The sequence below is a fragment of the Hyperoodon ampullatus genome (assembly GCF_949752795.1).
Source record: "Hyperoodon ampullatus genome assembly, chromosome: 7".
In the NCBI taxonomy this organism is placed as follows: domain Eukaryota; kingdom Metazoa; phylum Chordata; class Mammalia; order Artiodactyla; family Ziphiidae; genus Hyperoodon; species Hyperoodon ampullatus.
In genome coordinates, this window is record NC_136920.1 from 99187453 (window position 1) to 99296214 (window position 108762).

The following is a 108762-nucleotide window of genomic DNA, read 5'->3' on the forward strand; positions in this document are numbered from 1 at the left end:
AGTGAAGTAAGTCAGAAAGAGAAAAACAAATACCATATGCTAACATATATATGGAATCTAAAAAAAAAAAAAGAAAGAAAGAAAATGGTCAGAAGAACCTAGGGGCAAGACGGGAATAAAGATGCAGGCCTACAAGAAAATGGACTTGAGGATACGGGAAGGGGGAAGGTTAAGCTGGGACAAAGTGAGAGAGTGGCATGGACATATATACACTGCCAAACATAAAATAGATAGCTAGTGGGAAGCAGCTGCATAGCACAGGGAGATCAGCTCAGTGCTTTGTGACCACCTAGAGGGGTGGGATAGGGAGAGTGGGAGGGAGGGAGATGCAAGAGGGAAGAGATATGGGAACATGTGTATATGTATAACTGATTCACTTTGGTATAAAGCAGAAAGTGACACACCATTGTAAAGCAATTATACTCTAATAAAGATGTTTAAAAAAAAGGAAAAGAGTCCACTGTTTAATTTCCATGTATTTATGAATTTTCCTGTTTTCCTTTTGTTATTGATTTCTAGTTTTATTCCTTGTACATACATGGGCTTTTGAAAGAGACTTGATAATACCAGTAAAGAACATCTTTACATTTCAAATGGCTTGCTCAAGTCTTGTAATTACATAAGCAACATAGTCAATATCTGCAATAATCTGAAGCTATCACTTCAAGGTCAAAGCATTATGAACTATATAGATACCAGGATTTCTTTAAAAGACTGAACCAGAAGAAAATGGTTTAAAAGTCAATTGTTTGACACTTAGCAACATTTAATAATTTTTTTACTCACTGTAAAAAACTACAATATATCATTGGCCTTATTATTAAAAACACATTCAAATACTACAACAAAACGTTAAAAAATAGTCTCCAGAAACAAATGAAAGTACATATTTTGCTGTCAGTACAGTGCCACTAGCCACATGTGGCTACTGAACATAAATGTGATAAGCGCAACCAAGGAAATGATTTTTAATTTAATTTAATTTTAATTTAAACAGCCACATGTGACTAATGGCTATAACATTGTACAGTTCAGCTTTAGAACAAGTGAAGTAATAGACCCTCATTTTTCGATGCTGATTGATCACATTCAAATTAGAGAATTCAATTTGTTGAGGAGAGAGATGGGGTAGAAGACATGCTGTGGAATGACACAGACACACTTCAGTGCAATCAGAGAAGAGTAATGGTAACAAAACTGGAAACTCTATCAACTCAGAACTAGGTGAAACGAACCTAAGGTAACTTTGGTGGGACAATGATAAGTCACATAAGCATCTAAGAGTGCAATGATTGGAAGAACGATTAGGTTTATTTTGAAAGTTTCCTATGCGAAGAGTTAGAACCAAAAGAAAAGATTTCTAATGTGTGTTCCCTTATTTAGAGGAGCCTGGTCCTAAGCTGTATGGATTGACCTTTATACTGATGTTACAGTACTATAATTTCACTTCCTCTCCCTAAGAAACACAGTCCAAACAAAGAAATCACCCTGGAGTAACAATATTTCCACTCTTGTGACCTCAAGTATATTAATAGAAATGGAGGATACTTTTATTCTGAGAGGACAGTTTAGAGACAAAGTTTATAAAGTCATTTGAGGTCCTCTGGAGGGGATCTCATCCCATACTTTTAAGGTCAGCAAGAACCAGGGTTGTAGGGTCTGTACATTGACATAATACTAGTTGGTTTGTCTCAATGAGTTTGTGGGTTTGGACTGTGATCCCTGATTCTTACTGAAATCTAGAGAACAACTGTTTACCAAATTTCAAATAATTATCTTAAGCACAAAGACTACTATTAAGATTTCACTAAGTTTTCTCCTACATTTCACATTTTCTCTAAACTTGAATCATTTAGACTGCTCCTTTCCAGGCCTTACATTTCTAAAAATCAAACTATGAATGATGATGTTTTGCTGTTCTGTCATCATACTCAGCACTGGAAACAATCTTTCAAATTTGGTTTCCTCTTCATAGCAGCATTATTCACAATATCCAAAAGATTGAAACAACCCAAGTGTCCATCAACAGATGAATGGATAAACAAAATGTGATATATACATAATGCAATGGAATATTATTCAGCTTTAAAAAAGGAAGGGAATTCTGACATATGCTACAACATGGATGAACCTTAAAGACATTATACTAAGTGGAATAAGCCAGTACGAAGGACAAATACTATACAATTCCACTTATATGAGCTACCTAGAATGGTTTAATTCATAAAGACAGAAAGTAGAATGGTGGTTGCCTGGGGGGAGGGGAATTATTGTTTAATGGATACGAAGTTTCTGTTTGGGATGATGAAAAATTCTGGGGATAGATCAAGATGGTGGTTGCACAATATTGTGAATGTCATTAATGCCACTGAATTGTACACTTAAAATGGTTTAAATGGTAATTTTTAAGTTACATATATATATATATTTTTTTTTTTTTTTTTTTTTTTGCAGTACGCGGGCCTCTCACTGTTGTGGCCACTCCCGCTGCAGAGCACAGGCTCCGGACGCGCAGGCCCAGCGGCCATGGCTCACGGGCCCAGCCGCTCCGCGGCATGTGGGATCTTCCCAGACCGGGGCACGAACCCGTATCCCCTGCATCGGCAGGCGGACTCTCAACCACTGCGCCACCAGGGAAGCCCGCGTTACATATATTTTAACAGTAATTATTTTTAGTTTGTTTCCTCCTACCTTGGATTTCATTAAACTATCCTTGCAGTATAAGTGAGGTCATCTATAGAGAATGGCTGGTACTGGCTTTTTTTTAAAATTTTTCCTCTAGCAAATGTAGTTTAAGAACATGTTAATCTGATTTCCAATCACATAATCAGGTAGATGAGCATTATCAATGTTATATGCCATAGTCACGTCCCAGGCATGAGATCCACAAAAATATCCCTCATGATAAGATTCTGAACGTAACCATGAAAGTCACTAAACATCTCTGCATTTTGAGACATCCCCCTGGTGTTTTCAGTTTTCAGGATCATCTTGATCTCTGGGCTTCGCAAAAATAGATGTTCAATGGCCTTTTGAACATTGATGGCCCTACGGATAAAGATTTTGATGGGGAGGGGTCTGAAGTGCTGACCAGAGTGATGACAATGGCTGTGTCATTGTCTCCTGCTACCCGGTCAATTTCCCATGGGATATAATTTTCATCCTTCACTGAGAACAGATTTTTGGTAATAAATGGATGACCATGCTTTTTCCACTGAATCAAAATATGTCTTTCAGCATCCAGAAGCACATGTGTTTTAAAGATCCCAGCTCCATGATGATCAAAACATTTTAAGGCTGATGGGAAAAAAATCAATAAATCTTTTAACAAAAGGAAAATAATGATATAATTTTTAAATGCACATATTTGTAAAATTCTAGCTAAGATCACTTCTAACTCTAAGAGCATTGCTGCCTGTGGGAGGAAGGGAACTTTAACAGATGCTTTAAAAGCTTAACAGAATTTTGAACTTATTATCAGCATAGAGAAAGAGGAAGAAAATGTTAATATTTGTGAATGAAGAAAATAAAATTTAACTTTTTATTAAAAGCCCAAATCCAAATATTTGGCAAATTTTAAAAAATAATAAACGTCAGAAAAGGGAAGCAAAGAATTCTACTATAAAAATAACCTCTGAAGGCAACTATAGTTTCAAAATAAAAATAAAATTCATACTTTTTACCACTTTTTGTAAGTAGTGAATCCACTGATGCAGTGTTGAATCTCCCATGAGGTAAATAAGTTTTCTCTTCAAGCAGTCATTTATATTTTTTGTTTCATTTAACGATCTGTTTGCAAAATGCTGCAATCCACCTTCTTTTCACAGTATAACCGCTGGGAAAAGGAGTCTTCATGCCAAGCTGACATTTTGTTTCTATGTTCTCACTCTCTGGCAATAAAAATTCCCACAGTCAGCAACTTTTATTATCACAAGTTATTTCAGAAACACTTTCCTCATTTTCTTCCTCTTTTCCCCCTTTTCCGTCCACCCTTCTCTGTCTCTGCCATCCTCTCTTCCCAAATATTTATTTAATAAGTTCATGTTAAGGGATTAGTTAAAAGTTCTCACTTTTGAATAATCCCAATAATGAATGGTATTTCCTAGACTGGGGTTAAATTTTTTTCTTTGTGCATTTGCAATGTTTCCCAGGGCTTCATCTTGTCCCTAATGTCACTCAGTTGTGAGACAGCTAGCCAAAATCGGGGGGAAATGTGTGGTGGCAAAAGAGCAGGACTCGGTAGCCCAGCTGAATATCATACCCATGACACTGGCCAGGGGTGACTGGACATCTTCTCCTCCTCATACTCCTTATCCATGGAGAAAACTTGAACACCTTTACAAAATGACTATTACACATTGTTTATTTTGTATGTATCAGAACCATGTTTTCTAGTTAATAGGAAAACTCCTTCAATGTTTCTTGTGCCCAGAACTGAACTTAATATTCTGTGTGGTCTGATTAGTGCAGAAAAAGAGAGGAACATTATCTACTTATTCTGAATATTCCACTTTGAGGTGGCCTAAGTTGAATTCACTGACTCGTATCAAGCTTTCCATCCATGTGTGACTCAGGCTATTTTTAATTTTGCCACTTTAAAAACACATCTTTTTGTCATCTACCTACATTGTTCAGATTTGGGGTATATGTTTAGGGACTTAAGTTTATCCATATTGAAGTATGTCAGGTTTATAAATGGCTCCTAAAATAAGTCTGGCACTGTCTTATAAGAAACTGCCTGACTTTACTAGAAATTACTGTCCAGGCAAGAGAGAAACCACAGGGGTGTTAAGAGGACTCAAGTGGCTTCAAGGGTCAAAGAACTTTCTTTGGTGTAAAGGTTGGGTATGGACAATGGTTGCCATGGCAGAGAAGGGATCTGTCTTTCTCAAAGACTGTGAACTTTAGGTCTGGGTTCCTGATCCATTTATATCTCCACAGGATTTAGCAAACTTCTTTGCCTATAGTAGGTCCTCAATAAACATGTGCTAAATATATGAGAAAAGGGCAATGGATAAATGCATACCCCATTGACTGTTAAAACAGAGGTAATTTGATTTCTGAAGTTGACTTTACTTTCAGGATAGCAGAAACATCACTTTGATAAGTGAGATGGCTTTGTATTGACCACTGAAGTTTATGTGATAAAATTTAAAATATTCACAGGAATTGCTAGTTCATAGAACTTTAACTGAGATGGTTTAGGTGAAAGGAGATTTTCTAGCTCTGTAGTTCATTTGAGACATTTTCACCAGTATCCAATTATTGGCTTTTCAGGAACAAATCCCAAATTGAAATACAAGTACAAATAACCTGTACATTTTGAGAGAAGGCAGCTGAAATGAAGGGTTACCTAGCCTTTTATATCTGATTCAAGATGAAAATTGGTTTAAATTGATATGAAAATATTTCCAAGAATAAAAACCCTTCTGCAAAACCCAAGATGATTAATACTATTTATCCCAGGAAATGAAAGATTGAAATGGTTAATGTTCAAGAAATATCTCTTAAAGTAAGAATGTCCTTTAAATGGATAAATTGTGAACGCAATAGACTTGTTACATGGCAAGACCTCGATGGAGGTAAAGTCCTTCATTATTTCAAGCCCCATGTTGGACCTTCAAGAAATGGGAAAGTAAAATAGCCTGATAGCTGTCCAGACATTAAAGTAAGAATGAATCATGGGGGACTTAGAGGGATCAAACCACTCTCAACTCTCTGCAAATACTTTTTTCTTTATTTTGATATATTTTAGATATTTTGCAGGAAATAGATGGGCCAGGATTCTATAAAACTGTTCTCCTACTGATGACAAGAATGCAGAGATCCAGAGAGACACTCACCTTCTTTGTGCAATTAATCAAATATATATCTCTTTGATTTTACCTTCCAAATGATTTTCTACCACAAGCCACCCTTTCCACATCTACCACTCATAGTAATCCAGTCCTTCATGGACATTTTCCTTGGCAGGTACTTCTCTAACTCAAGCGTGCATCAAAATCATCTAGAGTGCTTGTTACAACTCAGATTGATGGGTTTCATCTTCAGAGCTTCTGATTCGATAGTTCTGGGCACTTGAAGAGATATCTGTACTTCCATGGTCATAGCAGCATTATTCACAATAACCATGATATGGGAACAACCTAAGTGTTTATCAATGGATAAATGGGTACAGAAAAATATGGTTTATATGTACAATAGCCTTAAGGAAGAAAGTCCTGCCATTTGCAACAATATGGATGACCTCGGAGGACATTTTGCTAAGTGAAATAAGCCAGATATAGAAAGACAAATACTGCATGATCTCACTTTTATGTGGAATCTAAAAAATCTGAACTCAGAGAGTAGAATGGTGGTTGCCAAGAGTTGAGGGTTGGGGAAGTGGGGAGATGTTGGTTAAAGGGTACAAACTTTCAGTTAGAAGATGACTAAGTTCTGGGGATCTAATGTACACCATGGTGAGTATAGTTAATAATAATGTATTGTATGTTTGAAATCTGCTAAGAAAGTAGATATTAAGGGTTCTCACCACACACACAAGAATGCAAATTATGTGAGGTGATGGATATGTTAATCAGCTTGATTTTAGTAATTGTTCTACAACGTATACATGTATCAAAACAGCATCTTGTACACCTTCAATATATACAATTTTTATTTGTCAATCATACCTCAATAAAGCTAGAAAAAATTAGTTCTGGGGCGGGGGTCCACAAATTTGGGTTTCCAACAAACTCTCAAGTGATGCTGAGGCTACTGATACAAGGACATTACTTTGAGAACTATGTCCTAGATTGTTATAATATTGTCTTTCTGCCCCTTTGAGTTATCCACCTAAATACATCCTCTGTGCTGCCTGTTTTATTCCCCTACACCAAATCTTTCCATGACTTTCCATCATCAACCTGCAGGATAAGGACCAAGTTCCTCAAATGGCATAACACTTCCTACGAGTATCTACTTCTCCAGCCTCTCCTCCCTGCACTCTCCTCCTTCACAAATCCCCCCAGGAGTCTATTTTCTGTTCTCTGTTATCTCCTTGAGAGCTCACTGTGCCAGGGTCTTGAAATATTATAGTGAGTAAGTAAGTCAAATCTTATTCACTATAATATTTCAAGGCCCTGACACAGTGAGTTTCACCTCAAGGTATAGGTCTTACCAATTAAGATGGTCACTTTACTGATCAATCAAATTCATTTCATCAGAATGAAATACATCTGGGGGAAGGAAGGACTTCCAGGCCCAGAGCCACAGAGATCTCCAGGAGGGACAAAGGACACATTTTCAAAAATTGAGAGGGATTGCTGGAATCCCAGGAAAGGATTTTTTTAGGTCGAGTGAAAAATATTTTCTTTATCAAGGGCATCTGAGGGCTGGAGAGCAGAGAGGCTAGGGTATCTGAACAGTGATGGCTGCATAGAGTGATGGAGTGGGAGACTGTGCTTTAGCCTACTGACTTTAGAATAGGGGATAGCAGGATTCCAGTTCTGACTATGCCACTTACTAGACGCTACCTACACTGTCCAAGCATAGTCGCTCCAGAGTATCTTACTGAGGCGCCTATCAGACCTCTCTTTGGCACAAATTAAAATTTGTCTCAGTGGGAAACTTGAACTTTAAAACTTGAAACATTGATTCTTCTACATCCATTCCAGGTAAGGTTGAAGCTGACAAAAGAGACCAATAGCCGGCTACCTCGTAAATTTGGTTACCAAAGCCAAACTTTGATGGGACCTTAAAATTAGGATTAAAAATATGTACTTATGGTATAAAGGCATTCATTTCAATGTGTCTTGTCTTAGTATTGAGTGTACTTGTGTATCACATTTCAGAAGGGGGTCCATAGTATTAGAAACATAACAGAAATAGAAAGAATTGTCAACAACTTGTTGCCTGTGTGATGTGTTCTCATGTGATACCCCTTGTTTATTTTCCCATCATGATTTTCAATAAAACTCTTAAAATAAGAAGAAAAAATACTTTTTTAATTTTGAAGAAGTGAGTATCTGAGGAGGTAGATCTGATTCTGCAGCTAGGGTTGGGAGAGAGAACCCTGGTAGGAAAATGTATTTACTTTGTGACAAATGAAAGAGAAACAGGCTTAGTCCCTGGACTTGTGGGAAAGAAAGATGGCACAGAACCTGGTGTGGGCCTAAGAAGGGGCCCTAGAGCTTAGTGATAGAATGATCCGTGAGAGTTCTTGGATCCAGAATCACCAATGAAGCCAACTGTTCCTTGTGTGGGCACTAAATCACCTTTGAGAAGATTGAGATATCTACTTCCATGTATTGGATGGTGCGAGGGTGGGCAGGGGGAACGGAGGCGGGGTAGAATAGATGGTTTGAATAGAGCAGCAGATCCAGGAAGTAAATGTGCCTTTTGGGAAGTAAAATGGAGTCAGGCAGATTATTGTCATGAGCATAGCTCACTTGAGAAGCATGATTAGACCCAAAATACAGATCTGAAGATCTGCCAGACCAGGGACTTAGCATTTGCTGAGAGCAGCCAGGTGAGTGTACAAGGAGAGCTCCTCCAACCCAAGCTGCAAGGAGGACCATCTCAAGAGGGAGCAGATGTGGCCAACAAGGAATATGGAATCAGCAAAGGTAGTCTCTGCCCATAGAGTTAAGATATGGTTCTGAGACCTTCAAGACATGAAGGTCTCTATCTTTGCAATTATTTAGGCCTTTATGTCTCCATGATTATGTCTCCTTTAGTTTTCAGTAAAATATTTATTTGAAAAAGTCTAGCCTCTTTTGGCTGAGCCATAGGATAAATGGATTTTTTCACACCTTGACCAGGAAAACAAAAAGAAGTAAAGGTGACCTAGGAGTGGAAAGGAAATCCTGTAGCCAGGTGAGTTCTGTTGTATCCTGCCCCCTCCCCTTGTGTCATCATAATGTTTGAATTGGATTTGAACTTGAATTTCCAGAATATTGTGATATCCAACTTGCTCTTCTCGAAAACCAAGGCCTTTCTACAGCAGCATTTACCAAATTATGGAACCACAATCCCTGAAAATGATCCATTAAATAGGTGGTCCAGGACTTCCATGGCAGTCCAGTGGTTAGGACTCTGTGCTCCCAATGCAGGGAGCACAGGTTTGATCCCTGGTTGGGGAACTAAGATCCCTCATGCCGCGTGGTGCGGCCAATAAATACATAAATAAATACGTGGTCCACAGTCAAGTAATTTTGGGAAATGTTTTGTGTTCCATCCCACTTGAAGGAATAGAGACTAAAGTTAATGGATATTCTAAGGCTCTGCCTACTCGCCTGACCTCCTTTCTCCCTCTCTCATTGCATTCCAGCCTCCCTGGTCCCCCTCATGGTTCCTGGAACATTCCAGCATGCCATTGCTTCAGGTTCTATTCCTCTTCCTGAAATAGTGTTCCCCCCATAGTTCACAAGGCTCACTTCTTCACTTCATTCAGGTTACTGTTCAAGTGACCCATCCTCAGATTGGTTCTCAAGACAGGTCTTACCTGACCACGCTTTTAAAATAGCATTCACCATCACATTCAGATCTCTTATTCTGATGATTTTATGTTACAAATCTATTTGTTTATTGGTTTGTTGTCTTTCTACCCAACTACAATGTTAAATTCTCAACACCTAGAGCTGTGTCTGGAATATAGAATGTGCTATTTATAAATTGAATGAATGAATGGTGAAAAAAGTAGTTACAGTTATTGCCTCACAGAGCTTACAATTTAACAGAGGGTATAAAATATATATCTGAAATTTAATAGTGTAATGAGTATTATGATTGGGGAAGAATAGAATGCAATGGAAGAGTATGGGACTAGCATTTTAACCAAACACAGAGGAAATGATGTTTAGATGAAGGCTTGTGAAATGCCAGAGCTGAGAGACACCACAGTCCATTTGTGAAATTAAAGGAGTTCAATTTGACGGACAGAGAGCAAGGCAGCAGAAGATAAGGGGCTTCAGAGCTAGGTAAGTCCTTGTAAACATATTAAAGAGTTTGGATTTCATCCTTAGAGCAATGGGATCATATTAAGTGTTTTGAGCAAGGAAAAGTAAAACTTTGGTCTGGGTGTGGAGTGGATAGGAAGGAAACAAGGCTGTGAGCAAGGAAACATCTCTGGAGATTGTTGTAATAATCTAATTGAGGTAGGATGATAGTTTATACAAGGATAGAGGCAACAGCAATAGAGTGAAATGGCTTGGTTCAGGAGATACTTGAGAGGCACAATTCACAGGATTTGGTGATTCATTTGTTGTAAAGGGTGAGGTAGACTAAATAATGATAGCATTCCTTCCCCTTGGGTTTTTGTTTGTTTGGGGGTTTTTTTGTTGTTGTTCTTTTTTTTGTTTTTGCATAGCATCCATTAACACTCTATAGGATTGGTATTCCATGGAATACATTATAGAAAATACTTGTCTCCAGAATATTCCTGAATCTGGAAGTATTACAAACTCTGGAGAACTATAGACCTACATGAATTGCTTCATTGGTTGTAGTCCTTTTAGCAAATAGTTCAGGATGAATAAAACCACAGTTGTAGAGGTAATCTGTATGGGACCCTGTGAATATATTACCATCTGCACTGAATCTCTGATTATAACCTAGTCAACATAAGGGAGCTTGATTAAGAAAAGATATTAGGCAGTGTTGGTCTGAACCTAAGTCTCCCTCTTTGTATCGATGATTGTGTTTGAAGGCCCATTTACCTGCGGAAAAGGATCCATTCTTTCTCTCTAAGATAGGAAATGTTTGCATTCCTGGTGGTCATGTGGGTCAGCGCCCCACAGGGAATACGTGGAGGCTTCACGCAGTAGAAGTCTTCCTGGTCGCGATAGTGCAGGTACTTGCACAGTTCAGCACGCGAGTGTAGGGTCAGGCCACATTTAGGGAGGACCCGGGAGGTGCCACTGGCAAACTGGCCTGTGAAGATCACCCTGTCATAGCCTTGGTTCCTTGACCTCCAGAGAGCCGACACCCCTTCACTGGGGAGGATGAGCAGGAGAGACAGAGACACCCAGCCCTCCCAGAACAGGATGAAGCTGACAAGGTAGGTGCCATTGTTGAAGTCTGTCACCTTTCCCGAAGCGCGTGCCTTCAGGGCTGGGGAGGACATCCTGGCCCTCAGGAGATCCCCGCCATATTCCTTCCTGCATCCCAAGTGGTCCCTCACCTCCAGCAGGACGTCTAGCTGATCCCCCCTGCAGTATGTGTCTTGAGGGCTGAGGAGGGTGGCTTTGCTGTGTGTGGTGCTGGTGGTGGAGCTCACGTGGGTGAAGGGTCTGGGTGGGATCAGCTGGTCTAGTTTCTCCATGATCCCCTTTATTCTCAGCTCAGTCTCTGTTGGTGAAAATTCTGGATCGGGTGGTGCTTCTGGGTAGAAGGACTTTCTGAAGGTGTTCCCATGATTCAGAGAGATAGGGTTTCTCAAACTGAACAAGAACTGAAGTACTATGAGAAAAGGGATATATTATCAGCAAATAATATGGCTTGTTTTTCAACATAAATTATTATGGTTTAGTTTACATACATTTCAGTAGATGCAATCACATATCAAAAATGGATTCTAACTAGTTTTCAGTTTTGGAATCACAGGATTAATTTCCATGAAATGTGACTTCCTGTGCTGCCAGCTGATGATTTCTTCTAGAAGCCATTGGCTTAAAAATTAAATATATAGAATAATTATATACTATTTAATGATTGGAGTTTTGTGTTTCCCTTCACCATCTCCTTATTTGGCCTATTTTTCTTTATGAAAATCATATAGCCATATTATAGGCAATATGGAAAACAGCATATTTTTAAAAATATGATCCTACCTAAGCCTTGCTATCTTTATAGTATTTTTTAATTATTATGTCCTTTCTTTTTCCTTCTATAAATATATTTTATCTAGCTGTAATCATACTAAAAATATAGTTCTAATACTTTTTTGCAGATAATACCATGGATTATAAATGTTTTAATATTGTTACATAATTTTCACAATCATTTTTAATGGTTATATGATACTCCATCAAGAGGATGTAAAATGGGTTGTGTGGCCAATGATATTGGACAATTGGATTATAGCTATTCATTTCCATTTTACATCACATTTGGATACTTTCCAACTTTTCATATACAGGATTACTTCCTTATGATCGATTCCTAGGGATGGAAGTACCAGATCATATATTATTGAATTAAGTTATCAATCAACCAAAGTATAAATATAAACATTTTTATTCTTCTTGACTGTCAAATATATTCTCAAGAGTTTATATTGCCACCAGCAATATGTAAGACTAGCTGTCATGCCACACCGGTGTCTCTTTTATCATTGCAGCAAAGTGTAAGAGTTATGTATAATGCTCCTTAACAAGAGTACTGAGAGACCTATTTAGTCATATCAAAAGTTTGTTTAGCTGACAATGAATGCCATGAATTCACCTGGAAAATGAGGTAATTGGAGGAAATATTACTACCAATTTAAGTCTGTTCAGGTCCCAGGAATCTCTCAAGCCCCATGGAAGTACATTTAGCCATGGCCTAAAATGACATAGGTGAAGCTAGAGTTGGAAACTACCCCTGTTTGTTTCTTAATTGGCTTGTTTGTGTTTTGCTTTGTTTTGCTTTTTAAGTCAACTGCTGTTTAATATTTATACAGAAAGGCTTGGAGCCCAGGTGTCTTATTTCCCCTGGCATAACTATAGTCAAAGATTTTTCTGGAACAAGATATTTCGTTATGCCAAAACAATTATATAACATCACATATATCCGATTTTAATAATTGGATCATTGCCTGAATAAAAGAGTCATACAAAATCCATTTTCTGACTGAGGAGTTTGGATAGCTGTCTGCTCACCAAGAGAAAGGAGTTGGATATCTCAATTAAGTCTCCCTTACAAAATTCATCACTTTAAATACTGGTGGTTAAATTATAAAACATTGTCATTAATAACTATTTGCAAGGGCAGGACAGGAATAAAGAAGCAGTCGTAGAGAATGGACTTGAGGACACGGGGACAGGGAAGGGTAAGCTGGGACAAAGTGAGAGAGTATCATTGACATATATACACTATGAAATGTAAAATAGATAGCTAGTGGGAAGCAGCCACATAGCTGAGGGAGATCAGCTTGGTGCTGACCACATAGAGGGGTGGGATAGGGAGGGTGAGAGGGAGACGCAAGAGGGAGGAGATATGGGGATATATGTATATGTATAGCAGATTCACTTTGTTATAAAGCAGAAACTAACAAACCATTGTAAAGCAATTATACTCCAATAAAGATGTTAAAAAATAAAATAAATTATTTGCAAATGTGACAGGTGAAAATGGAGACTTACTATTGTTTTAAATTACATTTATTTTAATACTAGTGTGTTTCAACTTTATTTTCCCTCAAACACTGGTTTTACTAATATATCTCTTCTCTTCCATATGGTCTATTTCCTTTGTTTATTTTTTTATTTTGATTTCAATGTTTTTTAATTTCTCGGTTGACATCAGTTCTTTATATAACAAACATCTTAACATTTAGTCTCTCAATTTTGCAGAAAATATTTTATCATTCATATCTTGACATTTTTAGAAGTATTTAAATTTATAGTTAAGCCACTGAAAAATTCCTTTGTGACATAATTCTATTGCTTCTAATCTTAGATTGTTCTCCACACTTTCATTATCTAAGTGTTCAATTCTATTTTTTTAAACAAGAAAATGTTTATTTAGTGGATAAAAATATACTATCAGTAGAGCACAAAATTTTGAGAAAATATTTGAGAAATATTCTGAGAAAATATTTCTTCTATAGGAATTAGCAGTACTGGAAAATCATGAAAATACATCACTTCAAATTATAAACAAGTACATTTGTACTAAGTTTATCAGGTACAAAGTGAAGAGAAAAATCGACTATTTTATTAAGGAAAAATCTAGTCAGCCAAACTAGATCACTTAGACTACCCAAATTCATTCTAATTAGATTTAGTTAAATTAGCAGGATGATTACATGTTTTGACTTTATTTTTACACTTTATTACATTATTGTCATCCTTTTTTACTATCATGTATGATCATAATTTCACTATCTGGTAAATAATCGCTTCCAAAAATTTTTTTTCTCTTAAATAGAATAACAATTTTGTTACTTCTTGTTAAGATCATAGCACATTTAAATTAACAAATTAAACACCTAATGGTTTGGTCAATATCTACCCAGAAATTTCTTTTTTAAATAAATGGGTTGCCCGTGCACTTGATGAACTGGTTGACTTCAGGGCTGATGAAGCAAACGTGGTCAGAGCAGTCATGAAACTGACTGTTGGCAAAGTACTCAAAGGCAAACCCAATAATATGGTCACTGAGCCAGGTTGGAGGATCCAATAGTGAGACATCTGTTTGCCACAGCAGACTGTCCATGTAACTGAAGACTACTGGAGCCATCTTGTACTGACCAGAGCTGCTCAGAAATTCCAGAAGCTGCCTCAGTCCTCACCACTCCAACCAGCATTCAGGCACCTCTGTGTTGGTCGGAAAGCCGGAAGTGGGTTTTAGGGTAAACAAGTCTAAAAGCTTAACTTTGAATTAGCCTGTGTACATGAATTTATGCCTCATTCTTTGTTTTTCCTCATACCTTTCAATGTGTGTGCATAAACCAAATGAACTAACTGCTTTAAAATATTTGGAAAGTTAACCAGAAAGCACACTTGTAATGTATTCAAACAGTTGTGATCGTACATATATATCAAAAGTATTAAATAAGTAGATTTAGATAAAGAACAATCAAGTTACCTGTGAAATTATTAAGAGAGTTCTACCCCCTAACATGAAATCATGCCATATTACTATTGTCTTTCTACTCCTGACTATACATTTTCGGTTTTACTCCTTTATTTTCTCTCCTCTCCTTTCTTCTCCTTTCCCCTCCCTTCCCCTCCTCTTCTTCCCCTCCGTTGCTCCCTCCCTCCTTCATTTCTCTTTTTTCCTTCCCTCCCTTTCTTCTTCCATAAAATACGTAGTGAATCCATGCTCTGTACCCTATATTGTGTTAGCTGTGGAGACATGTGGAGACAAAAGCAAGACACACCCAATCTCCCCTTAACAACAATTTTATATTTTAAGTTGGAAGACTTAGATGGAAATTGGGAAACAAAATGAAAAACTACAGTATTATTAACAATAATGGTTAGTAAATGTTTTCTATGTGTCGATGCTGTTCTAACAATTTTAATTGTATTTTCTAATTTATCCTCACAACAACCCTATGAAACTAGTAGAACTGTTTCCCCTCTTCTACAGAAAGTGAAACTGAGGCCCTGAGAAAGTTAAATAACTTGGCCAGGGATGCAGAGCTAGTAAGTGGTGGGAAGTGTGATTCAAAAGCAGGGAGGTGGGCTCCAGAACCTGTAGTCTTAACCACTAAATTGTACTACACACTAGAGAAGTTCTTTGGTTGACAAGAAGGGAATAAATTAAACAGCTTAGCTGGTTTATTTTGACCATAAATTTTTAATATATATGTATTGTGTGCCTTTTATGTAAGTATAATTTTGACGTAGCTTAGCAGTGAACCTTTCATCTTGATGTGGTTACTATGGGTTGTTTTACTAAGTTTTAGTTCATATTTATCTTTTAACGTATGGAATCCAGTTCTGCTTGAAAATATGCTCCAAATTTTGACTGCAGGACTAGAAGGTGTTTTGGCTACAAAGTAGATTGATCAAATAAACCTTCCAAATAAATGGCTTTTCAGATGGGTTTGGCAAAGGATATGTGTGTAGTAAAGATAAATTTCATGTTTAAGCAATGGTAGACTGTTCCCTTGGGAAAAGATGGTTAGTATTGCACAACTAGCATTTCCCACGGCAATTTTGAGATAAATAAGGGAATCTTTCAGTGTGGGAACTGATGTACTATCTACAGCTACAGCCTTATCTAAAAGCTCATATTTCAGACTCTTCAGATAGATGCTTCAGTTTCTGTGTGTGTGTGTGTATTATATATGTATCAAGTGGTTTCTAATTTTTTTAAACATGAAAATGTGCCAAATAATCCTAGAGGGGAAAAAAAGGGTTCTTTGTATATTTTGGATAACAGTTCTTTGTCAGATGTATCTTTTGCAAATACTTTCTCTGTCTGCAGCTTTTCTTCTCATTCTCTTGCCTTTCATAGAGCACAAGTTTTTAATTTTAAAGATGTCCAGATAATGAATTATTTCCTTCATGGATTGTGCCTTTGGTATGATATCTAAAAAGTCATCTCCATACCCAAGGTCAGTTAGGTTTTCTCCTTTGTTATCTCCTAGAAGTTTTATAGTTTTATAGTTTTGCATTTTACATTTAGGTCTATAATTCATTTTTAGTTAATTTTTGGAAAGGGTGTAAGCTCTGTGTCTAGATTTATTTATTTATTTTGTATGGATGGATGACCAGTTGTTCCAGTACCAGTTATTGAAAAGACTGTCTTTGCTCCATTGTCAAGCATCAGTTGACTTTATTTATGTGGGTCTGTTTCTGGAGTCTCTTTTCTGTTCCCTTGACTTGTTCATCATTCTTTCACCAATAATATCATACTGCCTTGATTACTGTAGCTTTATAGTAATTCTTGAAGTCAGGTAGTGTCAGTCCTCTGACTCTGTTCATTAATATTGATTTGCCTACCCTGGGGGTTTTGCCTCTCCATAAAAACTTTAGAATCAGTTTTTCATATTTTATATGACTGGATTTTGTCATTCTTTTTGTCTATCTAGATTCAATCAAGTGGATAGAAAAATCTATTCTTCTGGTTCTTATGGTAAAGATACTCTTTGCCCTCTTTACTGATCTTAATAATAATTTTAATTTAACTAACTATTTCTTTTCTTTTTTTTTTTTTGTGGTACACGGGCCTCTCACTATTGTGGCCTCTCCCGTTGCGGAGCACAGGCTCCGGATGTGCAGGCTCAGTGGCCATGGCTCACAGGCCCAGCTGCCCTGCGGCATGTGGGATCTTCCCAGACCGGGGCACGAACCCGTGTCCCCTGCATCGGCAGGTGGATTCTCAACCACTGTGCCACCGGGGAAGCCCTTAACTAATTATTTCTGATTAATTATAAAAGGAAGTACACAATTATTATTTGCAGCTGATATGATTATATACCCATAAAAACCAATCTAATGAAAGGAACAAATGTGTAAACTTATTATTACAAAAAGTAAATAATTTGAAAGACATATAAGTAGAACTCCATGGGCATCTAAAAGAGATTGCTGCAAACTTGGCCTCAGACGGTTAAAAATGGCTTCGTGAGGGGAAAATGGGAATTACTGTTTGGTGGTCACAGAGTTTCTATTTGGAGCAATGAAAACGTTTTGGAAATAGATAGTGGTGATTATAAATGTTATTAATGCCATTGTATTATACACTTTAAAATGGTGAAAATGTTAAAGTTTTATGTCATATTTAACCACAAATTTTACAATTAATAATGTAATGTTCCCAAAATCATTGAATTATATACTTTAAATAGGTGAATAGTATGTTATGTAAGTTATATCTCAATAAAGCTTTTTTTTCCTGAAAGAATTGCTTCACGGGGACTTCCCTGGTGGCGCAGTGGTTAAGAATCCACCTGCCAGTGCAGGGTACACGGGTTCGAGCCCTGGTTTGGGAAGATCCCACATGCCGCAGAGCAACTAAGCCCGTGCGCCACAACTACTGAGCCTGCACTCTACAGCCCGTGAGCCACAACTACGGAGACGACGTGACACAACTACTGAAGCCTGCACTCCTAGAGCCGGTGCTCTACAACAAGAGAATCCACCACAATGAGAAGCCCACGCACCGCAATGAAGAGTAGCCCCCGCTCGCCACAACTAGAGAAAGCCCATGCACAGCAATGAAGACCCAACACAGCCATAAATAAATAAATAAATAAATTAATTAATTTAAAAAAAAGAATTGCTTCATGGAGCTGATGACATTTGATTCTCAAAAGATGAGAGGAAGATTACCGGATAGAGAAGAGGAGGATTTTTAGGCAGAGCTCTTCTTGGCACTGAGATTTTTTTCCTTTCAGAAGAAAAACTTTATCTTTACTACATATCTGTAAACTGTGGCCATATGTCCAGGACCATTATCCTTCCATCAAGAACAATTCTTTGAGTCAAGAAAGCAATTAATGTCAAAAAGAAAAGAAGAAAGAGCAAAAAGTCTAACCTAAATATTTAAAGGGCTTGGAGAAGCTCTGAGGAAAAAACTAATAAGCAGAATCAGCCATCCTGGTTTCCTTCTTTCTGACAGTGGTTTTCATTAATTATAACTACGCAATTCTGCTTCCTGATTTCTTTATAAAAACAAATATCCTAAAGTTCTTATAAGGATCCCAATAACAACCAAATTAAAGAAGAGTCTAGGCTAACAGATGATAAAGACATTGTGGAAGATTTTGAAGAAATTATTCTTCTTGACATGGGACTTCCAGAGCGGAGTTTTCATCTGATTACTCAGGGCTAAGGTGTGTTTATTCTTGGTTTTATTAGGATTCTTGTTTTCAGGATTCATTTCCCAACACTGGGTGCTTAATGATTGAGGAGACAAACTCTGAAGTTAAAGAGGTGGGGATCTTCTCCACTAGCCAGAGGTCATGCCTGAGTCGCTGGAATCCAGGCTTAGTATTATTCTGAGAGTGAGGTTGCTGAGGACTAAAGATAGATAGCTTAATAAGACATCAGATATTCCTAGAAAATAAAAACGTCTCCTTCAACCCTGATACAGTGATTACATATTACCGTAAAAAGAGCAGTAAGTTTTGGGTTTCCCTGGTGGCGCAGTGATTGAGAGTCCGCCTGCCGATACTGGGAATGCGGGTTCGTGCCCCGGTCCGCGAAGAGTCCACATGCCGCGGAGCGGCTGGGCCCATGAACCATAGGCCGCTGAGCCTGCGCGTTCGGAGCCATGGCCGCTGAGCCTGCGCGTCTGGAGCCTGTGCTCCGCGATGGGAGAGGCTGCAGCAGTGAGAGGCCCGCGTAGCGCAAAAAAAAAAGCAGTAAGTTTCGATTCCTTGTATCACCATTTACTACTTTTGTGATTATGCATTTGATGAAGCCTCATTTCCTCACTCTTAAAGTAGGGTTCTTTACACATGGGACATTTGTGTTGAGAGATAATAATAGAATAACCTTATTTAGTTTCAGGTGTGCCTTTTAAAAATAACAAATCACTGGCTCTTTAAAAATTTTTTACTCCAGAATGAGAACCTTACCTACCCCTAACTATCATCTCTTTGGAAATTGGGATACAATTTCTCTTTTTAGTTCAAGCATACCTTGGTATTTTGCATAAGGCATTGGGGTAGCAAAGGAAGTGTTAGAGGCAAGAGTCATGGAAAGGCATGATGTTGAGAGACGGGCAAATTCTACACCTTTGTCTTGTTTCCAATCACCTCATTTTCAATCACATCCTGATTCTAACTAGATTCACCAAATTTAGGTAAGACAGGAACTGGTGTGAGCAGACCTCAGGTATATATGCTGTATTTTGTTTTCTTTAATTTAACTAAAATACAGTAAAATTGACTTTGTTTAATATACAATTCAATGAGTTTCGACATGTGTCTAGATTTGTGTAAGCACCATCACAATCAGAAAAGAGACCAGTTTCACCATCCCCAAACACTGGCGCTTTGTAATAACATGCTCCCTCCTCCCCTTACCTTTGGCAACCACTGATCTATTCTCCATAGCTATAGTTTCACCTTTTTTCCATAAATGTCACATAAATGGAATCATGCTTGTGATCTTTTTTTTTTTTCGGCTGCAGTTGGGTCTTCGTTGCTGTGCGCGGGTTTTCTCTAGTTGCGGTGAGTGGCGGCTATTCTTCGTTGTGGTGCGTGGGCTTCTCATTGCAGTGGCTTCTCTTGTTGCGGAGCATGGGTTCTAGGCACGAGGGCTTCAGTAGTTGCGGCACGCAGGCTCAGTAGTTGCGGCATGTGGGCTTTAGGGGGTGCAGGCTTCAGTAGTTGTGGTGCATGGCCTCAGTAGCTGTGGCTCGCGGGTTCTAGAGCACAGGCTCAGTAGTTGTTGCTCACGGGCTTAGTTGCTCCACAGCATGTGGGATCTTCCCAGACCAGGGATTGAACCCAAGTCCCCTGCATTCCCAGGCAGATTCTTAACCACTGCACCACCAGGGAAGTCTTTATGTGGCCTTTTGAGACCAGCTTCTTTCCATCAGCATATTGCCCTTGAGATTTGTCCATATTGTTTTGTGTCAGTAGTTTGTTCATTTGCATTGCTGAGCAATATTCCATTGTATGGATGTACAAGTTTGTTTATCCATTGACTTACTAAAGAACATTTGGGCTGTATCCAGTTTGGGGCAATTATGAATAGAGCTGCTATGAACATTCGTGTACAGGTTTTGTGTGAATATGAGTTCTCATTGCTCTATGATTTTGCCCTGAAGGGAAGCTTTGGCAATGCCTGAGGGACATATTTGGGTTTGGGGGGTTTTGATGGGAGAGTTATTTTTTTTCTTCATTTTATTCTTTTTAAATTTTATTGGAGTATAGTTGATTTACAATGTTGTGTTAGTTTCAGGCATACAGCATAGTGATTCAGTCATACATATATTCATTCTTTTTCAGATTCTTTTCCCATATAGGTTATTACAGAATATCCCTGTGCTATACAGTAGGTCCTTGTTGGTTATCTATTTTATATATGGTAGTGTGTGTAGGTTAATCCCTAGCTCCTAATTTATCCCACCCCCCCACACATTTCCCCTTTGGTCACCGTAAGTTTGTTTTTGAAACCTGTGAGTCTCTTTCTGTCTTGTATCATTTATATCATCTTTTTAAAAAATTAGATTCCACATATGAGTGATATCATATAATATTTGTCTTTTTCCATCTGACTTACTTCACTTAGTATGATAATTTCTGGGTCCATCCTTGCTGCTGCAAGTGGCATTATTTTGTTCTTTTTTATGGCTGAGTAATATTCCAATGTATATATGTACCACATCTTCTTTATCCATTCATCCGTTGATGGACATTTAGGTTGGTTACCTGTCCTGGCTATTGTAGATATATATATAGATAGATAGATAGATATAGATATAGATATAGATATAGATATATATAGATATATATATATCCATCTACATATATATATCCATATATATGGATATATGCCTAGGAGTGAGATTGCTGGACCATATGGTAGCTCTATGTTTAGTTTTTTAATGAACCTCCATACTGTTCTCCATAGTGGCTGTTACCAATTTACATTCACACCAACAGTGTAAGAGGGTTCCCTTTTCTCTATAGCCTCTCCAACATTTATTGTTTGTAGACGTTTTGATGATGGCCATTCTGACCAGTGTGAGGTAATTCCTCATTGTAGTTTTGATTTGCATTTCTCTGATAATTAATGATGCTGAGCATTTTTTCATATGATTTTTGGTTATCTCTGAGGGACATTTTTGATTGTCACAACTAAAGCAGAGTCGAGGTTTGTTGGGGGCTGGGGAGGCTGAAGAGTTGCTGCTATCATCTAGTGGGTAGAAGTCAAGGTGCATTATCTGACAATGCACAGGACAGCCCCCAACACCAAAAACTGATTGGACCAAAATATCAATAGTTCTACAGTCGAGAGACCTGCTCTACAGGAAATACCTGAGTGGGAATTACAAGGGTATGTGGTAAGTAAGTGTATCTTTAACTTTACAAGAGACAGCCAAACTGTTTTCCAGAGTGGGTATATTTTTTGGCATTCTCACCAGCAATGAGAGTTCCAGGAGTTCCACATTCTTACCACAGTTGATATTGCAGGGTTTTCATTAGTTGTATTTTTTGCCATTCTACTAGGTACATAGGGACAGCTCATCAGAGCTTTAATTTGGATTTCCTTAATGGCAAACCATATTGGTTATATATGTCTTAATTTGCTTATTTGCTAGCCATATATCCTCTTTGGTAAAGGACCTATTCAAGTTTTGGGACCCAATAGTTAATTGAATTGTTTGCTTTCTTACTGTTGAATTTTGAGAGTTTCTTATACAGTTGACCCTTGAACAATGAGGGGGCTGGGGTACCAACCCTCCACGCAATCCAAAATCTGAGTATAACTTATAGTCACCCCTTGGTATATGCAATTCCTCCACATCCTTGGTTCCACATCCATAGATTCAACCAACTGCAGATCGTGTAGTAAGTACTGTCATGTTTACTATTGAAAATATCCTCATGTAAGTGGACCTGTGCTGTTCAAACCCATGTTATTCAAGGGTTCGCTGTATATTATGGATACAAGTGCTTTGTTGATTGTGTGACTTGCAAATATTTTCTCCCAGTCTGTAGCTTGTCTTTTCATTCTCTCAACAGTGTATTTCACCAAAAATAAAAAGGAAAATGTTTTAATTTTGATGAAGTCCCATTTATCACTTTTTAATTTTATGGGTTGCATTTTTAGTTTTATACTTAAGAAATCTGACTAAACATAGGTTGTTAAGATATTCTGTTTTCCTTAAAACTTTTGTGGGTTTGGACTTTATATTTAGATCCCTGATCCACTTGAGTTAATTTTTGTATAAGGTGTGAGGTTTAGGTTGATATTCATTTATTACCATACGGATGGCTGATCGTTCTAACCATATTGTGAAATTTTCATTTTTCCATTGAATTGCCTTTCTACATTCATCAAAAATCAAGTAGCCATATTTGCATGGCTACATTCCTGGAATTTCTATTCTGTTTAACTCATCTTTGTATCCATCCCTTCATTAATTCTGTACTGTGTCAACTATTGTAGCTTTATAGTAAGTCTTGAAATTTTTTAGTGTGGCCTCCAACTTTATTCTTCTTTTTAAAACTTGTTTTGTCTATGCTAGTTCCCTTGCTTTTCCATATAAATTTTAGAATCATCTTGTCTAGATCAACAAAAATTCCTGTGAAAATTTTGTTTCAAATTGTGTAAAATCTGTAGTTTGGAGACAGTTAATATATTAAATATTCAGTCTTCCAATCCGTGAACACAATATGTCTCTCCATTTATATGTCTATAATTTTTATCAGCATTTTATAGTTTTCAGACTACAGATTCTGCCCCATTTTTGTTAGAATCTTATCTCAGGATTTCACTTTTTAATTTCTTGTAAATGGTATTGTGTGGGGTATTTTTTACTGTTTATTTCTAATTTTTCATTGCTAAAAATACAATATATAGAAATACAATTGAATTTATGTTGACCTTATATCCTATGGCCTTGATAAACTTGCATAGTACTTGTAGAAATGTTTTTGTAGTTTCTTTGGGTTTTTCTATGTAGACAATCATGTCATCCACAAATAGGGACAGTTTTATCTCTTCATTTCCAACCTACATGTGCTTTACTTCCTTTTCCTTCTCTTACTGCAATGGCTAGCCCTTCCAGTATGATGTTAAACAGAAGTGGTGAAAAGGGAAAGGGACATCCTTGCCTTCTTTACGATCTCAAGGATAAAGTATTCAGTCTTTCACCATTAAGAATGATGTTAGCTGTATATTTGTTATGGATGTCCTTTAATGAATTAAGGAAGCTCTTTTTCATTCCAGGCTTCCTAAAGGTTTCATCATAAATGACTGTGAATTTTGTCAAATATTTTTTCTGTATAAATTGATATGATCAGGTATTTCTTTCTCTGTAGCCTGTTGACATGGTTGATTATACTGATTGACTTTTTAAAACATTGAACCAGCAATTGTATTCCTGGGATAAAACCAAGTTGGTCATAGTATATTGTTCTTTTTATTTATTGCTATATTTGATTTGCTAGTATTTCGTTGAGAATTTTTGCACCTATGTTCATAAGGAATATTGGTCTGTTATTTTATTTCCTTGTACTGTCTTTGGTTTTGGCATCAGGGTAATGCTGGCCTAATAAAATAATGTGGGAGCTTTCCTTTCTCTTCTATCCTTTGGAAAAAGAGATTGTGTAAAATTGGTGTTATTTATTTTTTAAGTATTTGATAGAATTTTCCCATGTAACTATCTGAGCCTACATCTTTTTCAGAAGAGTTTTAACTATGAATTCTATTTATTTAATTGATTTAGGACTATTCAGAACATCTATTTATTCTTGGGTGACTTTTGGTAGTTTGTGGTCTTTAAGGTATTCATCCATTTTATCTAAGTTTTCAAATTTATATTCATAAAGTTTTTTGTGGTTTTCCCGTATCATCATTTAATGTCTGTGACTTCCATTTGTCAATTCTGATATTGGTTATTTATGCCTTCTCTTTTTTTTTTCTTTATAAGTTTGGCTAAAGTTTTATCAATTCTAATAATCATTTTAAAGAACCAACTTTTTTGTTCTATTGATTTTCTCTATTGCATTCTGTTTTCAATTTTAATGATTTCTACTGTAATATCAATATTGATTATTTCCTTCTTTCTGCTTGCTTTTTATAGTTCTTTAAGGTGGAAAATTAGATTATTGATTTGGTACCTTTCTTCTTTTTTAGAACAACCACTTAATGTAATGCTATAAATTTCACTCTAAGTACTGCTTTAGCTGTGTACAACAAATATTAATGTTATATTGCCATTTTTGTTTAGTTCAAAATGTACTCTAGTGTCCCTTGAAACTTATTCTTTGATTCATCGATTATATAGAAGTGTGTCATTTAATTTCCATATGTTGAGAGATTTACCAATTATTGTTCTGTTGCTGATTTCCAGTGTAATTTCATTATGTCAAAAAACACACTTTGTGTAATTTCAATTATTTTGAAATCTGTTAAGGTTTGTTTTATGACTCTAGATATGTTCTGTCTTGATGAATGTTTCATGTGCACTGAAAAAATCATGTATTCTGCTGTTGTTGGGTGAAACGTTATATAAATGTCAAGCAGATCCAGTTATTGTATTCCTTAGTTCTTCTATATTTTTACTGACTGTATTAGATTCCTAGGGCAGCCGTAACAAATTGTCACAAACTTGGTGGCTTAAAACAACATAAATTTATTATCTCACAGTTATGGGCCAGAATTCTAAAATCAAGATGTCAACAGAGATGATTCCTTCTGGGGGCTCTGAGCGAGAGTATATTCCATGCCTCTCTCCTGGCTTCTGGTGGGTGCTAGCAATCCTTGCTATTCTTGACCTATAGGTGCATCACTGCAATCTCTGCCATCATCTTCACTTCACCTTCCCCTTGTGTGTCTTCTCCCTTCTCCTCTTTTAAAAAGATACTTGTCATTAGCTTTAGGGTCCACCCTAATCCAGGATGATCTCATCCCAAGACCTTTAACTTAATTACATCTGCAAAGAGTATTTTTCTTAATAGGTTAGATTCAGAGGTTTCAGGCAGACATATCTTTTAGAAGGGAGGGCCACCTTTCAACCCACTACACTGACTTTCTGTCTACTTGTTCTATCAATTACTGAGAGCAATGTAGGAGTCAACAACTTAACTTTGGATTTGTCCTTTTTTCTTTCATTTTTATGTGCTTTCCTTGAAATATTTTGAAGCTGTCAGATGTATACAAATGTATGGTGGTTATAAATTTAGTATGAATTTATTCTTTTATCATTATGTAATGATCCTATTTACTTCTGGTAGTTTTTCTTTTTCTGAAATCTACTTTGTTATTAGTAAATCCATACAAGCATTATTTTGGTTGATATTTGGATGGCATATCTATTTCCATCATTTTACTTTTAGCCTACTTGTATTTAAAATGGGTGTATTATAAATAATTTATGGTTGGGTCACTGTTTTTTTATCCATTCTGAGTCATTGTCTTTAAATTGGTATGTTTGGACTACTTATATTTAATGTATTCATTGATATGTTTTGACTTAGGGCTGCCATTTTACTTGTTTTCTCTTTTTTAAATTCTTCTATAATGAGTTTGAAATACACCCAGAGTGCTCTCTTCTCCTTAACAAGCTTTGCCCTCAAGGGAAACTATTTCACCAGAACTTAAATTACTTGGGTTTACCAAAGCCTAACCAACCTGAGGGAAGGAAAATACCCAAATCCAGCTACCCAATAGATCATGTCCAGTTTTCAATAAAACATTACAAGGCATGCAAAAAAAAAAAAAAACAACACAGTCTGAAGCAACAATATGGGCATCAGAGCCAGACTCAGCTATAGTAGAGACTTTGGAATTATCAGACCAGGAATTAAAAATAACTATAACTTAAGTGCTAAGGGTTCTACTGAGAAAAGTGGGCAATATACAGGAACAAATAGGTAATGTAAGCAGAGGTATGGAAACTCTAAGAAAGAATCAAAAAGAAATGCTAGAAATCAAAAACACTGTAAGAGAAACAAAGGATGACTTTGATGAACTTGTTAGTAGACTAAACACAGCCAAGAAAAGAACCAGTGAGCTTGAAGGTATGTCAGTAGAAACTTCCCAAACTGAAAAGCAAACGCAAAAAGGAACAGAATACCTAAGAACTATGGGACAAATACAAAAAGTATAACATACACATACTGGAAACATCAGAAGCAAAAGAAAGAGAAAAGAACAGAAGAAATATTTGAAATAATAATGGCTGAGAATTATCCAAAATTAATAACAAACACCAAACCATAGACCCAGGAAACTCATAAAACACCACAGAAGATAAATAATTTTAAAAATCTACACCAAAGCATATCATCTCAAACTACAGAAAATCAAAGACAAAGAGAAAAATCATGATAGAAGCCAGAGGGAGAAAAATATCCTACATATTGAGGAAAAAGAATAAGGTTTCTGTGTTTCTATTGTACAAAACTTATGCATATGTTAGGTTACATGGCAAAAGGAAATTAAAATCAAAGGTGCAATTAAGGTTGCTAATCAGCTGACCTTAAAATAGGGAACACTGAATTATCCTGAGTTATCCAGGTGGGTCAAAAGTAACCACAGGAGTCCTCAAAAGTAAAAATGAGAGGCAGGATAGGGAGAACCAAAGAGATGGTGGTGTGAGAAGAACTTGGACCAAAGTTGCTGGCTTTGAAGATGGAGGAGCCAGAGAAAACACACGAGCTCTAGAAGCTAGAAAAGGCAAGGAGATGAACTCTCCCATAGAGTGTCCAGAAGGGTGTGCATACTGCCAGCACCTTGATTTTAACCCAGCGAGGTTCATTCTGGAATTTTGACCTCAAGGAACATAAGATAATACATTTGTATCATGTAAGCCACCAAGTTTGTGATAATTTATCACAACAGCAGTAGAAAACTAATACAATTATAACTAGTGTTTTAAAGTTTTTGATAATTTCAACATCTACATTATCTCAGACTTGGTGAATTCGCTTATTCTCCTGCAAGTTGTAATTTTCCTTGTTCCTCATACACTGAATAGTTTTGGCTTATATTTGGATATTTTAACTACTGTGCTATGAGATTCTGGATCTTGTTTAAACCCTAAAGATAATGTTGATTTTTTCAAATCAGGCAATCGATCTAATTAGGTTAAAGCCATAAGTTCCAACCCACCTTTTGTGGGCTCTAGTTTCAAGGTCTGTTCAGTTCTCAAAACCTTTGGCTGTACTGTTTGAATCTGTCCCCTGCATGTAATATCCAGTGGTCAGTCTGGTACCTGGGCAATGGTCCAGTGTGTAATTGAATTCCCTAAGCCTTCAGTGTGCTATTTAGGGTAAGAGTGACACATGCTAAACTCAGAGTTGAGCCCAGAAGTTCATCCACCACTTTATGGGATAACTCTTTTGAGCTTTGTCTTTGCAATCTCCCCAAACCTTTCCCATTCTATGGGATCCCTGCTTTTGGTCCTTCAGCCAGACAAATGGGGCAAGAAGAAGGTTTCTCAGTCTGAGTGGGAAACCCAATGTGTTTCCCTAGAATTCCTGTAGCACCTGAGATCAGGCAGGAACATTTGGACAAGGTCTGATAAAGGCAAGCTGACCACCACATGAGCTTCTAGACTCTTAAGAGAAATATGGTTTGTGTAAGATTCCGTGTGTAATGAGATTTTTAACTTGAGCAGTAGTATAGCAATGAGGGAAAACTTAAACTTTTTATTTTTAGACAATTGTAAATTCACATGCAGTTGTCAGAAATAATAGAGACCTCATATACCCTTTACCCAGTTTCCACAATGATAACTCTTGTAAAACTGTAGTAAAATATCACAACCAGCATATTGACACTGAATATAGTCAAGATACAGAACATTTCCATCACCACCAGCCTCCTTCATGTAGCACTTTTTAGTCACACTTGCTTCCCTTCCAGGCCCACCCCTCCTTAATCCCTTAACTCCTGAAAACCATTTAGCTGTTTGCCATTCCTCCATTATTTCAAGAATATTATGCAATGGAATCACACAATATATGAACCATAAATATGAGTGAAGAAAAACAAATAATTTTGTGCCTGACCCTTAAAATGAGTCATATAAAGAGGAAAGTCTCTTTAAAATAGTAGTAGCAGGATTCAATAATAATTCAATAATAGTAGATCAGGATTCAATGCTCAATATCTCTTAGCCCAGTTACCTCATTCTTTTAACAACCTGTTTCAAATATATTTTTCTCAAATATAAATATTAGGGGTATATATATTTCAAATATATATTAGAGATAAATATATAATAAATACATATAAATATAAATATATAATTCAAATACGTATATATTTCATATATATAGACACTGATACACACAGCATTTTTCAGAAGACTCTAAGATCTTTTGTTCTCCATGATACATCTGACCAAATATCACTAATTACTACATAATCTTATCCATCATTTTCTAGTCATTGGTACCTTCTACTCATTTCCTGAAAATTTTGAAGAAACTGACTTATAGTCTTCATCATTAAAAATCCTGATATCCTCCAAGTAGACCTCAATGTCCAGGAAGCAACTCCTCCAATACCTAAATTTTTTTGTTCCTTAACCTCAGCTTTAGAAATCTAAAAAAGTAGTCATATGGCAATTCAACTTTCTGTCACCCTGCCCTACTTAATTGTACCATGCCATTTTTTTCTGCTTCCAGTTTTCTTCTGTTAACTTCTTTCCATAAGAATTTAAATGCATTCACGTATCTCTCATATTAAAAAAAGAACTGCTATACTAACTTTTGCTTATTCCCTATCCCTACCCAGTTAAACTTCTCAAGAGTTCTCGTCAATCACTTTCTTTCCTACCACTCACTTCTCAGACCAGTGTTTTTTTTGTTCTTCAGGGCAATAGCACTAGCAACTTTTTTTTCTTTTTTAAAATTTTTATTGGGGTATAGTTGATTTACAATGTTGTGTTAGTTTCAGGTGTACAGCAAAGTGAATCTGTTATACATATACATATATCCACTCTTTCTTAGATGCTTTTCCCATATAGGTCATTACAGAGTATTGAGTAGAGTTCCCTGTGCTATACAGTAGGTCCTTTTCTTTTCACTCTGTAGCTCACTCAAGGAATTGTCACAGACGCCAATGAGTTAAGCTGCCATTTATATTCTGATGATTCCTAAATCCATTTTCCTAAACCACGTCTTTCTTAGCTTCAAATTTCTATATTCAAGTCTACTGAAGAAACATTTCCATTTAGATGACATAAAAGCACCTCAAACATAAACTGTTCATATCTAAACTTACCTTTTTTTCCCAAAACTACTTCCCCTACTCTGTTCTATACTTCAGTGAATGACATCACCAGCCATGTACTTGTACATATCTAGAATAATTCCTGCTTAATTCCACCTCCTCACCCCCTCACCACAGTCAATCTATTTCTGTCAATTCTATCTCAAATTCATTTACTTTTCTCCAACCTCATTGTTAGTACCTTATTTCAGGTCACCATTACCTCTCACTCGGATTACTGAACAGTCCTTATTTTGTAATTTAACAGTTATTTATTAAGCACCTACTATGTGCCAGCCATTGTTCTAGGCACTTGAGATATACCAACAAATAAATATAGATAAAAATCCTTCCCTTATGGAGATCACCTTATAGCAGGTCAAGATAGACAATAATCAATGAACATAATAAATAAGTAAATTATATAGTATTTTAGAAAGTTAAAAGTCAAACAGAGTAAGGGAAACACTAAGAGGTAGGGTGGGGGCTGCTTCTAGTGCTAAATAAAGAGGATGACATTTGAGCAAAAACCTGAAGGAAGAGTGTTAGCCATGTGAAAACCTGGAGGAAGAACGGGCAGAGGAAACAGCCAGTGCAAGAATGCCTTGGGCCAGGCTTTCTGTACCCTTGAATAAAAAAACCTGACTGAGACACTGTGCCAGGAAGTCTGGGCCCTGCCATGTTCCCACTGAAGTTGAGAGCATGGAATTTTATTTTAGAAATATAATCTCAGACTCCTGAACATAAAGATGATGTCCTATATTTCCGTATCCCTAATACCTAGTTCAGCTCTGACACACAATCTATACTCAACAAACGTTTGCTGAATGAATGATTAGAGAAGGCCTAGACTGGGAGCCAGGGAAATTAATTAGAGGACTATTTCCACACCATAGATGAGAAATGACAAAGGACTGGACTAAAGCAAGACTCTGGGGTTGGAGATAAACGGATAGATTTGAGAGAGATTTAGGAGGTAGAATTTGTGAGATTAACAGCTGATTGCTTGTGGAGAGAGTTTTGGCTTTGTTGACGAATGGGCTGTGGCAACAGAGGAGAGAGAGGAGAAAGAGCAGAGAATTTGTTTCTGTGTGATCCTGTTTTGCCAAGGAGGGTGGTGAAGAGGAGCATAAACTCAGTGTGCTTTTCTTTGTGTTGGTAACACTAGTGGAACTGAGGTGGAGATAACCGATGAATGTATTGAATAGTGGGGCACAGAAGAGATCTCAGCTCTGGAAGTACATAGGCAGCGATTCTCAAACTTCAGTGGATGTGTGAATCAGCTGGGGGACTTGTTAAAACTTTATCATTTTATTTTTTTATTGAAGTATAGTTGATTTACAATGTTGTGTTTCTGGTGTACAACAAAGTGATTCAGTTATATATATATATTCTTTTTCAGGTTCTCTTCCATTATAGATTATTACAAGATATTGATATAGTTCCCTGTGCTGTACCGTAGGTCCTGCTGTTTATCTATTTTGTTTTTTGGCTGCGCCACACGGCATGCTGGATCTTTAGTTCCCCGACCAGGGATCAAACCTGTGCCCCCTGCAGTGAAAGTGCAGAGTCTTAACCACTGGACCCTCTATTGTATATATAGTAGTGTGTATTTGTTGATCCCAAACTCCTAATTTACCCCACCCCCAACCCCACTTTCCTCTTTGGTAACCATAAGATTGTTTTCTATGCCTGTGAGCCTATTTATGTTTTGTAAATAACTTCATTTGTATCATTTTTTTAGATTCCACAAATAAATGATATCATATAATATTTGTCTTTCTCTGTCTGACTTGCTGAAGTGAACTTAGTATGATAAACTCTAGGTCCGTCCAGGTTGCTGCAAATGGCATTATTTCATTCTTTTTTATGGCTGAGTAATGTTCCATTATATAAATGTACCACATCTTCTTTATCCATTCATCTGTGGATGGACACTTAGGTTGCTTCCCTGTCTTGGCTATTGTAAATAGTGTTGCTATGAACATCGGGGTGCATGTATCTTTTCTGATTAGAGTTTTCAAAACTTCATTATTTTAGTCTCAAGTCCAAAGATTTCTTTTTAGTAGCTCTGGAGCAGGGCTCAGGAATATGCATTTTACACACACATGCACAAACACAGGTGTTCCAGTGCAGAGAGTGTCCAGACCTCACTTTAAGAAACACTAATATTGGTGGTGGGTGGGACCTGAGCCTATGAATTAAAGGGTACAAGCACGAATGAGAAGAGGATTGATGGAAGAAATCTAGAAAACACATATTTACAGAGAAGACTCACAGAGAGAAAGCTTCTGGGCTGTAGTTTGAGAGCTCTACTACTTATCAGTTCACATCGTTGTCTGAACATCCTAGATTTGTGGTCCTTCCTGTTTGGAGCTGAGGGTTTGTATTAGACAAAGGTGAAATAGATACTTTGAAAAGAAGTTGGGTTCAAATTTAGAGGAAGGCTGAGTGGATAACTAAGGAGTTGATCTCCTCAGCTGCTACCATCTGTGAAAGCCATTGGTGAAAGTTTTTGATCAGGTCAAGAAGATGATGAAAGCAGAATTTTCGAAAGATCGGATTTGTACTAAATGGTTGAGAAGAGGAGAAAGTAAAGCAAAATCAGGTTTTAAAAAAGACTGCAGAAAGGGAAAATCAAAAAATGCGAACTGAACTATGTAAAGAATTTTTGAAAACCCTGTGAAAAAAGCAGGGGCTGACACAGAGATTTAATTGGATTGGAGGCTCAGAGGCCAAGGTCAGAGAGAATGTTTAGAAGGGATGGTTAGCAGGGCCAGACACTACAGAGAGAGCAGTAAATCCACCTGCCACTAAAAAAAAAAAAAAATAATAGAATACATGGTGTCAAAGGAATAACTGCTGAACAAAGGACCCTCTCATCCACATCTGTTGCTAAGATAGCATGCTTTTAACTTTTAATTCTTGCATTGATCACACTGAGCATTCAAAGTCACCCTTTCTGAAATTCTGAAAAAGGAAACAATTCCTACCTTTTCAAAGTCTTTGGAAGAGAAGTAAATGACCCAGAAAACTAAGATAAACATCAACATCAGCAGTAATTATGAGCTATGGCATTTGGAAACAAAGCAAGAATCCTGTAAGAGAGGACAGGAGAAATAATCACATGTTAAATCAAATAAATATAACATTGCTGTGTATACCTAGGTTCCTCCTCAGTACTTTTCCAGAATAGGGTTATGTTCTGTACAACTGCTCTCTTCTGGGTTTCCAGGAAATTCCATCATATGTTCTATTAGAAATCAGAAACAATTGTCCTCTCCAAAGCAGAGAGCTGAACTGGGTGAGGCAGGAAAGAACTCCTGGTTCCTGATTCTCAGATGAACTCTTTCGTTTGGAGTCATATCAGGGCTCCGAGCCTTTTCTGTCATGGAGGGCTCAGCAGGTGTAGTAAGGTTTTAGTGACTGTTTACCCTAAGAAACACTTTTTTTCTGGTGCCCTCTGATGAATTCTGGTCTCTAAATCTCTCTCAGATACACACACACAGGCACACACACATGCACGCATGTATGCACATATGCATTATCTGGTATCCACTCTCCCTGGTCTTACATGCTTCTGGGGGCTTCCTTCTGAATCTCCCCTTTGTTTTCTTAGGCAGCTTGTTTCCACCTCAGGTTTTTAATCACCTCATTCTAAAGTAGTTGAGAAACATTGCCATGAAGGGCAAAAGTGTATTCTTTAGAGAAGGTCATTGTTGAGTGGCCAGAATTTTAGTTTTTGTTTTGCAAACCCAGAATACCAAAAGTATGTGCCAAAGAGTTAAATTACAGCAGTGTTTCCCAAACTTCTTTTGCCTGGGACCCACAGTAAGAACATCATATCAAATCTCATTTCAGGGCACACACACACACACACACACCAAAGTTTCATAAAACAATCCTTATCCTTACTGCATGCAATGTACTGTGATATTTTCTAGTTATTCTATTTTACTCTATACTACTCTATTCCATTTTTAAAGTATTTTTCATAACCAAATAAGATAATTTTACTATCCCCTAAAGGGATGCAATGCACCATTTGAAAAGCACTGGCTGGTCTATGGTTCTCCCTCCTATCTCTGTCAGTACAGGACCTATGGATGAATATCTCCTCCATCATATTCTCATATTTTCTCACAGGAATTACAGCCATCCGGAATTTCTTTGGATAAAGTAGTCTTTGCATTTACTTCGGGACTGGAGTCTCCCTATAAGCTTCACTGATCAAAAGCTGAAATGCCATTTGTGGCCCGAGTGTGCCAGGTAGAATCACAGCCCTCCCCAGCGATGAACTGCCCCTGCTCACTCCACAGAGCCAGAGAAAGAAGCCAGGAGGGAGTTCGTTTTAGAGAACGGACATATCTAATCCCAGCACAGGGTCACCTTTGGTTGAGGTCTTACGTAGTTATTTATTTACTTATTTACGTAGTGGATTTCCTTTGCTTATGCCCTCGTTTCGCTGTCATGTGGAATTAGTCACTTCCACAGTAGCAGAAACATCAGAAAAAATGGAAAGAAGGAAAACAGAAGCCCTCGTCCACGGTTCTTGAATGACTGAGATTTGATTTGGCTGGTTCTTCTCAACATTTGGAGTGTGTTCTTTGTTTTTGTTGTTGTTGTTGTTGTTTTTTGCGGTACGTGGGCCTCTCACTGTTGTGGCCTCTCCCATTGCGGAGCACAGGCTCCGGACGCGCAGGGTCAGCAGCCATGGCTCACGGGCTCAACCGCTCCGCGGCATGTGGGATCTTTCCGGACCGCGGCACGAACCCACGTCCCCTGCATCGGCAGGCGGACTCTCAACCACTGCGCCACCAGGGAAGCCCTGGAGTGTATTCTTTGTAAACACTTTCCCTTGGTCTAAACAACTGCATCCATTAAGCCCTCCAACAATGATGATTTAAATTAAATCTCAGGGGACTTCCCTGACGGTCCAGTGGTTATGACTATTTCACGCTTCCATTGCGGGGGGCGCGTGTTCGATCCCTGGTCAGGAGACTAAGATCCCTCATACGACGGGGCAGGGCGCAGCCGTGGCATGAATGAATGAATGAATGAATAAATAAAATCAATCACAGGCCATAAGAGGAGGAGCCATAGGTCTAAATCTCACTGCACCCTGCATCTGTAACAGGATAGGAGAGAATCCAAAAGAGCAAATTCTATGGACGTGGGGAATCATTGTCACTAACAGTGGTAAAGTAGTCACAATGCAGCCACCTACCAGCTGGCCTGTTACCACCATATTATACCAGCCATGCTCAATTTGCATTGCTCTGCATGGAGATAGCTATAGAGACAGAGATACCTAGGTAGAGATATGTATATAGATATACATATGTATATTTTACATATATGATATATGTATATACATATAACATTTGTTTGTTTGCATCTGTACCAATCTGTCCTGGCATGTATCCATATAACTGTATGGCTATCAGGGCTGTGATCACAGCATGCAGAAGATTGGCACAGAGATACAGTAGATAATTTCTAAAGGAATGTATTGAAAGAAAAGAGATATAGATCCCGGCGGTCCTTCCCCACACCTTATAAGGCATGTTTCTCTCTACTGCCTTGTACTACTGTATTGTGACAATGGTAACAGTGGGTCCAGTATCCTTAAACTAAACCCTAAAAGCCTTCTCTCTTGTGTAGAACTAAGTGAAAACACTCGGCTCCCTAAATCTTTGATGATAAATGTGTGCTCTGAGCCACAGCATAATTACCACAGCCCCATAGATAATAGCATAGTAAACAGACATATGCTTTGTACCCCTAAAATATATAATTAACTCATTTTGTTTTCATAAGACTTGCTGAGCTAGTCAGGACAAATTCTACCACTCCAGTGTATCAAAGAGCCTGGGACACGGAGAAGGGCTACAGAAGTGGCCTGAGGTCACCATGTCAGCAATTGAGCTGAGGTTAGAGCTTCCTTGACTTGTGCGGGCATGCAGCCCACAGGAATGGGCATGGTGGTTTTCGGGGTATGTCTCCACATCCTGGAAACTCATTTAAGAAGAAATAAATGTAGTGAAGGAAAGCTGGGTTTTGGTTGACATAACAGTCTTGGCTTTTACTTCTCAAGTTAAAAATTATTGCCCAAAGGCGTGGGTAGTATGAAGCCACATTTGCGGGAAAGAGGGTACTTAGGTATTCCAAGAGTACATTTTCCCATAGTGTTAATTTTACTCAATGATTTGGTGTGTGTGTGGGGGGGTTGATTAAAGCCATTTAATTGGTAAATAACTTAGACAACTTTGTCAATTTAAACTGCAGCATACCCCTTGGGAAATGCAACATTGGCATAAAGTATTTTTAAGACAAAAGAAAAGATGGCCAAGGAATCTTAATCCCTTAGCAGGGTCTTTTTTTATCCACATGCATAGGCCCTGGGAGGTTAAAATCTATTCCAGTCCGCTTTTGGAATACATTCACAGAGAAGTTTGAGCTAAACTCAGAGAACTTCCCCTGGCACACACTCAGGAAACTGTGAGAAAGTGTGAGTGTGCTGCCAACACCCTTGTGGAAGAGGTTGCCTTGACCTCATGAACATAAACCTCCAGTCTGGGAACAGTAGGGGAAGGCAACGAACATTTGCTCTAGGCAGAGCATTAAGAACCCACTCCTGATATTTCCATCCATTTGGACAGACCTTAATGATTTTTTATAAGAAGGTAGCCGGTCTCCTCTTCCTGTTCGAGAAAGCCTGACTTGGTCTAGTGCCGCCTGGATGGTGTAGGTAAGCTTCTCTGATTCTGGGGTTCAGTATTAGAAAGGCCGCTTGCCTACAGATATAAGACACCGTCTCCAATTACAGCTTTCTTATAAGTAACAGTGAATTTTGGAGTGAGGCATTGTTCTCCATTTGCTTTTTTCGAATTCCTCAACTCATTCAGAACTCAGCCTACAGAAAAGATTTTATCAGTACCCCTTTTAAAAAACATGGATTTCCTGAGTACTGCAGGTTATTGGTTACATGATGCTGGTGGTACATCGTCTCATTTAATTCTCATAAACTTGGAGAGTTAGAAAGCATCATCCCCAATACACAGATGGAGAAAGGGAGACTCAGAAAAGTAAAATAATTTGCTTATTCTTTTTTTTTTTTTTTTTTTTTGCTTATTCTTGTGTAAGCCCATGTCTAGGCCTGAGTCTAAGCTCAGAGGAGAGGAATATAAACCATGGCCATGGACCAAATCTGATCTGTGGCCTGTTTTTGTAAATAAAGTGTTTCTTGGAAGACAGCCATTCCCATTTGCTTACATATTGCCTAGGGCTGCTTTTTCCTGAAACAACAGATTTGAGTAATTGTGACAGAGATCATACGACCCAAAAGGCTGAAATTTTTACTATCTGACCCTTGACAGAAAAATTTGCCTATGACCCCCAGTCTAAGCAATCTAATAACTTGTTAGATTAGTAAAAGTGAAAAAGTGCGGAGGCTACAGGAAGAAAAGGAGGATATACTCACTAACGGGAGTAGTGAAGTGGCAGAGAAATTATGGCTAATGACGAGCTGTTATTACAGTGGTGTAAAGAGGAAGATCACTGGATTGAAAAGACAAGAAACTATGAGGATTTAGATGTCAGCGGTGTCATCCATGTGACTATTAAAAACACACAGAATGAGAGCAGAATTTGGGGTGGGAAAGAGGGTCATGAACTCAATACTAAAATCTTTTACAATGTAAGGGAAAGATTGATAGATGGCAAATAAAAAAGAGTGGTGGGCTTCCCTGGTGGCGCAGTGGTTGAGAGTCTGCCTGCCGATGCAGGGGACATGGGTTCGTGCCCCGGTCCGGGAGGATCCCACATGCCACAGAGCGGCTGGGCCCACGAGCCATGGCTGCTGAGCCTGCGCGTCCGGAGCCTGTGCTCCGCAACGGGAGAGGCCACAACAGTGAGAGGCCCGCGTACCACAAAAAAAAGAAAAAAAAAGAAAGAGTGGTGATGGGTATTAGCAGAAGAGAATGATCCTCAAAACGAGGAGGAACTCCACAGAAGAAGGTGGAGATTTAATTATTTGAAAGCAGCTCTGTTGATGGCAACCCTCATTGTCCACTGGCTCCTTGCCACTTATATTGAAATACCTGATACCCAGTACCCACGTTAGGCCATCAGAGGTCATAGTGACCTACCAGCTGACATGTCCTTTTGTATCACTAACAAATTTCTAGGCATTTTTATTTAAACTGTTGTTAAAAGTTACTTCCATGTCTTGGCTATTCTAAACAGTGCTGCAATGAACAATGAACATTGAAGCATTATTTACAATAGCCGAGACATGGAAACAACCTAAATGTCCATTGACAGAGGAATGGATAAAGAAGATATGGTACATATATACAATGTAATATCACTCAGCCATAAAAATGAATGAAATAGGGCTTCCCTGGTGGTGCAGTGGTTGAGAGTCCGCCTGCCAATGCAGGGGACACAGGTTCATGCCCCGGTCTGGGAAGATCCCACATGCCGCGGAGTGACTGGGCCCGTGAGCCATGGCCGCTGAGCCTGCACATCCGGAGCCTGTGCTCCGCAACAGGAGAGGCCACAGCAGTGAGAGGCCCATGTACCACAAAGAAAAAAAAAAAGAATGAAATAATGCCATTTGCAGCAATATGGATGGACTTAGAGATTATCATACTAAGTGAAGTAAGTCAGAGAGAGAAAGACAAATATCATATGATATTACTCATATGTGGAATATAATTTTTAAAATGAAACAAATGAACTTATTTACAAAACAGAAACAGACTTACAGATATCAAAAACAAACTTCTCGTTACCAAAGGGGAAACGTGGTGGGGAGGGATAAATCAGGAGCAAGGGATGAACATGCACACACTGCTGTGTACAAGATAGATAACTAACAAGGACATACTGTAGAGCACAGGGAACTCTACTCAATATTCTGTGATAACCTATAAGAGAAAAGAATCTTAAAAAATGAATAAATGTATATTTATAACTGAATCACTTTATTGTACACCTGAAACTAACACAACATTGTAAATCAGTTATACTCTCATAAAATTAAAATTTTAACAATAACAACAAAAAGGCATTTACCAAGCATCACAGCATCTGCTGCTCCACCTGCACAAACTTTAATGAGAATCTGCAAGCAAATAAAAAAGTATGTGTCTAACCAAAAAAAAAAAATTGTTGTTAAAGGGAATGTATAGGAAGGAGACCTTTGAGATGACATTTGAGAATCTCCCATTTCCAAATGCTACTGTCGCATACAGCTTTCCACAAAAAATATTCACATAACACTAGCAGAAAATAACAAAGCAGTGCCAAAATGTGGATTCTGCACCCTTGGCTCCTACCATCAGCATTTATGTGAACCCCTTCTCTGCACCAGCCTCATGGTGGGCTGGCTTAAACTCTAACTTTAGAAAGACTACAAGTAATTGTATTTAATGGATTTTGGGGTTGTTCAGGTATAAACAAAACCAAGAATGGTTTTCATTCCATGTTTCATGTTTAGTACCCTTCAACCCCAAACAGAGTGAACTGATTTTCCCTCAATATGTTTCTAGTATGTGATGCATTCCAGTATTTGAACATATATCCCACATAACTGTATTTATTTTTGTTTTAACAGCTTTATTAAGCTATAATATCCATACCATAAAACCCATTCACTGACTTTTAATAAATTTACCTAATTATGAAACCATTACCTAAAATCAATTTTAGAACATTTTTATCATCCCCAAAAGATCCCTTGTCTCCATATTCAGGCCCTTCTTATTCCCACCTCCAGTTTCAGGTGACCATTAATCTGCTTTCAGTCACTTGGTCTTTTCTGGACATTTCATATAAATGTAATCATTCAATATATGGTCTTTTATATCTGGCTTTTTTTTTTTTTTTTTTTTGCTTAGCATAAGGTTTTGGAGGTTTATTCTATGTAGTAGCATGAATCAGTACTTCATTCATTTTTATTTCTGGACAATATACCACTGTCTGGATAGACCACATTTTATTTATCCATTCATCAATTTATGGACATTCAAGTTGTTTCCCCTTTGGGGCTCTTATGAATAATGCTGCTGTAAACATTTATGTACAAGTTTTTGTGTGGACATATGTTTCCATTTTTCTTGGTATATACCAGGAGTTGAATTTCTGGGTATATGGTAACTCTGTGTTTAACATTTGGAGGAACTGTCAGGAAGTGCACCACTTTATAGTCCCACTAGCAATGGATGAGGATCCCAATTTCCCCACATCTTCACGAACCCTTGGTATTATCTATCTTTTTCATTATAGCCATTCTAGTGTATCTGAAGTGGTATCTCACTGTCATTTTGATTTGCATTTCCCTCATGACTAATGCTGTTGAGCATCTTTTCATGTGTTGATTGGTTTTTTATGCATCTTCTTTGGAGAAATGTTTACTCATATCTATTGTCTACTTTTTAATTAGGTTACTTGTCTTTTTATTATTGAATTTTAAAAGTTCTTTATCTATTCTATGTACAAGCCCCTGACTGGCTATATGATTTGCAAGTGTTTTCTCCCATTCTGTAGATCGTCTTTTCATTTTTTAAATCGTGTCCTTTGAAACACAAGACATTTAATTTCAATGAATTTGAATGTATCTTTTTTTTTCTTTTGTTACTTGTACTTTTGGTCAAATCTAAGAAGGCTTTGTCTAACCTAAGGTCACAAAAATTTAATCATATATTTTCATCTTTTATTATTGAACTATAGTTGATTTACAATATAGTGTTTGTTTCAGGTGTACAGAAAAATGACTCATATATATGTATTTCTTTTCAGATTCTTTTCAATTATATATTTTCTTTTTAAGAGTTTTGTAGATTTGTTGTAACATGTAGGTCTATAATCCATTTTGAGTTAATCTTTGTATATGGTGTGAGGAAGTGTTCCAACTTCATTGTTTTGCAAGTGGATATCCAGTTGTCCCAGCATCATTTGTCAAATAGATTATTCAAACTATTCTTTCCCCACTGAATTGTCTCAGCACTCTTGCCAAAAAGCAATAGATTATATTTGTAAGGGTTTATTTCTGAACTTTGAATTCATTCCATTGATCTATGAGTTTACTCTTATACCAGTACCACACAGGCTTGATTACTGTTACTTTGCAGAAGGACTCAAACTGGGAAGTATGGATTATCTGAAGTTATTCTTTTTCAAGATTGTTTTGGCTATTCTGGCTCCCTTGCATTTTCATACGAATTTTAGGATCAGCTTGTTAATTTCTGCAAAAAAGCTATCTGATAGCAATTGTGTTGAATCTGCAGATCAGTTTGGAAAGAACTGTCATCCTAACAATATTAAGTCCTCAGATCCATGAACATGGGATGTCTTTCCTTTTTTTTTTAGGAGTTATATAATTACTTGCAACAATGTTTTGTAGTTTTCAGAATATAAGAATTTCACTTATTTTATTAAATTGATTCCTAAGTATTCTTTTTGATGCTACTGTAAATAGAATTGTTTTGTTCATTTCATTTTCAATTTTTTCATTGATAATTTATAGAAATACTACTGGTTTGGGCATATTTATCTTATAATCTGCAACTTTGCTGAGCTCATTTATTTTTTCTAATAGTTTTTAGTGAATTGCTTAGGATTTTCTATACGGAGTGTCATATCACCTGCAAATAGAGATAGTTTTACTTCTTCCTTTCCAATCTGAATGTCTCTTATTTTTTCTTACCTAATTGCCCTGCCTAGAACCTCCAGTACAATGCTGAATAACAGTGTTGAAAACATGCATCTTTTCCTTTTTCTTTATCTTAGGGGAAGCTTTCAATCTTAAACCACTAAGTACAGTCATCCCTCAGTATCAGTATTGGTTTCAGCACCCCCTCATCCCCCACTTCCCACGAACACCAAAATCCACAGATGCTCAAGTCTTGTACAGTCAGCCCTCCATATCTGCAAATGTAAACCCATGGCCACCTGTATGATGTTAGATAGATGATAGATAGATAGATAGATAGATAGATAGATATGCTTGTTTTATGGCATAGTACATGTTCTTTCCTGAAAAATATTACCCATGCACTTGATAAGTATGTGTAATCTGCTTTTGTTGGATGAAACATTCTATAGATATCTGTGAGGTCTAGTTGGTTTATAACACTGAAGTCTTATATTTCCTTGTCAGTCTTCTGCCTAGTTGTTCTAACCATTGTTAAAGTGGGATATTGAAGTCTCCATTATTGTTGAATTGTCTATTTCTCCCTTTAATTCTGTCAGTTATTGCTCCATGTATTTTGGAGCTCTATTATTAGATGCATATATTTTTCTAATTGCTATATATGCATGATGGATTGACCCTTTTATCCTTAGAAAATGTTCCTATTTATCTCCATTAACATTATTTGTTTTAAAGTCTATTTTGTCTGGTATTGGTATAGCAACTCTAGCTTTCTTATGACTGCTATATTAATATGTCTTTTGCCATCATTTTACTTTCATTCTGTTTGAATCATTAAATGTAGTGTAGCTACTTTGTCAGCACATATTTGGATATTGTCTTATTAACCAATCTGGCAGTCTCTGTCTTTTGATTGGACTGATTAATCCACTCACATTTAATGTTATCATTGAGATAGTTGCTTTTTAGTTTTGTTTTGTTTTCATTGTGTCCCATGTCTTTTTGTTCCTCTGTTCCTTCTTTACTGCTTCATTTGTATTAAATGAATATTTTCTAGTGTAACTCTTAATTTTCTTAATGGTATCTTGACTATTTAAAAAAATTTAATTGTTGTTCTAGCAATTGCCATATACAGTAGATTCTCAATATTCATGGTAGTTAAGTTCTATAGTCACCTTTTACCTGCGTGTGTCAATTCAAATTATTCTCCGGGTCACCTACTTTTAGCCTGAAGAATTCCCCTTACTATTTCTTGTAATGCAGGTCTACTAGCAATGAATTCTCTCCATTTTTGTTCATCTGAGAATGTCTTTTTTTCTCAACCTTGATTTGTGAAAAATAGTTTTGCTGGATAAAAGTCTTGGTTGATGAGTTTTGGGTTTGTTTTTTTTTCTCTTCCTCTTAGCACTTTAAATATTTATCCTACTGTCTTCTGGATCCATTGTTTCTAATGAGAAGTTGACTGTTAATCTTACTGTGGTTTCCTTGCACATGACTAGTCATTTTTCTTTTTCTTTTTTTCCTTCCAGTTTTATTGATATAATTGACGTACAGCATTGTTTAAGTTTCAGGTGAACAGCATAATGATTTGACTTACATACATCATGAAATGATTACCACAAAAAGTTTAGTGAAGAGGAGCCGGAGGAAGATGGCGGAAGAGTAAGACGCGGAGATCACCTTCCTCCCCACAGATACATCAGAAATTCATCTACACGTGGAACAACCCCAACAGAACACCTACTGAACGCTGACAGAAGACCTCAGACCCCCCAAAAGGCAAGAAACTCCCCACATACCTGGGTAGGTCAAAAGAAAAAAAGAATAAACAGAGACAATAGGATATGGACGGGACCTGCACCAGTGGGAGGGAGCCGTGAAGGAGGGAAGGTTTCTACACACTACAAGCCCCTTCGAGGGCGGAGACTGCAGGTGGCGGAGGGGGAAAGCTTCGGAGTAGCGGAGGAGAGCACAGCAACAGGGGTGTGGAGGGCAAAGCAGAGAGATTTTGGCACAGAGGATCGGTGCCCTCAGGCACACACCAGCCCGAGAGACTTGTCTGCTCGGCCGCCAGGGCGGGCGGAGCTGGGAGCTGAGGCTCGGGTATCGGCTTTCAGTCGGAGCGCAGGGAGAGGTCTGGGGCTGGCGGCAGGAAGAGACCCTGAAGGGGTTAGTGCTAGCCCGGAGGGAGTCCGGGGAAAGGGTCTGGAGCTACCGGAGAGGCAAGAGACTTTTTTCCCTTTTGTTGCCTGGTGCGCGAGGAGAGGGCATTCCCCTCCCTCCCCTCTGCCTGAGTGAGCCAGAGCCCCCGAATCAGCGGCTCCTTTAAACCCGTCCTGTCTGAGCGAACGGACGCCCTCCGGCGACCTACGCGCAGAGGCGGGGCCAGGTCCAAGGCTGAGACCCGGGAGCTGTGAGAGCAGAGACAGGGAAATCTCTCTGTGCAGCCTCCGAGGCAGCGGATTAAAGCTCCACGGTCCATTTGATGTGCCCTGCGTCTGTGGAGTGCATGAATGGACAGCGAATCATCCCAAATTGAGGAAGTGGACCTTGAGGACAAGATTTAAGACTTTCCCCCCCTTTTTTTCCCTCTTTTTACAACGAATTATCTCAAATTAAGGAGGTGGACTTAGCAAGATTTCAGACTTTTCGCCCTTTTCCTCTTTTTACAACGAATTATCCCAAATTGAGGAGGTGGACTTGGAGAGCAAGATTTTTGATTTTTCCCCCTGCTCTCTTTTTGTGAATGTGTATGTGTAATCTTCTGTGTAAGATTCTCTCTGTATAGTTTGCTTCCACCATATGTCCCAGGGTTCTTTCGGTCCGTGTTTTTTTTCAATAATTACTTTTTAATTTTAATAACGCTACTATATTTCATACTTTATTCTATTTTACTTTACCTGCTCTTTCTTTTTTTCCTCCCTTCCCTTCCTCCCTCCCTCCCTCCGCTCCTCCTTTCCTTCTTTTTCTTTCCTCCATCCCTCCCTCCCTCCCACCCTTCTTCTTTCCACTTTCTTTTTCTTTCCTTCCTCCCTCCCTCCCTCCCTTCTGTCTTTCTTTCTTTCTTTCCTTCCTCCCTCCCTCCCTCTCTTCTTCCATTCACTCTTCCTTTTGCTTTCATTCCTCCCTCCCTCCCTCCTTTCTTTCCTTTCTTTCCATCCTTCCTCCCTCCCTCCTTTCTTTCTTTCTTCTTTCCTTCCTTCCTTACTTCCCTTCTTCCTTTCTTTCAATCTCTCTTTCTTTCTTCTACTAATTATTTCTTTCTACTTTTTCTCACTGTTATTCTGAGCCGGGTGGATGAAAGGCTCTTGGTGCTGCAGCCAGGAGTTAGTGCTGTGCCTCTGAAGTGGGAGAGCCAACTTCAAGACACGGGTCCACAAGAGACCTCCCAGCTCCACATAATATCAAGCAGCAAAAATCTCCCAGGGATCTCCATCTCAACACCAGCACCCAGCTTCAGTCAACGACCAGCAAGCTACAGTGCTGGTCACCCTATGCCAAGCAACTAGCAAGGCGGGAACACAACCCCACCCATTAGCAGAGAGGATACCTAAAAACATAATAAGGCCACAGGCACCCCAAAACACACCACCAGACGTGGACTTGTCCACCAGAAAGACAAGATCGAGCTTCAACCACCAGAACACAGGCATTAGTCCCCCCCACCAGGAAGCCTACACAACCTACTGAAACAACCTTAGCCACGGGGGACAGACACCAAAAACAACGGGAACTACGAATCTGCAGCCTGCAAAAAGGAGACCCCAAACACAGTAACATAAGCAAAATGAGAAAGCAGAAAAACACACAGCAGGTGAAGGAGCAAGATAAAAACCTACCAGACCTAACAAATGAAGAGGTAATAGGCAGTCTACCTGAAAAAGAATTCAGAATAATGATAGTAAAGCTGATCCAAGATTCTATTTCCCAGATCCAAAATCTTGGAAATAGAATAGACAATATGCAAGAAACAGTTAACAAGGACCTAGAAGAACTAAAGATGAATCAAGCATCGATTAAAAACACAATAAATGAAATGAAAAATACTCTAGATGGGATCAATAGCAGAATAACTGAGGCAGAAGAACGGATAAGTGAGGTGGAAGATAAAATAGTGGAAATAACTGATGCAGAGAAAAATAAAGAAAAAAGAATGAAAAGAACAGAGGACAGTCTCAGAGACCTCTGGGACAACATTAAACGCACCAACATTCGAATTATAGGGGTTCCAGAAGAAGAAGAGAAAAAGAAAGGGACTGAGAAAATATTTGAAGAGATTATAGTTGAAAACTTCCCTAATATGGGAAAGGAAATAGTTAATCAAGTCCAGGAGGCACAGAGAGTCCCATACAGAATAAATCCAAGAAGAAATACGCCAAGACACATATTAATCAAACTGTCAAAAATTAAACACAAAGAAATCATATTAAAAGCAGCAAGGGAAAAACAACAAACACACAAGGGAATCCCCATCAGGTTAACAGCTGATCTCTCAGCAGAAACTCTACAAGCCAGAAGGGAGTGGCAGGACATAATTAAAGTGATGAAGGAGAGAAACCTGCAACCAAGATTACTCTACCCAGCAAGGATCTCATTCAGATTTGATGGAGAAATTAAAACCTTTACAGACAAGCAAAAGCTGAGAGAGTTCAGCACCACCAAACCAGCTTTACAACAAATGCTAAAGGAACTTCTCTAGGCAAGAAACACAACAGAAGGACTATACCTACAATAACGAACCCAAAGCCATTAAGGAAATGGGAATAGGAACATACATATCAATAATTACCTTAAATGTAAATGGACTAAATGCTCCCACCAAAAGACACAGAGTGGCTGAATGGATACAAAAACAAGACCCATATATATGCTGTCTACAAGAGACCCACTTCAGACCTAGAGACACATACAGATTGAAAGTAAGGGGATGGAAAAAGATATTCCATGCAAATGGAAATCAAAAGAAAGCTGGAGTAGCAATTCTTATATCAGACAAAATAGACTTTAAAATAAAGACTATTAGAAGAGACAAAGAAGGACACTACATAACGATAAAGGGATCGATCCAAGAAGAAGATATAACAATTGTAAATATTTATGCACCCAACATAGGAGCACCTCAATACATAAGGCAAATACTAACAGCCATAGAAGGGGAAATCGACAGTAACACAATCATAGTAGGGGACTTTAACACCCCACTTTCACCAATGGACAGATCATCCAAAATGAAAATAAATAAGGAAACACAAGCTTTAAATGATACATTAAACAAGATGGACTTAATTGATATTTATAGGACATTCCACCCAAAAACAACAGAATACACATTTTTCTCAAGTGCTCATGGAACATTCTCCAGGATAGATCATATCTTGGGTCACAAATCAAGCCTTGGTAAATTTAAGAAAATTGAAATTGTATCAAGTATCTTTTCTGACCACAATGCTATGAGACTAGACATCAATTACAGGAAAAGATCTGTAAAAAATACAAACACATGGAGGCTAAACAATACACTACTCAATAATGAAGTGATCACTGAAGAAATCAAAGAGGAAATTAAGAAATACTTAGAAACAAATGACAATGGAGACACGACGACCCAAAACCTATGGGACGCAGCAAAAGCAGTTCTAAGGGGGAAGTTTATAGCAATACAATCCCACCTTAAGAAACAGGAAACATTTCGAGTAAACAACCTGACCCTGCACCTAAAGCAATTAGAGAAAGAAGAACAAAAAACCCCCAAAGTTAGCAGAAGGAAAGAAATCATAAAGATCAGATCAGAAATAAATGAAAAAGAAATGAAGGAAACGATAGCAAAGATCAACCAAACTAAAAGCTGGTTCTTTGAGAAGATAAACAAAATTGACAAACCATTAGCCAGACTCATCAAGAAAAGAAGGGAGAAGACTCAAATCAGTAGAATTAGAAATGAAAAAGGAGAAGTAACAACTGACACTGCAGAAATACAAAAGATCATGAGAGATTACTATAAGCAACTCTATGCCAATAAAATGGACAACCTGGAAGAAATGGACAAATTCTTAGATATGCACAACCTACCAAGACTGACTCAGGAAGAAATAGAAAATATGAATAGACCAATCACAAGCACTGAAATTGAAACTGTGATTAAAAATCTTCCATCAAACAAAAGCCCAGGACCAGATGGCTTCACAGGCGAATTCTATCAAACATTTAGAGAAGAGCTAACACCCATCCTTCTCAAACTCTTCCAAACAATATCAGAGGAAGGAACACTCCCAAACTCATTCTACGAGGCCACCATCACCTTGATACCAAAACCAGGCAAGGATGTCACAAAGAAAGAAAACTACAGGCCAATATCACTGATGAACATAGATGCAAAAATCCTCAACAAAATACTAGCAAACAGAATCCAACAGCACATTAAAAGGATCATACACCATGATCAAGTGGGGTTTATTCCAGGAATGCAAGGATTCTTCAATATAGGCAAATCAATCAATGTGATACACCATATTAACAAGTTGAAGGAGAAAAACCATATGATCATCTCAATAGATGCAGAGAAAGCTTTCGACAAAATTCAACACCCATTTATGATAAAAACCCTGCAGAAAGTAGGCATAGAGGGAACTTTCCTCAACATAATAAAGGCCATATATGACAAACCCACAGCCAACATTGTCCTCAATGGTGAAAAACTGAAACCATTTCCACTAAGATCAGGAACAAGACAAGGCTGCCCACTCTCACCACTCTTATTCAACATAGTTTTGGAAGTTTTAGCCACAGCAATCAGAGAAGAAAAGGAAATAAAAGGAATCCAAATTGGAAAAGAAGAAGTAAAGCTGTCACTGTTTGCAGATGACATGATACTATACATAGAGAATCCTAAAGATGCTACCGAAAAACTACTAGAGCTAATCAATGAATTTGGTAAAGTAGCAGGATACAAAATTAATGCACAGAAATCTCTGGCATTCCTGTACACTAATGATGAAAAATCTGAAAATGAAATCAAGAAAACACTCCCATTTACCATTGCAACAAAAAGAATAAAATATCTAGGAATAAACCTACCTAAGGAGACAAAAGACCTGTATGCAGAAAATTATAAGACACTGATGAAAGAAATTAAAGATGATATAAATAGATGGAGAGATATACCATGCTCCTGGATTGGAAGAATCAATATTGTGAAAATGACTCTACTACCCAAAGCAATCTACAGATTCAATGCAATCCCTATCAAACTACCACTGGCATTTTTCACAGAAGTAGAACAAAAAATTTCAAAATTTGTTTGGAAAAACAAAAGACCCCGAATAGCCAAAGCAATCTTGAGAACGATAAACGGAGCTGGAGGAATCAGGCTCCCTGACTTCAGACTATACTACAAAGCTACAGTAATTAAGACAGTGTGGTACTGGCATAAAAACAGAAAGATAGATCAGTGGATCAGGATAGAAAGCCCAGAGATAAACCCACGCACATATGGCCAACTTAATTTTGATAAAGGAGGCAGGAATGTACAGTGGAGAAAGGACAGCCTCTTCAATAAGTGGTGCTGGGAAAACTGGACAGGGACATGTAAAAGTATGAGCTTAGATCACTCCCTAACACCATACACAAAAGTAAGCTCAAAATGGATTAAAGACCTAAATGTAAGGCCAGAAACTATCAAACTCTTAGAGGAAAACATAGGTAGAACACTCTATGACATAAATCACAGCAAGATCCTTTTGGACCCACCTCCTAGAGAAATGGAAATAAAAACAAAGATAAACACATGGGACCTAATGAAACTTCAAAGCTTTTGCACAGCAAAGGAAACCATAAACAAGACCAAAAGACAACCCTCAGAATGGGAGAAAATATTTGCAAATGAAGCAACTGACAAAGGATTAATCTCCAAAATTTATAAACAGCTCATGCAGCTCAATAGCAAAAAAACAAACAACCCAATCCAAAAATGGGCAGAAGACTTAAATAGGCATTTCTCCAAAGAAGATATACAGACTGCCAACAAACACATGAAAGAATGCTCAACATCATTAATCATTAGAGAAATGCAAATCAAAACTACAATGAGATATCATCTCACACCAGTCAGAATGGCCATCATCAAGAAATCTAGAAACAATAAATGCTGGAGAGGGTGTGGAGAAAAGGGAACACTCTTGCACTGCTGGTGGGAATGTGAATTGGTACAGCCACTATGGAGAACAGTATGGAGGTTCCTTAAAAAACTAAAAATAGAACTACCATATGACCCAGCAATCCCACTACTAGGCATATACCCTGAGAAAACCATAATTCAAAAAAGACATGTACCAAAATGTTCATTGCAGCTCTATTCACAATAGCCCGGAGCTGGAAACAACCTAAGTGTCCATCATCGGATGAATGGATAAAGAAGATGTGGCACATATATACAATGGAATATTACTCAGCCATAAAAAGAAACGAAACTGAGCTATTTGTAATGAGGTGGATAGACCTAGAGTCTGTCATACAGAGTGAAGTAAGTCAGAAAGAGAAAGACAAATACCGTATGCTAACACATATATATGGAATTAAAAAAAAAAAATGTCATGAAGAACCTAGGGGTAAAACGGGAATAAAGACACAGACCTACTTGAGAATGGACTTGAGGATATGGGGAAGGGGAAGGGTAAGCTGTGACAAAGGGAAAGAGAGGCATGGACATATATACACTACCAAACGTAAGGTAGATAGATAGTGGGAAGCAGCCGCAGAGCACAGGGAGATCAGCTCGGTGCTTTGTGACCGCCTGGAGGGGTGGGATGGGGAGGGTGGGAGGGAGGGAGATGCATGAGGGAGGGGATGTGGGAACAGATGTATATGTATGACTGATTCACTTTGTTATAAAGCAGAAACTAATAAAAAAAAAAAAAGAAAAAAAAAAAGTTTAGTGAACATACGTCATCTCATATAGATACAAAATTAAAGAAATGTAAAAAATAAAATATTTTTCCTTGTGATGAGAACTCTTAGGATTTACTCTCTTAACAACTTTCATATATAATGAACAGCAGTGTTAATTATATATATATAATGTTGTACATTACATCCCTAGCACTAATCTATTTTTTGACTGGGAGTTTGTACCTTTTGACTGCCTTCATCCAATTCATTCTCCACACCCCCCCCACCGCCGATTCTGATAAGCACAAATCTGATCTCTTCTGCTATGACTTTGTTTGTTTTTGAAGTGTAATTGACCTAAAACAATATGTTAGTTACTGTTGCACAACACAATGATTCAATATTTCTATACATATCAAAATGATCACCATGATAGGTCTAGTTACAAATTGTCACCATAAAAATATATTACATAGATATTGACTATATTCCCCACACTGTACATTTCATACCCATGACTCATTTATTTTGCAACTGGAAGTTTGTACCTCTTACTCTCCTTCACCTATTTCTTTTTTTTTAAACATCTTTATTGAAGTATAACTGCTTACAATGGTGTGTCAGCCTCTGCTTTATAACAAAGTGAATCAGTCACACGTATACATATGTCCCCATATCTCTTCCCTCCTGCATCTCTTTCCTTCTCACCCTCCCTATCCCACCCCTCTAGGTGGTCACAAAGCACTGAGCTGATCTCCCTGTGCTATGTGGCTGACTCCCACTAGCTATCTATTTTACATTTGGTAGTGTATATATGTCCATGCCACTGTCTCACTTTGTCCCAGCTTACCCTTCCACCTCCCCGTATCCTCGAGTCCATTCTCTAGTAGGTCTGCATCTTTATTCCCATCTTGCCCAAGGTTCTTCGGACCATTTTTTTTCTTTTTTCTTTCTTTTTTTTTTTTTAGATTCCATATATATGTGTTAGCATACGGTGTTTGTTTTTCTCTTTCTGACTTACTTCATTCTGTATGACAGTATCTAGGTCCATCCACCTCACTACAGATAACTCAACTTCGTTTCTTTTTATGGCTGAGTAATATTCCATTGTATATATGTGCCACATCTTCTTTATCCATTCATCTGTTGATGGACACTTAGGTTGCTTCCATGTCCTGGCTATTGTGAATAGAGCTGTGATGAACATTTTGGTACATGACTCTTTTTGAATTATGGTTTTCTCAGGGTATATGCCCAGTAGTGGGATTGCTGGGTCATATGGTAGTTCTATTTTTAGTTTTTTAAGGAACCTCCATACTATTCTCCATAGTGGCTGTATCAATTTACATTCCCACCAACAGTGCAAGAGGGCTCCCTTTTCTCCACACCCTACCCAGCATTTATTGTTTGTAGACTTTTTGATGATGGCCATTCTGACCGGTGTGAGATGATAACTTATTGTAGTTTTGATTTGCATTTCTCTAATGATTAATGATGTTGAGTATTCTTTCATGTGTTTGTTGGCAATCTGTATATCTTCTTTGGAGAAATGTCTACTTAGGTCTTCTGCCTACTTTTGGATTGGGTTGTTTGTTTTTTTTGATATTGAGCTGCATGAGTTGCTTGTATATTTTGGAGATTAATCCTTTGTCAGTTGCTTCATTTGCAAATATTTCCTCCCATTCTGAGGGTTGTCTTTTGGTCTTGTTTATGATTTCCTTTGCGTGGAAAAGCTTTTAAGTTTCATTAAGTCCCATTTGTTTATTTTTGTTTTTATTTCCATTTCTCTAGGAGGTGGGTCAAAAAGGATCTTGCTGTGATTTATGTCATAGAGTGTTCTGCCTATGTTTTCCTCTAAGAGTTTGATGGTGACTGGCCTTACATTTAGGTCTTTAATCCATTTTGAGTTTATTTTTGTATATGGTGTTAGGGAGTGTTCTAATTTCATTCTTTAAATGATATATTAAACAAGATGGACTTAACTGGTATTTATAGGACATTCCATCCAAAAACAACAGAATACACATTCTTCTCAAGTGCTCATGGAACATTCTCCAGGATAGATCATATCTTGGGTCACAAATCAAGCCTTGGTAAATTTAAGAAAATTGAAATCGTATCAAGTATCTTTTCCAACCACAATGCTATGAGACTAGATATTAATTACAGGAAAAAATCTGTAAGAAATACAAACACATGGAGTCTAAACAGCACACTACTTAATAACTAAGAGATCACTGAAGAAATCAAAGAGGAAATTAAAAAATACCTAGAAAAAAATGACAATGAAAACACAATGACCCAAAACCTAAAGGATGCAGCAAAAGCAGTTCTAAGAGGAAAGTTTATAGCAATACAATCCTACCTTAAGAAACAAGAAACATCTCAAATAAACAACCTAACCTTACTCCTAAAGCAATTAGAGAAAGAAGAACAAAAAACCCCCAAATTTAGCAGAAGAAAAAAACTCATAAAGATCAGATCAGAAATAAATGAAAAAGAAATGAAGGGAATGATAGCAAAGTCAATAAAACTAAAAGCTGCTTTTTTGAGAAGATAAACAAATTTGATGAACCATTAACCAGACTTATCAAGAAAAAAAGAGAGAAGACTCAATCCATAGAATTAGAAATGAAAAAGGAGAAGTAACAACTGACACTGCAGAAATACAAAGGATCATGAGACATTACTGAAAGCAACTATATGCCAATAAAATGGACAACCTGGAAGAAATGGACAAATTCTTAGAAATGCACAACCAGCTGAGACTGAATCAGGAAGAAACAGAAAATATGAGCAGACCAATCACAAGCACTGAAATTGAAACTGTGATTAAAAATCTTTCATCTTGCGGCTTCCCTGGTGGTGCAGTGGTTGAGAGTCCGCCTGCCAATGCAGGGGACACGGGTTCGTGCCCCGGTCTGGGAGGATCCCATGTGCTAGAGAGTGGCTGAGCATGTGAGCCATGGCCACTGAGCCTGTGCATCCGGAGCCTGTGCTCCGCAACAGGAGAGGCCACAGCAGTGAGAGGCCCGCGTACCGCAAAAAAAAAAAAAAAAAATCTTTCTCCTTTTTCTTTTCATTTTTATCTTTCTGATTTACGGATTTTCACTTTGTTTTTCAACACTTTCACTGATGTGTCTGGATGTGGATCTCTATACTATCCTAGTTGGAGTTGGTTGAGCTTCTTGGATGTGTAGATTAGTGTTTTTCATTAAATTTGAGAAATTTTCAATGATTATTTCTTCAAATACTTTTTCTACTCTTTTCTCTCTCTCCCCTCTCCTGTTGCTCTCCCAGGATGTCTGTGTCAGTGTGCTTAAATTGTGCCACATGTCTATGAGGTCTATGTATTTTTCTCATGATATTTCTCCCTATTCCTCTATATTCTCTATCAATTTATCTTCAAATATAGTAATTTGTCAATTCAAATATACTATTGAGCTTTTCTTTTCAAGTCTACTTTTGTATTTTTCAACTCTAAAATTTCTATTTTGCTATTTATTTTTTTATTAGTTTCTGCTTTATAACAAAGTGAATCAGTCATACATATACATCTGTTCCCACATCCCTTCCCTCATGCATCTCCCTCCCTCCCACCCTCCCCATCCCACCCCTCCAGGCGGTCACAAAGCACCGAGCTGATCTCCCTCTGCTCTGCGGCTGCTTCCCACTATCTATCTACCTTACGTTTGGTAGTGTATATATGTCCATGCCTCTCTTTCGCTTTGTCACAGCTTACCCTTCCCCCTCCCCATATCCTCAAGTCCATTCTCAAGTAGGTCTGTGTCTTTATTCCCGTTTTACCACTAGGTTCTTCATGACATTTTTTTTTAATTCCATATATATGTGTTAGCATACGGTATTTGTCTTTCTCTTTCTGACTTACTTCACTCTGTATGACAGACTCTAGGTCTATCCACCTCATTACAAATAGCTCAGTTTCGTTTCTTTTTATGGCTGAGTAATATTCCATTGTATATATGTGCCACACCTTCTTTACCCATTCATCCGATGATGGACACTTAGGCTGTTTCCAGCTCCGGGCTATTGTGAATAGAGCTGCAATGAACATTTTGGTACATGTCTTTTTTGAATTATGGTTTTCTCAGGGTATATGCCTAGTAGTGGGATTGCTGGGTCATATGGTAGTTCTATTTTTAGTTTTTAAAGGAACCTCCATACTGTTCTCCATAGTGGCTGTACCAATTCACATTCCCACCAGCAGTGCAAGAGTGTTCCCTTTTCTCCACACCCTCTCCAGCATTTATTGTTTCTAGATTTCTTGATGATGGCCATTCTGACTGGTGTGAGATGATATCTCATTGTAGTTTTGATTTGCATTTCTCTAATGATTAATGATGTTGAGCATTCTTTCATGTGTTTGTTGGCAGTCTGTATATCTTCTTTGGAGAAATGCCTATTTAAGTCTTCTGCCCATTTTTGGATTGGGTTGTTTGTTTTTTTGCTATTGAGCTGCATGAGCTGTTTATAAATTTTGGAGATTAATCCTTTGTCAGTTGCTTCATTTGCAAATATTTTCTCCCATTCTGAGGGTTGTCTTTTGGTCTTGTTTATGGTTTCCTTTGCTGTGCAAAAGCTTTGAAGTTTCATTAGGTCCCATTTGTTTATCTTTGTTTTTATTTCCATTTCTCTAGGAGGTAGGTCCAAAAGGATGTTGCTGTGATTTATGTCATAGAGTGTTCTACCTATGTTTTCCTCTAAGAGTTTGATAGTTTCTGGCCTTACATTTAGGTCTTTAATCTATTTTGAGCTTATTTTTGTGTATGGTGTTAGGAAATGATCTAATCTCAAACTTTTACATGTCCCTGTCCAGTTTTCCCAGCACCACTTATTGAAGAGGCTGTCCTTTCTCCACTGTACATTCCTGCCTCCTTTATCAAAGATAAGTTGGCCATATGTGTGTGGGTTTATCTCTGGGCTTTCTATCCTGATCCACTGATCTTTCTGTTTTTATGCCAGTACCACACTGTCTTAATTACTGTAGCTTTGTAGTATAGTCTGAAGTCAGGGAGCCTGATTCCTCCAGCTCCGTTTTTCGTTCTCAAGATTGCTTTGGCTATTCGGGGTCTTTTGTTTTTCCAAACAAATTTTGAAATTTTTTGTTCTACTTCTGTGAAAAATGCCAGTGGTAGTTTGATAGGGATTGCATTGAATCTGTAGATTGCTTTGGGTAGTAGAGTCATTTTCACAATGTTGATTCTTCCAATCCAAGAACATGGTACATCTCTCCATCTATTTGTATCATCTTTAATTTCTTTCATCAGTGTCTTATAATTTTCTGCATACAGGTCTTTTGTCTCCTTAGGTAGGTTTATTCCTAGATATTTTATTCTTTTTGTTGCAATGGTAAATGGGACTGTTTTCTTGATTCCACTTTCAGATTTTTCATCATTAGTATATAGGAATGCCAGAGATTTCTGTGCATTAATTTTGTATCCTGCAACTTTACCAAATTCATTGATTAGCTCTAGTAGTTTTCTGGTAGCATCTTTAGGATTCTCTATGTATAGTATCATGTCATCTGCAAACAGTGACAGCTTTACTTCTTCTTTTCCAATTTGGATTCCTTTTATTTCCTTTTCTTCTCTGATTGCTGTGGCTAAAACTTCCAAAACTATGTTGAATAAGAGTGGCGAGAGTGGGCAACCTTGTCTTGTTCCTGATCTTAGTGGAAATGGTTTCAGTTTTTCACCATTGAGGACGATGCTGGCAGTGGGTTTGTCCTATATGGCCTTTATTATGTTGAGGAAAGTTCCCTCTATGCCTACTTTCTGCAGGGTTTTTATCATAAATGGGTGTTGAATTTTGTCGAAAGCTTTCTCTGCATCTATTGAGATGATCATATGGTTTTTCTTCTTCAATTTGTTAATATGGTGTATCACGTTGATTGATTTGCATATATTGAAGAATCCTTGCATTCCTGGAATAAACCCCACTTGATCATGGTGTATGATCCTTTTAATGTGCTGTTGGATTCTGTTTGCTAGTATTTTGTTGAGGATTTTTGCATCTATGTTCATCAGTGATATTGGCCTGTAGTTTTCTTTCTTTGTGACATCCTTGCCTGGTTTTGGTATCAAGGTGATGGTGGCCCCGTCGAATGAGTTTGGGAGTGTTCCTCCCTCTGCTATATTTTGGAAGAGTTTGAGAAGGATAGGTGTTAGCTCTTCTCTAAATGCTTGATAGAATTCGCCTGTGAAGCCATCTGGTCCTGGGCTTTTGTTTGTTGGAAGATTTTTTATCACAGTTTCAATTTCAGTGCTTGTGATTGGTCTGTTCATATTTTCTATTTCTTCCTGATTCAGTCTTGGCAGGTTGTGCATTTCTAAGAATTTGTCCATTTCTTCCAGGTTGTCCATTTTATTGGCATAGAGTTGCTTGTAGTAATCTCTCATGATCTTTTGTATTTCTGCAGTGTCAGTTGTTACTTCTCCTTTTTCATTTCTAATTCTATTGATTTGAGTCTTCTCCCTTTTTTTCTTGATGAGTCTGGCTAATGGTTTATCAATTTTGTTTATCTTCTCAAAGAACCAGCTTTTAGTTTTATTGATCTTTGCTATCGTTTCCTTCATTTCTTTTTCATTTATTTCTGATCTGATCTTTATGATTTCTTTCCTTCTGCTAACTTTGGGATGTTTTTGTTCTTCTTTCTCTAATTGCTTTAGGTGCAAGGTTAGGTTGTTTATTCGAGATGTTTCCTGTTTCTTAAGGTGGGATTGTATTGCTATAAACTTTCCTCTTAGAACTGCTTTTGCTGCATCCCATAGGTTTTGGGTCGTCGTGTCTCCATTGTCATTTGTTTCTAGGTATTTTTTAATTTCCTCTTTGATTTCTTCAGTGATCACTTCGTTATTAAGTAGTGTATTGTTTAGCCTCCATGTGTTTTTATTTTTTACAGCTCTTTTCCTGTAATTGATATCTAGTCTCATAGCATTGTGGTCGGAAAAGATACTTGATACAATTTCAATTTTCTTAAATTTACCAAGGCTTGATTTGTGACCCAAGATATGATCTATCCTGGAGAATGTTCCATGAGCACTTGAGAAAAATGTGTATTCTGTTGTTTTTGGATGGAATGTCCTATAAATATCAATTAAGTCCATCTTGTTTAATGTATCATTTAAAGCTTGTGTTTCCTTATTTATTTTCATTTTGGATGATCTGTCCATTGGTGAAAGTGGGGTGTTAAAGTCCCCTACTATGATTGTGTTACTGTCGATTTCTGCTTTTATGGCTGTTAGTATTTGCCTTATGTATTGAGGTGCTCCTATGTTGGGTGCATAAATATTTACAATTGTTATATCTTCTTCTTGGATCGATCCCTTGATCGTTATGTAGTGTCCTTCTTTGTCTCTTCTAGTAGTCTTTATTTTAAAGTCTATTTTGTCTGATATGAGAATTGCTACTCCAGCTTTCTTTTGGTTTCGATTTGCATGGAATATCTTTTTCCATCCCCTTACTTTCAGTCTGTATGTGTCTCTAGGTCTGAAGTGGGTCTCTTGTAGACAGCATATATATGGATCTTGTTTTTGTATCCATTCAGCCACTCTGTGTCTTTTGGTGGGAGCATTTAGTCCATTTACATTTAAGGTAATTATCGATATGTATGTTCGTATTCCCATTTTCTTAATTGTTTTGGGTTCGTTATTGTAGGTCTTTTCCTTCTGTTGTGTTTCTTGCCTAGAGAAGTTCCTTTAGCATTTGTTGTAAAGCTGGTTTGGTGGTGCTGAACTCTCTCAGCTTTTGCTTGTCTGTAAACGTTTTAATTTCTCCATCAAATCTGAATGAGATCCTTCCTGGGTAGAGTAATCTTGGTTGCAGGTTTTTCTCCTTCATCACTTTAATTATGTCCTGCCACTCCCTTCTGGCTTGTAGAGTTTCTGCTGAGAGATCAGCTGTTATCCTGATGGGGATTCCCTTGTGTGTTATTTGTTGTTTTTGCCTTGCTGCTTTGAATATGATTTCTTTGTGTTTAATTTTTGACAGTTTGATTAATATGTGTTTTGGCGTATTTCTCCTTGGATTTATTCTGTATGGGACTCTCTGTGCCTCCTGGACTTGATTCACTATTTCCTTTCCCATATTAGGGAAGTTTTCGACTATAATCTCTTCAAATATTTTCTCAGTCCCTTTCTTTTTCTCGTCTTCTTCTGGAACCCCTATAATTCGAATGTTGGTGCATTTAATGTTGTCCCAGAGGTCTCTGAGACTGTCCTCTGTTCTTTTCATTCTTTTTTCTTTATTTTGCTCTGCAGCAGTTATTTCCACTATTTTATCTTCCACCTCACTTATCCATTCTTCTGCCTCAGTTATTCTGCTATTGATCCCATCTAGAGTATTTTTTATTTCATTTATTGTGTTTTTAATCGATGCTTGATTCATCTTTAGTTCTTCTAGGTCCTTGGTAACTGTTTCTTGCATTTTGTCTATTCTATTTCCAAGATTTTGGATCTTGGAAATAGAATCTTGGATCATCTTTACCATCATTATTCTGAATTCTTTTTCAGGTAGACTGCCTATTACCTCTTCATTTGTTAGGTCTGGTAGGTTTTTATCTTGCTCCTTCTCCTGCTGTGTGTTTTTCTGTCTTCTCATTTTGCTTATGTTACTGTGTTTGGGGTCTCCTTTTTGCAGGCTGCAGGTTCGTAGTTCCCGTTGTTTTTGGTGTCTGTCCCCAGTGGCTAAGGTTGGTTTAGTGGGTTGTGTAGGCTTCCTGGTGGAGGGGACTAGTGCCTGTGTTCTGGTGGATGAGGCTGGATCTTGTCTTTCTGGTGGGCAGGTCCACGTCTGGTGGTGTGTTTTGTGGTGTCTGTGGACTTTTTATGATTTTAGGCCACCTCTCTGCTAATGGGTGGCGTTGTGTTCCTGTCTTGCTAGTTGTTTGGCATAGGGTGTCCAGCACTGTAGCTTGCTGGTCGTTGAGTGAAGCTGGGTGCTGGTGTTGAGATGGAGATCTCTGGAAGATTTTTGCCATTTGATATTATGTGGAGCTGGGAGGTGTCTTGTGGACCAGTGTCCTGAATTTGGCTCTCCCACCTCAGAGGCACAGCACTGACTCCTGGCTCCTCAATTTGGGATGATTTGTTGTCTATTCATGTATTCCACAGATGCAGGGTACATCAAGTTGATTGTGGAGCTTTAATCCGCTGCTTCTGAGGCTGCTGGGAGAGGTTTCCCTTTCTCTTCTTTGTTCTCACAGCTCCTGGGTCTCAGCTTTGGATTTGGCCCCGCCTCTGCGTGTAGGTCGCCGGAGGGCGTCTGTTCTTCGTTCAGACAGGACAGGGTTAAAGGAGCAGCCTCTTCGGGGACTCTGGCTCACTCAGGCCGGGCGGGAGGGAGGGGCACGGAGTGCGGGGCGAGCCTGCAGCGGCAGAGGTCGGCGTGACGTTGCAGCAGCCCGAGGCGTGCCGTGCGCTCTCCCAGGGAAGCCGCCCCTGGATCCCGGGACCCCGGCAGTGGCGGGCTGCACAGGCTCCCGGAAGGGCGGTGTGGACAGTGACCTGCGCTCGCACACAGGCTTCTTGGCGGCGGTAGCAGCAGCCCCAGCGGCCCACGCCCGTCACTGGGCTCCGCGCTTTCAGTCGTGACTCGCGCCCGTCTGTGGAGCCCCTTTAAGGAGCGCTCTTAATCCCCTCTCCTCGCGCACCAGGAAACCAAGAGGGAAGAAAAAGTCTCTTGCCTCTTTGGCAGCTCCAGAGTTTTCCCGGACTCCCTCCCGGCTAGCTGTGGCACATCAGCCCCCTTCAGGCTGTGTTCACGCCGCCAGCCCCAGTCCTCTCCCTGCGCTCTGACCGAAGCCCGAGCCTCAGCTTCCAGTGCCGCCCGCCCCGGCGGGCGAGCAGACAAGCCTCTCGGGCTGGTGAGTGCCGCTCGGCACCACTCCTCTGTGCGGGAATCTCTCCGCTTTGCCCTACCCAGGTATGTGGGGAGTTTCTTGCCTTTTGGGAGGTCTGGGGTCTTCTGCCAGCGTTCAGTAGGTGTTGTGTAGGAGTTGTTCCACGTGTAGCTGTATTTCTGGTGTATCCGTGGGGAGAAAGGTGACCTCCGCGTCTTACTCTTCCGCCATCTTACCCGGAAGCGTAATGTAATATTTGATGTAGGGCTTTAATAAACATCCTGTATCATACTAATCAAATTTCCTTCAATTCCTAATTTGCTAAGAGGTTGTTTTTACATTGTTGTGTTTTCAAATTATGAATGAGTGTTGCATTTTATTGTCTTTTTTTCCAGCATCAATTGAAATGATCACATTTCTTTTATCTAACTGCTAATATAGTTGTCAGGGAGGAAAAATTGTTCCTCTATCCTCCTACGTTCAGCAGCTGGAGTCCTATATATTCTGTCTTTTTCTCTTGATCAGATTTACTAGAAAGTTGCTCATTTTTAGTTTTGTTTTAAGAATTGGCTTTTTATTCTGTTGATCATTTCTATTGTTTCTTTGTTTTATCTCTTATTAGTATCTGCTCCTACATTTGTGATTTCCTTACTTCTATTTTCTTCGGGTTTACTATGCTGTTCTTTTTCTATTCTTGACTTGGACATCTAGCTCATTTAGTGTTAATTCTTATTGCTATTTAATAGCTGCATTTACAGTTATATATTTCCCCCTCAGTACGACTTGGTGGATTTCCACAACATTTGACATAAAGTACTTTCATTGCTATTCACTGTCAAATATTTTATGATTTCATTGTGCTTTACATATTAATGATGAATTTAAAAGTTGTTGAGAGTTCCCTTGTGACTCAGTATTTTTGATTTTCACACGTACTTGAAAATAACGTAATGTCTCTCTTTGTTTCCTTGGTTTTTACCCTACCTTTCTGGGATTCTTATTAAATATGGATATTGACATTTTTATTTCTTTACTCCATATCTTTTAACTTGCCTTTCACATTCTTTCAACTCCTTCTTGATGATTTCTGGAGAGTTCTTCAACCTGATCTTCCAGGTTACTAATTTTATTTTTGTATACATTTTACTCTTGCACTCTACTATTATTTATTTTGGTTATTATATATTGTAGACCGAGACTCTTCCACTAGTTCTTCTTTATGACTGCTCATTTGTGCTTTACAGTCAAGCAATTGGTATCTCTTCTCTCTCTCAAATGATATTTATTATGCTTAATTCTAATTCTCGGTCTATGTGGCCCATTACTTTTCTCCTTTTTTATATAGTGATTGTGCTCTTCAAATGTCTCATTATTTTTTCCTGTGAGGTCACATTTCCCTGGAATTATTGGCTATCAATGGTAATGTCTTCCTAGGAGAACAGGCCAAATTCCAAGCCTTAGCTTGTGCCATTGGCAGTGAATTTGCAGGGGTTCTTAAAAGGATTCTTTAGTACTAAGAGCCTGTTTTGATCTGTCCTCAACAGTTTTCCATTCTGTTACTCACACACCCAACCCTAAGTGACTTTTCTCTACCTCCACCCAAGTACAGTTTTCCCAAGAGCTGTCATCCTCTTATGATCTAGTCATCTAAACCAGAGGTTCTCAACCAAAGGAGGTATTTGGAAATGTGTGAGGGAAATTTGGAGGTTGCTCTATTGACACTGGGTTACTACAGGCATTTAGGGCAAGGGGCTGGGGTACTAAGCATGCATTTTTATAACGCATAGAAAAATCCCACACAATGAAGTACTTTCCCAAAGAGAATGACAGTAGTGCCCCCAGTAGCGATGGGGCAGAAGTTAAAGTTTAGGACTAGCTCATTCATTTGCACAAGTAGGTTTCTCCTCTGTACTCTCAGGGTCCCCTAGTGGTCCCTGATGCTACTACACTGCCTCCAATCAGGTGCTCAGAGAGATGCTATTTCTCTGCCCTGCAGTAGCAAGGTGGCAATCATTGTTCTAACCAGGGTATTATAAGGAGATTAAAAGGACTCAGAATGCTCGCCTCAATCGTTATCCTGCCCATGGCTTCCAGCTGTTTCCTGCCCTGGGTTCGCTTCCTCTCCCCAAACCCTCACCTCCATCAGGCACAACAGAACCCAGTTATATTGGACTTCCTAGGGATATCTCACAGTTTTTATTAATGTCTCAAATACATCAGCTCCTCTCACTTCTGTGGCATCTCCAGGGCTGGATCATGTGAGGGAATCAGCACCCTCTATTAGTATCCCATCCTGCTACTTCACAGGAACACTGATTATTAACAATATATGAAAAAAAAAAGTACATGGAAAACTCATTTTGAAAAATGAGAGCAACAAAAGGAGATTCACCCCCAGCAGATAATAAGATATTGTATCTTTATATTTGTATAAAGCCATGTTTTTAAAAAAAGCAAAACCCAAAAGAATAACATTTACAGAAAAATAGACCAAACAGGATTATAAAGCCCAGAAATATAGCAGGTATCGATGGCAATATGAAATGATAGAAGTGGCAGCACCAGTCTGTGTGAACATGATAGACTATTTGGTAAATTATTTAGTAGATGATTTGGGGGGAAATGAACCACTTAATGGAGAAATATATTATTTTCTCCACTTGAGAAAGCTTTTAAACTCTTTCTCTTGAAATAATTTTATAATTACAGAAAAGTTTCAAAAATAGTACAGAGAGCTCTCATATACCCTTCAGCCAGCTTCTCTCAATGATAACGTCTTGCGTAACCATTGTGCAATGTTCAAAATCAAGAAATTAACATTGGTAGATTAGTAGCTAAACTACAGACTTTGTATGAATTTCACCAGTGTTTCCACAAATGTCCTTTCTCTGTTCCAGAACCCAATCTAAGGAAGCCACATTGCATTCAGTCATCGTGTCTCCTTTGTGTCTTCCTATCTCTGAAAACTGCTTAATTTGGCATTATTTTTCATGATCACTACACTTTTGAATGGTATTGTCAGTTTGTCAAATGTCCCTCAATTTTGTCCTATCTAATATTTTCTCATAATTAGATTGGGGTCATGCATTTTTCTCAAGAATACCACAGAAGTGGTGTGCCCTTCTCGGTACAACATCATGAAAGGAGATACATCTTATTACTGCCGATATTAACCTCGACCACTTGTGTAAGCCAGTGTCCACTGATTTTCTCCCTAAAGTTACTATTTTTCACTTTGAAATTAATCAATGTATTGGTGGAAAGATATTCTTGTTTCTCCTCAAACTTTCACCCTGTGGTTTTAGGATTCATCAGCAGATCTTGACTATTCCAACTATTCCTGCAGTGTTCTAATGCAGAGAAATGATGTACCTTGACAATGGATCTGTTTATATTAAGAAATGGAATGCTTTTCATTCTGAAATGTCTGTATTTAAGTTGCTCCACTTCATTCATGTTTTTCATAATAAAAAAAGGGGCATACACTTGCTTTACAATCATATAACTAAAAGCGTCTTGAGTAGTATAAGCTTTCCAGTCAACCCTGAAGGCCAAGACTTCTTGCAGAATTTTAAAATAAGTTCCTCTTCATTCTACCTTGGAGGTAAAATCCCAGCCGGGCAAACCTGTTACTCAATGTTTGGTCAAAAACTGACTAGGTGGCCAGATGTCCGTATTCTCTTATTCAAGCTGTGCAAATCCATCCAAGTTGTTCAGGAAACCAGACACATCACTGTCTGAACAAGCACATTCATTTACTTATCCACAAAAATCCCTGGACACGTGCTGCTAGGATGACTAAAATATCGAAGTCAAGGGCATTTGAAAAAGATGCTCACAGTTTTCTTGTGTCTCACTTTTTCAACTTCCTGGAAAATATGTTGTTTCCTGCTGCCAGTGAATAAAAATCTAATAACTTGTTTTTGAAATATGTGTACTAGCTGGTTTCATGTAATTTGGCCAGTGTCTCACATTTTAGAATTGAATCCTGTCTGAGAATTTGGAGGGTGAGATAAAAGTCTTCCTCCCAGTCCCCCAACATGCTCCAGTGCCTCACAGAGAAGGAAAGCACTGCTGAGGACCTAACTGAAAGAGCCTTTAGGACATGATGCAGCCCTGGTAGTGAGCAGGAAACAACCCCAGCAGCTGGCACAGGTTTTCGTTGTGCTCCACCAGGTAGTGGCTTCCTGCCTCTGCTTCTCCTAGTTCTGCTGTGAACATCTAACTAATTTCTACTCTCTGTCTTCTCTGCTTTGTGGATCCTGCTGCTTTGTGTCTTCTGCTATCTCATGCCTGCTGGCAGTACCTTGGAGTGGATAAAAATGCAGCTCTGGAGATCTGGCTTCATGGCCTGCCTCTTTCAGGTGCTGATTCTGTGAACTTAGTTAATGTTTAAACATCCTGTACCTCACTGTCCTCATCTGAAATGGTGATGACCTCATAGTGTAGTTCTGAGGGTTAAGTGGGTTAGTGCATGAAAAGCACTAGAACAGTGCCTGGTAAGTCCTCGAATAAATGTTAGCTGTTGTTATTTGATCCGTGAGTCTCTTCCATCTACACCCGCCAACCTCTTCCTTCTCCACATGTATGTGTCTCTTTCAAACTCCAGCAAATAGGAGATCTGAATGTAGGCAGTCACCATTGAAAGGGTGCATCCATATTTGGCAGGCATCTCATGCCAAGTTTGAAGCAGGTGCTCATCTCTGTTATAGGTGGCCAGGTAACAATGACTTAGGCATAATGAAGCAGATTTAAACCACTGTTTCACCACCTTTTTCAAAGAGAGCTCTGGGCATGGCAGTCCCTCTGAACTTCATACACTTTCGCACAATACCTGAAAATGGCACAGAGGCCATGGTGATCTGTTACTAGTAAATCTGGAGCCATGGTGAGTTATCTACTCACGTGTCTGCCTCAGCATTAACCTTTCCCCCCACCATCAACATGGCTGAGCTGCACAGCCTGTGCCCTTCTTCATTACATTAGTGACATAGAGTCCTATGCCAAGTTCTCACTGCTGGAACCTTGAGACTTCTTACTATTGCATCTTCTTTCATCCTTCCTCTCCTTGTACTCAGATCCCATGGACACAAGACTTCCCACCATTCAGTGCAGCCTCCTTGGCAATGGGGTGCATCTTGTCTGATTCCTGAGGCCACGGCAGCCACTTCCCTAACTTGTGGCTGAGTCCCCACTGCATGTTTCCTGGACATCTACTCTTCGCTTTGCCCATTTTCTTGGGCTCCTTTAGACCCCTGCCAAGGTAAGACTACTCTTACCCTATTCACACCCCCAAAGAATTGATGCTCTCATGGGTTATATTTTATTGTGTGAACTCATGGCTCTATGTTCCTACTTCTGACTGAGCTCTCATGTTCAGACTACTCATTTAGACCCATAAATGTAAGGGAAAGGAAACTGCTCAAAGATGATGAGGAAACCACATACTAACTGCAAAGAGCACATATATCGTGCTCCCACCAGGCTTTTGAGCAAACTGAAAGAAAACGTGGTTAAAAAAAAAAAAGAGCCTTTTCTTTTAAGTATATTGAACAATAAATATATGAACCACAGGATCTACCTGAACTTGGTCCCTTGGATCTACCTGAACTTGGTTCCTTGGACTCCAATATGTATTGGGGTCATGCTGAGTAGTGAAAAGTGCTCTGAATCAGAGGTCAAAGTGGCAGGAATCCTGGTCTCAGCTCTGTTTCAAAGCTCACTGGACGACCTGGACAAATCATTTAAACTCTCCTCTGTGCTCCCAGTTCCTCAAGTCAAGCATTTCTATTAAACCAACCTCAGGTTAACATTAAATATCAAGATTGATATGACTAAAGCAAAATTAAAATCCATAAATCCATGTGTCTCAGAGTAGGCTGTGAACTTAGGTGGTTGCTGGCACCGGTCTCCTACAGAGCAGCCAAACCAGACCTACTGCAAATATTTATCTCTTATTAGAGTCTCCCTAGGGAAGAAGTGAGCAACTTTGACCAGTCATATAAGGTTAAACAGCTTTTCCAACAGTCATTATGTAAAGACATAAGAAAGTATTGTTAAGGCCGGTTCCATAAGAGCATGATGAAGGATGTTGGGAGCATTATCAAAATCCTAAAGATCCTTGTGAAATAGGCCTTGATTTCTTGCTTATACATATGACTGAAAGGATTGGTGTAGATGTTTAAAGATGTTTAACTTCCTGTGTGGGGCAGCACTAATGAAACTGTGGAAGGATCCATAGTGTAATCAGCTACTGCTTCCTATGAGCGCTGGTGCATTTGTCCTGGGCACATGCTTTTTCTGGCACCATTTCTATCGGTTCAAGAATACAAATCCCAGATGGATTCAAACCCATGACTGTAAGCGGTCATTCTCTTGGTCTCAGAGTGAATCAATATCATTGTCTTGCCTACATTGTATTTGAGGTTCTTTCTTAATTCAGCAAATTTTACTGAGTACCTGCTCTGTACTAGATAATACGCACTTGAACCTGGCAACTGGGTCTTGATGACGAGGCTCAGATGGAGATTAAGTGGTTCAGCTTCCCACAGATGACTGTTCATTCAAACTTCCAGATTCGTTCACACTTTTTCTTGCCAGGTATTTATTGTACACTTACTAAAATTAACTAATAAAGTCTAAGAACATTAAAATTATATAATTTAACCATACTGAGAATTTCATTTCTCCTCCCCACCTCTGCATGAACTGAGAACTGCAGCTGTGATCCAGGTACCTCCTTAAGGAGGAGCTGGCAAGCCTGATACTCACCTTATCTGAAACAAGCAGAAGGTTCTGAATCTAAGCTCAAAGCACGCAGACTGCAATTTACACCTGTGATATGTCTTGGCACAGAGGAGAGGTACTCCCGTAATACACCGGTGGCTTCAGAACAAAGCCTTACCACCCAGCTCACCAGAGTTCCTGTGTATGGAATTAGGCAAAGTCTTTAAACTAAAGGTATGAAAATATTTGCAAAATTGGGGAGGTCAGGGAAAGAAGTAACATTTATTCTTGGGTGCAGAAACTTCTAATGTTTATGTATAAGCTGGGGATCTAGGGTAGGAGGTGCTTCTAGGGGAGAGAAAATTTTGAGAGATGAGAAAATTTTAGAAGGGCAGTGTTTAAGCCATCTGATTTTAAAAGACAACTTGAAATTCCAGGGCAAAGACAGAAATGAAGATGTAACCATAGAAAACGTTGATAAAGCCTAAAACATTTTTTAAAGAAAGAGAGAAATCTGAATTTTAAAACAAATCTTTTCAAGCTTGAGGGGTGCTAGAAAGGCTGGTAAGAAAGGGAAACCTATTAACAGATTAGTAAAAATGAAGCTGGAAAAATCAAGCTACATTAAAAGGGCCCCAGAAGAATGTGATTATCAGAGTCAGTATTTATTGGGATGTTTTGTGTCTGCTCTTTGTGTTTAAGGGAAGAGAATAGGAAACGTGTTAGATGACACATAGCCTGGAAACGTCCCCTAAGCATGAGCAACCCTGCATCCATCAGGCCCTTAGTTGCTCAATTTCTTACAGTCCATGGTGGGCTCCATTCTCAGGATAGCACCCTCCGGAAGGTACAAGCTAATAAAGGCAGCTGGGAGACAGTAAGAGCAGCAGGAGGACCAAGTTTCAATTCTGGGAGTAACTCATATGAGGACAGAAAGAATCAGGAGGCGTAAACTTTTCAAGTATTTCTGCATTTCTTTTCTGGTTTTGTGTGTTTGTGCCTGTTTTTGTATTGTCTCTTTTAGGATCCCAATCGTGACAATGAGAATAACAAATCATAAGTCACTGTTGGTATTGTTGTTTATATTAGCCTCCTGGATCACTTTTACAGTTTTCCAAAACTCCACAAAGGTAGGAACTGCTTTCTTTATGTGTTTTACAAAAGTACATTTTTACTTGACACTTCATCTGTTCTAGGGAAGTCCAAATAAACAGACCTCTAGATTGTAGTAGGGGAGTTTCAACTGCTTACACACCTTTAAGAGCCAAGGTACTTGATAATAATCATGCAGTATGGGAGAGGATAATATTGTGTGTGTGTGTGTGTGTACACACATTCTTCTTTTGTCACTTATATCTGCATTGCAACAGTCTTCTCCCAATGCCTAGCTTGCCTTTACACCTTCTCCAAGGAACCTCTGAACAACAGAATATTTTCATGTTTATGTAGTAAAATTTATGTTAATACTGTTACTGTTAATACTTTTTACTGTTAATACTTTTTACTGTTAATACTTCTTGAGTACTAAAAAACCCTTCCCTATGCCAACATCAAATTATTTATCTAAATATTCTACTTAAAGTTTTAAAGGTTGCTTTAGACATTTAGCCCTGTAATGTACTTGGATTTTTTTTTTTTGCTGATTTTTCTTTTATTTCTATATGGATAACCACTTTTTCAGCTCTTTTTATTTCGTAATCCTTCCTTTCCAAGCTGATTTATCCTGTCATTTTTGTTATATATCAAAATCTCTAATAAGTGCAGGTCCCTCTGTGGGCTCTTCGTTCTATTCCATTGAACAGTTTGTCTTCCCTGTATCAATACCACATGACTATAATTAACAGAGCTTCATAATTACTTTTGAAAACTTTTTTAGTTTTCAGCCAGTCTTGGCTCTTCACTCTCTCTTATATATTTTAGAATCAGACTGTCAAATTTAGTGAAAAATTCTACTTAAATTATAAGTGCATGACATTAGCCATATAGATCAAATTGAGAAAACTGATATGTTTATAATATTATTTTGCTGTTTATCAACATGTAATCTCTCTCCATCTATACAGGTCTTCTTCAAGATATTTCACTAAATTTTATAATTTTTGCATTCAGGTCTTATACATTTTTTGTTAGAGTGATACCATGGTACTTCATAATTTTTTTGTTGCTATTATGAATAGTGTCCTTTTAAATACATTTCCTAATTGCTCACTGCTGGTGTAAAGGAATCCAACTGACTTTTGCATAAGGAACAGTAGGATTTTACTTTCCAAGATCTTGAAAGACTCATTATTTCACAGATCCAATATTGTCTAGATCTCTCTGAGGACAGAAAGTATACTTGTTCTAAAATTTTGTTTTGATTTTTCTATTAATTCTGTTCCCTTGGGTGTCTCCTCTTTGTTGAACCTGATACCTCTCTCTCATGAGTTACTTTTTTTTGGCCATGCCACATGGCTTGCGGGGTCTTAGTTCCCCAACCAGGGATCCAACCCATGCCCCCTGCAATGGAAGCATGGAGTATTAACCACTGGACCACCAGGGAAGTCCCTCTCATGAGTTACCTTTCATGAAAATTTTTTGCTAATTCTTGGTTATGTACTTTCTTACACCTGAGATTCTGTGGTGGCCAGTCTGGAGTGCTGTTACCTGTTTGCTCCAGCGTGTTTGTGGCAGAGATGCAAAAAGTGCTGCAGGGCAATAAATGCTCCCCATTTTTCTAAAGTGTTGCCAGGCACTCTGGGTCCTACCCACCTGTCCAGCTTAAATATCTGTAGTTTTTACTCTCACCAGAGTACAGAACTCCCTGTTTCTAGCTGTCTGGCCCAGGCATGGGTGGGGAAGTAAGGATGTGTCAACCTGCTTGGTTTGTCCTCCTGTGAGCCTCCCCTTCACCCCCTTTTACTCCAGTTATCACCCTCCTCCATGTTGGTAATGTCCCTGCAGTGACTTCCTTCTTTTGCCAAAGCCTCAGCTACATGCATTGGAGCCATGGTTTCCTTCTTTGATCTAATCTCATCTGCATTTCATTCTTCAGGAGACTGCTTATAAGTTTTTGTCCATATAAGGTATCTCTTCCTATTTCCCAGAATAATTAGAAAATTTTAAGTTCTTTTCTGCCGTTTATACAATTTTATGGTGGGAAATCGAGGCTATAATATGTGCTTACTCCTCCACCTTGAATCAGAATTTTCCTGTTATTTTTCTACTAAAAAAAAATTGTGCAGGGCTTCCCTGGTGGCGCAGTGGTTGAGAGTCCGCCTGCCGATGCAGGGGACATGGGTTCATGCCCCAGTCCGGGAAGATCCCACATGCCGCGGAGTGGCTGGGCCCGTGAGCCATGGCCTCTGAGCCTGCGCGTCCGGAGCCTGTGCTCCACAGCGGGAGAGGCCACAACAGTGAGAGGCCCGTGTACCGAAAAAAAAAAAAATTGTGCAGAGAATATTATTCTACCATACTGAAAATCACTTATAATTTTCATGTGAAGTTGTAGCAGTTTAAAAACATCTAATAATGTACTGTATGGTTAAAAGATGTTACTATGATAATGTTCACATCCTCTAGGTACTTACTCTTTTTTTTTTAACGTCTTTATTGGAGTATAATTGCTTTACAATGGTGTGTTAGTTTCTGCTGTATAACAAAGTGAATCATCTGTATGTATACATATATCCCCATATCTCCTCCACCTTGTGTCTACCTGCCACCCTCCTTATCTCACCCTGCTGATCTCCGCGTGCTATGCAGCTGCTTCCCACTAGCTATTTTACATTGGTGCTTACTCATTTTTTAATCTTGTTCCTGTAGCAACTACTAAGAGATTTTTAAATTTCTGATCCTGATTGTGGATTTTTCTATTTCTCCCTTTAGTTCTGTCCATTTTTGTTTCACATATAAATACATGGATATGTAGGCACGTACACATTTAAGGTTGCTATATTTTCAGACCAATTGACCCTGTTATCACTAAGAAATGTCCATCTTTATGTCTGGTGATACTCTTTGTCTTGAAATCTACTTTAGCATTAATGATAGCTATTTTATGCTTACATGGTATATTGTTTTCCATCCATTCACTTTCAACCTATAGGTATCTTTATACTTAAACTACATTCCTTGTAGATAGCAAATAGTTGGGCTTGCTGTTTTATCTCTGCCTTTTAAAAAAAAATTTAACACTTCATTTATTAGATATCATTCTAGTAAAACTTTCTTTCTAGAATGTATTACTAATCACAGGTGAAATCGCAGGTGAAAATATAACAGCTTCACCTTTTTATAAATGAATTATCTCAAATATTGAAACATTGATCACAAATTCATTTAATTAAAATTCTTCCAAAATTTGATAAAACCATAAATTTTAATGCCAAACTATAACTTTTAATATCAAAATATTTTAAATATTTCAAAATATTAAAATATACATAAATGAGTGCATTGACTACAGAACATTATTTTATTTATACATACTGTCTTTTAAAAATCTTCACACTCTAACTATTCCAAAACAGTATTTTTTTTCTTTTGAGTTTGATTACACTACTTTAATCCCAGGAAGAGTATTATCTCTGCCTTTTAATGAAGTGTTTATTCTACTTACTTTTAATGGAATTATTAATATGGGTGGATTTAGGTCCACCATTTTGCTATTTGTTTTCTGCTCAGCCTGAGCTCTGCTCAGGTTTTTATTCCTCTGTTCCCCATTTCCTTCCTTATTTTGGGTTGATTTTTTTTTTTTTTTTTAGTATTTCCTTTCAGTTTCTCTATTATTTTTATAGCTCTAAGTTGTCTTTCTAAAGTGGTTTCTCTAGAGATTACAATACACATTCTTAACTTTTAGAGTTAATATTGTGCTACTTCATGTAATCTGTAATAACCTTTCAACCATTTATTTCCATTTATTTCCCCCATTCTTTATGCTATAGCTGTCATATTATTACAAAATTATAGTTCTTAAATAATTATATGCACTTTAAAGAAACTAGGAGATAAACACACAGTATTTTATATTAATACATATATTTATCATTTCTGGTGCTTTTCATTCCTTCCTGAAGATCTATGTGTCTTTTTGGTGTAATTTCACTTCAGCTTGAAGAACTTTAGTTAGCAGTTGTTTTTTTTTTTTTCCTTTTTGATCCTGCTGCTGGCATGTGGGATCTTAGTTCTCCTACCAGGGATCGAACCTGTGCCCCCTGCAGTGGAAGTGTGGAGTCTTAACCACTAGACCGCTGGGGAAGTCCCAGCACTTTTTAAAATGCAAGTCCAGTGTTGTCCCTTCTTCCAAGTTTCAACTCTCCTCCAGTGTCTGTCTGCTTGTGGTCACTCTCCAGTGCTTTTAAAAGAGAAGATTTGGGGGTAGGGGTGTAGAGCTTATCACTGTTCTCTACAGGAGAATTAGTCCAATACAAGCTACTCTGCCTTTATTGGAAATTTGGAGATATTACTATGATTCACTGAGTTCTCAGAAATAGAGTTATTGATAAATGCAATGAACATTGTTAAAGGTCTTAGTACATGCAATAGAACTGTTCTCCAGAAATGTGGTGCCATTCACACCTAAACCAACAGTGAAAGAGAATTTTAGTCTTACTGCATGTTTGCAACACTGGGTAGCTCATTTTTAGAGACACTTGCCTGGGATTAAAACCTGACTCTGTTGCTGACTAGCTAAACAAGCTTGGCTAAGTCCCTTAACTTCGCTGTGAACCAGTTTCATCATCTGAAAATTGGGTCATAAAAATAAATACCCCATATATTATGGTGAGGATTAATGGCTAAAATATGAAAAACATTTAGCATTGTACCTGGCACATACTAAATATTTGCTATTACTCTCTATTATTTGATAAATTAAAATGTTTTTATTTTTTAAAATCTTCACATGTCAAATAATAAAACAGTAACAATGATAATCATAGTAACTTAGTCCAGTACAAGCTATTCTGCCTTTATTGGAAATTTGGAGATATTACTATGAAAGATTTATACCAAAAAGTGTTCTTTACAAAATCATAAGTAATAGAGAAAAGCTGAATGCAATAAATATCTAAAAAGACAGGAATAGGTGAAATATTCCATAGGCTGGAATATTATGTGGGCCTTTGACGTAAGGTGGAAAGTTGTTTTTTGTTTTTTGGGATTTTTTTGGTGGTACGCGGGCGTCTCACTGTTGTGGCCTCTCCCGCTGTGGAGCACAGGCTCCAGACACGCAGGCTCAGTGGCCATGGCTCACGGGCCCAGCCGCTCCACGGCATGTGGGATCTTCCGGGCCGGAGCACGAACCCGTGTCTCCTGCATCGGCAGGCAGACTCTCAACCACTGCGCCACCAGGGAAGCCCGAAAGTTTTTAATTACACTTTTTTTGTAAAATCAAAATTCATTGGTAAATATTCAGTTTGTTCACAATCATGTGAAATTGTTATATAGAGGATGAGATAAAATCACCCAAATGGTAAGAGTAGTTATCAATGGTTGGTGTGATTGTGACTGACTTTTATTTCCTATAGAGTTGTGGCATTCTCTCATTTTTCATAATAAATCAGTGTTATTTTATGATTAGAAAATAAATATTTTATAAGCCTATGCTTCTTGTGTGCTGTTAGCTAAAGCAATCTGAAAATTACTAATAAATATCACAAGCTATTTAATCAAAGTGTAAAAAGTGAAATAGAAAAAAATAGATAATTGTATATTACATAAAATTTCCATGCTTCTTAAACATTTTCTTAAGGATTTATTTAAATGACTGAATTCTAGTTTTAAGATAAAAAATAATAGAACAATAAACATTTGTTCTATGCTGTGCAGTTAAAAAGCATTTTCTCATCTGGTCTCCACAACTGCCCAGTGAAAGTATATTTTATGATCACCACTTTAAGGAAGAAAATCCCGGGGCTCTTTAGGGTGGAGTGGCTCATTCAAAATAGATTAGCCAATGATGGCAATTCCCCGGCAATCCAGTGCTTAGGACTCTGCACTTTCACTCCCAAGGACCCTGGAGTATAATCTCTGGTCAGGGAACTAAAATCCTGCAAGCCATGTGGTGCAGCCAAAAAAAAAAAAAAAAACAGAGACAGTGAAATCTCAATATATTTTTAATTTTTGTACCTCCCATTCTTTTATAAAAGAGAAGTTGGCTAACCTACCAAAATTATTACATTAAATAGGCACATTTTCTTTGTTCTTTATTGTATTCCTTGTCATTTCAGTTATGGACTGTACCCAAGTTGCCCATCTCCCTCCCTCACTGGAATTTCATCATGAAATCATGTCCTGCAGCACCACTGGATCCAGCAGTTTCACCAACAGAGACTGAGCGGAGAATAAAGGGGATCACGGAGAAGCTAGACCAGCTGATGCCACCCAGACCCTTCACCCACGTGAGCTCCACCAACAGCGCCACACACAGCAAAGCCACCCTCCTCAGCCCTCAAGACACATACTGCAGGGGGGATCAGCTAGACGTCCTGCTGGAGGTGAGGGACCACTTGGGACGCAGGAAGGAATATGGAGGGGATTTCCTGAGGGCCAGGATGTCCTCCCCAGCCCTGAAGGCAGGCGCTTCAGGAAAGGTGACAGACTTCAACAATGGCACTTACCTTGTCAGCTTCACGCTGTTCTGGGAGGGCCGGGTGTCTCTGTCTCTCCTGCTCATCCTCCCCAGTGAAGGGGTGTCGGCTCTCTGGAGGGCAAGGAACCAAGGCTATGACAGGGTGATCTTCACAGGCCAGTTTGCCAATGGCACCTCCCATGTCAATACTGATTGCGCCCTCATTTTAAATTCAAGTGCTGAACTGTGTGAGTACCTGGATAGTCGAGACCAAGAAGCCTTCTACTGCGTGAAGCCTCCACATATACCCTGTGCTGCACTCACCCACATGCATTCCAAACACAAGGATGTGTCTTATCTTAGCAAACAAGAAAGAAGCCTCTTTGAAAGGTAAATAATTATTTCTGGAGACTACCTGGGCAAATATAGTAATGATTTGGCCTATCTGTTGATCTAAAGGAAACTGCTGTGAGTATATCAACTTCGGGACTCTGTGAAGAGCCATTTTAGAAAAGGTCTGTGAATTCATTTGGGGACAGTGCCCACTCTCCAGTAGCCCCTAAAGGTTTTGGATATTTAACCCTTATTGTTAAAACAAAAAATATAAATAAAATAAAAATTAAAAGAGGACGAGAAATATACATGTGTGAATATGCATGGGCTCTAATGTATCCTTTCTGCTTCTCAAAAAATTACCTTGTACACTTTCTGGGGATCTGTACTCCCTGGACTAATAGGCCAAGAAATGTAAATTTAATAAATGGTTTGGAACTGTGGGCAAATAGTCAATTATTATCACAAGAAATAACTGAAGCAATGGGTAATGTGGCTTCTTGTGTTTCCTGATCTTGGGGCCACCTGCAGATTAATTTCTATATTTTTCTCGTTAAGGTCAAATGTGGGTATAGAGATGATGGAAAAGTTTGACACCATTACTGTCTCCAAATGCAACAGTAAGTTCTCCCTGTGTTTGACGGGTGGTACTTAGTACTAGTCCCATTTAAAGCATTTCTTCTTTTTGCAGACTTATTCACTATTACCTGTCCTATTGTTACTCTGCTCATCAGGCTGGTCTATGGTAGGCCAAGATGCCGTTACTTAAGTGAATAAATGACTGGAATCATAAACCTGTTTTATAACTCTTATGAGGGCTTCCCTGGTAGTGCAGTGGTTAAGAATCCGCCTGCCAATGCAGGGGACATGGGTTTGAGCCCTGGTCCAGGAAGATCCCACATGCCACAGAGCAACTAAACCCGTGAGCCACAACTACTGAGCCTGCGCTCTAGAGCCCATGAGACACAACTACTGAGCCCGCATGCCACAACTACTGAAGCCTGTGTGCCTAGAGCCCGTGCTCCACAGCAAGAGAAGCCACCGTAGTGAGAAGCCCGTGCACCACAAGGAAGAGTAGCCCCCGTTCGCCACAACTAGAGAAAGCCCGTGTGCAGTAACGAAGACCTAACACAGCCAAAAATAATAAAAATAAATAAATAAATATAACTCTCATCATCAATCTTATCATTATCTATCAGGCAACAGATTACCTGCCCATCAGACACAACAACCTTCAAATGTCAAAACTCTCTCCCAATTTGCACCTAGGTCTTATTCCCAAACCACCACCATCAGCACTTCCCACATTGCTACAAGCACAAGAATCACCATCTAGAGGTTTCTAACCTGCCCTCTATAAGTCAATTCATTACAATTTCCCCCTCTTTGTCTTTGCTGCCTTTCAAACATTTTAACATGTAAAATAGGACTTCCACACTTATATCTATTAATTGCTCTTCAATTTTTTTGGCTCAAAACATCCTAGGAAATCATTATCTAAAATGATTTAAGGCAAGAACTTTTGTGTCCCTTTAAGTTTGACATTAACAGCTTGCTAATTGCTACTGAACTCATTTACACTGAAGTGTATATACGTACCTACAGGTAGAAATGGAATTTTTCACCCAGGATACACAAGGATACTCATACCAGTTATTAAAATATTAAACCACTTCCTTTGGTTGGTGAATAATCACTGCCCCAAGACCACCAAGGCTAGATATGTCAGTCCATCAGATTCCCAGACTCTTCACAAACCAGTGAGTAACGGGTTAATACCTGGCTTGTTCTGGACCTCCAGGACTCTGCTCCAGCCTACAGCCATATCCATGTGGACTGTCCAGGTCCCAAACCAAATTAGTTGTTAATTTTTTTTATATTTCCATGCACTTAACTCAAAGGATTTACAGTTTGATGGTGGCATTTAAAACACTATGACAGTCCTCAGCTGCCGCTAAGGTGCTCAATCCTTCCGAGGAAGCTAAGGCCACGTTGGGGAGAGGCCCTCACTTCATCTGGAGACTAGCACCGAACCCGGCAGCCGCCATTTAGCACTCGCCCGCACCATGGCCTCTGTCTTGGAGCTCACCTGCATCTACTTGGACCTCATCCTGCATGACGCTGAGGTGACGGTCACGGAGGATAAGATCAATGCCCTCATTAAAGCAGCTGGTGTAAATGTTGAACCTTTCTGGCCAGGCTTGTTTGCAAAGGCTTTGGCGAATGTCAACATCGGGAGCCTCATCTGCAACGTGGGGACTGGTGGACCTGCCCCAGCAGCTGGTGCTGCCTGAGCAGGAGGTCCCGCCCGCCCCATCACTGCTGCCCAGATGAGGAGAAGAAAATGGAAGCAAAGAAAGAAGAATCTGAAGAGTCTGATGATGACGTGGGCTTTGGTCTTTTTGACTAAACCTCTTTAGTAACATGTTCAATAAAAAGCTGAGCTCTTTAAAAAAAAAACAAAATAAAAAAAAACTAGGACAGTGTGTGATAAACTTGGGGGTAAAGTGGAATAAAATGACAAGATAATTGAGTTTTCATTACTAAGCAAGAATTGATGTCTTTCCTTTCATAAGAAGGCAAACAAATACTTAAATTTTACCTAGAAGGCCTTTTTCCTGGGAGAAAACATGTTCTCTATAATGAACATTAATGGGTATCATTTAGAAAATTCTTATCAGAGAAAATTTTTTCTGAAAAATAAGTATCCCATTAAGATAATGATGCTTCAATAAGGCTTTTTCTCCATCCTCACACCCTATTAAAAGGATACTTAGAAAAGACAGTTGGTTCTTAATAAATACTGATGGGTAAAGTGATATTTTAGAAGATCCTATCTTGTTGATTCTTTAGCAGAAAAGACAGCTCCAATGAAAAAGAAATGCAAGTTTGGAATGGCATCCACAATCCCCAGTGGACATGTCTGGAAAGACACATGGAATCCTGTCTCCTGTAGTTTGGCTCCAATCGAAATGAAAGAATGCCTGAGAGGAAAATTCATACATCTAATGGGAGATTCCACGATCTGCCAGTGGATGGAATACTTCAAAAGCAGTATCAACAGTATGCCTGTCTAAGCTATTACTCATATCCCTTTCAGAAACATCTTTTTCATTTCAAGGGGAGAAATGAACATGGGAAATGCCTCTTCTTTTTCATATTTGTTAATCACAACACACCAACACTTTTCACATCATTGTCTTTTCTTTAAAAGAATACATTTATTGACTAGAAGGGAGCCAGTTTAGAAAAAGGTTTACTCCATGCCTATCCCTGCAAAATTCACACTTCAGTATTTACCCAGCATGCTCAGAAAATCATGGACAGAGCAGACAATAATAAGATATTATATTGTCCACCTTCTACAGATGGCATGATGATGATTAAGGGTATGGATTCTAAATCCAGATGTCTTGGGATCAAAATATGGCCTCTACATGTCCTAGCTGGATGGGCTTGGGCAAGTTACATAACTACATAGTGATTTTGTCCTTAGTTTCCTCATCTGTAAAATGGAGATGAAAATAGTACCCACCTGGTAAAATGAGGTAATATACACAATGCATTTAGAATACTGTTTGCTACATACTAAGTTCTCTTTGGTGTAAGCTGTCATCACTATTATTATTTCATGGAAGGACAGATGCTAGAAGTAAGGTAATGGCTTCACATCAGGTAGGCACAGTGGTTAAAAGTAGGGGCTTTGGAGCCTAACAGACCTAGATTGTGCCACTTAGAAACCATGACCTTGGGCATAGTACTTATTTTCCTCATCAATGAACTAAAAATAACAACAGCATCTGGTGGTGGTTATAAAGAGTAAATGAGATAATGGTTATAAAATATTTAACACATTGCAAGACACATGAGCACTCAGAAAGTGCCCAGTAAACAATAGCTATTGCAATGATTATCATTAGTTCATATCAGAGTTGGGGCTAGAATCCATTTGCTAGAATCCTAGTCCAGTTGCTCCTTTTACTAAACCAAGAATGCATCAATACTAATTCAGAATCCACTAGTAGATCTTAGCACTCTTACCTGGAAAACTGTCACTGCCTGTCCTGGACCCTGGCTTTTACCACTGGGGACAGTGCAGCTGGTGTGGCTCCCTGCTGGCCTTCCTGCAAGGACGCCACTCTTGTGATCTCCGACTTAGTGTGTAAGCTGATTCTCCCAGTAAAAAGGGAAAATCAATAGGGCCTTGGATCCTCTCCAACAGAAGGGGAGAGTTTTAAATTGTGACCTCTGGTAAATGACTAAACTCTGCCAGACCTCAGTTTCCTCATCTATAAAATTAAGGGTGTGGTGATAACCTCTAGCATCACATCCTATAACTGTGGGTCTCTTAGTTTATAGAAAGTACTAAATTATTGAGTCACCTACCCTCTTGGCTGACCTTTCAAGTTGTGGTAGCAAAACATCTGTTGCACATATTTTTAAAAGTTAAATTGTATGGCTATAGTGTGCTTTGGAAAAGGAAATTGAAATATGTTAGAAACGGAATGAAGAAAAAATTCTGCCCTTTTCCTCCACCCAACCCTCCAGCATCACTATTTTCAAACCATACTGGTTAAGATTTTTAAGTGCAGCCCTTTACTTCTAAGATGATACATGTTACAAAGCATTAATAATCCTTTACTACACATTTTCCTCAGAAGTTCTAGCTACAAAGCAGCTGGCCTTGATAGTTTGACAAGGGTCTAATTAATATGATGAGAAATGAAGGGACTTCATTTTCTTCTATCCATATTATACTTTTCAAAAGTTTTAAGATTGGGTAGACTACTTTCACAAGAATTGGGAGAAACTTCAAGTTTAGGTACAGATTCTGTCACTTACTAGTTGTGTAATCTTGAACAGGTCATTTCATCTCTGGGTTTTCTTTTCTACAATATGGCAATTAAATATATATATGCATATATATTGAGCTTTGAAGTAAATGAATATATCAGTCCTAATAAATGCTTTGTAAACTGTAAAGTCCTTCACAAATGAATAGTAATATTATTATTATAGATGATGTATTCAGTGCCATTTCATGCATATGTAAAAGAAACACAGAAGTATAAAATATAATTCCAGTCTTAAGGGAAATTACAGAGGACTTGGGGAAATAGGGTTACTTGTTTTTTGAAATATAAAGACATCAATTGGTATCTTTCTCTATCTTCAAATGAACTTAGTCTATAGTTAGCAAAATGTACAAAACTAATACCCACAAAAGTGACTCCATCATCCTCCAGTGAAGTGATCTCAGTGCTCACCATCACCAGTCGATGTGGTTCTACATGGTTCTACAGAGGGGCAAATATAATTTCTCATTTGTATAACACTTTTGGTTGCTCAATAATTTTCAAACTATTGTCTCATTTAAACCTATAATAAATTAGTCAGGATTAACTTATTTAATCATAAACATCAAATCTTTTCTTCTATTTTTGTAACTATTTTATAGTTTTGTTTTTGTACTATTTTCTTTGTAACTTTTTTTTCCTTTCATTTTGGGATTGCCTACTTGTCATCAGCCCTGAAGTCAGTGGATCTGCACGAATTTGGAAAATTTCAAAACCAATTTGCTGTGGACTTGGACAAGAATATCAACATCCAGTGGCAAAAGCATGGTTACCCCTTGATTGGATCACTAACCTATTCAGTCAAAGAGATTGAGTACATTGCTCGGGCTATTGACAGAACTGGAGGAGAAAAAAATACTATCATTGTTATTTCTGTGGGCCAGCACTTCAGACCCTTTCCCATTGATGTTTTTATCCGAAGGGCCCTCAGTATCCATGACGCAGTTCAGCACCTTCTTCTGAGAAGCCCAGACACTGTGGTCATCATCAAGGCAGAAAACATCAAGGAGATGCACAGTGATGTGGAGAGATTTAGTGATTTTCACGGTTACATCCAATATCTTGCCATAAAGGACATTTTTCAGGATCTCAATGTGGGCATTATTGATGCCTGGGATATAACAATTGCATATGGCACAAATAATGTCCACCCGCCCCAATCTGTAGTCAGAAATCAGATTAATATATTGTTAAACTTTATTTGCTAGATAAAACATATCGCTTTAATTTATTCACTAAATTAAAGACATCTATTAAGTGTTTGCTATCATGCCAGATGCTGTTGGCTCTGAACTCTCAATTAACAAGAGAAAATCTGCACTATGGCTGATTTATTAACCAGCAACTCAACCAAATCAGTTATTTCTAATTTGGGCTTCCACTTACAAATAAACACAAAAATACTTATGAAAAGGAGCTACCCTTCTTGATCAGAGTCATGCCACTTTTCACAAGCAGGAAGTCAAGACACCTAATTGTTAAAAGTTCTCTGTGATGCATGGAAATTCAAAGCAATAAAGTCATTATAAAATAAATATTTGGAGAAAGTAGTCCCATTTCCTTATTTATGAGACAAGTTCAAGGTGATTTCCAAGTGGGAAGAGAAGTCTTTTGAGGCAATGCTCCATGTACACAGCCCTGAAGGAGCAGCAGAATTTGAAGCAAGACACTCTGGATCCTGAAAGCCTCTGACATTTCTCTCCCGAGAGGGACTCCCACTGCTAGGAGCTAATCTGTTCTATAGAATTTATCCCTCAGGAATACCAGATAAATACCAGTTGAAAGCACAGTGCTCTAGGATTCAGAGAGCTGGGCTTCAGTCCTTTTGTTGACAGTAATTACATAACTTTGGATAAGTCACTTCAGCTCTCTGGGCCTCAGTTTCTGAAATGAAGGAGTTAGTGTGAGATTTGTGGTTTTCAAACCTTGCTCTGTGCAGCTCTGAGTGGTGCTGCAGGTACTGCCTGGAGGGACAGGAGTTAGGAGAAGTGCTCCGTGCACAGGTTACCAGTTCTTCCACACCACTTCAGCCAGAATATCAGCCATTTTTACCCATGTTTATTGGGCTTCTGGGTAGGCTTTTGATTTGAAAAAAAGGTTCTACCGCTTAAAATGTTTGAAAAGCATAATGTAGATAATCAACAACATTGGTTTCTATAATCTACACATATGGGTTACTATTTTAATCACGCTCACTTGCATTGTAATAGGCCTTCCCAAAATTTGACCGTAAAAGAATGATATGAGAATTTCAGTTGAAAAGGGTGATATAATTATTATAAAGTATTTTGGTATAATATTCTTCCTTAATTTTTCCCTCTAAACCATGCCCCAGATATCACTGGGCCCCTGAGCTACTCTTGCTCCATCTAGGAAAAGACAATTATAATAGGAATATCTTAAATCCATTTATCCAGTTTCCTCCAGGAAAGGGATAATAATTTTTCTACTTATTTGCCCATGAACCACAATTCACAGTTCAGTGCCCAGTAAACAGATGGTCAAAAATATTAAGTCCCTTATCATGTGTCAGGAACTATTCGAGACTTTAGGGATACAGTGGTCCAAAAGGCAAATGAATTCTTTGCCATCAAAGAACTTATATTCTAATAAAGGAAAAAGATAAAAAAGATATAAAATAATCCCACACTACCAAAGTAGTATGAACAAATTATATAATAGGGTAATGTGATGCAGAGTGACAGCATGGTGGTGATGGAGGTGACTAGTTAGAGCAGTTCAAAAAGGCATCTCAGAGGAGAAGGCATTAAAAGGGAGATCAAAATAATGGAAAGGAGGCATCCATGAGACAAAGTGAAGACAGCGATCCTTAAGAAAGAATGGCAAGTGCCAAACCCCTGAGACATGATGGAGCTTGGCTTTTTTAAAGAACAGGAGACCATTATGACTAGAGTATTGTCAGTGCGAGAAATATGGAGGGAGAAGAAGTTAGAGAGGAAGATAGGGGCCAGATCACATGTGGCCTTTGTAGTCTATGGCAAGGAGTTTGAATTCTATCCTAATTATAATGGGAAGGCAACTGAGGGAGGGAGAAAAGGAAGGAAAATAAGAGAGAGGGTAGGAAAGAGAGAAGGAGAGAAGAAAGAAAAGAAGGAGAAAAAGAAGGAAGAAAATAAAGAAAGGGAGGGAGGGAGGGAGGGAAAGAATAGGGAGGGAGGAAGGGGAGAGGGAGGGAGAGAGAGAAAGAGAAAGGGAGAGCGAGAGAGAAAAGAAGGAAAGAAAGAAGGGAGGGAGGGAGAGAGGGACTGGTAACATAACTCGCATTATCACAGACTGCTATAGTTGCTAATATCAGAATGAACAAGAGTTGTGAAACCATGGAACTTTGGAACAGCATCTGTTTTCTTTTATTAATAAAGTGACTTTCCATTACCACTCTCCAATTGGGTAAGGTTGGCAGGGTCACTGAAGGTCTTGCTAAAGGGGCAGATTTTTTTTAAAGAACACAGAGGACTATAATTTTAGAAGAGCGACTAAAATTAGAATGTGATCCAGAGATGTTTTTTTTGAAAGAAAAGAAAAGAGAAGAAGTATTTGTTTGTAATGTGTGAACCCTAAGAGGAAGTGCAAGCTCAGGGTAATGCATTCAGAATGATAGACCTCAGAAGTTAGCATTTTCTAGGGGAAATCCAAAATGATTTCAGTTCTTCCCAAAAATGAATCAGTTTTTCTCAAAATGAATCATTATAAACACAGAGTAACTGTTTCCATGTCTGCTTGATGTTTGGTGGGTCATTTCCTGTCTGAGATGCTTGCGCAGTATGTCTGTAGCAACTGCAAACTGGTCTTCCAATGAGAGAAACAAGTAAAAATGACTGGCACACAGCCTTTTGGACAGAATGGATTCTTAGACAAGATGGATACATATTTCTAAAGTAAACAAAGAGGTAAATATTTCCAAGGGAAATGATTATTATCAAGAGGTAAGGATGTTAAAGAGTATACTGAGAAGAAACTGAGAAGATTAAAAATTACAGGATGTCTGATATAAAAAATTATTACACTCTGATAAACGAGTGACTGTAAGATAGAAGGAAACTCTATATTGTACCCTTAGGGAAGAGAGAGGGTATCCAAGGAAGGAGCAACTTGGAAGGGGCCCTCCCCAAGGCTAGAATTCAGACCCTGCTGAGGAAGATGTAGTTCAGCCCACTGGGCAGTGGAGAAGATCACTGGTTTGTCCAGGTCACAGATGGTCTGCAATTGCTGGGCAAGCAGAAAGTGACCCTCTGTAGTGCAGATGGAATATAGGTGATCAGCAAGCAGGGGTGGGGGCATGTAAAGTGGGTGGGGGCCGGGACAGCTGACCTGCCCAGGGACCTGCAAAGGGAATCAGGGCCTGTGCAAGCAGGAGGCCTTCACTGGCAGGAAGCCACATATTGTCATTTTCTGTGTACTAAAGCCAGGAAAAGTTATTGTTGGGAAAGGACAAGCCTACAAGGTCACTGAGAAATTGCCTGGTTCTAGGAACAAGACAGGAAGAGCTCCACTGGAAGTCTCCCTACTCACAATGCCCACCCACTGTTGTAGGCAGTGACAGGGGATAGAGCCTTCCTCCTGTACTGTCCCTCCAATGCCCTCTAATGACAAAGCTCGACAACATGCTCACCTTAAGGAGAGGTACTTAAAATAATTCTGTCTGTCACTGCAGAGAATATATTATTGGGTGAATTTGGAGCTGAGAGGCAATGCATTGATAACTGTCACAGTCATCAACCCACTCCTTTTTACTGGGCCATTTCCTTAGGAAACAACAAGACCATGCTCTAATAATAGTTATGATAGTTTGCATCTTTTAAAAAAAAATAAACAGAGGCTAAACAATATGTTACTAAATAACCAATGGAACACTGAAAAAATCAGAGAGGAAATCAAAAATACCTAGAGACAAAGACAACAAAAACATGATGATCCAAAACCTATGGGATGCAACAAAAGCAGTTCTAAGAGGGAAGTTTATAGCAAAACAATCTTACCTCAAGAAATAAGAATTTCTCAAATAAACAACCAAACCTTACAAGTATAGCAACTAGAGAAAGGAGAACAAACAAAACCCAAAGTAGGTAGAAGGAAAGAAATCATAAAGATCAGAGCAGTTATAAATGAAATAGATATGAAGAAAAGAATAGCAAAGATCAATGAAACTAAAAGCTGGATCTTTGAGAACATAAACAAAATTGATAAACATTGAGCCAGATTCATCAAGGAAAATAGGGAGAGGACTCAACTCAATAAAATCAGAAATGAAAAAGGAGAAGTTACAACAGACACCACAGAAATACAAAGGATCATAAGATACTACTAGAAGCAAATATATGCCAATAAAATGGACAACATGGAAGAAATGGACAAATTCTTAGAAAGGTACAACCTTCCAAGACTGAACCAGGGAGAAATAGACAATATGAACAGAACAATCATAAGTACTGAAATTGAAACAGTGATTAAAAATCTTCCAACAAACAAAAGTCCAGGACCAGATGGCTTCACAGGCGAATTCTACCAAATATTTAAAGACGAGTTAACACCTATCCTTCTCAAACTATTCCAAAAAATTACAGAGGAAGGAATACTCCCAAGTTCATTCTATAAGGCTACAATCATCCTGATACCAAAACCAGACAAAGATACCACACACAAAAAAGAAAATGACAGGCCAGTATCACTGATGAACATAGACACAAAAATCTTCAACAAAATACTGGCAAACTGAATCCAACAACACATTAAAAGGATCATTCACCATGATCAAGTGGGATTTCTCCCAGGAATGCAAGGATTCTTCAATATATGCAAATCAATCAATGTGATACACCACATTAACAAATTGAGGAATAAAAACCATATTATCATCTCAATAGATGCAAAAAAAGCTTTTGACAATATTCAACACCCATTTATGATAAAAACCCTCCAGAAACTGACCACAGAGGGAATATACCTCAGCATAATAAAGACCATATATGACAAACCCACAGCAAACATCATTCTCAATGGTGAAAAATTGAAAGCATTTCCTCTAATATCAAGAACAAGACAAAAATGTCCACTCTCACAACTATTATTCAACATAGTTTTAGAAGTCCTAGCCACAGCAATCAGAGAAGAAAAAGAATTAGAAGGAATCCAAATTGGCAAAGAAGTAAAACTGTCATCATTTGCAGATGACATGATACTATACACAGAAGATCCTAAAGATACTACCAGAAAACTATTAGCACACATCAATGAATTTGGTAAAGTTGCAGGATACAAAATTAATGCACAGAAATCCCTTGCATTCCTATACACTAACAATGAAAGATCAGAAAGAGAAGTTAAGGAAACAATCCCAATTACCATTGCATCAAAAAAAAATAAAATACCTAGGAATAAACCTACCTAAGGAGGCAAAAGACCTGTACTCAGAAAACTGTAAGATACTGATGAAAGAAATAAAAGATGACAAAAACGGATGAAGAGATATACCATGTTCTTGGATTGAAAGAATCAATATTCTGAAAACGACTATGCTACACAAAGCAATCTACAGATTCAATGCAATCCCTATCAAATTACTAATGGCATTTTTCACAGAATTAGAACAAAAAAATTCACAATTTGTATGGAAACACAAAAGACCCCGAATAGCTAAAGCAATCTGGAGAAAGAAAAACAGAACTGGAGGAATCAGGCTCCCAGACTTCAGACTATACTACAAAGCTACAGTAATCAAAACAGTATGACACTGCCACAAAAATAGAAATATAGATCAATGGAACAGGATAGAAAGCCCAGAGATAAACCCACACATCTATGGTCACCTAATCTATGACAAAGAAGAAGAATATACAATGGAGAAAAGACAGCCTCTTCAATAAGTGGTGTGGGAAAACTGGACAGCTGCATGTAAAAGAATGAAATTAGAACACTCTCAAACACCATACACAAAAATAAACTCAAAATGGATTAAAGGGCTTCCCTGGTGGCGCAGTGGTTGAGAGTCCACCTGCCGATGCGGGGGACGTGGGTTCGTGCCCCGGTCCGGGAAGATCCTACATGCCATGGAGCAGCTGGGCCCGTGAGCCATGGCCACTGAGCCTGCACATCCGGAGCCTGTGCTCCATGGCGGGAGAGGCCACAACGGTGAGAGGCCCGCGTACCGCAAAAAAAAAGGATTAAAACCTAAATATAAGGCCAGACACTATAAAACTCTTAGAGGAAAACAGGCAAAACACTCTCTGACATAAACTTCAGCAAGATCTTTTCTGAGCCACCTCCTAGAGTAATGAAAATAAAAACAAAGATAAATAAATGGGATCTAATTAAACTTAAAAGCTTTTGCACAGGGACTTCTCTGGTGGCACAGTGATTAAGAATCCACCTGCCAATGCAGGGGACACTGGTTTGAGCCCTGGTCCAGGAAGATCCCACATATCGTGGAGCAACAAAGCCCATGTGCCACAACTACTGAGCCTGCTCTCTAGAGCCCATGAGCCACAACTACTGAGCCTGTGTGCCACAACTACTGAAGCCCATGCACCTGAAGTCTATGCTCCACAACAAAAAGAAGCCACTGCAATGAGAAGCCTGCACACCACAATGAAGAGTAGCCCCCGCTCACCACAAGTAGAGAAAGCCCGTGTGCAGCAACAGAGACCCAATGCAGCCAAAAATTAATTAATTAATTTTTTATTAAAAAGAGCTTTTGCACAGCAGAGGAAACCATAAACAAAACAAAAAGATGACCCTCAGGGCTTCCCTGGTGGCGCAGTGGTTGAGAGTCCACCTGCCGATGCAGGGAATACGGGTTCATGCCCCGGTCCAGGAAGATCCCACATGCCGCGGAGCGGCTGGGTCCGTGAGCCATGGCCGCTGAGCCTGTGCGTCTGGAGCCTGTGCTCCGCAACGGGAGAGGCCACAACAGTGAGAGGCCCGCGTACCACAAAAAAAAAAAAAAAAAAAAAAAAGGTGACCCTCAGAATGGGAGGCAATATTTGCAAATGAAGCGACTGACAAGGGATTAATCTCCAAAATATACAAACAGCCCATGCAGCTCAATATCAATAAAACGAACAACCCAATTAAAAAATGGGTGGAAGACCTAAATAGACATTGCTCCAAAGAAGACATACAGATGGCCAAAAAACACCTGAAAAGATGCTCAACGTCACTAATTATTAGAGAAATGCAAATCAAACCAAAATGAGGTACCAACTCACACTGGTCAAAATGGCCATCATCAAAAAATCTACAAACAATAAATGCTGGAGAGGGTTTGGAGAAAAGGGAACCCTCTTGCACTGTTGGTGGGAATGTAAATTGGTAACAGCCTCTATGGAGAACAGTATGGAGGTTCCTTAAAAATCTAAAAATAGAACTACCATACGACCCAGCAATCCCACTCCTGGGCGTATACCTAGAGAAAACCATAATTCGAAAACATACATGCACCCCAATGTTCATTGCAGCACTATTTACCATAGCCGGACAAGGAAGCAACCTAAGTGTCCATCAACAGAGGAATGGATAAAGAAGATGTGATACATATATACAATGGAATATTACTTAGCCATTAAATAAAGAACAAAATAATGCCATTTCCAGCAACATGGATGGACCTAGAGATTGTCATACTGAGTGAAGTACAGACAGAGAAAGACAAATATCATATGATATCTCTTACATGTGGAATCTTAAATTAAATGGTACAAATGTTATTTACAAAACAGAAGTAGAGTCACAGATGTAGAAACAAACCAGGGGATAAGAGGGGGAGGGATAAATTGGGAGACTGGGATTGACATATACACACTGCTATATATAAAATAGATAACTAATAAGGACCTATGGTATAGGACAGGGAACTCTATTCAATACTCTGTAAAGACCTATATGGGAGAAGAATCTAAAATTGAGTGGATATATGTGCATGTATAATGGGTTCACTTTGCTTTACAGCAGAAACTAACACTACATTGTAAATCAACTATATTGCAATAAAAATTTTTAATAAATAAAATAAAAATAAAATTTCTAATGATATGGTAAAGAGCTAATATTTTACAAAATAAATAGACTACAAAGCAAAAAAATATAGAAATTATAAGTAGAAATTATATATATCCCCTGATATTACTTTTCTCTTCAGATATTGACACATATCTTCTCCTCTTTGCACAATACCTTCTTGAAAATGTCCTCACTACCTCCTCTTCTCTGTTACAACATATCCCAGTTGGGCTTGTGTTCTACATTGCTCTTGTTGAAGTCACCTTCATATTGTCCACCCCAATGGCCACTTCTCTATCTTCATCCAGTTCAGCCTCTCAGTAGAATTTAACCAAGTTGAATAAACCTTCTTTATTTAAACCCACACTTTCCTTTATTGCGAGACATGACTCTTTCTGTGTTTTCCTCCTTCCTCCCTGGAGGCTCCTTCCCACTCTCCTTTGCTAATTCCACCTCTTGGCCTCTAAATTTGGAATACCCTGGGGTTCAGTCCTACCATCTGCTTGTTCTATCTATGCTCTCATTCTGGGTGATATCCACTCTCGGGTTTACATACTACCTGTATTTAATGACTTCTAAATATGTGTCTCCAGGTCTGATCTCTCCACTGAGTTTAGGACTTGCATAACCCATTGCTTAGGACTTGCATATCCCATTGCTTACTTAACTCTCCATTTACCTATCTAGGAGGCACCTCAAACCCAACATGATCAAGATGGAATTCTTGACTTATATTTCGGAACACATTTGTCCCCAGTCTTCTCCAATTCAAAAAATGTTAGTAAGATCCATACAGTAATTAGAAGCTATCCTTGATTCATCCATTTCTTTCACTCATTCCAAAGTCCTGCCATATTTTCTTAAAATATATGTAGAAAATCGGTCTCTTCTTCTCTACATCCATTGCCACCATCCTAGCCCAAGCTATACCACTTCTTTCCTGGATTTAGGAAATGACTGGTCTTTCTGCTTATAATCTTGATGCTTCACAAGTCAATCTCTACAAAGCAGCCAGATTAATCTTTTAAAATGGAAATCAGATTATTTCATATCCTTAGGTAAAATCTTTCAATGGCTTCTAAATTTCCTTCCAATGATCCACAAGGCTGTCTTCTTGTCAGTCCAGTCTCCAGTCAACTATCTCCTGAGAGATCATTCTTCCTGACCACACAATATAGAAGTAGGTCTCTCCATCTCTCCATTAGTTAAATACTTGGCCATGTTCTCTTTTCATATGACTATGTATCACTATCCAAAATGCTCTCATTAAGTTAGGTCATATATGTGATTTTTACCTGTTTTACTCAATGCTAGATTCTAAGCTCCCTAACTGTAAGGGCCTTGTGTTGTCCACTAGATGCTTTGCCCATAGCATCTAGAACAATGCCCAGAATATATCAATAGCTCAGTCTGTATGTGCTGAATAAAATAAAGATTCCTTTCACATTTGCCAGGGAGGAAGCTAGATGCAATAGTTGCTAATATCCACCTATTTAGAATTAGGAAGAAGTTTATGTATAAAATGACATGGCATGTAATAGAGACATATTCTCTTTTAGGACAATAAATCCATGATATGACACAGAGCCTCCAAGATTCATCCGATCTGCCAAAGGCCATGAGATGTGTATCCCAAAATATTTTGATGGTCTGACTCAGAAATGAAGAATTTAGGGACACAGATTATATTTTTCACCTTTATCTATTGATGACTGCAGCCTTAAAAGGGAAAAGAGAATATGGGCATATGAGTTGTACCCTTTGTGTTGCCAGAAAAGATTTGCTCCTTTGGAATATAAACAATGATATTGATACAAGTGGTAACCGTAAAAGGCTTCACAAACTTAGAAAAACAAGAAAGACTAAGATTTGATCCCTGCCCAGAAAGTACTCACAATCCAACCAAAGAGAAGAATGTGTATAGAAATAACTTACAGGGGGGACCTTCAAGATGGCAGAGGAGTGAGACGTGGAGATCACCTTCCTCCCCGCAAATACATAAAAAATACAACTACATGTAGAACAACTCCTACAGAACACCTACTGAATGCTGGCAGAAAACCTCAGACCCCCCAAAAGGCAAGAAAATACCCACATACCTGGGTAGGGCAAAAGAAAAAACACAGACAAAAGAATAGTGACAGGACCTACATCTCTGGGAAGGAGCTGTGAAGGAGGAAAAGTTTCCACACACTAGGAAGCCCCTTCACTGGCAGAGACCAAGGGTGGGCAGGGGGGAAGCTTTGGAGCCACAGAAGAGAGCACAGCAACAGGGGTGCAGAGGGCAAAGCAGAGAGATTCCCACACAGAGGATCAGTGCTGACCAGAACTCACCAGCCTGAGAGGTTTGTCTGCTCAATCACCAGGACAGGTGGGGGGTGGGAGCTGAGGCTCGGGCTTCAGAGGTCGGATCCCAGGGAAAGGACTGGGGTTGGCTGTGTGAACACAGCCTGAAGGGGCTAGTGTACCACAGCTAGCCAGGAGGGAGTCCAGGAAAAAATCTGGAACTGCTGAAGAGGCAAGAGACTTTTTATTATCTTTTACCACAGCTGACCACTTCCTTTACTGGAACCTCTCACGTCTCTCAGTCTGTATTTTTATTTTAACATCTTTATTGAAGTATAATTGCTTTACAATGCTGTGTTAGTTTCTGATTTATAATAAAGTGAATCTGCTATACATATACATATATCCCGATATCTACTCCCTCTTGTGTCTCCCTTCCACCATCCCTATCCCACCCCTCTAGGTGGTCACAAAACACTGAGCTGATCTCCCTGTGCTATATGGCTGCTTCCCACTAGCTATCTCATAAATATCATTTTAACTAGGCCATACAACTGTTAGAATACAGAGAGAACAGTTTTTTGTGTTCTTTTTTTTCTGCTTTTAAGGCTCTATCAGTACTGTTACTCAGAACTCAGTCAAAACTGAGTCCAGCATTTAAAAACTAACAGAATGCTGGGGGAGACCTTCAAGATGGCACAGAAGTAAGATGTGGAGATCACCTTCCTCCCCACAAATACGTAAGAAATACATCTACACGTGGAACAACTCCTACAGAATACCTACTGAATGCTGTCAGAAAACCTCAGACCCCCCAAAAGGCAAGAAACTTCCCACGTACCTGGGTAGGGCAAAAGAAAAAAGAAAAAACAGAGACAAAAGAATAGGGACGGGACATGCCCTTCTGGGAGGGAGCTGCGATGGGGGAAAAGTTTCCACACACTAGGAAGTCCCTTCATGGCGTAGACGGGGGTAGTGGGCAGGAAGCTTCAGAGCCACGGAAGAGAGCACAGCAACAGGGGTGCAGAGGGCAAAATGGAGAGATTCCTGCACAGAGAATCGGTGCTGACCAGCACTCACCAGCTTGAGAGGCTTGTCTGCTCACCCGCTGGGACAGGTGGGGGCTGGGAGCTAAGGCTTGGGCTTCGGAGGTCAGATCCCAGGGAGAGGACTGGGGTTGGCTGCATGAACACAGCCTGAAGGGTGTTAGTGTGCCACAGCTGGCCGGGAAGGAGTCCAAGAAAAAGTCTGGAACTGCCTAAGAGGCAAGAGACCATTGTTTCGGGATGCACGAGGAGAGAGGATTCAGAGCACCGCCTAAACGAGCTTCAGAGATGGGCATGAGCCACATCTATCAGCTTGGACCCCAGAAACAAGCATGAAATGCTAACACTGCTGCTGCAGCCACCAAGAATCCTGTGTGCAAGCACAGGTCACTATCTACACCCTGCCCCCCAGGAGCCTGTGCAACCCACCACTGCCAGGGTCCCAGGATCCAGGGACAACTTCCCCAGGAGAACACACGGCATGCCCAAGGCTGTTGCAACATCATGCCAGCCTCTGCCACCACAGGCTCACCCCGCATTCCAATTATAACTATGGTACCCCTACCTACCCCCCTGCCTGAATGAGCAAGAGCACCCTAATCAGCCACTGCTTTAACTGCCTCCTGTCTGGGTGGGGAACGGATACTTGAGGGCAACATACATGCAGAGGTGGGGCCAAAACCAAAGCTGAACCCCAGGAGCTGTGTGAACAAAGAAGAGAAAGGGAAATTTCTCTGTGCAGCCTCAGGAGCAGTGGATTAAATCCCCCCAATCAACTAGATGTACCCTGAATCTTCAGAATACCTGAATACACAATGAATCATCCCAAAACTGTGGTGGTGGATTTGGAAGCAACTGTAGACTTGGGGCTTGCTGTCGGCAACTGATTTATTTCTGATTTTTATGTTTATCTTAGTTTAGTGTTTAGCACTTGTTATAATTGGTGGATTTGTTTATTGGTTTGGTTGATCTCTTCTTTTGTTTTTTATTATTTTCTTATTTTAATAATATTTTTCCATTTATTATTTATTTATTTATTTTTTATTATTTCTTTCTTTTTTTTCTCCCTTATCTTCTGACCCACCTGGCTGACAGGGACTTGGTGCTCTGGCCTGGTGTCAGGCCTGAGCCTCCAAGGTGGGAGAGCCAAGATCAGGACATTGGACCACCAGAGACTTCCTGGGCCCATGTAATATCAATCAGTGTGAGCTCTCCCAGAGATCTCCGTTTCAACGCTAAGACCCAGCTCCACCCAATAGCCAGCAAACTCTACTGCTAGACGCCCCATGCCAAACAACTAGCAAGACAGGAACACAAACCCACCATTAACAGAGAGGCTGCCTAAAATCATACTAACTTCACGGAAACCCCAAAACACACCACCAGACGTAGCCCTGCCCACAAGGAAGACAAGATCCAGCCCCACCCACCAGAACACAGGCACAAGGCCCCTCCACAAGGAAGCCTACACAACCCACTGAATCAACCTCACCCACTGGGGGCAGACACAAAAAAGAACAGGAACTATGAACCTGCAGCCTGCAAAAAGGAGACCCCAAACACAGTAAGTTAAACAAAATGAGAAGACAGAAATATGCAGCAGATGAAGGAGCAAGGTAAAAACTCACCAGACCAAAAAAAAGAAGAGGAAATAGGCAGCCTACTGAAAAACAATTCGGAGTAATGATATAAAGATCATCCAAAATCTTTGAAATAGAATGGAGAAAATACAAGAAACGTTTAACAAGGACCTAAAAGAACTAAAGAGCAAACAAACAATGATAAACAACACAATAGATGAAATTAAAAATTCTCTGGAAGGAATCAATAGCAGAATTACTGAGGCAGAAGAATGGATAAGTGACCTGGAAGACAAAATAGTGGAAATGAGTATTGCAGAACACAATAAAGAAAAAAGAATGAAAAGAATTGAGGACAGTCTCAGAGACCTCTGGGACAACATTAAACACACCAACATCCGAATTATAGTGATCACAGAATAAGAAGAGAAAAAGAAAGGGTCTGAGAAAATATTGGAAGAGAGTATAGTTGAAAACTTTCCTAACATGAGAAACGAAATAGTCAATCAAATCCGGGAAGCGCACGGAGTCCCATACAGGATAAATCGAAGGAGAAACAGACCAAGACATATATTAATCAAACTATCAAAAATTAAATACAAAGAAAAATATTGAAAGCAGCAAGGGAAAAGCAACAAATAACATACAAGGCAATCCACATAAGGTTAACAGCTGATTTTGCAGCAAAAACTCTGCAAACCAGAACAGTGGCAGGACATATTTAAAGAGATGAAAGTGAAAAGCCTACAACCAAGACTACTCTACCTAGCAAGGATCACATTCAGATTCGATGGAGAAATTAAAAAAACCTTTACAGACAGCAAAAGGTAAGAGAATTCAGCACCACCAAACCAGCTTTACAACAAATGCTAAAGGAACTTCTCTAGGCAGGAAACACAAGAGAAGGTAAAGACGTACAAAAACAAACCCAAAACAATTAAGAAAATGGTAGCAGGGGGCTTCCCTGGTGGCGCAGTGGTTGGGAGTCCGCCTGCCGATGCAGGGGACGCGGGTTCGTGCCCCGGTCTGGGAGGATCCCGCGTGCCGCGGAGCGGCTGGGCCCGTGAGCCATGGCCGCTGGGCCTGCGCGTCTGGAGCCTGTGCTCCGCAGCGGGAGAGGCCGCGACAGTGAGAGGCCCACGTACCGCAAAAAAAAAAAAAAAAAAAAAAAGAAAATGGTAGCAGGAACATACATATTGATAATTACCTTAAATGTAAATGGATTAAATGCTCCAACCAAAAGACATAAACTGGCTCAATGGATACAAAAACAAGACCCATATATATGCTGTCTACAAGAGACCCACTGCAGGCCTAGGGACACATACAGACTGAAAGTGAGGGGATGGAAAAAGATATTCCATGCAAATGGAGATCAAAAGAAAGCTGGAGTAGCAATTCTCATATCAGACAAAATAGACTCTAAAATAAAGACTATTACAAGAGACAAAGAAGAACACACATAATGATCAAGAGGTCGATCCTAGAAGTAAATATAACAAATGTAAATATTTATGCACCCAACATAGGAACACCTCAATACATAAGGCAAATGCTAACAGCCATAAAACAGGAAATTGACAGTAACACAATCATAGTAGAGGACTTTAACACCCAACTTTCACCAATTGACAGATCATCCAAAATGAAAATATATAAGGTAACACATGCTTTAAATGACACATTAAACAAGATGGACTTAATTGATATTTACAGGAGATTCCATCCAAAAACAACAGAATACACTTTCTTCTCAAGTGTACATGGAACATTCTCCAGGAGGGACCATATCTTTGGTCACAAATCAAGCCTTGGTAAATTTAAGAAAATGGAAATCATATCAAGTATCTTTTCTGACCACAACGCTATGAGACTAGATATCAATTACAGGAAAAAAAACTGTAAAAAATACAAATACATGGAGGCTAAACAATACACTACTAAATTACCAAGAGATCACTGAAGAAATCAAAGAGGAAATTAAAAAATACATAGAGAAAAATGACAATGAAAACACGATGACCCAGAAACCATGGGATGGAGCAAAAGCACTTCTAAGAGGGAAGTTTATAGCAATACAATCCTACCTCAAAAAACAAGAAAAATCTCAAATAAACAACCTAACCTTACAACTAAAGCAATTAGAGAAAAAAAGAACAAAAAAAACCCCCCAAAGTTAGCAGAGGGAAAGAAATCATAAAAATCAGATCAGAAATAAATGGGGAAAAAATGAAGGAAACAATAACAAAGATCAAGAAAACTAAAAGCTGGTTCTTTGAGAAGGTAAACAAAATTGATAAACCATTAGCCAGATTCATCAAGAAAAAAGGGAGAAGACTCAATCAACCAAATTAGAAATAAAAAGGAGAAGTAACAACTGACACTACAGAAATACAAAGGATCATGAGAGATTACTACAAGCAACTCTATGCCAATAAAATGGACAACCTGGAAGAAATGGACAAATTCTTAGAAAAGTAGAACTTTCCGAGGCTGAACCAGAAAGAAAAAGAAAATATAAGCAGGCCAATCACAAGCACTGAAATTAAGACTGTGATTAAAAATCTTCCAACAAACAAAAGCCCAGGACCAGATGGCTCCACAGGCAAATTCTATCAAACATTTAGAGAAGAGCTAACACCTATTCTTCTCAAATTCTTCCAAAACATAGCAGAGGGAGAAACACTCCCAAACTCATTCTATGAAGCCACCATCACCCTGACACCAAAACCAGACAATGGTATCACAAAAAAAGAAAACTACAGGCCAATATCACTGATGAACACAGATGCAAAAATCTTCAACAAAATATTAGCAAACAGAATCCAACAGCACATTAAAAGGATCATACACCATGATCAAGTGGGGTTTATCCCAGGAATGCAAGGATTATTCAGTATACACAAGTTAATCAATGTGATACGCCACATTAACAAATTGAAGGATAAAAACCATATGATAATCTCAATAGATGCAGACAAAGCTTTCAACAAAATTCAACACGCATTTATGATAAAAACTCCCCAGAAAGTAGGCAGAGCGGGAACCTACCTCAACATAATAAACGGCATATATGACAAACCCACCGCAAACATTGTTCTCAATGGTGAAAACTGAAACCATTTCCTCTAAGATCAGGAACAAGACGAGGCTGCCCACTCTCACCACTATTATTTAACATAGTTTTGGAAGTCTTAGCCACAGCAATCAGAGAAGAAAAAGAAATAAAAGGAACCCAGATCAGAAAAGAAGAAATAAAACTGCCACTGTTTGCAAATGACATGATACTATACATAGAGAATCCTAAAGATGCTACCAGAAAACTACTAGAGCTAATCAATGAATTTGGTAATGTAGCAGGATACAAAATTAATGCACAGAAATCACTTGCATTCCTACACATTAATGATGAAAAATATGAAGTCGAAACTAAGGAAACACTCCCATTTACCACTGCAACAAAAAGAATAAAATACCTGGGAATAAACCTAACTAAGGAGACAAAAGACCTGTATGCAGAAAATTATAAGACACTGATGAAAGAAATGAAAGATGATACAGATGGAGAGATATACCATGTTCTCGGATTGGAAGAATAAACATTGTGAAAATGCTATACTACCCAAAGCAATCTACAGATTCAGTGTAATCCCTATCAAACTACCAATGGCATTTTTCACAGAAATAGAACAAAAAATTTCACAATTTGTATGGAAATACAAAAGACCCCAAATAGCCAAAGCAATCTTGAGAAAGAAAAACAGAGCTGGAGGAATCAGGCTCCCTCACTTCAGACTATACTACAAAGCTACAGTTATCAGAACAGTATGGTACTGGCACAAAAACAGAAATATAGATCAAAGGAACAAGATAGAAAGCCCAGAGATAAACCTACACACTTATGGTCTCCTTATCTTTGATAAAAGAGGCAAGAGTATACAATGGAGAAAAGACAGCCTCTTCACTAAATGGTGCTGGGAGAACTGGACAGCTACATGTAAAAGAATGAAATTAGAACACTTCCTAATGTCATACACAAAAATAAACTCAAAATGGATTAAAGACCTAAATGTAAGGGCAGACACTATAAAACTCTTAGTGGAAAACATAGGCAGAACACACTATGACATAAATCACAGCAAGATCCTTTTTTGACCCACCTCCTAGAGAAATGGAAATAAAACCAAAAATAAACAAATGGGACCTAATGAAACTTAAAAGTTTTTGCACTTTTCGTCTTAAACAAGACGAAAAGACAACCCTGAGAATGGGAGAAAATATTTGCAAATGCAACAACTGACAAAGGATTAATCTCCAAAATATACAAGCAGCTCATGCAGCTGAATATCAAAAAAACAAACAACCCAATCCAAAAATGGGGAGAAGACCTAAACAGACAGTTCTCCTAAGAAGATATACAGATTGTCAACAAACACATGAAAAGATGCTCAACATCACTAATCATTAGAGAAATGCAAATCAAAACTACAGTGAGGTATCACTTCACACTATTCAGAATAGCCATCATGAAAAAATCTACACACAATAAATGCTGGAGAGGGTGTGGAGAACAGGGAACCCTCTTGCACTGTTGGTGTGAATGTAAACTGATACAGCCACTATGGAGAACAGTATGGATGTTCCTTAAAAGACTAAAATTAGGACTACCATATGACCCAGCAATCCCACTACTGGGCATATACCCTGGAAAACCATAATTCAAAAAGAGGCATGTTCCACAATGTTCATTGCAGCTGTATTTACAAGAGCCAGGACAAGGAAGCAACTTAATTGTCCAGCAACAGCTGAATGCATAAAGATGTGGCACATATATACAATGGAATATTACTCAGCCATAAAAAGAAATGAAATTGTGTTATTTGTAGTGAGGTGGGTGGACCTAGAGTCTGTCATACAGAGTGAAGTAAGTCAGAAAGAGAAAAACAAATACTGTATGCTAACACATATATATGGAATCTTAAAAAAAAAGTGGCTCTGAAGAACCTAGGAGCAGGACAGGAATAAAGATGCAGACATAGAGAATGGACTCGAGGACACGGGGTGGGGGAAAGGTAAGCTGCAATGAAGTGAGAGAGTGGCATGGACTAATATATACTAACAAATGAAAAGTAGATAGCTAGTGGGAAGCAGCCACATAGTACAGGGAGATCAGCTTAGTGCTTTGTGACCACCTAGAGGAATGGGATAGGGTGGGTGGGAGGGAGACGCAAGAGGGAGAAGATATGGGGACATATGTATATGTATAGCTGATTCACTTTTTTATAAAGCAGAAACTAACAAACCATTGTAAAGCAATTTTACTCCAATAAAGATGTTAAGAAAGAAAGAAAAAAACTACAGAACAAAAAAGATACATGCACCCCTATGTTCATAGCAGCACTATTCATAATAGCCAAGACATGGAAAAAACTTAATCTTCCATCAACAGATAAATGGATAAAGAAGTGGTACATATATATCAATACAATGGAATACTACTCAGCCATAAAAAAGAATGAAATAATGCCATTTGCAGCAGCATGGATGCAACTAGAGATTATTACACTAAGTGAAGTAAGTCAGAAAGAGAAAGACGTATAACATATGGTATCACTTATATGTGGAATCTAAAATATGACACAAATGAATCTATCTATGAATCTATCTATGAAACAGAAACAGAATCAGACATAGAGAATAGACTGGTGGTTACCAAGGGAGAGGGATGGAATGGGAGGTGGTGTTAGCAGATGTAAGCTTTTTTATATAGAATGGATAAACAACAAGGTCCTACTCTATAGCACAGAGAACTATATTCAATAATCTATGATAAACCATAATGCAAAAGAATATTAAAAAAGAATGTATATAATATATAGGTATAACTCCATCACTTTACTGTACAGCAGTAATTAACACATTGTAAATCAACTATACTTCAATCAATTTTTTTTTAAATGCCCAGATAAAATTGTGGCTCACACCCCACTGACTAGACATGGCTGAACAGAAATGTGGGTTTGCACTCCATTTACAGTTAGGGTACAACCAACTGCTGCCAGCTCTCAGGGCAATTGTCTAAGTCTTTCTTTCTCTTGGTTATCTTTGACTTTGGGGAAAGTAGTATGTTTTGCACCCTCTTTGGGAACACTTCTTTCGTCCATGGAGTTGTTCAGTCCTGTCAGGAGTACATACTATTTGTCCTGGCTAAAGCCTAACGAGATATTTGAAATGATTTTTTAAAGTAGCTTTATGTTGAGAAGTTGGCCAATTTTTATTTTATTTATTTTAAAATAAAGCCACCACGTGGCTTGCAGGATCTTAGTTCCCTGACCAGGGACTGAATCCAGGCCCATGGCAGTGAAAGCACGGAGTCCTAACCACTGGGGAATTCCCAGAATTTGGCCAAATTAAAAGCTGATATTCAGAGCCTAATAGGAATTTTCCTTTTTGGCCATGACCCTAATCTAAAATGAAACTACATGCCCAGAGGGAAAGAAAAACATTCTGAACCCTTTGTGGGAGGATTTACTGAAACATTCCAAAGAGAACCTAGGAACCTTTTCACTTCTATCTTAGTAAAGGTCTTCTGCTAAATATAAAGAAGCAAATTGAAGATAATGTACTTAGATGGTGGATTAGCTCCTTGATATATCTAAGTTTTCAACACAATCTTTTTTTTTGTTTTTTTAAGGTTTTTTGATGTGGACCATTTTTGAAGTCTTTATTGAAGCAATTACAATATTGCTTCTGTTTTATGTTTTGGTTTTTTGGACTCAAGGCATGTGGGATCTTAGCTCACGAACCAGGAATCAAACCCACACCTCCTGCGTTGGAAGGCAAAGTCTTAACCACTGGACCACCAGGGAAGTCCCTCAACCCAATGTTTGAGGAATTAAAAACTGTCTGACAAACTGAAGACAACTTGTACAACTTGTCTTACAAATTGAGTCTTTACAAGAATGAAAAATCTCAGCTATCCTTTTTTACCAATCCCCAAACATCCGGTCTTCATCTCAAAAGACTTGTAGGTATTGAAAAAACTCAGGCTTTAGGAAACAAAAGCCCTTCTAGGAGAAACTTGTAATCTTTCTCTGTGCCTTTGAGATACATTTAAATGTTCTACCCTGTCTTCTCTAGGAACTGAGGGCCATCTCTTTAAAATGCAAACTTCAGAGAGGTCATTCTTATCAGAAGGGGAAAAAAAGAGAGAGAGAGAAAAAAAAGGCTATTTGGAAGCTAGGTGAATAAAAATAATCTTAAAAACCTTCACTACCAATATTAGTGAAAAGTTTAAGCCACCTGAGCAAGTAACCTGAACTTATTCTATCTGCCAGATACACAATTTGGATCCAACTATTCTTTTATAAACTAGTGAGTTTTGCATTATCATATATGTGTCATGGCTAAAATTTTTAAATGAAAGCTGTAAGATCTCTGTTTGCATCTGTCTGTATGTTTATATATGTCTATGTATGCATGTTATAGATATGTGATATTTTTCTACCTCTGGCTGGTATTGCCAAAATTAATTTGTAAAGAGCTCTGTTTGATTGACTTAAATTAAATATACTCTCAGGAATATAGAAATTACTGAAATGTTTTTCAGGTTCATGTGATCTAGGATAATCTTTAGTAAATAAATGCTAGTTTAAGTTTGTTGGCTTAATTAAAACAGGAATGTCTTTAGTTTTCAGTATTCAAATATAATATAGATATACAACTTTTATTCTACCTCGGTTTACTAAAAGTTAAATAAGCTCACATTATCTCTGTTACATAATTTGTCAGCAAGAAAGATATGATGATGGTTAGCATTTAATGTCATGTGAAGCTTTCATAAGTAATCTAAACATGATTGCGAAGAATAAGTAAATTAGATATAAGAGAAAAGTTTATTAATGAATTTTTCAACAGTAATTATGTTTTATAAGTCCACATAAAAATTGTTTCTAAATCTTTTTAAAAACTTGAAATCTTAAAGTTATATTGAGATAAGTTAAATGATGGCTATTCATTGAATAGCTAGATCATTTTCAACTAAGAAAAAATACTGAAACATTAGTTACTGAACATAGGTTTAACCACTTTTGGCTTCCTTTTACAGAGGAACTAAAGATATTTGGGTTTATTAGTAAACATGTTTTTTGAGGCATTGAAAATTTTACTATAAGGAAGAATATACATCCAGAAATTATTAAATGTATTTATAAATTTGGCAATCAACAGAATGCTAGCGTAACCAACAGTCCACAATTGCTAACTTCTTAGTTTCCACTTGGACTTAAGGACTCTAAGGGTTAAGAATTCCAATCAGGGGGAGATCAAGATGGCAGAGTAGGAGGATGTGGAGCTCACCTCCCCCCAACACATCAAAAATACATCTACATGTGGAAAAATTCTCACTGAAAACAAACTGGAGACTGGCAGAAAGACTCTTGTACAACCAAGGGTGTAAGAAAGATCCACACAGAGTTGGGTAGGAAGGGAAGAGAAGTAATCAGGTCAGGACCAGCACCCCTGGTAGGGGACAAAGATGAGGAGGGGGATTACACAAGCTCAGAGATCCTCCCTGAGGATCTAAGGATCTAAGGTAGAGCCACATATTGGGTAACCCAAACCTGGGGGTTTGACACCAGGAAGATGAGTCCCCTTAGCTGGTTTGAAAATCAGTGGGACAAACAAGAGGGCTGTAAGAAACCTAGACTCTGCTCATGAAGAGCACACACACACTTGCTTACTCCCAAAACAAGGTGGAGGAAGCTGACTGAAACTGCCCAGGACTCTGGCCAGTTTCCCACAACCACCCCAGTACAAGCCCCAGCCTGAGTCGTGCGCCTGCTCTAGCCACTCTTGCCCCACGGCAAAGCTCCACACTAGAGCAGCAGCTGTAGTGGCTGAGGGGAGTGTGCAGTTGTGAGGGACAGAGCTGGCTCAGACCCAGAATGGCATCTGAATGGGGCAAGAGTGGCCATTGCTGACACTTGTGGAGGCAGCACATAGGAAGTGGTCTGGAACTCTGACAGAGGCCAGGACTACCACAGCTCATGCCTCTACCCACACCAAGTGCCCACAGTAGCCCCTCTTGCTCCAGCATAGCTCACCTCTAGGGCAAGAATTTGCTGCTGAGAGTGGTGAGAGCACACACTTAGAGGGAATGGAGCCACCTCAGACCCAAACCTAAAGGCATCTGCTCTAGTAACTAGGGAACAGACCCCACCCCCAATAGGGAGGTGGTGGCAACTGAGAAGAGGAGAAACCCAGGCTCACACCTAGCTCCAGCTCTAGTCCTTCAATCTCCAGCCCCACCTCCTACCAAGGCGATAGCTGCCAGCATGCCCTGGAGGAAGACATGATTCATGCTTATGCCAGATCCAGCTCTCCAAACAAAGCCACTGGGAACACACAGACTGTGTAAGGATGCTTCCACATAAGGATACTGGTTCAAGATCAAAATAGGTAATATTTCACCTAATGTCATAGAGAAATTAAGCAAAATAAGAAGACAGAGGAATTTGTTTCAAATGAAGGAACAAGAGAAAACCCCTTTAAAAAAAAAACCCACTAATGAAACAGAAATAATTTACCAGATAAGGAGTTCAAAGAATTAGTAATAAGAACACTAACAGAATTAGGGAAAAGAATAGATGAACACAGTGAGAATTTTAACAAGGAATTGGAAAATATAAAAAAAGAACCAGTCAGACCTGAAGAGTACAATAACTGAAATGAAAAACACATTGGAAAGAATTAACAGCCAACTACCTCATACAGAAGATGCATAAGTGATCTGGAAGACAGAATTATGGAAATCACCTAAACAGAACAACAAAGAGAAGAAAGAATTAAGAAAATGAGAACAGTTTAAGGGACCTGTGCCACATCAAGAACACCAACACTGCTACTGTAAGGGGCCCAGAAGGAGAAGAGAGAGAGAAAAGGATCAAAACGCATTTGATGAAATTATGGCTGAAAATTTCCCAAACATGAAGAAGGAAACAGATATCCAGGTACAGGAAGCACATAGGGTCTCAAACAAGATGAACCCAAACAAACTCAGAACACAACATATAATTAAAATGGCAAAAGTAAGAAATAGAAGAATTCTAAAAGTAACAAGAGAAAAACAAACAGTCACATACAAAATCAGCTGATTTTTCTGCAGAAACATTGCACGCCAAAAGAGAGTGCCATGATATATTCAAAGTGCTGAAAGGGAAAAATCTGAAATCTAGGATACTTTACCCAGGAATATTATTATTTAGAATTGAAGGAGAGATAAAGAACTTCTCAGACAAGCAAAAACTAAAGGAGTTCATTGATATTAAATCTACCTTAAGAGAAATGTTAAAGGGCCGTCTCTAAGTGGAAAAGAAAAGGCTACAACTAGAAGTAAGAATCTATAGCACCAAGGACATTTAAGTCAAGGGTAGAAGAGGAAGAGCCCATCTGAAAAGATGCTATTTTCTCCCCAGGAGAAAAATAATGGGGGAAAATTCTTTTGTAAAACATATCTCTGCCATCTTCAAGCCCCCTCACAAAAAAATTTCAAAATGCTTTAAGTAAAATCTCACTAATACAGTCAAAAAAAAATCTATAGGAAAAGAAAAATCCCACTAGGAAAGGCAGATATATAGTAAAGTCTGTGGATCAATTACTTAAGTTAGTACAAAGATTAAAAGACAAAAATTTGTAAAATCAACTATAACTAAAATAAAGAGTTAAGGGATAAACATGAAGATATAAAATATGGCATCAAAAACACAAAACATGGGTGGGGGGAGTAAAAATTGTAGATCTTATAGAATATGTCTGAACATAAATGACTACCAGTTTAAAAGATATAGTTATAGGTTAATATATATTAAACCCCATGGTAAACACAAACCAAAAACCTATAATAGATATGTAAAAACTAGACAGAAAGGAACACAAAGATACCACTAAAGAAAATCATCAAACCACAGGGGAATAAACTAAAACATGAAGAAAAGAACAGAAAAGAATTACAAGAAAAACCAGAAAACAAGTAACAATATAGCACTAAGTACATACCTTACAATAATCATGTTAAATGTCAATGGAGGGACTTCCCTGATGGTGCAGTGGTTAAGAATCTGCCTGCCAATGCAGGGGACATGGGTTCAAGCCCTGGTCCGGGAAGATCCCACATGCTGTGGAGCAACTAAGCCTGTGCACCCCAACTACTGAGCCTGTGCTCTAGAGCCCATGAGCCACAACTACTGAGCCTGCACACCACAACTACTGAAGCCCGTATGCCTAGAGCCCATGCTCTGCAAAAAGAGAAGCCACCACAATGAGAACTCCGCTCGTCACAACTAGAGAAAGCCTGCGTGCAGCAATGAAGACCTAACACAGCCCAAAATAAATAAAATTAAATCTTAAAAAAAAAAACAAAGAACCTCAATGGACTAAATGTTCCAATCAACAGACCTAGGGTGGCTGATTTAAAAAAATAAAACAACAAAAAACAAAAAACCAAGACCCATGCATATGCTGCTTGCAAGAGACTTACTTCAGAGCTAAAGACACACACAGCCTAAAAGCAAGAGGATGGGGAAAGATATTTCATGCAAATGGAAACAAAAAGAAAGCAGGTATAGCAATACTCGTATCACAAAAAATACTTTAAAAACAAAGACTATATAAAAAGACAAAGAAGGGAATTATATAATGATAAAGGGATGAATACAAGAAGAAGATGTAACACTTATTAATATACATGAACCTAACATGGACCACCTAAATATATAAAGCAAATATTAACAGACATAATGGAGAAATTGACAATAATAGCATAATAGCAGGGGACTTTAATACCCCCAATTAGACCATCCAAACAGAAAATCAGTAAGGTAACAGCAGTCTTAAATGACACATTAGACCATTGGAGTCAATACACATCTACAAGGCTTTCCATCAAAAAATAGCAGAATACACATTCTTTTCAAGACCACATGGAACATTCTCCATGACAGATCGCATGGTAGGTCACAAAACAAGTCTCAACAAACTCTGGAGGACAGAAGTTATATCAAGCATTTTTTGCAATCACAGTAGCATGAAACTAGAAATTAACTACAGGAAGAAAAATGGAGAAAACACAACATGGGGTGACTGAACAAAATGTTACTAAAAAACCCATGGGTCAGTGAAGGAATCAAAATGGAAATCGGAAAATACCTCAAGACAAATGAAAATAAAAACACAACTTTCCAAAATCTATGGATGCAGCAAAAGTACTTCTAAGAGGGAAGTTTACAGCAATACAGGTCTAAGGTCTACATAGAGAATCCTAAAGATGCCACCAGAAAACTATTAGAGCTAATCAATGAATTTGGTAAAGTTGCAGGATACAAAATTAATGCACTGAAATCTCTTGCATTCCTATACACTAAGGATGAAAAATCTGAAAGAGAAATTAAGGAAACAATCCCATTCACCATTGCAACAAAAAGAATAAAATACCTAGGAATAAACCCTACCTAGGGAGACAAAAGATCTTTATGCAGAAAACTACAAGACACTGTTGAAAGAAATTAAAGATGATACCAACAAATGGAGAGGTATACCATGTTCTTGGATTGGAAGAATCAATATTGTGAAAATGACTATACTACCCTAAGCAATCTACAGATTCAATGCAATCCCTATCAAATTACCAATGGCATTTTTTACAGAACTAGAACAAAAAAATTTTTAATTTGTATGGAGACACAAAAGACCCTGAATAGCTAAAGCAGTCTTGAGGGAGAAAAATGGAGCTGGAGGAATCAGGCTCCCTGACTTCAGACTATATTACAAAGCTACAGTAATCAGGACAATATGGTACTGGCACAAAAACAGGATAGAAAGCCCAGAGATAAACCCACACACATATGGTGAACTAATCTATGACAAAGGATGCTAGGATATACAATGGAGAAAAGACAGTCTCTTCAATAAGTAGTGCTGGGAAAAATGAACAGCAAATGTAAAAGAATGAAATTAGAACACTCCCTAACACTATACACAAAAATAAACTCAAAATTGATTAGAGACCTAAATGTAACACTGGACACCATAAAACTCTTAGAGGAAAACATAGGAAGAGCACTCTTTGACATAAATCACAGCAAGATCTTTTTTGATCCACCTCCTAGAGTAATGGAAATAAAAACAAAAATAAACAAATGGGACCTAATGAAACTTAAAAACTACTTTTGCAAAACAAAGTAAACTACAAACAAGATGAAAAGACAACTGTCAGAATGGGAAAAATATTTGCAAATGAATCAACAGACAATGGATTAATCTCCAAAATATATAAACCACTCATGCAGCTCAATATTAAAAAAAACAAACAACCCAATCAAAAAATGGGAAGAAGACCTAAATAGACATTTCTCCAAACAAGACATACAGATGGCCAAGAAGCACATGAAAAGCTGCTCAACATCACTAATTATTAGAGAAATGCAAATCAAAACTACAATGATGTATCACCTCACACCACTTAGAATGGGCATCATCAGAAAATCTACAAACAACAAATGCTGGAGAGGCTGTGGAGAAAAGGGAACCCTCTTGCACTGTTGGTGGGAATGTAAATTGATACAGCCATTATGGAGAACAGTATGGAGGTTCCTTAAAGAACTAAAAATAGAATTACCATATGACCCAGCAATCCCACTACTGGGCATAAATCCAGAAAAAAACATAATTCAAAAAGACACATGCACCCCAATGTTCATTGCAGCACTATTTACAATAGTCAGGTCATGGAAGCAACCTAAATGCCCATCGACAGATGAATGGATAAAGAAGACGTGGTACATATATACAATGGAATATTACTCAGCCATAAAAGGAACAAAATAGGGTCATTTGTAGAGACGTGGATGTATCTAGAGACTGTCATACAGAGTGAAGTAAGTCAGAAAGAGAAAAACAAATATCGTATATTAACGCATATATGTGGAACCTAGAAAATGGTACAGATGAACTGGTTTGCAGAGCAGAAATTGAGACACAGAAGTAGAGAACAAACGTATGGACATCAAGGGGGAAAGCAGCGGGGGGTGGGGGGGTGTGATGAATTGGGCAATTGGGATTGACATGTATACACTGATGTGTATAAAATGGATGGCTAATAAGAAAATAAATAAATAAATACATTTTGTGAGGCTGGCCAAAATAAAAAGAAACAATGTGGTATTAGTATAAAAACGTCATATAGATCAACGGAACAGAATAGAGAGCCCAGAAATAAATCCACACACCTGTGGTCAATTAATCTTCGACAAAGAGGCTAGAATATACAATGGAGAAAAGACAGTCTCTTCAACAACTATTGTTGGGAAAGCTATACAGCCACATGTAAATCAATGAAGTTAGAACACTTCCTCACACCATAAACAAAAATAAACTCAAAATGGCTTAAAGACTTAAATATAAGACATGATGCCATAAAACTCCTAGATGAGAACATAGGCAAAACATTCTTTGATATAAACCATAGCAATGTTTTCTTAGGTCAGTCTCCCAAGGCAATAGAAATAAAAGCAAAAATAAACAAATGGGACCTAATCAAACATACAAGGTTTTGCACAGCAAAGAAAACCATCAGCAAAATGAAAAGAAAACCTACAGAATGGGAGAAAATACTTGCAAACGGTGCAAGTGACAAGGGCTTAATTTCTAAAATACACAAATGCTCATACAACTGAATATCAAAATACAAACGACATAACCAAAAAATGGGTAGAACACCTAAATAGACATTTCTCCAAAGAAGACATACAGATGGCCAACAGGCACATGAAAAGATGCTCAACGTCACTAATTATTAGAGAAATGCAAATCAAAACCACAATTAGATATCACCTCACACCTATCAGAATGGCTATCATCAAAAAATCTAGAAATAACAAATGCTGGAGAGGGTGTGGAGAAAAGGGAACCCTCCTACACTGTTGGTGGGAATGTAAATTGGTATAGCCACTATGGAAAACAGTATGGAGGTTCCTTAAAAAGCTAACTATAGAGCTACCATATGATCCAGCAACTCCACTCCTGAGAATATATCTGGAGAAAACTATAATTAGAAAAGACACATGTGCTTCAATGTTCACAGCAGCACTATTTACAATAGCCAAGACATGGAAACAACCCAAGTACCCATCAACAGATGACTGGATTAAGAAGAGGTGGTATATGTATATAATATGGAATATTACTCAGCCATAAAAAAAGAATGAAATATTGCCATTTGCAGCAACATGGATGGACCTAGAGAATATTATACTTAGTGAAGTCAGAAAAAGACAAATTTATGATCTCACTTGTATGTGGTATCTAAAAAATAATACAAATGAATCTATACACAGAACAGAAACAGACTCACAGACATAGAAAACAA

The 108762-nt window shown here is 38.4% G+C and overlaps 1 protein-coding gene and 2 pseudogenes across 3 annotated transcripts; 2 read left to right on the forward strand and 1 right to left on the reverse strand.

Annotated features, from left to right (window-relative positions):
• Window positions 1-2649: 2649 nt before the first annotated feature.
• On the reverse strand, window positions 2650-60181 carry LOC307055665 (NXPE family member 2-like; annotated as a pseudogene). Its single transcript has 6 exons — window positions 60171-60181; window positions 32543-32647; window positions 10701-11434; window positions 5563-5618; window positions 3677-3890; window positions 2650-3297 (listed from the first exon to the last, which is right to left on the reverse strand). The product of its transcript is annotated as an NXPE family member 2-like (transcript).
• Window positions 60182-67433: 7252 nt separating this feature from the next.
• Window positions 67434-80625, forward strand: NXPE4 (neurexophilin and PC-esterase domain family member 4; the record flags this gene model as incomplete). Its single annotated transcript, XM_079707849.1, has 6 exons — window positions 67434-67624; window positions 67701-67806; window positions 73888-74618; window positions 75120-75181; window positions 77415-77624; window positions 80090-80625. The coding sequence occupies 6 exons, from the start codon at window positions 67434-67436 to the stop codon at window positions 80623-80625; spliced, it is 1836 nt and encodes a 611-aa protein (XP_079563975.1).
• Window positions 76628-76971, forward strand: LOC307056174 (large ribosomal subunit protein P1-like; annotated as a pseudogene). Its single transcript has one exon. The product of its transcript is annotated as a large ribosomal subunit protein P1-like (transcript).
• Window positions 80626-108762: the final 28137 nt, after the last annotated feature.